Source organism: Peromyscus leucopus, chromosome 5, assembly GCF_004664715.2.
Source record: "Peromyscus leucopus breed LL Stock chromosome 5, UCI_PerLeu_2.1, whole genome shotgun sequence".
Taxonomy (NCBI): Eukaryota; Metazoa; Chordata; class Mammalia; order Rodentia; family Cricetidae; genus Peromyscus; species Peromyscus leucopus.
In genome coordinates this window covers 22,183,812-22,327,990 of record NC_051067.1, presented here as the reverse complement: position 1 = coordinate 22,327,990, position 144,179 = coordinate 22,183,812, and the positions used below count along the sequence as shown (strand labels likewise).

General features: G+C 43.8%; 1 protein-coding gene across 3 annotated transcripts; it reads right to left on the bottom strand.

Annotated features, from left to right (window-relative positions):
- Nucleotides 1-40,478: 40,478 nt before the first annotated feature.
- On the bottom strand, nt 40,479-131,927 carry LOC114692127 (androgen dependent TFPI regulating protein). Of its 3 annotated transcripts, XM_037205775.1 has the most exons (9): nt 131,683-131,927; nt 131,466-131,570; nt 105,898-106,126; nt 93,864-93,998; nt 92,008-92,109; nt 64,138-64,254; nt 58,984-59,099; nt 49,112-49,263; nt 40,479-40,676 (listed from the first exon to the last, which is right to left on the bottom strand). In XM_037205775.1, the coding sequence occupies exons 3-9, from the start codon at nt 106,048-106,050 to the stop codon at nt 40,642-40,644; spliced, it is 810 nt and encodes a 269-aa protein (XP_037061670.1). In that variant the 5' UTR covers nt 106,051-106,126; nt 131,466-131,570; nt 131,683-131,927; the 3' UTR covers nt 40,479-40,641. The 3 variants fall into 3 exon arrangements, with proteins under 3 accessions (XP_037061670.1, XP_037061672.1, XP_037061671.1); XM_037205777.1 differs by lacking the exon at nt 64,138-64,254; XM_037205776.1 differs by lacking the exon at nt 131,466-131,570.
- Between the last annotated feature and the right edge of the window lie 12,252 nt (nt 131,928-144,179).

Here is a 144,179-nt window from a genome sequence, read left to right as displayed (position 1 = left end):
GAATGTGGGGAGAGACAGCTGGAATTGGGGGACATTTGGGGAATGGTGTGGAACCCTAGTAGAGTAGAAACTTCCTGGAAACTGTGAGAGTGACCCTAGTAAGAACCTCTAGTAAAGGAGGAGGATATGGAGTCTGAATTGGCCATCTTTTGTTAGCCAGGCAAGGCTCTCAGTGGTGGGACTGGGTTACATTCATTTGAGTTATTGGCCAAAGAGGTCCCTTGGAGACCCCCAAATAACCCAGGCTGGTGCTAGGACAGAGGGTCACTCTCTGAAAACTTACAGTAGGGGTAAGGGTGGCGGTGAGGGGCGCATTGCAGAGGACAACTTCTACTCAATTCATTGAACATCGGGAGGTTGAGCTGGTGTGGAGTCTTCACCTCTACATTCTAGTCTCTCTGAAACAGGAAGGTACTCTGCAAGCTATGGAAAGAGAAACGTGGACACCAACCCAGTCACAAAACCCTCCACTTACAATCTGCCCTGTCTGAAAGATATGCTGGGGTGATGATGGAACAGAGCTTGTAGGAGGGGCCAAGCAATGTCTGATTTCATTTCAGGCCCACTCCACATGCCCATGCCCATGCCCAACACTGCTCGGAAGGCCAGAAACCAAAGACTGGATAGTCCGGAGACCTAGGGTAGAACCAAACATGACTAGTCTAAAAAAAATTATAAACCATTTTTCTTAAAAAAAAAAAATTTATGGGTGTAAGTATATGCGACTAACATACCTGGTGCCCAAGGAGAAGAAGATGTCAGATCCTCTGGAACTGAAGTTACAGATGGTTGTGAACTGCTATATAGACGCTCGGAATTGAACCTGGGTCTTCTAGAGGAGTAGCCAGTGTTCTTAACCACTAAGCCAACTCAGGCCCCAACAAAAATGTTTCTAGCCCTATATCTGCTGCAGATCCTCTTACCTTCTTCAAGCCATGAGTGTTGAGCCCCACTTGACAGGTAGAAATTCTACCACCCATTTGAACAACTTATTAGCAGCGTTAAGTCTGAGACTGTCTGTCCAGGAACGTCTTCTAAGATGCCCCAGGTTGTTCTAAATGGTACCCGTTCTTCTCTCACTTAAAGCTGACTCTTGTAGATGAACCAGTGTCTTAGTTTGGGCTCCCCTCAAAGGAGATTCAAAGATTCAGTGCTGAGTTCAATAGATTTATCTGAGAGTTTATTTCCTCGACAGTGAAAACTTCTGGATTGAGTAATCCTATTGTTGTACAATTGGTCAGGGAAACAATGCTCTCATACCAAACAATAATTGTTTGTAGCTTATTAAACAGAAATAATAACATTTCAGTGTGAACACTTCTCTTAGCAAATTGTCCCTGAGAGTTCAATGAAAGCATAGGTAATGTGAGGTTGAAAAACAAGCAAATCCAACCCAAAGGGGATTATCCAGTGAGTTCCTGCCTCCCAGGTGTCCTATAACCAGCACCTTGAACCTGTTCCATGAGCTGGATGTGATGCCCTGTGCCTGTAATCCCCACAACTGGGAGACGGAAGCAGAAGGGTTGCTGTAAATTGAGCCCAGCCTGGTTACATAGTGAGTACTAGACCGGTCAGTCCTATGGGATGAGACCCTATCTCAAAACTTCAAATAAAATATAACAACCACAACAATAAACTGTCCCAGGAAGGACAAGGCAATGGAGAACGTATCCGTGGGCTCTCATCTCTCATCCCTTGTCCCTGGTACATTCAGGCTCCTCTGAACAGAAGTGAAGGCCAGAGACAATGTGCAAGTCCTTTAGGATTGGAAGACACAGGGCTGGAGAAATGGCTTGTGCCATTTCTTTGGGTAAAGAAAGTGCTTTACCCAAAGTGCTTACAGTGTGAGCATGGAGACCTAACTTCAAATCTCCAGCATGCACACAAAGCCTGGTGTGGCAGCTACGTCTCTAATCCTTGCACTCCTACAGAGAGGCAGAGACCGGAGGATCCTCTGAAGCTTGCAGATCAACCAACCCAACATGCACAACTGCAAACAAAGAGAGCCTGTCTCAAATAAGGTGAGAGGTATGGACCAACATCTGAGGTTATCCTCTGACCTATACCTCAGTGCTATGGCAAGTGTGTCTGTAAATAAGTCATATGCATATACACATCACACACACTCACATACCACCACTACCACCACCAAGATCTGAAGGGAAAAAAAGAGTCTAGAAGACACATTGAGCCCTTAGATAAGACACTGGGACATATAGGAGCCCAGCAGCCAGCAGTATCTGTCACCATTGGAAAAACAGACACATTGTCTATTTTATTATTGATAATTTTTAATCTCATCACACTATGAGACAGATTTTCACTGAAACTTCAGAGCTGCAGATTTTCTTTGCTTATTTGTAAAACTCTCCTTCCTATATGGAGAAAGCCCGTGCCTTTGTCAAATATATCAGCGATGAAACCTTTTTTGAACAAAAATAGCCCAACTTAATTTTTAATTCAAATAAATATGTTAATACAAGATTAAGAAATGTCATCAAGTGTCTCTTGAATTTAATTTGCATTTAATATTGAATAAATATCAAACATTACTAAAACTACTGAGAAATGCGTGTCAGAATATATGTTGCAGAGAGATTTAAATGATGCATATCCAATAGAATTAATGTATCCACTTTTTTAATAAGTTATAAAAAGAAAGTGGGTCATGTGACTATTTGTGTTATCTAATTTATAAAAAAGGAGGTGCAGTTCAGCTGAAATTGTAAGCTATAGCTGAAATGTGTCCTATGATGAAAATCATGGTATTTCTTTGGTGAACGTGTGTGTATATTGATTATGTTCCGCCTTGGGGGAAAAATGAATTAGAATCAAGTGTAAATATCATCAATAATGCACTAATTTATCATCCTCAGCATAAAATTGTCCCCTGGTGTTTAAGGAGAAAGCTGTGGAATGCTAAAATTGATCACCATAAATGCATGCCTGTATTTGCGCTTTTCTTGGTTATTCCTAGAAAGAGAAAGCACTGAGCATGTTACAAATAAAATGAGATGAAGACTAACTTCAATTAGATTCTTCATGATGCATTTTTCTAATGAGCATTTTCAGTGTTTGATTGAAGGCCACAAAACAAGTTAGAAATTATGAAAGAGTCTCTCATGTGGACTTTCGTCGAACTCTAGGAAATTGGATAGTTCTGGACACCATCTCAATGATGTGCAGCAAAACGTCCAGTAATGCTGTTTCAAGCCGCTCGTGTTTTCCAGGCACAGCACTGAGGGGACCCTGGAGGAGACCCATAGAAGGTGATCCAGAGGTACCTTCAAAACTCATAGCATATTTCAGATGCCTCACCCAAGAGTTGCTCGTAGCAACTGCACATTCTGTCACTGGACTATTAGAGTGTTATTTCTCCTGCCCCTCTCTGTAGTGCAGTTCAATACCTCACTGTGCAGCGTGGAAAGAACTAGAGGCCCAAAGGCTTCCTGCTTCCTAAACAGTCATTGAGGGAGGTGCTCCTTCTGTCATTAGCTGAAGGTTTTTCAGAAACAATACTCCCAGAAAATGTTGATGGGTGTGGAAACAGCTTCTGTGAAATGGGAAGGCTTTAGGTCAATCTGGTAAAGTGCTTTGATTGTAAACCCATTGCATGGTCCTACTGTGGAGACTGCCTGGTGCTCAGATATGCACATGCCCAGTCTTACCAGAGAGTGCCTGATCTCAGTCTACAATACCAATTTACACCCCCACCGTCTGTAGAAGATCCCGTCACCTGATCCGTGTGGATACTTGACCACATCGTGTCCTGAAATGTTTTCCAGTTTGGCGCTAAGAATATTACTCCCTAAAGTTTACTTTGTTTCCATTTTGCAAGACTGGAGTGTACTGTTGGTTTATTTGTTTAATTTGTTAATGTGTGCTTATATACCCTGACTGAGTTTCTGCTGCTGTGAATTGTCCTTTGTATCTTTTCCCAGTTCTGATGTTTTTAGAATTAAAAATTGAGGTCATGTATGTATTCTGTATTAATCTTTTAAATGTCGTGAAGGTTGTCCTCTAGTAGACCACTGCTTTATGACTCCAGGTGCAGATGGATCACTGTCCCCTAATACTGCATTCTCCTCTACTATTGATGGCAGTGTGATTAAGAGAGTCTCACCACACAGGTTCCTTTTAGATTTCGCATGCATTCCACTTCATTTAATTCCCACAGTAGCTCTATGAAACCAGTGTTCATCACATCCCCATTTTGCAGATGAGAAAACTTAAGTGTCCAGAGACTTAAAAAAATTCAACAACATTATTCAGGCTGTAGGTAGTGAGGGCAAGATTCTCAGCTTAATCCAATTCCAGAAGACTCACTGTTACTGCTACATAGTCCCATATAACTTCATTTTAATACAAGGTGAATCCAACTGCAATTTTTGAAAACTTCATTTGGGCTTATATCACAGTACATGGCACTGAGTTTTAGACCTAAAAGCCATGGTACACACCACTTTGTTCATTGACATTAATTCCAATGTGGAGTCTGTAAGACTTGTTTATTAAAAATAAGAAAATAGTTCCCAAACAAGAAGAAAACCAACAGTTTCTACCCTCAAGAAGCTTACAGTGCAGGAAAGAAGGTCCATAGTCACATGGCTGTGTGATAAACGTGGTGACCGACACAACAGGATTCAGTCAAAGATACTGACAAAGTCCGCAGGAAGGCTCCCTGGCACGGTTTTACGGGAAGACAGAACTGCCATTTCATAGGAGCCGTAGTTTTTGCTTGGGATCTTCAGTCAGGAAAGATGGCCAGCTTTCATCCCATTTGTCAGTCTTATTCCTTCTGCATATTAGTTTAGATCCAGGGGTTCTAACTAGTCTCTTGCATCTTCCTGCTGAGAATTTGGGCCCCTGGTTTATCCCTGGGATGCTTTTAGCTTGCATTCTGACACTTACAGTATGCTTAACATGTGATGGATGGTCATTATCAGATGGGGTGAGGTGCATAGGGTGGGGCAGGGTTGGGTATGCGGTGGGGGCTAATATGTAACTGTTAGTTCTTTTCTTATTCTCTTGGTTACGTCCCTCTCCAATAAAAGCTGCATCATGTTCTTCAAGAAATAAATGGAGCTTTAAGATTTTGGTTGTGTCGAAAACGACAAGATGCTGCATAAGCTGCCGTCACCTTTAGCGTTTTTCTCTTAAAAACTAAAAATAATGCCGTGGGTCACGAGTAGATAATGCTGGTCACTAAATGAAAAATCCTTATACCTCCCTCTGCTTTGGAGGAACAAACACTAGGAAATGCAGGGGATTGTCTTGCTTTTGATGCTTGGGGTACAGAAAGGGGAGGCGCATCCAGGAGAAGAGCCTCGGTGACCTCACACTGGGCGAGTTTAGTCTTATCCGGATTTTTCCCATGATGTCATTCCATACTGGTTATTTTTAAGCACATGGACCAAAACATTTATTTCTTGGCTGCTAGTGTTCTGTCTCACCTCAGTTGCTATTTTAGCAATTGTCCTATAAATGGACGGTGCTGTGATCTCATGGGTGCTGGAAGGACAGAGAAGAGAGGCCAGAGATGTGCCTGACTGATGACATGGGAAGGGACAAAGCCTACCAGCATGCTACTTGAAGGACAAGGACAGAGGTAAACAGTGAAAACATTGGCCTGTGGGTTTTTTTTTTTTTTTTTTTTTTTTTAATGACTGGTTATAAAAACACAGAACTCCATAACATTCTCACCAACTAGCTTATTTTTCTGCATGTTGTTTTTAGCTAATTCCTGAAAGATCCAATATTATCAGTTTTAAGGAGATGCCACTATAATGAATGGCTGAAGTTCCCTCTGGTTAGGCTTACAGTGTGTACTCTGGAGTCCCTTCCTCAAGGAATTCTAATCTTTCCTTCAACCAAAGGGAAGGGTTTATGAATTAGCTGAGCCATTCACTATATAAGGATTTGGGTCTAGCTCTCAGACCTGGAGTTTGTTACACCGATTGGAGGTTGAACACATCATGGACCATGGCCATTTCTGATCTACCACCTGTCTTTGTAGGGCTGTGAACTAACTATGGCTTGTATATGTTAAATGATTGAGAAAACCCAAAAGGATAATTGGGTGGCAAATGAAAATGTTATGAACAATATCCATAAAGTTTTATTGGTGAATTTCATACTCAGTTGGTAGGTTTGATCTATGTGATTTCATGAAACCATAGCAGAGTTGATTGAGTGGATGAACAGAGACCAGACACAAGGGCTTTATACTTACAAAGTAATGCTGAACATGCTGCAAATTATGGGGATACATCCATGATGCATCTGTAATGCAATGGTGTTTTGAGTACCACACGTATCACTATACTGTAAAGTATTTTTATTAATACTTAATACACTCATGTCATGAGCAGAAAACATGGTAAAGTGGAATTTGTGTGTATGTCTTTAAGGCATGACAAAGGACAGGTGAGAAACTCAGATCTTCTGGTGTATGACCTTGTCATGTCTTCAGGTCATTAGGCCATTAGCAATTTTCTGCTCTAAACTTCAAGTTTGGGGTGGGATCTCGTGGTAGCTCAGCAGGCTTCAGTGCCTTCTACTTCTCTGTAGCTGGAAATAAGGCGACTCTAGGGACTTGTATTCTGAAAATTAACTAGCAGGTTTTATTTATTACAGAATACATTATAGTTCTCATGAAATGAAATAATGCAAGGCTCTATTAGTTATGCAAGGACACTGTAGCTTCCATGTGTCCCATTTGCCAGTCAAGCAAGCAAGAAAATCCATGTACTGATGGTGAATTAATTAAATCATTCGTGATCTTAGCAGTTATAGGAAGGTTTCTTGAGAAATAAACTTAAGATTATTAGCATTTTAGCAGGAAGCATTTTGTTTTTTTAGAGTTCAGAACACTAAGAACAAAATCAATAGTCAATTTACAAACAAGGCAAGTGATTTTGAGTGGTTTTCTCTGGGTCTGGACAAGTTGACAAATGTTTATGTACCGTTCAATTGTTTCTTCAGTGAGGCACTCTCTGACTGGCTTAAAATGACTAAAGATACAGTCTCTCAGCAGTCTGTGCTTCACTATGGAACAATGGCAGGTCAGCATATGCTCAGAGAAGGTGAGAAATCACTAATTCAATATTATGAAGTAGAATCCGTAAGGTGTGTTGCAGCTGAGACTAGTTAAAATACACATGGAGGCGAAAGACTTGGACAAATTTACGATGCATGTGGAAGCCTAAAACCTTCAAAGTTTCTTTGTTGAATTATCCTTCAGTAGGTACTCTGCAGAAAATTTGAGTTTGTCATTTGCTATCAAACTAGGAAAGGCAACAAACTCCATGTTGTAGACTCACCTATTGGCAATTTAATGTTTTTTTTTCTGTCAAAAATACAGATATCTGTAAATATTTTTGTTGCTAAGAGTCCTGCTCTTGGGAGATGTAAACAATGTCTACCTCTCCTCCTTTGATCTTGACAACAAAGCAAGGTGTAATTCCACCAGAGTTCATTTTGGGAAACCTGTGAGTTTCTTAGGCATGAGTGAGTGGTTCAGGTCAAAGGCATAAATGACTGAACAGCAGTCATAGTGGAAGGTCTGCAACCAATGGGGATGATGGCGCCCCAGTGGCTGTGCAGATGGCTCCCGCTTCCCCTAATCCTTCTCCAGTTAAGTCTTCTTAGTCTAGCCCTTCCTAGACACCCTGAAGCCATGTGCAATTACAGCAGAATTACATACGACTGGTTGGGAGGAGTGGCCTGATACTCAGGTGAGGGTCTCTTCCTGCTTTCTCTTTCCATGTCAACAGCCAATAAACTCAGTGTGAGGACTATCAGCAAGCAGGCGTAGTCAAACTCCTGAAAATGGCTATAGTGTCTCATGGGATTATATTGAAGCTGTGAAAGCTAGTGATGCTGTAGCCTTGGTGACATCAAAGCACAATACATTCTTGACATATCTGTGGTGATGCTGGTGTGGATAAACCTGCTGTATTAAAGCAGATCACACACAGTTGTGAACAGTGCATAATGCATGGTTGTGGCAGTAAATGGTATCAAACGTCCTTTTCATATATATTAAAATAAACCATCTACTATGAAACAACACTGTCATGCTTGAGGCAGCCTCATCCTGTTTACTGTGTCTCTTGATTACACGAATAGGCTACACTAGTATGTACTGTGCACTCTGCATTTGCACAACTACAAAGTTGTCTAGTAGCACATTGCTCAGAACATGTCCTTGTAATTTCACCATATAGTGGCTATATAAGAGAGGGACCTGAGTTATGTAAGTAACTTCTAAGTGATGAGTATGCTTAAAATGATACACTCCTGTTTTTGATGCTAATATTTGGCAATACTTATCTGTGTGAAAGAGTTTCAAAGATTAGGTTACATTAAAAAAAGTTAATTAAAAATCAGCTTTAACATGACATTGGCAAGCAATTTTGATGACAGAAAGCACTAACTTAGAGCCTGAATTAAGTGAAATATTATACTCTCCTTTTTGTTCTTCTTACCTGTAGGCAGCGTTTTCCATCTAGACCTCTGATCAGCTCTGCCCTGCCAGCCACTCCCCAAATAACAATACAGAGACAATATTAATTATAAATGCTCAGTTGATAGCTCAGGCTTGTTTTTAGCTAGCTCTTAAATTAGCCCATTTCTATTAATCCATATGCTACCCTGAGGCTCGTTTATCTCATACATACATATACGTCCCAATTAGCTCTGTCTTGCAAGATGGCTCCCTAAACAACTACATAGAGACTTATTATTAATTATAAATGCTCAGCCAATAGCTTAGGCTTATTAATAACTAGCTCTCACAACTTAAATTAACCCATATTTATTAATCTACCCTCTACCACTTGGCAGTACCTTTTTTCAGTAAGACATGTTCATCTCCTGCTCCCTCTGCTTCTTCTTGGTGACTCCATCTCTCTGTCCCTCTTCTTCCCAATATCCTCGCCATCTTTGTTCCTCTCCTTCCTCTCTCTGTGACTCATCTCTATACCTACAATCAGCAGTTCTCTGCCCTGCCGCTTTCTGGTTGGGCCAGGTAAGTCTGTTCAGAGCTAGGAAACCTGCATCATAGCTTGAATGCACCTGGTATGAAAAAAGTCCTTTTGTTCTGAGCTAATTGTTGGAGGGGAAGTCTGGGGGTGCCATCTGAGATGAGGAAGAAAGGAAGGTCTGAGCTTAATGCGCACAAGCAACAAAACTATGTACTTAATGTCCGCCTTGTCTGCCGGGCCTAGCTGGTGTCTCCAGATGGATATTTACCTTAATTCAGGAGACCATCAGGTGGTCTGGAATGCTTATTGTGTTTACTGTTTGTCTTTGGATGTTGGAGAGGTATCTCAGAAAAAATATACTGTTGGAAGTTCTTAGAAGAAGAATTAATTGGGAAAGCTATCATAGCACACAAGAAAATCATTGCAGGAACTGGCTAATATATATTCAAAAGCTAACATCACCAAGACTCCTTGAAGCTTAGCTTTATCCTCTGGAAAAGCCCTGCTTCTTGCCTTTGCTATAGTCAGCTGAATTCCTGCTTCATGTTTCTTTGGCTCATAGCACTTCTTCCCAGCATTCTCTCTGTCCCCAAAATACTGCCTACCCATCAGCCAATCAGCTTTTTATTAACAATGAGAGCAACACATCTTCATAGTGTACAGAAGGATTATTCCACAGCACTCACCAGACTATATTTATTACAAGGAATTTACACCCAGTTCATAGGGCTATACCTTTTCACTAAATCAGTGAACACTTTTATTTAACTACCTCTGAAACATCTTCTTTTTGGCCTCTTGGTCTGCAAAGGACAAGATATTCTTATGTCTAGTTTTATAGGGAAAGTTTGGCAAATACTAGCAAAGGCCTAGCAGCAAGTCTGTGGGTATCCCATGATAAGGACACTTGGACTATAAATTAGAAATGTTCTAATGACTACCTTACCTCTGGTGTGCTTTTCTATGAATGTATTTCATTTTGTTAGTAATCAACACCCCAAACTTCCTATGGTTTTATAAGACAAGTGTCCTCCAGTTACACTGGGATATGGATTATAGGGCAATAAATTCAGGTAGCACATTGTGACTATGCTCCAACAACCTTGTGTTCCTATGGTGATATTTTATTTGTACTGAAATGTGATTTTAATTTTATGTTAATAAATAAAGTTGCCCTGGGGTCAGAGCTATTAGAGCCATAGCAAGAGCGTGATTGTTAGAAGGGCTAGGTAGATTTCTGTGTGTTCAGGGTTACAGCCAGTATTGGAGACATATGCCTTTAAGACCTGGAGGGCGGTACTTACAGACAGTGATGAGGCAGTCATGTGGTTGGGTTTACAACCAATGAGAAGGCAGAACAGAAAGACTATTTAAACACAGACAAACAGGAAGTAGCTCTCTCTCGGGGAAGTTAGGAGCACTGCAGGAGGTAAGATTTTATCTCTGAGCTCTGACCTCTTGGCTTTCTCTTTTACATTGGCTCTGTGTTTCTTATTTTAATAAGACGATTGGTTACATCTACTCTGGCGCCCAACGTGGGGCAGCCGGGGCTCGGGGCCGCCGGGAGCCGAGGGACAAATTTCTCATCCTTTACCTTGGTCAGAGGCATCTCTATTTCAGTAAACATGAGCCATGGTTTTCAAGGTGCTAGCAAACTATCAGAACCAAATCTAGTTGCAGGAGATATAGCTTCAAATCCAGACTATGTTAACTTCATGCTTTTCGTTATGCTCAATAAAATTCAGTCTGTTCTATATTCTATTCATTTTTTCCTTGACCTTATATCTCAAGAATAAACCCTCATACCTATTTTTCAGATTGTGCCATTGTACATTTTATTTATACTACATTACAGTTATCTTAGTGTGTACTCAAGTTCCTTCTGAGTCACTTAGTACTTACCAACAGTAGGAAGTGCTCAGATCTCCTGGTAGTTTGCTATGAAAATGATGCCCTCCATAGTCTCAGGAATTTGAACATTTGGTCCCCAACTGATGATGTTGGGGAGGTTTGGGAGGTGTAGCTTGTTGAAGGAAGTTTATCACTGGAGGTATGCCAAGTCCAGCCTGACCTTTGGACGGTCCTTGGTATAGGGGAGTGTGGATTGAGAAATAATAGATAGGAAAAATAGAGATATAGATGAAGAAAAAGACCGAGACACAGGATAGCTTTGGGAGTGCTCTGAGTCAATACCACAGTCACCGAGTTTATTCCTCATGGGCTTTTTATAAACCAGCAAAGGGAGAGGCAAAAGACCTCCCCCTTTAAAGGACACAACAGTTTATGGTACAAAGTACAGAAAACTGTAAACACGTCCTTAATTCCCAAAACATCTAGTAGCCATGCCTTCCGGCAAAATATCCCATAATTAGGCCTTGAAGTATAAGACACCTGGTAACCACAGCTTTGGCCCAAACATCCTATTATGCAGCCTTGCCAGGCAAAATAAGCCTAGACTCTGTGACCTTGAATCAAGATGGAATAAGGCCATACTATGAAGTCTCTGTGGCTCCCACAGAGGTAGATTCTGAGCATTTAGAGACTTGTGCCATTTCAGGTTTGCTCTCTCTGCTCTGTGCTTGTGGTTCAGGACTTTGTCAGCCTTCAGCTTCTTGTTCCAGCTGCCATGCTTGCTCTTTGCTGCCTCCATTCGGCCCTTCACAGAATGTAACACTCTTAAACCATAAGCCCAAATAAACTCATTCTTCTGTAAGTTACCTTGGTATGATGTTTAATCACAGCAATAGAAAAGAAATTAATATAGATCAGGTCCAAAGTATGGGTTTTACAGCGAAAGGAACCAAGGGTAGAGGCCTTAAGGGGAAGAGATATTTCCTAGCAAAGGCTCTGCCCCATTGCTAAAGTTTACTTAAGAGGAGAGGCTAGGATCTCTAGAAATACAAGAAACTTTGGCTGGCAAGGAAGGATCCTGGGCCCCCTCTGAACCTGTCCAGATGTCTTCATCCTGATCCTAAGGCACTTTGTCTTTCTCCAGCTGACACTGGAAACCATCGCTTGTGAAAGCTGAGAACTTGTGAATTTGACCTCAGTTTTCATTCTGCAATCTGCACACTTAACTTTGGTGACTTATTTTCAGCAAGAAAATAAGAAAGTCTCTTAGGACAAACTTGGACACTTCCTGACTTTCAATCTCCTGTTTGAGCTGAGACTCTACAGACATGAACTTGTCTCCAGTAAATGTTCCCTGCATTCAGGAGATACCAGCCCATGTTGTAATCAACGCCATCATCTATTCTGATGTTATTGGCAAGGGCGGTGGGCCCAGGGTCCTCCCAAGGCTCCTGTTTTAGTAAGTATCACACTTAACTGAAGGTGTGGATGCCATTAACTGTGTGCTGCTCTATGCCACTAGTCATTAGAACTCTAGTGACCAATGACAGGGTGCTCAGCCCTATTCTGCAAAGCTATGAGGCAACCAAAACTATCCCCAGTTTCATTGTTAAAGGAATTGAGCAGCGTGTTTCCTTGGGTGCATTCTAATAAAATTACCTATGTAAGTCAGGGTCTCATTAAGACTGGAAACAGGGTCTGGGCTCAATTGATAAAATGATTTCTGTGCAAGCATGAGGACCTGCCTTGAGCCCAAGAACCTATGTGAAAAGCCAGGTATGTAGTACACAGTTGTAGTCATAGACTTAGGAAGGTTGAGAAAGGCAGATCCCCAGGGGTTGATGGCCCCTGAGCCTAATCAGTGAGGCGCAGGTACCAGTGAGAGATCCTGCAGTAACAGGCAAAGGAGATTCCTCCCGAGGAAAGGCCCCAGGTTAACCTCTGGCTTCCACACACATGCACATACATGTGTACACACACACACACACACACACACACACACACATACATGGGGTGAGGTGAGATTCTTTTAATACAGGCCCTAGGGTAATTAGTTATTAACTAAAGAATATGGAATCCCAGAAGTAGCTACTGCAGGGAGCAGCTACATCTCCTAACCTTCTCAGAACAAGGGGTAAGGTAGGAATTTTTTTTCTTTTTTTTTTTTTCTTTTTCTTTTTCTTTCTTTTTTTTTTTTTTCGAGACAGGGTTTCTCTGTGTCGCTTTGCGCCTTTCCTGGAGCTCACTTGGTAGCCCAGGCTGGCCTCGAACTCACAGAGATCCGCCTGCCTCTGCCTCCCGAGTGCTGGGATTAAAGGCGTGCGCCACCAACGCCCGGCAAGGTAGGAATTTTTAAAGCTTTTAAGTTAGGGGAAAGTTCTCTGGCTATCCAAAATGCAGACCTCTGAGATGGAGCTTCCTTATCTAGCCCTGTTGCCTTTGGAGTTGTAAGTAGGGCCACACTGGTCTGGCTTCTGCACTCCTAAGAAGAGAACATCAGATGGCTGGTAGTTCTGGTGGGTGTTACTGGGGTCGCTGTCGCCCCCCCACCCCACGCCTCTTCTCAAAGGCAACTTAGAGAAGTTCGAAGCTGAGAACACAGCTTAACTTCAGGCCCTCCAACAAAGCCCACAGGGATTTTGTGTTCGCTACATTTTCACTTAGTAAATTTCTAAGCTATGCTCAGAGTCAGGACAGTCATTAAGAAGAGGGAAAAGAACGTGTATTTTTCCCTAGCGAAGGAAACCTTATTGGTTTCCTTTTCAAGCAGCCCTGTGAGACCAGTTGTCTATGCCATGAACTTCATTTATTTAATGTATGTCAGGATGGACCTTCCAGGCTCATGGCATTGTTGCCTGGGGATTCCCTAGATGGAAGAACAAGCCCATTTAAAGAGAAGTTGAGTTTTTCCACCACCATGCTAGAAGCAAATTTATCCAAAGCCAGCCAGGGTCCTAGGTAATTTTATGTTACTGCAGCCTGTATTTATTATTGGAAAACTATGCAACAGAGGCAGACAGAAGTTAAAAGTATCAAAACATCTTCCTGATGTTTAATCCATCTTCACAATCTTCCAGGGATTTGGGGGAGAGGGAAAAATCAGAGTCCCTCTCCTCAGGCATTGGCTATACATAGGGAGATTAATTCTGCTGCTTGATGAGTGGGTTCTTCTCCTTGCTTCGCCCCTGTTTCTGTCACTTAACATATTTGCACCTCGCTGAGGTCACAGAAGAAGGGACCAGGATGGCGGGGGTGGGGGTAGCAGAGAATTTTACCGTTCAAAACTTCTTGGGAACTTTATAGAATGGTGACCAAGGAAATAATATGGCCAGCTTGAGACAAGCTACTGATTCTCCTGTAACAGAAAGGGAAAGTGAGGGGTTGAGAGGGAGAGGGGAACTGGCGACACTGGTCATACGGAGATGAACCCTTGTTGCTCTCAAAGTGTTTTAAGACAGAAGGGAGCAGAAATGGACCAAATGGAGCCAATGACTGAGGTCTTTCCTAGCCTTAAGTTTAGCTAACTACTTCCCTGGGGGAAGAAATATGGCAGAAAAGAGGTGCCTTAAAAAATAAAGGAAATGACGGATTCAGTCTGCTCAGGGGGAGATGGCTGTCAGATCTAGTGTTGATGGCTGAGGCTAAGGCCAACTGTATATGCTGGGCAGGAATGGTGTTTTTTTCTCATCCTCTGCAGCTGCTCCCCTTTGTTGGTTTGGTTATTATTGTCTTTATGTTGTGTGTGTGTGTGTGACACACACACACACACACACACACTCATGTCTCTAGGCAACTATTTCTGTGACTATGAGACGTAGATGCACAGTACACTAATATTACAAATAGACCTCTCTTATTTTTTGAGATAGGGTCTTTAATCAGTCTGAAGATTGCTGATTAGGTTAGTCTTACTGGCCAGCAACCCCAGAGATCCACTTGTCTTTGCCTCCCTGGTGTTGAAATTGTAAGCATGAACCGCAGGTCTCGCTTGTTCTGGGAATTGAATTCAGCTCCTCTTGCTTGCTTGCTCAGCAAACATTTTACTGATTCAGTTCTCTGAGAGGATGGACACAAAATTTTAGAAACTTAGAGGTTAAATCCAGGGTACCGTGACAGGAAGGGCCAATGCTTAGGGGAAGATAGTTACTGAGACAGCTTTTAGATCCTATGTGACCATGGCGTGGCTTTTTCATGCCACATGAAACAGCCTCCCTTAGCTCCTGACTATGCATGCTCTAATAGTCATGGGAATGCTGGGAATTATTTACTTCCTTGCCATGAATATATTCCAGATCCAAGTAGCCAGGATAGCTTCTTTTATTTGTCACTAAGCACTTGGATTACAGTAGATCAGATATGCAAGAGTGTTTTGTAAATTGGGACAGGTGCTATAACATAGTGTATCATCTCATGGGTTCTTGGCTTTTACTCTGCTTCACATCCTTGCGTACATCCTTAGACCCTTTTCTAGCTATTCATGCCCAGTGTCACTGTCCATGCTGGCACTCCTAGATGAGTACGCATATGTAAATAAGTAGAAACAGCCTTCGTATCTGTGTGAAAGTGGAAGCTCATTAGTGACCAGGTGAGTCAGAACGTTTAGAACTCAGTGGAGGACCATTTCCTAGAACTTTAAAGGGCTTATTTAGATTCAAAATACTTGTCTTCAGTTGAACTCATAGGTCAAACAGAGAAAACACCCGTGACACCGCCAATTCACACACCTACTATTGAGGTGTCTCTTGCCAGGGACGATGGCTCCCTGACCGCTCTTTGTGAACTGGTGTCTCAGGAACGCGCATTCTGACAGTTGAGGACGCATGTCTTTGCCTGCCAGGACCGTGAACTGAGGTCAGCAGGTATATTCACACACTCCTGCATTACTGCTGTGGAAGGCACAGGCTGGAAATGAGCAGCATGGGAAGCATCGTCCTGGGAAACCAGCAAATTGTCCAGCACTGCTTTTTAAGAATCCCATTGTATTTGTCAGAGCCTTCTCAGGGGGTTCGGGTTAAGTGGGAAAGGGGTGTAGAGCTTTAGGCAAGTGACCATGCCCAGTCCCCACTGTTATGCTCCTAGATTTTTATATTAAGGTTTTGTAGACATAAAAGTTTGGCAGCAGATCTATTAGTTTTTTATTTGAATCAATGAGACATTGTAACTTTTGTATCCCATAAAAATGATGCTTCCTGTGAAGGATTACATAATTTCAGTATTTAGGGGCATAAATGATAATGAAAAGTAACTAAGCAGAGTTCAAATTCTACTTTCTGGTTAATGTAAAAAATGATATATGTAAGGCTTATGTTTAGAAAAATTGATCCATTTATAAAAGTGGTTTATGAATTCATGGTACTGGAAACTTGAGGCTAGAACTTCTAAACTGGAGTTTAAGGTTCCAAGTGGGGGAAAGGACACTGCATTTGACTTATTTCTAGAACTTAAAATGATTGCTGACAGGGTTTTCTCTGATGGACAGTCCAGTGACTTTACTCAAATGTGATTTACTCAAAAGTGAAGAATCCTGAAGTCTGATGAAGGAGAATCACTCATCTGCCCAGGAGTTACTTGTCAACCAGTGTGATGGCTACTGATAACTGTCAATTTGACAGCATCTTGAAGCACCAAGGAGATGTGCCTCTTGTGGGGAATTATCTTGATTTAGGAAGTGAAGAGGAAAGGCCCACCCACCCCATCCTATCAGGGATCCTGGATCACATAAGTGGAGAAAGAGAACCGAGGAACAGCATGCACGCATCTGCTCCTGGATTGTGGATACAATGTGACCAACTGTTTTAGGCACTGCCTCTTTCAAACCACCTTGAGAGACTATTCTTGAATTGTGAGCCAAAATAAACTTTTTTCCTCTTAAGTTGCTTTTGCCAGAGTACTTTATCATAGCAACAGGAAAAGAAACACAGAAAGCCAGAAATGAAAATATAAACAAGAACCATGACTTAAACAGTCAAGAGCAGATTCTGTATTGAGCTTTGGTTTACTGCTCACTCCAGCCCAGGGAACGTTAGATACATAGTAGCTTCTCATCTTCAGAATAAGGCAGACCAGCACCATCACTTCCCAGGGACTTAGTAACCTACTCAAGGCCACACTAAGTGGCCAAATGGTGATGCTAACTGATGATGGTGGTAGAGATGACAGCACTCACCACTCACGAGATATCACCTTGAATCAGGCTTTTCTGTTAACAGGATAAATGAAAACTAATAACTGCATATGTAAGAGATGTGAGTACTACTGTTACCGTTTTCATCCTTGGTGTGGGGAAACTTTGATTGGAAATTGTATTCACAATAATACTTATTAAAATAAAAACTCGCTGGGCAGTGGTGGCGCACGCCTTTAATCCCAGCACTCGGGAGGCAGAGCCGGGTGGATCTCTGTGAGTTCAAGGCCAGCCTGGGCTACCAAGTAAGTTCCAGGAAAGGCGCAAAGCTACACAGAGAAACCCTGTCTCAACAACCCCCCCCCCCAAAAAAAAAAAGTTAAAATAAAAACTCAAAGTTCCTTCTCCATATCCACTATAGGTACATCAACTTTTACTTATTTGCTATTTTTATTTGTATTCATGAGTTTATGCGCACTATGTGTTCAGGAGCCTATGGAGCCCCGTGGAGGGCATTGGATTTCCTGGAAGTGAAGTTGCAGGCAGTTATAAGATGCTGTGTGGGTGATAGGAACCAAACACTGGTCCTCTGCAAGAGCAGTAAGCTCTTTTAGCTGCTGAGCTGTCTTTCTGGGTGCATCAAAACTTTTAAAAAACTACATTGTACTTATCTGCTGTAAGACTTATCATTTTATATTGATTACTTAGGATACAAGGAATGAATGCAGTGATCATTAAAATAGTTTCATATTAGGATTCTATAAATACTATCCAATCTTAGTATTATTATAAGAGTTCACATTTTCTTCAGCTTTTTCCTGTTTTTATATTATTTTTATTTTATATTACATTGTATTATATGAGACAATTTCTTATACACCTCAGGCTAACTTCACACTCATAATAGTGTGTACCACAATGCTGGCCTTATATGACTCTTTATTTTATATAATTTAAAAATTCAGGATATCTTCTTGAATTATCACCATATATAATCAAGAACAAACCGAATTAAATATGTATTATTTGCTTTTGTCTTTAAAAATATTTATCCTGAATACACTGACTTAACTCATATATATTATGACTTTCTGTGTTCCTTTTACTGTACAAGACATCGGAGATGAACTGATGACCTACACCTGGTCTCTGTTTTCAAATACTGACAGTCCAGTGGGTTACCACTTATGTGGATGACTCAATAGTGTGGTGAGTGCAATTTGACCCACTGTTTCACCTCCAGGTACCTCTAGGAAAAAAAATCCATCTGCCGAAGGACTTGCACAGAAAAGTTCCCAGCAACTTTTATAAATCATAGCTTGAACTGAAATTGACCTGAGTGTCTAGCAAGAACATAATCAGTTTGTGATGTACTTGTACATATGAAAAGTAATAAAAATGATGAAATGTGGATGAGTGAGCCTCGAGAACATCAGGCCTGTGCCAAGACAAAGAAGCTAGATAGCCCATGTGCATCTAAGTGATGTAACTCATATTTGTCCTCATCTGCAGTGAAGCAAAACAGAACACAGGTTGCCCGGGGCTAGAGGTGAACCTTTGGAGGAGCGTGAGGAGACCTTCTGGAGTAACACGTAAGTCCAGATGATTGAAGGTTTTAGTGACTAGGAAAAGGAGTTGGGGATAGAACATAGGACATACGCTGTCAAGGATCATCAAACTGAACACATAAGATCTAGGCATTTATTGCATATAAATTCTACCACAATAAATGTTAAGGATTTTGTGTTTTTATACTATTATAAATTGTTCTTATTAATTTTATCTTCCAGATGTTTATATTAACATGTAACAATATATTTGATTTTAAATATTGACTGTTTTTTCTAACACTGATAAATTCACTAATCAGTTCTAATAGTTTATACACACACACACACACACACACACACACACACAGAGTTCTAAGCACATGTACCCTTCAGTCTTCTATTTATTTTAATTACATTTTTTCACCTTTTGCCGCGCTCTCTGTCCTGCAGTTGGAATCATTTCTTTGGGTCAGTCTTGTACTTCTCAATGATTTTGTCCATTCTCCCCTTACAAACACCTACAGGACTTTTAACCGTTGTTTCTTTTAGTTCTGATTCTAGAAGTCCCACTCTGTCCTTTTTTACTTTGGCAAGGTCTTTTCTTCTTTTTACTCTTCCCTGTTCATTGAGACAGTTTTTAGTCTTTGTTTCTTTAAATACAGTCTTCTAGATCTCATCAGATTATCTCCACACTGAAGTCTTCAGGGTCTGTTTATAGAGTCTGTTATTACTTCTGTTTCCTCATGTCAATCACTCACTTCCTTCCAGCAGCATGGTTGTGTGCTAACCATGTACTGCTCACTCTCTGGGAAGCATGATTTGGTGGTGCCTTGTGGGACAGTGGCCTTCTCTAGATAACCATCCTTGCCAGATGTTTGAGGCCATTGCTTTTCTGTAATCAATTTAGATTTAAAAATCCTGGCTTAGAATTCTCTGGACCTTCCCTGGCTTTTTTTCAATCTGGGCTGTAATTCTATAGAAAGGTTGATCGCTAGATAAAACTATTCAGGGGTAGGTGTGTGTGTGTGTGTGTGTGTTCACTTTCCCCCTTTACTCGGTATCAAGATACCTCTGCCTTGAGCCCATTTCACTAGGGAATTGGCACTTTTCCCTTTGCGATTCTATTTTAATGCAAAGGGAAATCTAACATTGGCCTACCAACCTACATGGACTCTGAACTTGACTTCTGTTCCTCTTGCTTGTAGGGCCTTCAAAACTATTAACACGATTGTCTCTTGATGCACCCTCATTACAAAAGCTTCTATTGTGTTTCTTGCCTTTCTGAGACCCTGGAGTCACTTGGAGCTTGCTTTGGTAATATCTTACTGTCACAGTTAGCTTTAGATATAAACTCAGCACAAGCCTAGAGTCACCTTGGAAAGGGAATGTCAAGTAAAGAATTGCCTAGATCAGATTGACCTATAGCCATGTCTGTGGGCTTTTTCTTGATTGCTAATTTGAAGTAGGAAGGTCTAGTCTATTGTGGGTGGTTCAATCCCCAGGCAGTTCGGCCTGGGCTCTGTAAGAATGACAGTTGAGCTAGCCAGAGAGAGGAAGCCGGGAAGCAGTGTTCCTCTGTGGTTTTTGTTTCAACCTCCTGCCATGGCTTCCTTTGACAATGGACTACATAACCTGTGAGATGAATAGTCCTTTTTCTCCTCCAGCTTAGTGGTGTTTAGTGTTTTATCACAGCAACAAGAGACAAATTAGAACACATATTATCTTGTCTAATTTTAGAAAATGACTTTTCCTGGTACGTTTAGTTGATTTTTAGCAGGAAAGTTGTTTCAAATGGCCTCATCCTTTATTCTTGAAAGTGGGGAAATTTTGGAATAATTTTTTCCAAGTATAATTTTCATCATTTCCAAGTAGAAGAGTACTCCAAAATTGGTGGTTTATTATGTAAAAAGTAAATAAGCATCTTGGGGCAGGCAAGGACGGAAAAAGAAAAAAAGTATGTACAAAGAAAACCAATAGTCAGTCAACAGAGAAAGTATTCCAAAATTCCATCAGCAAGCTGAAGTGTAAGAGAAAGGACCGTGTTTCTCAATGTATTGAGAACTCTATGCTGACATTAGTTGATATGTAAAAAAAATAAATAAATAAGAAACCTAACAGTCAAGGTCAGCATGTGTTTTTTAACTCACAGGACTGAGGGCTGGGAATCTGGATGCAGCATGGCTGGATGGTTCCAGGTCTGGAGGGGAACAGCTCACAAGGTTGTGTAGAGACATGAGCCCAAGTTGCCATCCTGAGGCTTGCCAGAGCCCAGAGGACCACTTCCGGGGTCATGTGTGTGAGCTGTGGCTGGAGGCCTCTGGCCATCACTGGAGATTTCAGTTACAGTTACTTCTCACATGGCTCCTCATCTATCTCTCTGCTCATGACATGCTCACTGAGTACCCAAAGCAGTTTGGCTCAAGACAGCCACCAAGACATAAACTGAACACTTTATAAGCTGATCTGGAAAGTTATATGCTATCATTCTTCTATGTTATATTGGTCACATATCATGGTTTAATGTGGGAGGGTACTACATATGTGTGTCAGTATCAGGATCTGGGGATTATCTGGGCCCACCTTGGAGGCTACCTGGGGCCAGCTTCTAGGGACCATTGAGAAAGAGAAAGAGAAAGAGAGAGGGGGGGGAGGGAGAGAGGGAGGGAGGGAGGGAGGGAGGGAGAGAGAGAGAGAGAGGGAGAGAGAATCATTTCTGTTGTTTCAGTAAAACAAAAACATCCTGGTCAAAAGTAACTTAAGAGAGAAAAGAATTGATTCAGCTTATGGTTCTAGACCCTAGTCCACTACTGTGGGGAAATCCATATAGGAATTTAAAGTATCATATTCACAGTCAGGAGCAGAGAGAATAAATACATGAATATTATCTTGTCTGCTTAGTTCTCATCGAGTCCTTTCTATTCTTATACATTTCAGAGCCCAGCCCATGAAATTGTGTGATGGATCTTCCCATCTCAATCAACCATCAAGACAACCCAAACAGACGTGTACACAGGTCAATCTGATCAAGGTAATGTCACATTAAATCCCATTAAAACTCTCTTCCCAGGTGATGCTATGTTGTGTCAGGTTGGCTGTCATGACTCTTTCTCTGTCCCACCAACCAAATCCCAAATCCCCATACAGAGACTTACTATTAATTATGCAGACTCAGCCTATAGCTTAGGCTTGTTTCTAACTGGTTCTAATAACCCATTTCTATTCATCTCCATCCTGCCAGTGGCTAATGGCTGTCGCCTCTCCTCCTGCGTGTCCTGCTTCCTCTGTGTCTGTCTGGTGACTCCTTTTCTTCCTTCCAGCCTCCCCTCTGCCCTGAAAATCCTGCCTAGGTATTTGTTGTTCAGCTTTTTATTAAACCAATCCAAGTTACACCTCTTCACAGTGTACAAAAAGATGATTTCACAACAGTTGACAGTTAAAATTAATGAGCTAGGGAAGAGAAAGGGAAAGGGAAGGAGAGAGAGAGAATATAGAAAGTCTGTTTATAGAAAATCAAATATGTCTGGTGGCGTATGTAACCCAATGGCAGAGCCCTTGCCTTGTGTATCTAAAGCCCTGGGCTACATTTCCAGCACTGCCAAAACTGATTACAAATAAATACGAAGATATAGCTTAAAAAAGGTTCTTATGTGATGTTTAAGTTCACTCAAAAGAAATATAATTTAAGTTAAAATTCTATCGAGATTCCATTTCCTCCCATAGGATTGGGAAAGATAAGACACAAAGTTATAAGTCACTGTATTGCTGAAGATTTTGGAAAACAGAATCTCATATTCTGTCAGGGAGGATAGACTTTGATAAAGCCTCTCAGAAGGGTAATTTGGCAGTGACTGTCAAAAGTAAAAATATACTTAGCCCTCTGATCCAGTAATCCCACTTCTAGGAATTATTCTAAGTATATTCTGGCATGTGTATGAAATGATGTCTGTGTGAAGATATTCACTGCAGTGCCTTGTAATAGTAAACGATGGAAGATTATCTGAATTTCCATCAACAAGGAACTGATTAAATAAATTATGATAGTATATAATAGACTTCTATGTATTTCTTTAAGAAGGACCAAGTGCCTGCTTTACATCGAATTAGAATTTTCATCAATGTTCACCGAAAGATAAAAGTAAGAGCAATCAGACAACATGTTATTATTTTTTTAAGAGCCTACTCTTATCTCCATAGATACAATCAAGCAATGTGGACTTCTAGTTGCCTAGAAGAAGAGAACTGGGTGGACAATATTACACATCCTGAGTTCTACAGAATGTGCCTGGATGTACAGTGGTACAGTGGTACAGTATTGCCACTGAGTCTGTTAGGTTGCTATCGCAAATGAGCTGGGTGATTCCTGAATAAAAGACTTTCATTTGGGCTCACAGTTTTGGGGGTCCAGGAGCATGGTGTCGGGGTCTGCTCAGCTTCTGGCCAGGCTATTTGCTGGGTTACAATGTAGAAGAAGAGTGAATCAGCAAGCAAGCCTGTGCCAAGAAGAGGCATGTCTGCAAGCAAGACCAGAGGGAGGCTGAGCACCTCACACAGGAGCTCGGCTAGTTCCCAAGAGAACTAATCCAGTCTCTACAGAAGGACACCCATCCATTTTTGCACATCTTATCCCAATGGCTTCACTTCCCATCAGGCCCCACATTTTTACAGGCCCATTACATCTCAGTATCATTAGACAAAGGACCACACTTTTAACACAGGAACCTCTGGGAAACAGTCTGTTGCAGATACTCAAAACTAATGTCAAAAGCCAAAAGTTTCAAGTATATATTGGAAGGATCTGAAATGATGGTGCCCTGAATTAATTAAGCTTATGTCAACAGGAATTTAAGGAGAGTTGGTTGTAAATTGTCCATAATTAGATTGGAAAGCAGGAGACCCATGGGAGGCAGGGAGCCTGGAGGCATACCTCTGATAAGAACATTTCCTCTGATAAAATAGGTCCATTTTATAGGGAAAACACATCTTTAAAGGCCTTTCTTTCTATCCTATAACACAAGCTTCTCATGGCCAGAGGTTACTTAAATTTCCTCCTATTTTTTTTCTTATACCTAGTGTAGTATCAGACTTTTTATAGATACCCAGTCAATATTGTTAAATAAACATCAGGGAATGTAATTACTAAAGTGGTGTTTTTCAGAAAGTGCCTTGACTATTTGCCTAAACGCAGAGGATGGACATCAAAGAAATTGAAGGTGTGACACCGCACTGCCTGTTTACAAAGTAGAAATTTGCTAATCAAAGCAAGGCGTAGGAATTTCACGTCTCAAGATAACGTTTCAATGTCGCTAAGAAATGAAGAGTTAATTCAGCCACCAGAGGGCTCTCATCTTCTCATTTAGTGGTCGGCTTAGACTCAAATGAAGAGACAAATACAACTGAAGCCCAGAAGAGGGGACACCACACACACACACACACACACACACACACACACACACACACACACACACGAAGGTGGTGGGGGGTGACTTCTCTCCTCACTGTTAAATTTATGCAACCATTGTAAAGAAATCTTGCCAAGCCGTCTTGGTATAAGATGAGAGATTGAAGCTGAACAAATGTGTTCTAAATACTCCATCTCCCAATGTTGAGGGGGGGGAGGCTCTTCCTTGTCTGTTGTTAATTGCTGTTTGAATTTATTTCTGGTGCAGTGCGAAGCAGGAGCTGCCTGGAAACATTGTCCATATGGTAGGTGGGAAGAGAGAGGATGTGGCAATGAGCTGTTTCCCTTTAGGTGAGTCTATTGAAGCTGGGTTAATTACCGGAAATTTAGTGCTCCATGAAAACCCACTAAAACCTAAGATTGCCAGAGTTCATGGCATTCATAGGGTTTGTCGTCTTCATCTTTCCTTCTTTCTATTCTATTTCAGTATATGATGTGGTGTGATTTGGGGCCCTGTTACTGATGTGGTGAATGTGTGCTGGATACCAAGTGAGTTACCTACATCATCTTACTTCTGGCATCAACATTGCTCCTTTGTGTGCCAGAATTTAAAACACCAGACTTGCAAATTATAACCATTATATATAATACATAATTATAACCATTATATATAATATATAATTATAACATATAATATATATATATGTATGTATGTATATTCCTCATTGGGTTGATGGAGCCTTTGGATCAGGGGAACAGAGAAGGAATTGAATGTTATTGCGTCAGTCCTGAGAGTGGGTTATTGCTGTTATCTGTCCTTGCAGTAACCAGCAGAAAGCAGGCATCATGCTCCCAATTTGCATAAGAAGAAACCAAACCCTGCAAGGCTGAGTCAGCCATGACTGTAAACGCTGTAGAGATGGCACTAATTGGATTGTGAGTGCCTAGAGAGTCTACATTCTTTCACCTTGACGTTCCTCGGAGCCTGCATAAAGTGAAATTGACAATTCCGGCTTTCATTCTTTTTGGACATCACGCTTTCCTCAAGCCGTACAGGATGTTCGGGATAGCAGCCCCTTGGAGGAGCCCCAAGGCCACACGCTCTGCAGCATGGCCCTAACTGCTGGGAGTGTGCCTCTTTGATGGCTCACTACAAGCGTTCCTCCTGGTATTTGAGGGAAGGGGAAGTGTGCAGGCGGCAGTGAGAAGCTTGGCCACCTTTTGCAGTAGCTCCAATGCTCTGGCCATAGCTGCTCTTCTTTCTTCAGCTGCTAATGGCCTCTGAACTGAGCTGCCTGATGATAAACACAGGTGGGGTTCATGGACCCCCAGTCACGATTGTGCTCCTTGCCCTGGATGTTATGAAGTGCTCACAGTGAGCTTATCCTAGGACCCGGATCCCATGGCAAAGCCACCATGATGATGACCCACTGTCAAGACGATGTGCCTTTCTTAGGACTTCTCCCTGATTTTTCCAGTGTACTCACCCACAATTAAACAGTCCTGTGAGCAAGATGGTTGCAGGAGTTTGTCTTTGCAGTTGGTATTCATGCAGAACAACGGCCTTTAGCCCCCATTCAGGAAGCCACGTGCAGGACCATATTACAAGAACCGTTAACCATTTGGGAAGATAAGACTAACATAAGGCTGTGGGCAGGGACAAAGTGTCCTGTGAAGCAAGCAGCCCCGAGGGCTTCTGGGAACACCCAATTCTCTGATGGTCATATGTGGAACAGTCTCAGAAATGTATTTTCAAGTAGCACTCATCTATTCACTTTCTCTTTGTTAACTCTCTTCCACTGATTGGGTTCAATCTAGGAAGGACAGGCTGTTGGTCGCTTGATTGGATGGTGTGGGATTTGGGGAGACTCTTGAATGAAGACAGGAGCTGGAGAGCTTGGCAAACAGAAGCTGGAGGATTATTATAGGCCTATGAGTCACAGGGACTGCAGGCAAATGATACTGAGTGGGATGAGGGAGGGAGTGTGGGCACAAGCTGGCTTGAGGCAGGCGGAGAGGAAGGAGCAAAGCTACAGGACTGTGTTAGTCAGGGCTCTGCGGAGGAGCTGCACCAATCAGATTTGTGTGCATGCTGAGCAGATTTCATTCAAGGAATAGGCTCGTGTGATGATGGAGTCTGGCAAATCTCAAATGTGCAGGCTGGAGGCCCAGGGAAGTGCTGATGTTGAATGCCAGAAGTATTCCCACAGGGGCCACAACCATGACACCCACAGCCTAGTACTCACTACTAGGAAAGCACATGGGTTCATGTCTATAGGGAGATGTGAGATGTCTTGACCAGGAATCTCTATAGAGGCTTCCAAACCACTGTCAGAGCTTGGCCCCACACTCTGCCTCAAACTCACCTCTGCTGTGTGCCCAAAGAGGCCAGGCAGCCAGGTGTGCCACCAGCCACTTATCTGGCTTGGCACTGGTCCCTTGTGGCAGCTAGGAAACAGGCAGTGGCTTGATGACTTGGTAGTTGTCTTTCCATGGACAGTTAAAGCAGGATTCTCATACATCAAGGGGAATTCCAACCTTGACTGTGTATTAGAACGCTCTAGAAGGGGTTTAAAACACTTAGGGCAGGATTCATAGTGCAGAAAAATTCAGAGACTCTGGATGGGAATCTGGGAAGTTGTCTTCTTGCAAGCTCATTAGTGACTGCAAGGAAAGCTGAATAGAAGGCTGTGATACACAGCTGTCATAACAGAGTAACAATCTGGATGGGTTAGAATGGAGAAGACCTTATTTAGCTCAAGGTTCTGGAGTCTGGGAAGTCTAGAAATGTGGCACTGGTACCTGGTCAGACTCTGGGGAGGGCCCTATGCTACATCTTAATATGGCAAGTATATCAAATAGTGCGTCCACAGACATGGAGTCTTCCATTTTTATCCTTCTACAGCATTACCATACAGGCCTCCACTTCATGACCTCACCCAGCCTAGTTGCCTCCCAAATGACTGCTATTGACATGTGAATTTGGAGATTCATCTTCTCACACGTGAACTCTTGGGGACACGTTCAAACCATAGCCACCCTCAGCAGTTCTTGGTGGTTCCCTTTCCAGGCTGTTCCCGATGTCCATTTAGTCCAGTTTTTCTCTTTGATGGTAGTGAGGTTTTACACATGTACACACACAAGTGTGTGCCTTGCCGAGTTGTATCACTGGCCCTAACTCACATTGGGCTTGTACTTTAACAAGCTTGCGTTCAGAAAAGCGGGTGTTTCCCCAGTGACACCTTTTTCTCTAACCCGGCATCCATCACATATTGGCTTAAAAGATTTGAAATAAAAATGTCTAATGTGGTGACCTTGAAGACACAGAGGAAGGGTTAGATTTTCCAGTCATCATAAAGGAGACAGAAACATAATTTGGTAAGAAAATCATATGGTATACAGGAAAGAGCTGTATCTTCCATTTTTTTCCTTGGGTAATTCTTCATTGAGAAAAGTCCATCAATGTTACTGAGCATCAGGGATTTCTTTCTTTTTTTTTTTTTTTGCTACCAGAATAATGATTGTCTGTGCTGTGGTGAATGAAGTATGGGGCTAATGAATAGCAAATGCACACAGTACATAGTCTGAATTGTCACTGGGACAGACCAATGAGAAGAGTTAAGATCTAGCATTTTGTTTCTTTGGATTCTGAATCTCAATTTTCTCATTTATCAAATAAAAACAAATTGTTGATGTGATCAGAACTTTTGAGGGACAAGTCTAGGCCTCACAGCTCTAACAAGAAAAGCCTCTCCACTCACTCTCAGTAAAAAAACACAATAGACATAATAGTGAAGAGCAGGCAGGGGAATGTATTAAGTGTGGTTTCCGATTCCTACTATCCAGAACATTGTTAACATGGTGAAGAAAATCTCTTCCTGGAAGTCAGGCTTCCCTTGTGCCTAGCATTAGGGCCCCAGCTTTTCCTCTTCCCCATCCTGCTCCTGGGGAAATCCCAATTCTGCGGGGCCCATCGTCTCAGTAGTCTGACAGCTGAGGAAGAAGCACATCTGACAGACTTTAGAACGTCTCCTCTCCTGCTGAGGTGATTATACCAAGCCGCATAACATCCTCCAGTGCTCACAATCTCCCTGACCATCAGAAAGGAACCTTAGTTGGAACTAAGACCTGCCCATCTGTGGAGTGCTAACCATCCTGAAGCGACTCAAGTTGGGCTTGGCATGGGCACTACATCCATCCAGTGACTGGGGTTTTCGTATGAGAAAAGAGAGGGAGGTTTGGGCCTATAGTCCAGGTTATCTGTAAGCTAAGAAAAAAAAAAAAAGACACATATAGGAAGGAAAGTGGGAGCAGGGATTGTTGTGTTGCTGTGACTAACCAAGAGCCCCCAGGGTCCCCCAGGGTCCCCCAGGAGGAAGGGTTCTTTCTCACAACGGTCTAAGGACACACGGAGCTGCTATACTTGACACATAAGACTGTTAGCCTCCACAACTGTGAGGGAAAACACTTCCATGGCTTTCATGGTTGAAGGCACCCAGCTAGTAGCATTTTTCTACGGTCACCCTAAAGAACTAAAACAATCAACAACCATGCATGTAAATGGAGACCGAACTTTTCTGTCCATCTGCCTGCTCCCAAATAACCAGCAGCTGCTTCCCAAATAATTGACTTAATATAAATTAGAAATGGTCAATAGTTCAGGCTTGTTACTAACTAGCTCTTACATTTTTCAATTAACCCACATTCCTTATTCACGCTCTGCCACATGGTGGTACCTTTATTAACATGGCACGTTCATCTCCTGTTCTCTCTGCACCTGACTGACAACTCCTGATTCTGCCCTTCTCCTTCCCCACATCCTCAGTTTGGCTCTCCTGCCTAACCTTATTCTGTTCAGCTATTAGCCAGTGAGCTTGTTTATTAAGCCAATCACAGCAACAAATCTTCACAGTGTACAAAGGGATAATTCCACACCACAAGCTCATCTAAAGTATTACAACTGTAAGGAATTCATATTGCAAATGTGATAGATTTAGTAATGATAACATTTTAACTAAATATTTATTGGGACTATTCGATGCTGATGTGATGATAGCCCTCAAAGCCACTGAGACTTCATGAGTTTTCAAGAGTGATTGGGTGAGGGCCCAGTGAAATGACAGGTGTTGAATGTGGCAGGACAGTCAGTTGACATCCAAGAGCTGCAGGCCCTCCACATGTCCACTCATCAACCATGGAAGGAGGGAGACTTGTTCTTCAATTGCATCTAATACACTAGACCATGAATAATTAAGAGTTTCCTCTTGGGGGCCCCTCCCTGGAGTTCCATTTTCAATCTCTTCCTTACTGTCAGCACCTACAGTACCAAGTTTTGTGTATGTGAGGAATTTCCATTAAGCTAAACTTAAGGAGCATGTAAATTCCTTTCATTGTAGTGCATTGTTTACCTATTGTTTCACTTCTAAAGTTTCATTTCTTTAGCTTTAAATACCACCCCAAACTATGAAGCAAAAAGTTCCAGAAAAAACCTAGCCCATAAGTTTTTAATGGCTTTTTATTATAATCTGTTTCTTCAATTGATCTATTTTATTATTACTGGTTGATCTCTTACTGTGTCTAATTAACTAGACTTCACTATAGATGTGTATGCACAGGAGAAAATATAGTGTACATAGTGTTTAGTAGCACCTCAAATGTTTCAGATATTCACTGCATGTTATTGGTGAAATTATTAAAGTCACTCTACGTAGTTAAAAGGGAGGTTTATTTAGTGGCATAATTTACAAATGAAGGGATAAGTAGGTTGCAGGGTCTGGGGAAGACATAGTGCAGTCAGGCCGTGTTCTCTGGAGAACTCTGCTTGGTCTACCTCCACCGTCCAGGGTCTAGGAACCAAGAGAGGTGGCGCATCCAGATCTTGGGTCTTCAGGGTCCTCCCTTGGCCCCGCCTTGTAGGCGTGACAGTTACTGAAGCCTCAATGGGTGTTGGAACTTCCAGATCAAAGCTGGCTACCCACTACAGCATGTCTTGGAATGCATTTCCTATGGGTAAGAAGGGACTACTGTGTTTGGGATGAATATTTCTTATCTTATATGCCCAGGTCCCAGGTGACTCCCCAGTGGACTGAGAGTTCTCTGTATATTCTAAAGCCACTTTGTGTAGAATATTCTCTTACACTGTGTGAATATATGTTGCTGTGATTGGTTTGATGATGAAGCTGGCTGGCCAATAGCTAGACAGGATAAGATTGGGTGGCAGAATCAGACTAAGGACACTGGGAAGATGAAGCGTAACTCTAATTAGTCTTAACAATAAACACAGAGTCAGATATTAGGGTGAAAACTAAAAGATCAGAGAAGCAGAGCAGCCAGTCACTTGAGAGTTCTTACCTCTCTGAAGTCTCATACCAAAAAGGGGGTGACCCTGTCTCTATAAATCCTCAGACTGAATGGACAGAGATCCTGTTTCCACCCACCTTACATTCCTGTCTCTACCTCCTTAGTGCTGGAATTAAAGACGTGTGCCTCCCATGTGCTAGGATCAAAGCATGAGATTCCAAGTACTGAGATCAAAGGTGTGAGCCACCCAGGTGTTGGGATTAAAAATATGTGCCACCACTGCCTGGCCTCTGTATTAAACTAGTAGCTGGATCTGCCCTCTGATCTGCAGGCAAGCTTTGTCAGAACACAAACAAAATATCATACAACAGGAAGAAGGTCAGAGTTAGCAAAGCAGACACAGAGAGAAGCAAGATGGACATGCCATGCTGAGAAAAGGTACAAAGCTACATGGCAAAGTGTAGGTAAAAATATGAACTAATTGAAAAGCCTGAGCTATTAGCCAAGCATTTATAATTAATGTTAAGTATCTGTGTTGGTTATTTGGGAACTGGGAACTGGGAATGAACAGTCCATCTACTAGTTTGTCATGGCTCTTTCCTTTATTTTGATTTGATGATTACACAGAAATGCATACTTCTGAGTGGGGAAAACCATGACAGTCTTGGTGGCCCATGGTTCTCTTGGGCTTTTCTTTTCTAGTTTGATGATGTATAGGGACAGTCAAAGGTCACAGTGGTAGAAAGCAGAGGCAAACATTTATGTAATCCATTATTTAACAAAGAGAATTTGATTTAACCAAGTGATTTTGTAAATTGCCAAAGTTCAGTTAATGCTATACATAAAAATGACAGCATAATTGCCTTTTAGGTATACTTAAAAGTTTTCACTGCCAAAGCATGCCTCGGTTGTTGTTTTTCTTTCCCTTAGACTCACATAGCAGATTTCCAATCAGGTAAAACCCCAGGCAGTTTGTTTTCCTAACTCAACATCATGTAATTTCATCATTCAATTCTTAACAAAATTTAGTGCTAAATGTGAACAACTCCCTGAAGTGTAACCAAATCTGTCTGCTCAGGCCAAGCCAAGGCTTCAGTGGACAGTCTGGAGGCTCTTGTGTGGGAGCAGTCATGGAGAGTCTGTCAACATCTGGGGGGTGCTGGAGGGGTGGAGTAGCTGCTAGTGTGTGTGGGGAAACCCAAGCTGTGCTCTGCATTTCCTAAGAGGCCACTGGAGGAAATGATGAGAACCTTCAACCCTAAAGCAAATAGCCTAGAGAGAGGACACCAAGTCCCTAAACAACCATGACATGCAGAGAGCCATGGCCATACATAGACTGGGCACTTTATAATTATTTGTTGAATGAATGGATGAGTAGATGAGAGAGAAGTAGAGTGCCATGTGGTTCAACACACCAAACTAAGTTGAACCCTATCATTACTATTATTATTTTATTACAAAATATATTATTTCTGTAACACTAATTTGGAGAGTCAGTAACAATTAGAGTTTAAATAACAGAAGATAAAAGACTGATGGAAAATACAGGGATCTCACCTATATTTTAAAGTGAATATGATTTTGTGAAAGATTTATTTCAGTTATTCACAGGTATATACACTTTTGTTGCATGTGTATTTCTTCTGAGACCTGATGAAAAAATCATTTTTGAGAGTATCTGTCAGGAGAGATTGAAGGATACTGGTGGAAAGAAGACCACTGAAGCATGCGAGCCAGATGACTCGGAAGTGAATTTTAAATCCTCCACAAGTCATTAAGCATGCTGCTTAAATCTGACTGGGTATGAGACATGTATTTAATGTGTGCCATACATGAGACTCCATGCTTTGAAGGGGGTGCAATGATAAAGATGATATCTTGCTGCCCTTCCCCACAAGAAGCACACAGTGTCCACCCTTCAAGCATGTGAGCATCTCTGACTGGTCAATAGGGTGGATATTTGGGAAGAAGGACCTTAGGAAAGTCCAGGGCTGCCTCGGCATCCACAGGAGCCAGTGAAATCCAGCTTTATTTTGTTTGTCTCTCCTCCCTACAAGTGGTGATAGCCCAATACCGATTCTCTCTCCAGGCATGACACAAGTTTAAATTCCTGTAGTCTAAGCAAGAGCATCAAGACTGGAGACTCCAACAGCCTAAGACAGCTTTGTCTTGTCCAGCTACACTTCTAAGGGCATGCACCATTCTGTTGACCCAGTGGCCAAAGTTGCTGGCCAGCTCCATTTGGGGTACTATAAATATCACTCAGCTCTTTTAGGGGGGGGGGTTCACATTCCCCACCATATTTCTATGGTGGAAAGTTTCTATGGTGGAAAGTTATAACTTAGGTGAGGGTTGCCCTTGGAATCTGCAGCTTATTCTTTCCCTCCTTCTTTCCCTCCACTCACAAATGGCCATTTTCATTCTCTAAAGCTTGGCTCTCCCATGCTAAAACTCACTTGTAAACCATCTAACAATTAAACATGCATAGTTTTAAATCAATAGGACACAGTTACAAACTCAAATTGTTTCTCCGCAGAGAATGGAAGTCTTTATCCTTGGTAAAGGTCCTTATCTTCCTCTCCAACATTCGCAAGACATATGGTCTGACAGTAAGAACAGAGGCCTTTTATCCTCAACTCCTGTAGAATCAGACCATAAGGCTGGTTGATGAGATCATGCCGGAAATGATGTAATTGAATCACACTAGATAAGGTCTTAACAATAGCACATCTTTTAGGAAGAAGCAAACAGCCACCTAAAATGAAATGAGCTTGTTTGCATTTATGTGTATCTGTGTACATGTGTGTGGAGTGCTTGTGTGTATTTACATTATCTGTGTGCATGTGTATGGAGGTCAGAGGTTGATGTGAAGGGTCTCCCTCAGTCACTCTTCTTTTGAGACAGTCTCTCACTGAACCTGGCGCTTATGGATTTGGCTAGCTAGGCTGGCCAGTGTGCTCTGGGATCTTCCTGTTTCCTTGTCCCCTGGGCTATGATTCCAGACTTGTGCTGTCCATGGCCCTCACTTGTAACCAGGTCACAAGAAATTAAAATTTGACCATTGATTTGCAATGAATCCTGGAAGGTCACTGGTGAAGAGTATCTTACATAGGAGAATGGTTTGTAATGTCAGGGAGTGGTCTCAGCTTTGGGGGAAGAGTTGGGTAGAGAAGACAATGAGATGAAGACACTATATAGCCCTCAATCTATGTTCCATGTTTTGTACTGGTACACAACTAGGCTTTGTTGGGGACAGAGGTAGACATGACCCTTTGCCTCAGGCATTTGCATTTAGTAGGGCAGGATGGAATCTTGGAGATCAGACACTTGAACCCACCATTAAAAGCTTACTAATCACAGTATTAGGGGTGTGTATGTGTGTGTGTGTGTGTGTGTGTGTGTAATTTTTGAGAAGAGAGTCTCACTAACCAGCCACAGCTGGCCTGGAACTCCCTATGTAGACCAGGCTAAACTTGAACTCACAGAGATCTACCTATTTATAACTCCAGAGTTGGAATTAAAGGTGTATGCAAGGTATTTATAATCCTATTTTATCTGATCTTGGAAGGCATTACAATCTTATCTGCACAGACAAGGAATAAAGGCTCAGAAAAGCAAACTATTTCCCTTGGCTGTAATACAGACTGTGATCATGGAGTCAGAATTTAGACTCAATTCTTGTCAGGGCCTGAAGTATATTGTTCTCAGTACCTTCTCCTGTTGTGGAAACCTGAGTGGACACATGCAGAGAGCTATAGAACACTACTGATTGGGACTATGGGCATTCAGAGGACCAGAATCCCTGGAGGGTTAATCAAAAGAGACTTCAGGAGAGAGCTTGGGAGTGGCCCTCGGAGAGATCAATGGTGGCTCCAGATAGACTGGCTAAAGTGAAGGTCTGGAAAGAGACAACTGGAGACTGAAGAGGAGAAGTTGGTTGTGACCAAACACCAGGCCAAAATTCAACTTTAGGGAGGAAGGTTTATTTTGTCTCATAGTATAAGAAGGTATATGGTTCATCATGGCGGGGAAGTGGCCATGACCAGAGAGTGTGATGGTGCATCTGCAGTCAAGAAACTGATTTCCAAAAGGAAGTGGGACCAGGCCATCAAACCCCAAAGTCTGCCCCTAATGACTCACTTCCTCCAGTAAGCCCCCATGTACAGGTTTCACAGCCTTCCAAAACAGAACCAGCAGCTGGGGCCAAGTGTTCAAATGCTTGAGTTTATGGGGACCTTTCACGTGGAAGCCAAACCAAAGCGGCCCCTGTGAGCTCTCTTGGACTTCATCACAGGGAGTCAAATGCAGGACGAGGCTCCCTAAAGGGACAGGAGCAAACCCAGTCTTCCCACAGTCTTCAGGGGGTGCGTGTTCACTTCTCACCCCGGGTCTGGAGTCTTTCCTCAGAAATCCCTAGTAACACAGCTGCTTGCAGGCCTCAGGGGCCTGAGGGAGGCCCCAAAGCCAGGTGGCTCTCCCTTCCCTGTTTTAGAATCCTGGCCAGCTTCAATTTACATAACACAGCTTAATCCACAGAAACAGGAGCTGCAAGGCAGGTTCTTTCTCTCTCTCTTTTTCCCTCTCCAAGACACGGAAACCTTTATTTTCTCCGTACACCACAACCCGGTGCTGTTAAATAATATTGGATAATTGCACCTGTCGTACCTCCCATATTGTGCCGAGGAGAAATAATTGCTGGTTTTCTGCGTTGCCGTTTAGCTGTGACTCCGTCATTTGACTCGGAGCGTGTCATTTTCTCCCATTTTAGACTGTACAGGCAAACTGTGTGAAAGGACTCACAGCTAGGGGCCCTGCGTGTGTGAGTGGGCGCAGGCCTCATTCAGCAATGATTTCTAATTTATACAGCATTGAAAATCTGCAGCTATAAATAAACAGCTGACTGGCTTAGCTGCCTACTCAAAATCCTTTATTAAAAAAAAAAAAAGGCACCAGTAACGACGTGAGGGAGGAAAACAAGGCTGCCTGACTATGGGATAAATTGGGTTTCTGAGTCTCTGGGCCTGGGAAGGAGGCTGAGGGATCCTGGAATGGGACCAAAACACAGGTCTCAGGGCTTGGGGCTTGGGCAGGCAACCTCATCCCTGTGTCTCCCTCAGCCCACTCACGCTCCCCACATGCACCTCAACGTGTCTGAGGATTACTGTATATGAAACTGGCTTCCTGTTATGACAAATACTTCAGGCGAGTAGGTGCAGAGTTACTTAAAATAGCTCGTGGAACGTATGACCCTTTGGTTGGAAGAAGAGGTGAATATGGTGTTTTCGACTGCCAGGGAAGTGTTTACTCAAACCTGGTTTCACTTGTGAGAGCAACCTGGGAACAGAGCTTGGGGATGGGCCAATCAGGCGAGGGGTTGGGGATGAGAGGCATCGCTTCTTCCCCAGCCTGAGAAAGGGTCTCCGGCACTTGACCACTATGTCGTTGGAAGGTGGGATTAGTTTGGTACTAGCATTGCTATTTTGCTCCGCAATACAAAAGGAAAGGAAGTGGGCTGGGGAATCAATCATCTGTGTGAATGTGGACCTGTCATCTACCCATCCTGTCCCACTCAACCCCCTCTGGATCCAGAAGTCTGCTGGCAACAGGCTCTCTGGGACCAAAGGGTTGGGCACAGCTCTTGCCAACTCTAGTAGCATCTTGATAGCTTAAAAAATGATCACGGGGGTGGTGGTGTTGAGGGGAGAGTGTTTACACCATGGAAAGGAGCCAGCATCATGAATTAGGAGCTTAATTTGTTGGTGGTCACTAAACATTTACCAGCACACCACTATCAGAAGGTCAATCTAACTCATTGTAAAATGGCGACCCAACACATTTTCCAAATACGTAGTACTGTGAGGCTGAAATGGGAGTGATTAGGAATTACACTACTCAAGTATGACTGCTGGCATCATCATTTGGCTCCTGTTATTATCATATTCTTACCACTAAGGCCCCTAACACAGCCTTATGCAGGCAGCAAATGCTGTATGTCTTTTCATGAATGTTTAATCAGCATTTATTTTGTGTCTTGTTGCTTGTAATTTAACTACAGCAGCCCCAAGAAACACCTGTCTGCTCCTTATGCATGTGCCCAGTGGGACACCGGGTTGAGGTATTTCTGGTGTCAGAACAGAACTGCACGGTGGCCAGCCACGCGGACATCAAGGTTTAATTTGGTGTCAGGACAGTAAAGCCGCAAATAGAAACGGTCTCATCTGGAACAGGAGTTAGTATGCCTGTGAGAAGAATGTAGCCCGGGCCATCTTCAGGGTGTGGAAAACTGGGGCCATCCCCTGTGAGCTTCACATTCAGGGAGTTTCCAGCCTGACAACTGTTCCTGGGCCTCCACTGAGACCAGGTGCTCCAGGCAGTTAAGAGTAGCAGCAGGTGTGAGCAGGAGGCGGAGCTCCTGGTTCAAGGGGGGAAAATCTGGAGGCTCATAGCCCGCCGTAGCTAGGAGAAAAAAACAAAACAGGATTCTTGGTACTTGCTCTAGTCTGATAGTTTTTCCTTGGGATGTGTGCCCCAAATCTCAGACTGTTTCACTCTTCTATCCATCTGCAATTCTTTCAGGATTTTTTCTGGTGTCTACTTTTACCCAGCCCCTCCCTGTATAACGTTAGGTCAGGAAGCCAAGTGGGCACTCTACTGTGGTGCCCGCTCTACTATCATGGTGCCCACTCCACCGTGGCGCCCATATCCCAACCCACACTGAGAGGACTCAATCATGCTTTCCCATCACCAGACGCTTGCCACTGTGTTCTCAGAAAGTGACCCTAGTAGGACTGTGGAAGATCATACTCACAGCTAGAAACTTCAGCAGTTACATGGGACGTAATGGTGAGAGCAATCATGGGATGAGATGGGTGCTGGCAGGAAAAACTCCCATGAGCTTCAGTAATGAGGAAAGAAAGAAAGCTTTGGGAAGAGAACGGAAGGAGAGAATCCCGCATCTGTTCAGGAGGGTCCTCCACTGTGAGGGTAACACACAGGGTGGTAATCATGGCTTAAAACAAAAGGGACATCAAGGAGAGGGCTCAGTGGTTAAGAGCACGTACTCCTTCCTCCAAGAGGACTCTGGTTCAGTTTACAGTCCCCAAGTTAGATGGCGCATAAGCACCTGGAACTCCACCTGCAGGGGAGTTCATATCCTCTTCAGGCCTCCCTCTGCTGGCATGTCACTTCACTTACACACACACACACACACACACACACTCACACACTCACACCCCGTATATATACATCATTTTAAAAATTGAAAAGAGAGAATCGCACCACACTGTCCACAGTAGGTAATTTAAATCCATGGGGGACATGTCGTAGCTACTCCAGCAGGGGGAGGACAGTTGCTGATAAAACCCTTTCTCCTTTCTCGATACCAAACAGGAGCTGAGGCAAAAAGCCCTTTCAAAAAGGGTTACTAGGCAGCTTTAGAGGCAAAGGTCCCTTCCCACGCGGCTGACCCTGGGAAACCCAGAGCAAGGGTCACAGATCTCCTGTGACCTGGCCTTCAGGGTACCTATACAGAGGATTTCGTGAGGCAGGAATTTTTTCTTAGCCATAGTCTGGAGTGGCCTGCATAGAGACGAGCCTGCACCCTCGGCCCATTCACATAAGGGCTAGTACAGCACCCTCACACCCACAAGAGACAACACAGAGGTAGGCTTAGCACCCACTCCCTGGCCTCCTGAGGGATTTCAGAGACAGACTTGACACATTTTCTTGATTATTGCTATATTTTCATATGAGCCTGTCTATCAGTTGTGGTTCTTTCAAATCCGAAAGCTTTCTACTGGTGTCTTAGTTGGGGTTTTATTGCTGTGATAAAACACCATGACCAAAAGCAACTTGGGGAGGAAGGGTTTGTTTTGCTTACACTTCTAGGTAACAGTCCATTACTGAGGGAAGTCAGGGCAGGGCAGGAAGCTGGAGGAAGGAACTCAAGCAAAGGCCATGGGACCATGCTGTTTACTGGTTCTTTCTCCATGGTTTTCCCAGCCTGCTTTCTTAGATAGCCCAGGACAACCTGCCATGGGTTCTACCATCCACATCAATCCCCAGTTAAGAAAATACCCTATAAAGTAGCCTACAGGCCAATCTTATGGAACTATTTTCTCAGGTAAGATTCCCTCTTCGCTCTTCCCAGATATGTACAGGTTTGTGTCCAAAAAAAAAAAAAAAAAGTTGACAGAACCCAACAAACATAGCTGGAGATAGAATCTGATGCCTGAGCACAGGGCTGACGGCCTAACTCCCAGCAGTAGGGAAGATTGGCTCTGCAGTATAAGCAGAACCTGGTCCTGCTGGAGTACAACAAGAATGTGGGTGATTAAACCCAAGTCCAACTAAGGGCCTTAATCCCACATGTGCAAACCCTAACACAGAAACACAAGAAACATGCGTATCTTTATATGACTACAGTTTAATTCGCTGATGAAGAATGAAATTATGTCCTTTGCTGGGAAGTGGATGTACCTGGAGAGCATCTAATTAAGGAAATAAGCCAAACGCAGAAAGACAAATATGTTTTTTTTCTCATATGTGGATCTTAAATTATATATAAATACATGGAACTATGCGTGTGTGTGTGTGTGTGTGTGTGTGTGTGTGTGTGTGTTTGTGTGTGTGTGTGTGTGTGTGTGTGTGTGTGTGTGTAGGGGGAGGAGATGAGATCAGAAGGGAAGCTGGAGAAAGGAGCAGGGGTTGGGCAAGGGGAAGAAAAGGAAGGTTCTTGGGAGGTGAATATGGGTAAAATGCATGATACACTTTTTTTTTTTTCCGAGACAAGGTTTCTTTGTGTAGCTTTGCGCCTTTCCTGGAACTCACTTGGTAGCCCAGGCTGGCCTCGAACTCACAGAGATCCGCCTGCCTCTGCCTCCCGAGTGCTGGGATTAAAGGCGTGTGCCACCACCGCCCAGCTGCATGATACACTCTTAAAAGGAATTCTTTTTTACAAGACCCAGTTTTATGTACAAGTACACAGCAATGAGGAAATGGACCTAAAACCAAGCAGGAAAATTAAAGGGTTCCTGAGTCACCTGCGTCACCTGACCAGCCCATAGTTTGTACGGATGCGGTCACTTGCATTCACCCTTCTTCTCAGCTAGATCCTTCTTTGCATATGCGCCACACATTGATTTCACCTATGCCTCCATTCAAATCCGTATCCAGATGGAAGAGTCATTTGATAGCTCCTTATGTTCCATGTTAATTCCTGCCACAAATGTGTGCTCTGAAAGGGGGTGGACTTCTCCTCACTTGTTAGAGATTATACTCACTGCTCCATACTCTATATATCATACTAGGCAGACAGACACTTTTAGTAGCTTTTATGTCCTTACAATTATAATTCTAAATCAGGGGAAAATAGGTCAAAAATCACTGAAAACAATTCATTTTTAAAATACTTAGTTTTTAGAGAAGTTTGGATTATTGAAAAATGGCCCAGCACTGGGTATTGAGAGATCTAGGAGTAGAAACCATTGTCTTCATTGTGATAGCAATTTTTCTTTCTTTCTTTCTTTTTTTTTCTTCTCTTTTTGGTCTTTTACAGACAGGGTCTGTCTTAGTTAGGATTTCTATTGCTGTGAAGAGACACCATGACCATGGCAAGTCTTATAAAGGAAAAACATTTATTTGGGGTGGCTTACATTTTCAGAGGTTTAGTCCATTATCATGGTGTAACATGGTCACATGTAGGCAGACACAGTGCTGGAGTTGAGAACCCTTCATCTTGATAGGCAGTCAACAGGAAGTAATCTGTCTCACTGGGCATGGCCTGAGCATATATGGGACCTCAAAGCCCGTGTCCACAGTGACACATTCCTCTAACAAGACCACATCTACTCCAACAAAGCCACATCTCCTACTAGTACCACTCCCTTTGGGGGCCATTTTCTTTCAAACCACTACAGGGTCTTACTCAGCCGCCCAGGACAGCCTTGAATTCATGATCTTTCTGATTTAGCGTCCAGCATGCTAGAAATACCCGTGTACACTGCTATTCCAGCATGACAATGATTTTTATGGATGTAAATTGTCATCTGGGTTCTCACCATCCCCCCCAAAGGTAAAATGATTGGATGACTCCAAGTTCCTCTTTCCACACCCCTTCTCTATATAGGCCACCAGCAAGTTTACACATACTTCTTCGACCTTTTTTGTCAGAACCAATCCTCCATGGAGGTCAGATAACAACAATAGATTCTGATACACCAGGAATTGTCTATCAGCTTTTTAGAAAACCAAGAGATCTCAAGCAAAGCTCCCTTCATACCCTTTATTAAATGTATGCATCATTCTCTGTCCTTTCTATCTCCCCATGCTATTCTACCACTGATCTCAAAAGAAATAATGATAATGAGAATAATAGAAAGATGACCAGTTCTTAGGTTTCTTCTTCCATGGCTCTTGGAAAATAGTGTGCAGTCATTTCTTCTTCATCCATGGCTTCACTGTGGCACCTGCACAAACAGACACAGAGATACCTCAGACAGGGTTCCCTGATGGGTATTCTGGGAGTGGGTAAACAGTCACTCTGATGGGGCAGTGGGAAGTCAAAAACATTTTTTCTCAAGGAGAGATGAACTCTGAAAAACTGCCACTATTGCTACAAGGACAAGAAGCAACCTAGTCTTCTGCTTTGGAGCTCAGTGTGTGGTTAGCCAGGTATTCAGTGATGCTATTGGTCTATTGGTCTGCACAGCATCCTCCAATCAGCCTCCAATTGCCAGTGCTTTGGGTAAGGACATGTGGAAAGAGGAGCACTGTTCATTTCTAACAGAAGTGTGAACTGGTGTCACCACTGGAAAATCAGTATGGAGGTTCTTCAACAACAACAAAACAGTTCTAATAGAACTACCATATGGCACAGCTACACCATTTCTGGGCATATCCAAAAACGCCGTATTCTACCATAGAAGTGCTAGTTCATCCAGGTTGATTGCTGTGCTAATCAAAAAGCTAGAAAATGGGAGCACTTAGATATTCACCAACAGAGGACTAGATAACAAAATTGTAACACACATATAACAATGGACTATTCAGCCGTCAAAAATATAATAAATGAGATTTGCCAGGAAATTATTCTATTGAGTGATCCATACTCAGAAAGACAAACACAAGTTTGCATATGTAGATCCAAGCTTCTAATTTTTATATACGTGCGCATAAGTGGGTTGTTTGAATGAAGGTATAGGTCTGGAAATCAGAAAAGGGGTTGAGGGGAGGTTTAAGAAAGGAAAGAGGAGCTGGGTGGCGGTGGTGGCGCACGCCTTTAATCCCAGCGCTTGGGAGGCAGAGGCAGGTGGATCTCTGTGAGTTCCAGGACAGCCTGATCTACAGAGCGAGATCCAGGAAAGGCGCAAAACTACACAGAGAAACCCTGTCTCAAAAAAAAAAAAAAAAAAAAAAAAAGGGAAGAGGGTAACAGAACACCTGGGACATGAGAGTAGAAAGTGGGATGCTGGGGTGGGTGACAGACAGGTGGGGAAGAAATGGGGAGAAGGATCAACAAAAATAAATGTATGAAAATGCCACAATGAAACAATGTATTATATGCTAATTCCAAAGCAAACAAACACATACAAAATGCCGGGCTGTATTCATCCTTCAGACTGCCACATCCAACACTTCTATTTTTAAGAAATACACATTGTGGCTGGGAATATAGTTCCTAGGTAGGGTGTGCAAGTCCAGTTCCAGCACTGCTAAAAGTAAAATCAAACAAAGCCACGAAAACCAGTATCTATTACAAATCTTCCACTTGCCTTAGTATTCAGCGTATTCAGAGGCTACAGTGACTGTTTTAGTTTTTTGGGCCTTTTTTTAAAGATTTTATTTATTCTCATTTTATGTGTTTGCCTGAATGCATATCTGTGTACCATGTGTATACAGTGAACTCAGAAGCCAGAACAGTGTGCTGGATTTCCAGTGGCTGGAGTGACAGACAGTTGTGAGTCACCATGTGGATGCTGGGAATTGAACCTGGATCCTCTGGAAGATCAGTTGTTGTTCTTAACCACTGAGCCATCTCTCTAGGGAGGTGACTGGTATCTTGAAGTCCTGCTTGTGGCCTTTCAGTCACCTTGATTTCCTTAAAAAATACTATCTCCTGATCCCAAGATCCTTATGACCACCCTTGCATTCATCCTTCTCATCGGTTCAGATTGTTGCAATCACTTCAGCAAAGCCTAAGTATCTACTGAGCCCTACAGGCTCCATATTACATTCATTCATTCCATTCTTTTTCCATTTTTATGTGAGTCACACCAACTCCAGTAAGTCTTCTCAGGTTTGTTCGTGTTCTCTCTGTCTTTTTCTTCCCCTCTTTCTTTCTCTCTTTCTGAGATAGGGTCTCATGATGTAGCCTTGACTGACCTGGAACATACCCTATAGATCCAGCTGGCCTTGAATTTACAGACAACTGCCTCTTTATGCCCCACTGCTGGGATTAAAGGTGTACACCACCACGCCTGCCCGGTAAGTCTTCTCTATGCTTTAAGTTCAATCACAGCTCCTCCTCTTTACTGCAGTGTGCTTGAGTCCAGTAAGTATCATCTGTCAACTAAATAGCAAGCTGCTTCCTTCACAGTCAAAGGCTTGATCAATATACATTTCTCAAATATGTTTGCTCTGCACTTACTCACAGGACTTCTAACATTCTCTCTACCCATGTGCTTTCCAAGCCTCACCTCTTACATACGACTGTAACCATAACCTCTCTCCTCAGGGCCAGTGCAGAGTACCAAGACTCAGAGTAAAACAGAAATGATGGTTTAGGGGCTGTTTGAAGAGGAGGGTACCTCCTTCTTCTACATCAGAGTCTCCTCCATCCAAACTTAAGGATCCAGGTGGGATGTTAGGAAATGTCTACCTACCCACTGCACTGGCATGGGTGTGATTTGAGTTAACTCCAAGTCTCCACTGTGATTAATCTTGGCTCAGGGCGGTCCTGTTGGGAGCTTATGGAACTTTTGAGAGGCAGAGCATAGTGGGAGATTTTTAGGTTGTCAGAGTTAAGGAGAAATTCTCATAGGACTGGTAGTTGCCTTGGCTTTGATCCCATTTATTACTCTCTTTATAGTGTGAGATGTATTAACCTACTTGATCTTTAAAAAGCACTCTGACCTTAACCTATATGCTACTTTCACCTGAAGCCAAATCAATAGAAACCCCGCCCCCCCCCCAAAAAAAAACCCTGTAAGGTACATACAGAGCTTTCTGCTTGTTGACATTACCTCTCTTAGGTGTTTTACTGCAGCAATGAGAAGCTGGCTAATATGCCCACCAACACGGAGAAGTCACCTTCCCACACAATTCTGTGTGTGGAGATTCGAATCACTTTATTCTGTAGAGAATTACATGCTTTGAATTCCTCAGAAATGGTGTTTTTCTTTTTGCTTCTAGCATACAGAGGCATGAGATGGATCTTTAGTTTTGCATTCTCCCAGAGCTGAGCAATTTCCACGCTCCCTTGTGTCTTCAAAATTTATCTCTGACCATGTTTCTATATTGCATGGAAACACTGCCAACTTATTAATAGGTCATCTATCTTATATAAATGACATTTACAAAGTGGATTTCAAACTCTGAGTGGGAAATAATGTTGTTTACTAGAGTACTTTTTGATTGAAGGGAATGCTTCACAGTGGGAAGCCTGCTGGTTGGCAGTCAGTGAGATCCACCCTGACTTCTCCAGTCTTCTCATCCTTTCATATATGTCAAAGGCTAGAGAGAGAGTTTCAGACAAATATGCAATATTCATCTGTTGGTGTGGCAAAGAAAATCCTTTTATCTGCACAGATATCGTGCATATCTTTATAACTCCAGTAGTCAGAACACAAGACAAATTTTTTTTAAAATGGGCTCCTAGGTATCTGAGATGTTGAATTGAAATTGTGAAGAACATTTTCTGGTTTCAGTGAACCGCCTTGGAGAAGCACAATGCAAGATGACTCTCTCGGTGATCTTGGCTGCTTTAGATGGCCTGCTTTGATATGCACCTCTTTCTTCAACAGCTCTTCAGTGGGTCCACCGCACCTCCACCTGCCTAGACACCAACTCCTGACCAAATGTCCTAATTTACAACCACTGGAGATACCCTCATGACAGCTATTTCCAGAAAAATCTTTGTAAGAATTTTCTCTTCCTGCCTAGAGAGAAAGGCCCATTGACCCCCTTTAAACTGTTTGCTCTGATTGAGTCATGGGGAAAACATGCAGAAATGGATGTTCAAAAATGGCTAATAACCCTTAAGAAGCTCAAGGCCTCCTACAAAGACAAAACCCTAAAGCTCTAGCAAAGTCAGTAATGCTAAAGTGATAAGTCTGACATTTAACAGATAGAGGAAGAGCCATGGGACAACTGGAAAGGACATTGAGTCCAACCTGGGCAGATGAGGGCAGCCACCCTAGAGGAGATAAGCTGAAGTAAGTGAGTGAATGTGAGCCAGGCAAAGGCTGGTGATAGAGTAGGGGTATAAACCCATGGGGGCCGGAAGGAGGGAAAGGAAGGAAGTGTGGCCAAGGATGAGAGAACACCAAGATAGTTACTGAGTCCCAAAGAGTCTGTGTGCTTTAAGGCTGGGGCTTTCTTCTGGAAGCTGGAGGAGGGAGGACCACAATCCTGTTAGGAGAGAGGATGGTGGAGGTTCACACAGACAGTCCTGTGGCAGTTCAATCATTTAAAAGCCTTCACTGCCATTGGAATTTTGAGGGGTCTAGTTTCTCTTCTAATACTTTCCCCTGCTTTGAGGCAGTAGCTTGGGCTGGCCCTCGAGCTTGTGATTGATCTTCCGGCCTTAGTCTCTCAGCCTCTCAAGAGGGAACCTTATAGGTGAGTGTCAACTATGGCCCGCCCTCACTACATTTTCTCCCTTATCTTTTGGTTCTTTGCAATGAATGATAATTTGTTCAGGATGCAACTCTTTATTCTATTCTGATGCAATGTAAGACCTTTCACCTGTTTCTTTGTTTTTCTCACAAATGCAGAGCTAGAGGAGAGGCACATTGTTCTCTGTACTAATCCCCATCTTGTACATCATGTGCATGTTCTTGGAAAGTGAGAGCCTGTATGTTGATATTCGCTATAAGAAAAATTGGACACAATGCTTGGCAGTAAAGGATATTAGGGGCTTGCTGCTATGGGGATTTGAAGGATAATAAATACAGTAATATTTTATTTTATTAAAAATGCATTTATTATCCCAGGACTCCAGAGGCAGAGAGATCTCTGTGAGTTTGAGGCCAGCCTGGTCTACACAGCTAGTTCTAGGACAACCAAGGCTACACAAAGAAACCCCGTCTCTGAAAATGCATTTGTTCTTTTTATTTATGTGCATGTGTGTCTGTCTGTCCGTGTGACTTTATGTGCACCATGTGTGCAAGTGCTCTCAGAGCCCAGGGGTGTGCGAGTCCCTAGAATTCAGGGGTGATGTTTCATGTTTTAATTCAAGGTGTTTAACATTCACTCTTGTAAAGAAACAATTTAAAACATCAATCATCTTCCAACTCAATACAACTGATTTAAAAACCTACTGTTCTTGATAATCTCTAAGTAATTGGGTTTTCTTTATCTGTATTTCTATCCATCAGATTCCAAATGTCCTCTCTTCCATCTCCTTACTTCCTCCCTCCTGTTTCTTTTTCAGAATTACTGATCTTTGAAAATCATCAGAAATCTTTACCCAGAAATTCAAGGAGCCCCAAATTGCTAGAATTAGATGCCTATACATATGAAATCCCAAACCCCACCTGTCAGTGATTTCCCTATGAATTGGAATTCTGGGTTTGAAATACTGGTTTTAGGAGCTTGCTTTTATTTCTGCATTTGAGTTAGTTTTGTTTCTTGTTTGTAGCATCTCATTTTAAATGTTTACTTTCATAGAAAACACTCCCTTTAAGTCCCTTTCTGAACAGAAATGGAAGAGGAGTGGATGTGGAGGCAGAAAGGAGGTGGGGGAGGGAATGGGAGGAGAGGAGAGAGGGGAAAGTGTGGTCAGGATGTAAAATAAATAAATTAAAAACCAAACAAAAACAAACTAAATCTCCCCAAAGAAGCAAATGCACAGATCCAAGTTGAACATCTTTTTCCGTGCTCTCAGCATCCCTTCGAAGTAGCTCTGGCTGGGCCCCTGGAAACTGCCTGCTCTTTGTACCCACAAGCTTATGCCTCTCATGGAGGCAGAGAATGGGAAATGCCATTTCTGTTTGATGGCCCAGAACTGCTGGTAGCTGAATGGTTGGGGGTGGTGACTACAGCTGATTTCTTCACTTTGTTATATACAAAACCACAGTGAATTCCTGCATGTCTTCTTGCAGAATTAAAACATAAACTATCACCGCCCTCCCCCAAATTCCAGGGATGTTGCACCAAAATTATCCTGGGATATCTTTACTCCCCTTAATAGCTATTTGTTGTCTACCTCTGTATCTGGCCTACCATCCCTTTAGACTGTCACATAAAACCTTTGGAATGTGATCTCTAAAATATATAAAGAACTCAAGTAACTAGACATCAAAATATCAAATAATCCAATTTAAAAATGGGGTATATATCTAAACAGAGAATTCTCAACAGAAGAATCTCAAATGGCCGAAAGACATTTAAGGAAGTGTTCAACATCCTTAGCCATCAGGGAAATGCAAATCAAAACAACTCTGAGATACTGTCTTCTGCCTGTCAGAATGGCTAAGATCAAAAACACTGATGACAGCTTATGTTGGAGAGGATGGGGAAAAAGGGGAACACTTCTCCACTGTTGGTGGGAGTGCAAACTTGTATAGCCACCCTGGAAATCAGTGGGGGTGTTTCTCAGAACATTGGGAATGAACCTACCTTAAGAACCAGCAATACCACTCTTGGGCATATACCCAAAAGATGCTCAACCACACCACAAGGACATTTGCTCAACTATGTTCATAGCAGCATTTTTTTATAATAGCCAGAACCTGGAAACAACCTAGATGCCCTTCAACAAAAGAATGGATAAAGAAAATGTGGTATGTTTATGCAATGGAGTATTACACAGCAGTAAAAACCAATGTCATCATGAAATTTGTAGGCAAATGGATGAAACTAGAAAAAAATTCATCCTGAATGAGGTAACTCAGACCCAGAAAGACAAACATGGTATGTATACACTTATAAGTGGATATTAGATGTAAAGCAAAGGATAACCAGGCTACAATCCACAACCCCAGAGAAGCTAGGTAAAGAGGAGGATCGTAAGAGGAACACACATGGATCACCCCAAGAAGGGGAAAGGGTAAACTGGGAGGGGGTGTAGAGGGAAGGGAATGGGGGGTGGAAACATGAGGGTTCGAGATAGCCAAGTTGGGGGAGGGATGGAGAGGAAGAGCAATGAAACCGATATCTTTACAGAGTGAAACATTAAGGGTTTAGGGAGAAATCTGGAGCTAGGGAAATCCCCAGGAACTCACAAGGATGTCACCAGCTAAGACTCATAGTGGTGGAGAGGGTGCTCGAACTGGGCCTCCCTTGTACTCAGATTGGTGTCTACCCTAATTGTCATCTTAGAACCTACATCCAGTGACTGATGGAAGCAGATGCAGACACCCATAGCCAAGCACTTGGCCGAGCTCCTATAGTTCAGTTGAAGAGATAGAGGAGGGACTATAGGAGCAAGGGTGGGGTGGTTAGGATCATGATTGGAAAAACCAGAGAGATAGCTGGCCCAAGCTAGTGGGAGCTCATGGACTCTGGACTGACAGCTGGGGAGCCTGCATGAACCCAATTAGGCCCTCTGAATGTGGGTGACAGTTGTGTGGCTTGATGTGTTTGTGAATCCCCTGGCAATGGGACTTTTCCCAGGTACATGAACTGGTTTTTTAGAGTCCATTTCCTATGGTGTGATGCCTTACTCAGCAGTGATGCTGGGCGGAGGGGCTTGGTCCTACCCCAACTTTGGTATGCCAGACTGTGTTGACTACCCAAGAGAGGCCTTACCCCCTATGAGGAGGGGATGGGGGTGGGATGGGGGGATGTGGGGGAAAGCAGGAGAAGGGGAGGGGGAGAAAATAGGGGTTAGTATGTAAAATGAAAAATAATTTTAAATTTAAAAAAAATAAAAAAAGCAACCGTTAGAATGGATTAACTTGACAGACTCCTGACTTCCACTATCCTCCAGACTAAGATTCATCAGATAATATCTGAAACCTAGAGCAGAGTTTTTCCCATTTTGCTGTAGCCCATGGGCCCACCTACCTGTTGTCCCCATCTATACATCAATGTTTGGTTTAATGCATTGATTTGTTATTGTCCTTTGTTCTGTGACTGTGTAAGTTCATATCTCTTCTTCAGTAGAGGAGGAGGATGTTATCTAGAGCAACATGAGTCCATGTTTACTGGGCCATGCTTACTCACATTTAGCTCAGAATAAGCTATCTCTTACAGTTTAGAATAAGAGCCACATTTTTCTAGGATGAAAGGAACTCATACTTTAAGAGTTCCTATCCCTCAAGCCCTCACTGGGGTGAGTGAAGACCCTTATAGGATTCTCCCCCTCATGTCTGAGGTGGTAACATCTTGTTCTTTGGGTCCTAAAATTTCAAAAGACGATTTGGTCTTGGAGTTAAATGAGATATTATTTGACAGAAGAGAAGAGACCCTTGGAGTTCTCCAAGGCAATGCCAACTTGCATCTGGCTTTTCTTCTTCCAGCATTCATACAACCTACTTGAGCTCTATGAACAAAGGTACCTAGCAGTGTGGTCTTCTGGTTTGGACTAAGTTTTCCATTGGGGGCTGGAGGGATAGCTCAGCCATTAAAGGCTAGGCTTAAAACCAAAAATATAAGTTTTCCTTTGGTTTGGGTGGAGAGTGGAGACGGAATAAGAAAAAGTATCTCTGTGGACTATGGACAAGAGGGAAGCACTGACCCCACTTCCAGTGATTGATCTTCTCTCCAAGAAGGTAGATGCCGGCATTCAGGATGTAAGCAGCTGAGAAGAAGATGATAATACCCAGTGGGCTGAGGTAGGCAAACACAGGGTACACCCAGTTTCCGGTCTGAGAGTAGCGCCACAGGATCCTGCATAAACAAGAAGTCAAAATGATATTAGCAGCCAGTAAGCTATTTTCACCTTGGGTTCAGTGGGACACGGGAACAGCAGGTGAAAACCAGCCCCAGGCGAGCGTTTGTCAACATGTGAAGTATTCCCACATATCTACAGGAGGGAGTCGGTTGTCTCCTAGTGCTGTTACTTGTTTTAATAAAACATCTCTTTTCATGGAATGAGTTGGCCTTTTCCTTAACTAGTACTTTGTGATCCATCTCGGTGGAAGGATAGAGGCCCACAACACATTATCAGCCAAGGAGGGTATGTGAGCACATGGCGGAATTATTGCTTTCTTTGAGATGGACAGCTGACTGAGGCATTGGACCTGTGACGATGGTGTCAGTTTTGTTGCCTGCAGCTCAAGTGGGACGTGTGCAGCTGTTGGTGTTGGTACCTAAGAGGACAGGGCAGCTTCTCTCAGCTCTCCAAGTCTTGTTGACCCAGGAGGGGTCGAGATGGATTGTTCTAAAACAGGATGCCTGGAGACTGTCTGTTACCCCTGACTTCAGCTCACAGGAATCCTTAGGGGTCCAGCACTAGGTAGGAATGGATGGGTTGGTAGAGAGGCTCAGAACTTACTCATGTGAGGATAGACGATAAGTTGTTTCTGTGAGCCAAAGGAAAGAAGAGGAATGCTGGGAGAGAAGCCATGACGTCTAAGTGAGGACTAAAAATGCAGTACGCTGGAAGCCAACTGCACCGAGGATGCCAAAGTCTGAAATAACTTAAAACACAGAGTATGTGTGAAGGGATGATGTCGCTTTGCTGCAGCTTACAATTGTTAAGTGCATGGAATCTGGAAGAGGATTCTGTGACTTAAATGTTCAGTCTGCCACCTATTAGCTGCATCACCTCCAGCAACTTATTAACTCTGCTGGTGCAGACCAGGGATCCAAATAGCATGCACCTCATCGGGATGCTGCAAGAATGACTAGAATGAAATATGTGTTTGTAACCCATGTATTTCATGTGTAAGATGCATGAGACCATGCTTGGCATGTGTGAGTTTGACGGGAGGAGTTCCTAAGCAGTCATGGACAGCGCAGCAGGGTTCTTTTGTAAGAGGGAAGATAGACCAGGCCTGAGAAACAGCATTCCAACATGGCTGTCTATCAGAGGAGTGCAGAAAAGCGAGGCTTTGTTCTTAATTAAGCTTTCAAAAACCTGAATGGAATCTCTGTCATTTCAAATACATTCAGTTTGTTAAGTGTTTTGTGGACAAGGGCTAATATTTGGGGCCAGGACTAGGGTGGGGCAACAGGGAGCTGAAGTGTGGAATTTACAGGCTCATCTCTATGCATTAAAGGATACTGTCAACTGTTGCAGGATATTTGATTATACTGTGAGCCCCGAGATTGTGTTATTTACTAAAAAAAAAAACAACAAAACACAACCTGTTTCTAGTTGTGGTATGGTTCAGTCCTAGCACTCACCTTTAATCCAGGAGCTTTCTGCTTGAATATTGTAAACAGGATTAAATAAAGTCAACCCTTAGGTCAAGAGGTGGAGCAAGCAACCAGTCGGACAGGAAAAAAAAATCAGAGAGTAAGAGGGAGTCAGGAGGGTGGACAGAGGGATGCACAGGAAGTAGAAGGGAGGGACATTCAGTTTGAAGAGTTTTGTTTGAGCTGGTGTAGAAGAAAACTCTTTCTGGGACATCAGAGGAGGAAGAAGGTCAGCTGGGTGCTTTCTCTGCCTCTCTGGGCTAGCAGGTTTCCATGCCAGCCATCTGGCTCCTGAGTTTTTATTGGTAAAATCAAATGATTGAGAGTTAGTTGAAAACAGTCAACAGTTTAGAAGGGCTGTCTACAGGATGCAGAGAAATATGTGCAAATCATATGTATATTAATAAGCTAACACAGAGAATATGTAAATAATTTGCCTAATTCAAAAACACTCCCAAACAATCCAATTAGAAACAGACAGGTGACTTGATAGACATTCCACAAAGAACATAAACAAGTAATATGTCAGATGTCACATCTGGAGATTGCAGATCAAAGTCACGAGCTATCACATCATTACACAGAAGGGCTACCATTAAAACCCGAAACAAACCACAGAACATATGTGTTTGTGAGGATATGGAGAAACTGGATTCTTTCTACGCCATCAGCTAAGAAAACTGTAAGACGGGTTATCATCTGCCTCATATACTCATTACACTGGAGAACATGCTCTGAGACTTGAAATCAGAGACCCAAAGATATCCATACATTGGAGTTTATAGACCAAAGGTGGGAACAGCCCAAGAGGTCATTGGTGGGTGAATGGAGGAGTAAAACATGGCGTTAAAAGGAGAAGCATTTGAACGTAGGTCACAACATAGGTGTGAACCTTGAAGGCGCTGCGGTGGGAAAAGGTCACACGCAATTCCATTTGTAGGAGGAGGCATCAGATTCAGACAGGAAGGTTGATGGTGAGTGTGAGAGGTGGGCAGAGAAGGGATGTGGAAGTGTTGTTTATTGGTTTCAGAGTTCTGGATAGGGGATGCAGGTCATAGCTGTATAATGTGAATGTACTCAACGGCACTGAAGTACACACTTCAAGTGGGAAAAATGGTTGATTTTATACTATGTTCCCTTTGTCACAATTAAAATCAACTTAGGACACTATGCTAGCTAGCTTAATTTAAACTTGACACCGTCCAGAGTCATTTTGAAGAGGGAACCTCAATTGTGACAATCCTCCACTAATTTGGTTTTTAGGCAAGCCTGTGGTACATTTCTTGATTGATGACTGATGTGGTCAAGCCTAGCTCATTGTGAATGATGCAGGTGGTCTTGGATTCTACACAAAGCAGGCTGAGAAAACCATGGGGAGCAATTCAGTAACAGTCCCCCATGGCTTCCGCTTCACTTCCCACCTTCAGGTTCCTGTCCGGTCTGACTTCCTGCCCTGACTTTCCTGAGTGACAGAGTGTGACTTGGGAGTTGTAAGCTGAAATAAACCCTTTCTGCACCCTCACTTTGGCCTTGGTGTTTTCTTAAAGCAACAGAAATCCCAAGACAGACAGCATCAGTCTTGAGGTCATGTAAGTGTATATGACCAAGTTCATTGCTTGTTTCCTAGGCCTGCCTTGCTAGGATATTTGTTCTCCCTGCTACATGGATGATGGGATGACTGTAACAATGATATCATTCATTATAATAAATACAAGGATGAAGATGTGCGTAGCAGAGATGCATTACAGAAGGCTTTTCATGGTGTTTCCTGCCGCATGGTTGTTTCTTAGAACAGACCAGAGTAGGAACAAGGGGCAGAAATATCCCCAAGCAGGTAGGAATGGATCCCTGAGCACACTCTAATAGACCGTATTAATCAGTTCACATGGTTTGCTTTAGATACATGAAATTAGGGCTTCCTAACTCCCATGTCCTTTTGTGTAAGGTAGTCCACAAGCGAGGACACTTCCCTAGGGACGTGAAAAGTTTCCATTAACTTCACCTCTCTCCCCGTCCAGCATAGGGCATAAGACGGAAAGATCTTGACATCAGCAAACCGATGGTGCGCTTTCACGGAAAACAAGCCAGAGAACGGATAGCTGTTGGGTGGCAGTAGAAAAAGCAGAAGGAACCCAGGGGAGTCCGAGGCAAGCATGCAGTAATTGTTAGAGGGCATTCGGCAGGGGGTGAGGAAGGAGAGTGAGTCACTGTGGCCGCTGGAATCCCTTCTCTGTGGTTTGCCCGAATACAGCGAGGAAAGAAGGGAGTAGGAAGAGTACACCTTCCTGCACCTCACCTGTTTCCTGAATGGACTGAGTTTTGGAACTCATCCACATCACCCTGATACACCTTCCGTGGGTGTGAGGCTTCCCCCTTGTTAAAGGCCCTGGGGATTCTTGTCTGCCCGATCTCAGCTGTTGGCTACCTCAGCTGTCCTCCTGCCCCATGTGATCATTAAAACAAGAGAACTTGGACTCCAGAAATCTTCTCTCATCTGAGGGATCAGCTACCTGTAACCCCTTCACCCATCTTCATTCAGAAAGCATGCAGTGAATTTCCTCTAGGTGGGTGGGTGTCAACCTTCACTGTAGAGAGAAACTGCTGTGTGGGGTGTTTGGGGTGATTTCCTAATGTATAAACCCTAAACAAATCGAACTAGTGATAATTTTTTTGCGGGAGGAGGGGGTGTTAAGACAGCGTTTCTCTGTGTAGACCTGGCCATCTTGGAATTTGATCTGTAGACTAGTCTCGTCTTGAACTGAGAGATCTGCCTGCCTCTACCTCCTGAGTGCGGGGGTTTAAAGGCATGCATCATCATCAACAGGCCAGCATTAGATTTTAATAGAACCTGAATATGGGATTTTAAACTGGCTATTAAGAAAACTATATTTGCCAGGTGGCGGCGGCGGCGGCGGCGGCGGCGGCGGCGGCGGCGCACGCCTTTAATCCCAGCACTCGGGAGGCAGAAGCAGGCGGGTTTCTGTGAGTTCGAGGCCAGCCTGGTCTACAAAGCAAGGTCCAGGACAGGCTCCAAAGCTACATAGAGAAACCCTGTCTCAAAAACAAAACAAAACACTATACTCTAAACTACTTCTTTCATAATTCATCCTCATCTCTATTTGTGAAGCCACGATCTTTCCTGGCCACTATCTGAAAATTCTTAAAAGTATCCTTAATGTGTTCTTTACATTACCCATTACATGCCAATGAATTCATAAACCTAATCCATTTCTTCAACGATATATTTCTGGTAGATTCTTCATTTCAAAAGAATCTGGTGCCTTCTTTACTGTGTTGTATTTCTAGTTTCTGTTACAAGCACTATAATTACTTTTTAATTTGTACCCCCAGAAGCCCACCCCTAAATGCTGGTAATAGAGGTGCATTGTGTGACATCCTGATAGTTATTTTCATACATCAGCATGATGACTGGTGAGTACCACTGTAGAAAATGGGGCTGGGATTCTAACTCTTGCTAAGATTTGAGTTTACAAACCATGTTGTGGGAGAATTTTTCACACTGTCACTCCGCTGTGCAAATAAAGCTAACTTGAATCAAGGATGGAGTCAGTGATTGGCCGACCAGGATTAACCATAGAGATGTTGGAAGACTGAGAAAGTTGGATAGAGAGGGACAGGAAGAGAGAAGGAGGGGCTGACAGGATTTATGGGGCTTTTCAGATTGGGGGTGGGTAAGTGGTGAGTAGAGTCAACTTATCATCCCTCCCCGTTCCTTGGATTTATCAGGTTTTGAATCTCAATTTCTGACTCACTAGTTTTTATTAATACTAGAACAATTCTGGTAAACGCTATAAAACTGGGTTTGACTGTGCTGGTTCAAGATGGAGGTTACATTTCAGAAATAGCAAACAGTGGCTCTTGGAAAGATTTTACCATGATGCAATAATTGGAAAAGGAGAGAATTTTAAGTGTGGGTATGGCCATCTGATCTGAACTCAGCTTGGTTCAGCTCTTAGCAACATGTAATATTCTTGGAATATGATTTATAATTGTGTGCGTGAGGAATGGGCTTAAATACTGTTACTCTTGAGGAATGTGGTAGTTAATGCTGACTGTTAACCTTATAAAACTGGAATCATTCAGGAGACAAGCCCCTGCACATACTTGTGATGAATTATTCTGATTTGGTTAGCCTCTTGGGCATGACTAGAGGGATTGTCTTGATTAGGTTGACTGAGGTGGGGAGACCTGCCCTGAAAGTGAGTGGTACCATTCAGTAGTCTGGGACCCTGGGACTATACAGAAAGGAGAAATTTGGTTGACTCACAAGCATTTAACACTCTCCGCTTGCTGACTGTGGACGCAGTCAGGGTGAACAGCTTGTTGCTGCTCTAACTCTGCGTGGTCTTTGGGGTCTCAGACCCTAACGAGTTCCTTTCATGATACCTTCTTACTGCTGTCCTTCCTTCTCCGTGTTCTTGCAGCTTCTTGTGCTTTGATTACATCTTCTCACTTCCCAGCCCAGGCTCCTACAGTCTGTATGCTCAGCTCTTTTCCCCTTATTAAATAGCAGTCCCCTGCAGGCTGGAGCCTGGCCTTATATGATCTCACTTTTCCTAGCAGAACCAGCTCTGTATTAGGGGAAACCTGTTCAAATCCCCTTTTTGAAATGGAACAAGGCCAGCAGCAGGAACATTCCTTGCTCCACCCATCACCACTGCCACAGACAGACTGAGGCGAGGTGTCTCGGGGGTGAGAGGGCAGGGAGGTGTAAGCAAGACACCAGATTCCTAGGGGACAGAAGCTTTCCAAAGGAAAGGAACCGTTTTAGTCATCACTGCTCTGCAGGGCTTTGTTTTCCCTCTGCAGGGCCAAACCTCCAATTTTGCTACCTAAAAAGTAGCAGAAAGTGAACAGCACAGGGGAGGCAGTCCCCAGGGGTTCAGGCAGCTATTTTTAGGCCATTGTTCCAGTGGTTTTATCAGAACGATGTCTCTGGTGCAGAGTTAGCCGCAGCTCCTTACAGACTCCTGTTTGTTTCTCATGCTCCCTGGGGCCCAGCCGGCTTTCAGGACCTCGTTCTTGCTTTGTTGTCTCCCTATCTGCCCATTGCCATCAGCACACCCTGAGAGCTGACCTAGAGCCCTTCTCCATGGGCGTCGACCACTAGGGAACTTCCTATGATCATGTGTGCTCATGAGGGTGCATTTTGTTTAACAGGGCAGGGCTAGAGGGCAGCAAAGGATCTCATGCCCTCTTACTGGGGGCTGGACTGAACTATGGAAGTGTCTACTCTGGGACAACAAAATGCCCTCAGGTATACTTGTATTCCATTTATTTCAGTACAAAGCTGACTCTAAAGCCACCTTAAATTGGGGTCTCTTGTTAGTTCTTTCTCCATAGTGTATACAAGGCCAAGAGCCTGCTCAGCTCCCAGTGTGTACAAAACCACCATGCTGGAGGCTGGCTGAGTAGGTGGGCATAAAGCTCACCTTAGTCTCAGCACTTTCAAATCTTTCCTTAGGTTTTGTTCTTGTTCCTTCCCAGCTAGATCCCCCTGCCTCATGACCTCGAGCATGGCATCTAAGTCCTCGGAACCCTAATGTTCAGAGGCCGGCCAATAAATAAGTTACCATCCTCTGTTTGTGGTGTTTGAACATTGACTGACACTGACTCTCCTGAGTTTCTACTTCTCTTCTTCCTTAGTCCCATTTCCACATTCCAGCCACGGTTGCCTTACCTACCTCTGTACTTAACTCACCGTACTTACCGACTCTGTAACCCTGCTTAAGTCTTTTTTAAACCAGGAAAACACTCCATTTGTAAATGCAAGTTCACTGAGCTGTACTCATGACCTAACTTTTCCCTATCCTCCAATTCAGCTTTGCGCTTGCCTCCTTTGGTGCTCCAGGGCAGCGGTTCCCTCAGCCTGACAGTCTTTTCTCTCATTTCTTCTGAGTTCTTACTCTTTCTCCAGATCTCAGCTGAAATGATTCTTCCCTTTAGAAGCCAACCCTGACCATCAGCTGCAGCGCCCTGGTCACCCTACCACCAGTTTAACCACTGTAACTTCCTTGTCCTGTGTCCCTTCTCATTCCCAGATAGTCTCTAAGAGCCATGGGCTTCTTGTAACCTCCCCGTGTCCTCAGTATCTGCATCATACAATATGGCTTCAGGATCTTCCTTAGTACAATGGTCCTGGTGTTGACTAAAAGGGGTTCCCAACTAGAGCTTTGTGTTCTTAAAGTATCCCTTTGTTAAACTTCAAAGACCCCAAAGTGTGGAGAACAGTACAGAACACTTAATTCTCAGAGAAATTATATTATACAAGAACTTTCTTTAAGAGAAAAGCAAGAAAGACCTTAGCACTTGGGGTGGGCTGGGGGAGGAGGCAATGAGGAAGGGTAGGGAGAAGATGGGAAGATTACAGGAAGGAAAGAAGGGTCATGGAATTCTGGGTACCAAACTGTTAACTTATATGAAAAATGTGCTGCTGAAGGCCCTGAGATGTCCTGTCCTGTCTTAGTGTTTCTATTGCTAGATACTATGACCACAACAACTCTTATAAAGGAAAACATTTAATTGGGTGACTTACAGTTTCAGAGGTTTAGTCCCTTATCATCATGGCAGATGTAGTGGCATGCAGGCAGACTTGGTGCTGGAAAAGGAGCTGAGAGTTCTACATCTTGCAGGCAACAGGAAGTGAACTAAGATACTGGGCATGGCTTGAGCATATATAAGACCTCAAAACTTACCTCCACAATGACACACTTACTCCAACAAGGCCAAACCTACTCCAACAAAACCACACCTCCAGTAGTGCCATCCTCTATGAACTTATGGGGGGGTCAATTGCATTCAAACCACCACACCTGCCATGTTCTTTGAAATGTTATATTGTGCTTTGCTCTCATTGTTAATAGAGCACTGTACTAAATGGCTTTCCATATAAAGACTGGGGTGGGGTGGGGGGATGATCCAGAAGGCCATGTGTTCTGTATTCAGGTCTTATGCATGGATGGTATGGCCCTTTCAGACATGAAATGGTGTCATATGAGAAGGCTGTGGAAGGCAGGGCTGGGGATATACTCATTGGGAGAATGCTTGCCTACTATGCACGAGGCCTTCAGTTCAATCCCAGTATCATAAAACCGGGCAAGGTAATTGTGGTGATATGAATGAAAATGACTGCTATAGGCTCCTGGGAAATGGCACTGCTAGGAGATGTGGCCTTGTGTGTCACTTGGGGTGGGCTTTGAGGTTTCAGATGCTCAAGCCAGGCCCAGTTTCACTCTCTTCCTCCTGCATGACAATCCAAATATAGGACTCTCAGCTCCTTCTCCAGAACCATGTGTGCCTGTGTGCTGCCATGCTTCCTTCCATAATGATCCTGGACTAAACCTCTGAACCTGTAAGCCAGCCCCAATTAAATGTTTTCTTCAGAGGGATTGCCATGGTCATGGTGTCCCTTTGCAGCAATAGAACCCCTAACAAAGACAGTTATACACTTCTGTAATTCCATCACTTGGGAAGCAGAGATAGGAAGACCCAAAATGAAGATCATTGGGTTATTCTCAGCCATATAGAGAGTTTGAGGCCACCATGAGCTACATAAAACCTTGTCTCAGAATAAACAAACAAGCAAAGAAAAGAAAGAAGCTGTGGAAGGGAACTGGGCTTCCTCAAGTACCAGACAGAGGGGTCATATGCATGCCCTTGATTGCAGACCATTGGGCAGCATTACAAAGAGTGACTGAATGATGAAATCAAGGTCAGTTACTTGATTCATTTCCCATATTCTTCACATCTCTGGCAACTGCCCTCTAGGTGATCATATCTGAGGCCTAAGATGATGCAGGGAATCTGGTTCCACCTGCCAAATGCCTTTTCAGATGGAGTACATATGGATGCTTTGGATCATTCATTCATTCAAATATTCTAATTGAAAATGAAACTGAAGTCAATATATTCTTGGAAACACATGCTGTGTGCTTCTTGACAATTACTTTTCATGAAGGGAGAATAAGGAAGTTGTGGCTTACCGTGTGTGTGTGTGTGTGTGTGTGTGTGTGTGTGTGTGTGTGTGTGTGTCCCCTCTGAATATGAGCTTTTTATGAGAATTAAAATCAAACAATAAGAACCCTTTCCCTCTGGAAATTTAAAGATGGGTTAGATCACCAACTACACCAACAGAAGTACTTAAGTACAATAATGCTATACTTTTATGAATGTTTATGTGCGGCACCAATGGTGAGTTTCAGTTGACCCTTTCTGTGCAATTCTTACCTGATAATGTAGGCAATGTTACAAGTACCCAACAAGGCGAGTCCTAGCTTCTTCGATGGATAGTGGTGTGGTCTGAGAATGGCTTCAACCAGCGAGAAGGGCAATATGGAGGTATGCTATAGAAGAAAATACGACAAACTGTAAGGTGGGGCTCCCTTACTTCTCAAAGTGCACATAATCCCCTTGTCCCTTTCCAGTCTACCCAATTGTACACTACCAGGTTGACCTTTGCAACCCTTGAGTTAGGTCATTCTCCTTGGGTGCCCACGGCCCTCCTGTGGCTCCCAGTCACCTGCTATATTAGTCTAAACTCCTCTGTGGGTTATAAGGCTCTTTGAAATGCACTACCATCCTCTCTGGCCTCGCCTGCTGTGCTCTTCTACACACACACACACACACACACACACACACACACACACACGTGCACACACACCAAGCTTGTATATTCACACACTTTCTCAAATACACTTACACATACACAGGCACATACTTTCCCTTATGTATACATCCACAGATACTTTCTTTTTCCACTTGGACAGGGCAGTGTCCCTCAGAATCCTCTGTACTCAATCCAGAAGCCTCAACGTGCTTCCTCTCCATAAGTGGGCGTCTGTTCCCTCTCTGTGCGTGCATGGATCCATGCTCCTGACAACTAATGCAATCTTCTGTGGTGTTCTCTGTGAATTTTCCCCCTTGCTAATTTCTCTTGATTCTCGGCTGTTATATCTGGTGCCACGTAGTCTCGTACTGAAGCTGTGCACCCATAAGCACGGGTGGGGGGCAAAAAACACATCCCACGCTCTCTGTGTTCCTCCACTGTAGTCATTGCTGAGCTCAGGCCTGCTGGGGATGGCAGGTGCTATGGAGTAGTCATAAGGCTGCTTCTGAAACTCCCTAAGCCCATCTTCCTCCCCATACCTTCCTTCTTTATAACCATCTGCTTTTTCATACCTTTCAAATATTTCAAACCCCATTTCCAAAAACACAGTCAAGGAAGTGCCCCTTTTGGGATGGGGTTGCTGGTTAAAAACTGCTGGGCTTGTTCCCTTCTGGGTTTTGGAAGCTGCTCTAGGTTCAGTCCCTGGCGGTCTATACACAATGCTCCCTTCATTACTGAAGAGATTACAGAGCCCTTCTGTGACTCTGCAGCCTGGTTTACATCGTTCTTTGCAGGCCCTTGCATCCAAAGCCTCCTGATGCTAAGTCCTGGTGGTTATCAGCACCCAAGTCACAGAGTCCTCAGGGTTTGGGAGGGTCTGTGTGCTTGTACCTAGCCTATGAGGCTGGAGCTCAGGTCTCGGGCTCAGGGCACTCCTCAATGTCAATCTCACAAGACTTGTGCTCAGGAGACCCCCACAAGAGTTGGTACCTTCTTTTGTCCCTTACAGCTAGGACCCAATAAGGAGATCACGATGAGCTTCAGGTAACCAGTTTTGTAACATGTGGTAAGAAGCAAATGTTAAGGATAGGGGTGAGAGCATCATGGTCTGGAGTGTCCCAGCCAGGGTCACAAGTGGGTGACACTGAACAGCCGAGCATCCTAAGGGCTTGGGATCCTGTGTTGTAGTAACAAGGCATGGAAGGTAGCAGCATAGTTTTTATGCACTTTGCTTGAAACTGGTCCTGCATGTGCTGACTAGATGGACACACAATGAAGAAAATTCCATATTCTCTCTTGTACTCTGTACCTTTCTATGAGTCTGAGTACAGTTTGCTGCTTTTGTGTGTTCCTCCAATGAAGAAGCATGGTGCTTATGGGCATAACCTTCTGAATGTCACCTTGGGAAAGTAGTTGAAGACCTCTGGGCTGGGGCTACCCTGTTGTCAATTGGGGACAATACGTGATCACTTTTGGTAGACTCACATCACTTAGTCCTAGGTCCTTGGTAGCATCTGGTGACCGACTACCTGCCATGGTTGTTGCTAACATTATTGTGAATTATGGGTGGATTCGGGGTGGAGAAGGTTCTGGGGCATTCATGACTTGGAAGCTTCTGGCCTGTGCTTTCCAAGCAGCTACAGCAGGCATTCAAGAGGATGAGAGCAGAACCATCTTGGGTCATCCTGGGGACTCCCTTCCTTGCCCACCACAGGTACCAAAACTCCCAGACACAACAGATTCTGATTCCTGATTATACTCAGTGACTGATCTCAGTGCTGTCTCTATCTAGAAGCCACCATGGGAGCTAAGGGACATAGGAGCTGTCTGCCCTGCGTAGACACCTGCCTCTCTTCCTTCTGTTGCTCTGCAGCAGTAGGAAGGAAGGACCCTGCTTCTATTAAGAGTCATTAACAGGTCCATTATGCTGGCCATTGAGCTGACAGATTTTATTAACCTCACCCACAACCAGAAGCTCCCTGTTGTCTGCACTAATGATCATTGGGAGCAGAATGCCTGTGGAATAATTCAGTATGTTTGCATTAGGAGTAAATGAGTTCATGGTGATTAATGCTTTTACAACCAACAGCTCGGGATGCATGACTGGCCACCTCTACTAGGTGCCTGCCCTTTGCCAGTGACATTCAATTGGATTTCCAAATGAACCCTCCCTGATGGCTTCTGGGAAATTCACTTCCGTGATACCATTAGTGATGGTCCATAGACGGCAGCTTCTCACCAGTGAGAAGGTCTTTTAAAGTATCACATTTTCTCACAGGGGCTTGCGGCAGGCAGGAGCGAGGCTGGAAGACTGCAGTCTACAGGCTTTGTAAATATTGAGGCACTGAGCAGAGCCAAGCATGATGCAATGAACCTCTCAGCGTTTCAGATGTATCTGCGTTTCACCGCACATTGACATAAATTACATAACCTTTGCCAGAGAGCACATATTTCAAAGAAAAAAAAATGGGGAAAAAAAGAGTTCAATAAGAGAAAAAATCAAATATGCTTTCTGCTTCCAACAAAATCTAATAATTAGGCTGGGATTGACACAAATTAGAACGCTGCCAAAAATTACCGAAAACAGTGACTCATTCTGTATTTCAATTAACAGTTTCTCAGTTTCCCTTAAAAACCGCGAAGCTGACAAAAATTAATTATCTCAGAGGGGGGAAAATATTTCCTTCTGAAGTAAACAAAACATCACAGGCTGGAACAATGGCAAACGTAAACACAGTGGGTGGGGCGAGCTGTCGCTCCTCATCAATGAAGTTGTCACTTGGGTGGCTTCTCTCAGTGTGTCTGTTCAAATATAAGGAAAGTGCTGCTGGCCCTATTCGTCCCTCCTGGTTATGCCTGCCCCCTTATTCTTTCTATAATGCCAACGTCCATCAGAATTACATGTGAACTATTAATTTAGGCACTAGTACGATAATTGCACTTTAGAATCGCTGGGGTTGTGAATAGTGACCATAGAACATTCTTACTAGATTGCAAGAGTTGGCAATGGAAAAAAAATGATGGTTTGCGCTTGCATTCCCGCTTGCTTCCTCTTTGGAGAAAAGCAGCTGTTACCTGGCCCTGCCTATGGACTAACTGTGGATACCTTCTCTGCCTGACTCTCAGGAAGCAATCTTCAGCCAATGCAGTAACTAGCGAAGCCCACAGACGTCTTGGTTTTTGTTTGTTTTGGTTCCGGTCTTACTCTGCAGTGCGGGATCTGTCTTCTAGTATTGCAGTTTTAGCCTGCTCATAGTCACGGAGGCCCCCAAAGACTACAACCACAGGACAGCCAGTCACCTCAGACTCTGGAGGTGCCATGGGGCTTGGGGGAGGACATTCAATTTTCTCTATTGAATAAATACTAGGGTGAGTGTGTATTTTAAAAATCAGATGATAACTTTAAAATGTTTGGTCTTTACTTCTTTTTTTCTGCTTCCTTTCCTTGCCAGGAGCTTTCTCATGTTGAGCTCACTCGATCAAGATTAACCAGCCAACTTTTGTCCTCTCAGATCAGCCTTCAGGCAGTGTCTCCTTTCGACGTCCTTTCTGACCCCAAGCTGATGACATACTGCTGTTTCCTACAGGCCTCCGTGCTCTCAGCATCCCCTCCGTCAAGACAGCGCTTGTATCTAAGAACCCCATCCTGGTGTTGACTTTTCCCAAACATCAGAGCATGTCAGGGAGGGGCCTTCTGCATTAGGTTAGTTGAGAAGGGAGGCGCCATTCCATGGACTAAAGTCTCACACCAAATAAAAATGGGAATGGAGCTGAGCCCTCATATCATGACTCTCTGCTTCCTGACTGTGACTATCATGTGACTCAGGCTCTTGCCATCATGGCTTCCCAGCCTTGGTGGCTAGACTGTCCCTCAACTGTGAGCCAAAATTAATTCTTCCTTCCCAGGTTGCTTTGCTCAGGCATTTGGTTATAGCAATGAGAAAAGTGACTGATACAACTTCTTTTCATGGTGCTAATGGGTGGTGCCTTTCAGACGAACTTTAGTGTGCCATAAGACCTCATTTCTGAACACATAAAGATGGATCTCATGATAAACTAGACTCACCAAAACAAAAGGAACCTGCACACAAGCTCCTTGGGGACAAGCATGACAAAAACATCAATCAAAATTTTAAATGTAAATGCAAGAGATGGAAGAATGGAGGCCAAGTCAACCTTATTGAAGTACTGTTACTCACATGGCTGACAATTACACCCCTGTCCCTTTCCATGCAGTGGCAGCTGTTTGGCTAATCCAATTAGGGCAGAGCCTGGTTTTGTTAACACCCTACAGTCCCCCCAGCTAATAGCTCTTGACTCTTCCTCACTGGCTTTTCATTCAGTTTTTGCCACTAGGGCATCTTGGATTTTAACTCTTGTGCATCTGCTGTTGGCAAGACTCTTCTCCAGCCTCAGTATTCTAGTTTTAAAAGAGGACTATACTTGTAAAACAAAATTCTCTTTTACTTTCTAGGAACTCACTGGCAGGACTCCACTGTAATTACAGAGGCAACGTGAAATTGCCTTGGGCAAGGGGTGGAGGATGGAGGGACCTAAACCATCCAGAGTCAGAGCTACAAGCTCTAGGTTGATTTCCACTATCCACCTAGGTAGGCGCACACAGGCTGCCCACCTGCAAGGACGTCAAAAAGCAACTGTCTCGTTTATGGGAAAGGATCGTCATGGTTTTTCCATGTTACTCCGAAAGGCACTTGGACTGATGAACTAATGCAGGGAGAGATGGACAGATTTACATTAAAGCCAAACCAACCAACCAGCAAGTGCAGAACCAACAGTTCACTGTGGAGTCCCTTCATCGTTATGCTGGAAATTTTCCATAATAAGACACTGAGGGGGTTGAATAGCCTCCAATCATCTGGAAATAAATGATCCTGTGGCGGAAGAGAGAAAGTGTGGGGTATTTATTATATAGATGTGCTTTTGAACGAGTAGCTGGACAACAACTCCTCGAACCTTCTGAAAGCTTTGTCAGCCATCTTCCATTTGTAGACTAGTATCCTTTGGTTTAACCTGGGGTTAACCCAAGCATCGTTCTCCTATCTGGAGAAGATGGCTGGATTTAGAAGAGTTCGGCCTGGAGAAGTAGTGATGATCCGGATTCTATCTAGTCAGAGTCAGCTAAAACAGACATCTGAGGTCCCAGGACTGCATCTTCCTGTCCTTTCCTCTACCCTGTCTGCAACACTGGTTCTTAGAACTATTGACTTATTCCTTCAGACCTTAGATCCAAACTTGATATTCCCTACAGTGCTTAGCTTTTAAATCTCAAGCTTCAACTAGCTGCTGGCTTTTCCCCGTGTGGTGGTTTGAATAAGAAATGTTCCCCATGGACCCATGTATTTGACAGCCTGACCCCCAGCTGGTGGTGCTGTGTAGGGAGGTTACGGGACATTTGGGAAGTAGAGCCTTGCTGGAGGAAGTATGTCACTGGGCATAGGCTTTAAGGTTTCTCAGCCTGCCCCCCTTCCTTCCTTCCTTTCTTCTTTCCTTCCTTCCTTCCTTCCTTCCTTCCTTCTTTCCTTCCTTCCTTCCTTCTTCCTTCCTTCCTTCCTTCCTTCCTCCCTCCCTCCTCCCTCCCTCCTCCCTCCTCCCTCCCTCCCTCCCTTCCTTCCTTCCTTCCCACTTCACTCTCGCTCTGGCTCTGGCTCTCTCCTTGTTTCCAGTGTGTGGAAGGCATGTGAGCTCCCTGCTTACTGGCTCTCAGGCCAGCTTCCTGGCCCTGTGGTTGTGACTTCCTGCCGTGATGGACTGTAATCCATCTGGAACGGTAAGCTAAACTAAATCAAACCTTTTTCTCATCTAAGTTGCTTTTGATCATGACGTTTTGGTCATAGCAACAAAAAAGTTGGGGGTACGCCTATCAGGAGTGTATTTTGCTACATTGTAATATGCAACTCCTAAATAAGTCTACATGACCATTTGCTCTGTCTTGTGGTTTTTTTGTTTTTCTATCTTTTTTTTTTTTTTGTTTTTCTTAGTACTGTTTAGATTTTCTTGTATTTTTTGCCTTTCAGACCATAGAACAAACAGCAAGTGAAGTTCATTAGCTGAAACCATAATAAGACACTGATGAAATAATCATCTGGAAATAAATGATCCTGTGGCGAAGAGAGAAAGTTGGGTATTTATTATATAGATGTGCTTTTGAACGAGTAGCTGGACAACAACTCCTCGAACCTTCTGAAAGCTTTGTCAGCCATCTTCCATTTGTAGACTAGTATCCTTTGGTTTAACCTGGGGTTAACCCAAGCATCTTCTCTATCTGAGAAGATGGCTGGATTTAGAAGAGTTCGGCCTGGAGAAGTAGTGATGATCCGGATTCTATCTAGTCAGAGTCAGCTAAAACAGACATCTGAGGTCCCAGGACTGCATCTTCCTGTCCTTTCCTCTACCCTGTCTGCAACACTGGTTCTTAGAACTATTGACTTATTCCTTCAGACCTTAGATCCAAACTTGATATTCCCTACAGTGCTTAGCTTTTAAATCTCAAGCTTCAACTAGCTGCTGGCTTTTCCCCGTGTGGTGGTTTGAATAAGAAATGTTCCCATGGACCCATGTATTTGACAGCCTGACCCCCAGCTGGTGGTGCTGTGTAGGGAGGTTACGGGACATTTGGAAGTAGAGCCTTGCTGGAGGAAGTATGTCACTGGGCATAGGCTTTAAGGTTTCTCAGCCTGCCCCCCTTCCTTCCTTCCTTTCTTCTTTCCTTCCTTCCTTCCTTCCTTCCTTCCTTCTTTCCTTCCTTCCTTCCTTCCTTCCTTCCTTCCTTCCTTCCTTCCTCCCTCCCTCCCTCCCTCCCTCCCTCCCTCCCTCCCTCCCTCCCTCCCTTCCTTCCTTCCTTCCCACTTCACTCTCGCTCTGGCTCTGGCTCTCTCCTTGTTTCCAGTGTGTGGAAGGCATGTGAGCTCCCTGCTTACTGGCTCTCAGGCCAGCTTCCTGGCCCTGTGGTTGTGACTTCCTGCCGTGATGGACTGTAATCCATCTGGAACGGTAAGCTAAACTAAATCAAACCTTTTTCTCATCTAAGTTGCTTTGATCATGACTTTTGTCATAGCAACAAAAAAGTTGGGGTACGCTATCAGGAGTGTATTTTGCTACATTGTAATATGGCCAACCTCCTAAATCAAGTCTCACATGACCACTTCCTGCTCAGAACTGTCTTGTGGTTCTTCCCTTTCCGTCCTCCTTCTCAAATCCCATCCCTTGTCTCCAAGGCATGGCAGTAGGCTGTCTTCTGGTAGTTTGTCTTCCAGTAGGCTGTCTTCAGACTCTAATCTGCTCTTCACTGTATTTTTGCTTCTGTTGGTCTTTTTTTTTTTTTTTTTTTTTTTTTTATGACTCTTCACTTTTGTTTGTTTTAAATTAGTTCATTTTTTCCCTCTCTCTTAACTAGCCCTATGTGCCTTTGAGATACCTCTCATCTCAGGTCCATTCATTAGCATTGAAAGACATAATAAAGAAATAGGACTCAAGAGGACAGACACAATAAACCAACCAGGAAGCTTGCTGCGCTCCCACTGAGACTCACATTACTCAGCAGTGAGGCTCCAGATAGCTGACATGAAAGAGAAGAAGGGATTGACGCGGCTTGTTTTTAGGGTTCCTTTTGGAGCAAATGAAGGTTTTCCTCATGTGAGAGGACTGAGAAGAAATGGTTACCATTGTACTTCATTTAGGGGGCATACGTGACCCAGCGATTTTAACAGTATCCTCATAGCAATGAGTTCTAGAATCCATGAACCGGCATCCTTGGAAGGCAACGTGGTAAAGCACGGGGGGAGAGACCGACCCTGCCTTCCTCATCACTGTGCAGCATGTCCTGGTCTGAGCAGCAGACCCCAAGCACCATTTTCCTCATGTTTTCATTTTAACTTTGCATTGGATGTCAACCTCTTTGTAGAAAGCCCAGAGTGCAAGAGTTATCTACCGATGGTGACTCAGATGTAAAACCTTGGAGGGTTTTTTTTAAAGGCTGTGGTAATATTTACTGATGCCCTGGTATTGCAAATAAGTCTTCCCAAGCAAACCAATCTCCCTCCTTCTCTGCTACTCTAGTTTTGGAGAACCTCTCTACTCCCTCCCCTGCTTCCCCCAACCCCTGTCCCTCCTGCCCAGGCAGGACACACCCTTTCCTGAAATGCCCCCCTCTGCACCATCCAGTGTGGTTGTTGTCAGTTCTGCTGCAGCTTCGTGTGTTTCCACTCCTATTCTCAACGAGATTACAAATGCTCGGGAGACTAAGATCTAATTTACTCTTTTCTGCACTCCCGTCCAGTCAGATAAATAAATATTTGACTGATCTTCCTCTTACAGAGGAAGGTAGAGTCCTTAGAGTGGCTTAGTCAACTATCTTTTCTTAACCTCATACCCAAGTTCCTCTTTATCTCCTTCTGGTTACTCTGGATCCCCATCTGAAGACCTGTGCCCTCTTTTATTTTTATTTATTTTTTTAAAGATTTATTTATTATGAATACAGTGTTCTGCCTGCATGTTTGCCTGCAGGGCAGAAGAAGGCACCAGATCTCATTATGGATGGTTGTGAGCCACTGTTTGGTTACTGGGAACTGAACTCAGAACCTCTGGAAGAGCAGCCAGTGTTCTTAACTGCTGAGCCATCTCTCCAGTCCCCCTGTGCCCTCTTTTAGCACCAATACATCATCTGTTAGTCCCTCCATTTCCTCACTCTCTTCACCTCCTTCCCTTTATGGAAGGCTCAGTGACTCCTGGGTGAATCCCAGCATTCCAGTTGATATTCCTCATGGTCTACCTGGAACCCTCTGTGCTCATTCCCATCACTGCATCCTAAAGCCTAGAGCATCTCCCTCAGACTAAAGCAACCCGAGTCTTAGGACACTTAATACTGGTGGCATTAATGAGTGAAGCCGAGAAACAGTAAAGGGGGAGGTGGAGAGTTCTTCTGCAGAGCCTGGAAAGGAACCCAGAGTGGCGTCCATAGGCATCAGCTTTCATATGTCAGGATGTGTGCATGAGGGAAGTGGCATAGTCAGCCTCACAATGAGATAGTAGCAACTTCATCATGGCTGGAGAGGGCATGCTAGGTCTTTAAATTATGTCTTGGATATTTCAAGGAAGGCTATGAGCAAGGGATGCTCCTGGGAACAACCACCAACAACAACAAATGACAGCTTCACTGCATGCTCAACCAGTGGTACTGGCATTTACAGCCAACATCCCTGCATGGAGTTGGAAGACTCAAAGGCAGCACACACAGCCCTTTGTCTGTCCCAGGACTACCTAGGCTACCTCCATCCTGAGGTTGGGATGGATGGAGGCCTCTCCCCTATGGCTTTGTTGAATAGCCTCTCTACCCCCTTTTTCTTCACCAATCTTCCTCCTACATTTCCTCCATGACCCCCTGTCTTCTTTCATGACCCCTTGTTGGCTACACAGATATGAGACAGACAGACAAGGAACTCTCTAGATGGCTCTTCAAAGTTGATGAGAGGTTGATCTCAATAGAGGGGGGTTTAGGAAGCATTGGGGTTTGGCTTGCTTTGTAGGCACTGCGTATCCCAGGCAAGGTCATTTCCTCCCCAGTAGCCTATTGCCACATCAGCAAAGAACTTAGGACATGAAGAAAGCTGCTTTCCTTGGGAGACAACAGTGGTTCATCAAAGCACCCTGTAAGCACAAGTTCGGGGGCACAGTTCTGAGCCCTCCTCAAGGCAGATCCCATGAGGGACCACTTTCCTTTCTTTCTCCTTTCTTCCTCATGCTGACCCATCGTCCTATTCTGATGAAGTTCACTATGTGCTCTGCAATGCTGTTGCTCATTGGTGATTTTCCTAAATGTACACAAATCAGATGATTTAGGGTTAGTCTCTATGAGTTTCTGTTGCGGTCTTGCCAGTGGAGAGGAGGATGGCTGAAAGTGAGGGCTGAAAAATGTCCTTAGCATATCCATCTAACATCTTAAAAGACACAGTTTGGAATCCACACTTTCAGCAACTGAAAAAATAGTAATGAATTTAAACTTGGATTTATTTCAAACCGACCCTGTCACCCTAGGGCAAGACTACTTTTAAACTCTCATGTGATAGAGGTGCTGAAAACATTAAACAGTGGTAGGTAGCATTGTGTTGAGCACTTGGAGACCACAACAGATGAACACATCTTTGCTTAATTCAAAGAACTATGCTCCTCATGAGAGGCTCACTGGGTTGAAATCTTTCTGTCTTAAAAACTTGGAGATCTTTATTCAATAGTTTTGGGCCCCTAGCAAGGTCTGATTAGTTCATAATGGTTACCAAATTGTGTTTTGTTGTTTTGAAATGTTATTTTAGATACCTACTTATCCTAAACTACCTTTAAAATTATAAACTCTTTTCTCTATGAAAAAAGAACTCAAAATAAAAGAAAAAAAATGACTGTGCATAGGCTATCAAACTAAAGCTGTCCAGTATGACATTGGGCACTCAAAAATATTTAGACAGGACAAAGAACTAGGAGAACATTAAAAAAATCCCTTTAGAGCCGGGCGGTGGTGGCGCACGCCTTTAATCCCAGCACTTGGGAGGCAGAGCCAGGCAGATCTCTGTGAGTTCAAGGCCAGCCTGGGCTACCAAGTGAGTTCCAGGAAAGGCGCAAAGCTACACAGAGAAACCCTGTCTCGAAAAATCAAAAAAAAAAAAAAAAATCCCTTTAAAAGTTGAAGGAGAGAGGACACAGAGGGAGAGACATGAATAAGGATCTGGAAGGAAATGCTGAGGAACGACCAGAGTGGAGTCAACACTTCTCAGACTCCACACTACTGACATTTTAGAAAAGATCATCTTGAGTTGGGGTTTCCCCTGTGTATCACAGGATGTCAAGCGCCATCCTTGGTTTGCATACATCAGATGTCAGTAGCACAGTCCCTACTCCCAGCATGACAATCAAAATCACCTCCAGACATTGTTATATGTCCTCTGAAGAGTCAATTCCATCTTAGCTGAGAGTTGAGAGTCAGATAAGTTGAGAGTGAGATGGAGTTGGGAGTCAGAGTTGAGGGTTAAATGGAGTTTGGGGGTCAGATGGAGTTGAGGGTCCCTGACTAAAATGATGGTCTAAAGACTGTTTTGCAAAGGAGATTGACAGAAATGGTCAGTTTGGAAGTCCTGTAAAGACAAAACTAGGTGATTTCAGTAACGATGTGTCCAAACCTGAGGAGATAGATCTATTAACACATAGCAACAGAGGCTAAGGACATAGCTCAGTTGATGAATTTCTTGCCATACAAACATTAGGGCCTTGAATTAGATCCCCAGCATCCATGTAAAAAGTAAGGTTCAGGAGCGTATGCCCACAATTCCAGGGCTAGGTGGAGACAGGAGGGTCCCCGGGGCTTCCAAGCCGGTCATTCTAACCAAATAAGAAAGCTCTAGGTTCAGTCAAGACCTTGTCTCAAAAAATAATGTGTAGAGTGATTATAGAAGAAACCCTCTGGTCTCCACACGTGCACACATTTGCACACACATACTTGAATTCATATACATACACATACACACAAAGACATGGCACCAAATTAACTAAATACAGAGGCAAGAAGACTACTGTCAGTTCCTCCCTGCATTTCCCCACTGATCATCCTTGCCCAGGGAACCATGGGCTGTCAACCTTCTGTTCATGGTATTCTTAGACATAGGCCCTTGAAGGTTGGCCTAGAGATACTGCCACACTGCCATTTCCAGTTGTCCCACAAACCCAGAGACTGACTGAAATCTCGGTTGTGAATATAACATCTGGGGATCTATGTGCACGTTAAGTTGGTGACAATCACTTTCAGAACCCTCTACACTCCTGAGAAAGCATGCCGGGGATATTGAAACCAGCCTCCCATTACCCAGAAAGTTGATTTACTTCCTCCTCCTGGTTTTCTTAGAGAAAAACCAAATGAAAAGGGCTCTAAAGGTCATGAAACATCTCCTCAACAAAGAACAGTAAATGTGACTTTTCAGAGCCTGAATATGTGTCTAGAGATGATATGCCCAAAATATGCTTGGTAAGGTGTCTGGAATACCCCTCTGAAATGATTCTGCACTTTATGGTTTCCAAATGCAGGAAACACAATACAACAAAAACTCCCCTGCAGTCCTCTGCAGGTTGATAACGTTTTAGCTTTCAAATCTGAATTTTTGCTGGTATCATCTGTTCCTTGTAAGGGAAGTAAGGAAAGGCTGAAACCTTTTGAGGCTTTTCTTAAAATTCTGTTCTTAAAATAAAAAGTCTTTGATTAGAAGTCAGCAGTTGAAATGCTGGGCTCCATGGAGGCCACTAAAGAAATGCTTCTTCCTGGTGAAGCTTCATATTTCAAGGGTTTGCTTCCATCATAAAACAAAATGACTCCGCAAGTCACCCATCTGTAGGAATCCTTGCTTGTATATGGAGTACATGATCACTATCAGTGCTGACCCAGTCATTGCCCAAGGGAGGGGAACGGGCCTTTCACACAGGTTTGTTCACAGAGAAAGGGTGGTTCTATTTTCAACCATGGCTCTTCCCTTTCCTTTGACCACATCTCATGAATCTGATGACCTCCATGATTGTGTGTTCATTTCTCTTATTTCTTTCATCCCCAGCCACATTTCTTCCTTGCTTCAGTGGCTGTTTGGACTCTCCTTGGCTACTGAATGTTGTTGCCTAATGTATACCTGGCAATGGTGATAACCAAGCAAAGTGGAGATCAGCAAAAAGTCTCCACTGAAAGGTCTGCCTTTGAGCCACGACCCAAACCAGGATGGATGTTATTTGACAAAATGGATGCTGTAACCATGGTACTGTTGTTGTCTTAAAGATGAACTAGCCTCAATATACCAGGTCCCACTCAGGTACAACCAAAACTTCCATAGGTATTTCAAGGTTCCATGGAACTTGGTAGAATTTCATTACAACTTTGTGTACAAAAGAACAACACCCCCCCTCCCCCAGATTTCAAAGGTGCCAGCTACCTCCACAGTACAACCTCTCTCCTGCCACCAGTGCCGCTTGATCTCATCACACCCTACTGTGCCCCCAAAGAGGAAGAATCCTGGGATTGGTCAAGATTGCAGGACTTCAAGGTTCATAGGAAAAGAGAAATGTCAAGAATACCTAAAACTCACCAGGCGTTAATGACACACACCTTTAATCCCAACACTCAGAGGCATAGGCAAGCAGATCTTTGTGAGTTTGAGGCCAGCCAAGACCATATAGTAAGACCCTGTCTCAACATAAACAAACAAGGCCTGGAGAGATGGCTCAGAGGTTAAGGGCACTGTCTGCTCTTCCAGAGGTCCTGAGTTCAATTCCCAGCAACCACATGGTGGCTCACAACCATCCCTAATTACATCTGGCGCCCTCTTCTGGCATGCAGGCATACTAAACAAACATATAAATACCTAAATAGATAGATAGATAAATAAAATAAATAATAAATTCCCAGCATACCAAGAAGAGAGAGGTCCCATGTGAGCTGGTAGCAGTCAGTCTGATGAACATGGTTCCAATGAACTAGGAAGCCATGGAGAACCAAGAGAGGTGGCATTTTCCAATGTCCTTTGCTGTCATGTGGAGAAAGTTAAGAATGGCAACCGTTATGGCCAGTTTAAAGCTCTTGCATGGGTCATGTAGGAAGTGGTTGTAGCCCCCAGCACACCAGGACTGGTTCTAGAAAGTGACCAGAAATGTTACCTACTTGAGTAGAATGGATAAGATACCTAAGGAGTGGGCAAGGTTGATACTGACTCTTGTTTGTTTGATATTTCTATTGGTGTATATTCACTGAGCATAGTTCTGGGTTTCCTAAAGACAATTTCTTTCAAATATGTCACCTGATTTGACCATGCTCCTCCCCACAACTCTCTGTGCTTTCCCTCCCCCACAATGTGTCATCTTCCTTCCCCCAGTCTCTGTTTTCATTTCCTATATGTATAGAGCTTTCATCTACATAGAATCTAAAAGCCACCAAGGAAGGAAAGTGTGCAACGCCTGTCAGAAAGAGTCACGTATTTCACAAAACATGATGGCATCCATTTTCCAGACAGAATGCTATTCAATAGCCCAGGTTTGTCTGGAACTCACTATGTAGCTGAGACTATGGTTTTGAATTCACAGAAAGCCTCCTGCTTCAGTCTCCTGAGTGCTGGGGTTACAGGTATGAGCCTCCCCACCCAGCTGGCTTATTTCTATGACGGAGTCTCACAATGTAGCTCCAAACAGCCTTAAAATCACAATTCCAATTCTGGCTTTTATCTTAAGCAATTGGTAAAACATGGCTCCAATTCCAAAGTTGGAAAAGCCCAGCATAGGCTTGGTGGATGAAAATAAAACGACTGGTTCTGGACACATCAACTCAGAGAGGGAAAGGGACTCATGACCATTTAGGCAGTATTGAAGACACTTGGAGGAACCCTGCCCAGTGAAGAGAGATGAATGCCCGTGAGGTCATGGGAAAACCAAAACCTGTCCCAGAACAGTAAACACAGCAGCGAGCCTCAGGAAAGCCCCAAATATTACAACAAGAGCAAACGATAGGAATGAATGACGGGTTTCAAAATTAACTCTGAATTTAATGGTCTCAACTTTCCCATCGAAAGACTCAGACTAGCAGGCTGGTTTTAAAAACAGGCACCTCTATTTGTTGCCTACAAGAAACCCCCTCCATTTTAAAGACAAACACAACCCAAGGGTAAGAGCAGGCTGGAAAAATGCACTCCCAAGAAGAATGCAAACACAGAAAGCAAGCAGACATCACAGTATGACCAACTGACAGAACAGATTTCAACCCCAAATGAGAGGAGATGAAAAGAGTCACTTCATATTGATGATGGCGACAACCCATCAGGAGGCTTTGTGACCCAAAGCACACATAAATGGAACAGTGATGCAACCCATTTCACCCGACAAACTCTACTTGATGTAAAAGCACAGACTGGCAACACCCAAGAACAGTGGGTCACATGAAGACCTCACTCACCCATACTAAAAGCATCCAGACAAAACATCAACAAAGGAACATCAGACTTAAATGACATAGATCAACAGATTTAACAGAATGGTCCATCTAGACACTTGATACACATTCTTCTCAGCAGCCCCTGGAGCTTTCTCAAATCTCCCCTCTGAGATCTTTTATTTACCAAGGACTCTTGAGGAATGAGGGATAAGAGACTTAGTAATAAAGAGGGGAGAGAAACAGAGAGAACTGCAGGATAGCCTCGAGAGGGCCTGGGTCCTAATCCATCGGGCCTCGACTATCCCTGTCCTAGGGTATTTAAAGGAATGCCAAGGGGTGGAGCAAAAGACCTCCCCCCAGCACAGCCAAGTGCAAACCATCTCAGACACCTACACTCAGGCCCATGATCCAATCATCCCCTCTATGCAGACCTGCTGGGTAAAGCCACTAGAAACCTGAAAATGGGCTCCCACAAGATCTCATTCTTGTTTTCATAAGTGCAGCCTCTGGTGAGGGTGTGTGCATACTAAAATCTATGTTAGTGCCTGTACTGTCTTTGTTACACTCCTGTTTTTAGAAGATACTCACTGAGTTAACACATTTGCAGCGTTTTATGTGTTTGCTAGTTTTGTGTTGTTTTGGTTTTAGACAAGGACTCGCTGTGTGACTGTCCTCAAACTCACAATCCTCCTGCCTCAGCCTCCCAATTTCATGTGCCATTTTAGCAGGGTCCCAAAATGGGACTACAGGCTCAAGCCCCAGGGGTGAAAAGACACCTGGGACCCAAACTGTCAGAGAAATGGCAGCCAGGGGAGAAGAACTCAAGCCACAGGAAGAGCCTCCAGCTCTGTGGGGAGGAAACAGGACACAGCCTACAAGGCAAGGGCTGAAGGTCAGACTTCTTCCCTAAGAAGTGTGCCTTAACTCCTGGGAGGGAATGTGGCAGGCACTCAAGGTACAAAGGTGACCAGAGAGTCATAGACTTAAGTTAAATCTAGGAAACGTGCTTTTCACAGCCACGTACCTACTGCACAGCAGGGGTAGAAGTCTGGACTCAGATCTGACTAGGTAGTGCTCTCTTCCTCCCTCTTCTCCTTTTCTTCCAGGTTTGATGGCACTTCCTGGATTGGTCCCATTTTTTTCATCTTATTTCCATGCAATCCCATTCATCTAAAGAGAATCCATTAGGTTCTACAGAGCTCAACCCAGGGGTCTTAGAGAGGCAGTTTCACTGACATACACATCAGAGGAGGAAGAAAAGGAAGAGTTTAGATCCCATTTCCTGATGGAGACCAGCCAGCCCTCAGCTGAATCCTGCCTTTAGCTGGGGGCCAGGATCCCAGAGGCATGGCTTCCAGAGGCTCTTAAGAGAGAGAAGGAAGGCTGATTTGAAGACTCCAGCTCTAGGTGTGGAGGAGAATATATTCCTGCACCTTCCTCCAGCCTTGAAGACCTGCCACAGATGAAGGCCTGCCACTCCTGGCCATGGCTGACGTGCTTGCTGTACATCTGCTCTGGGTTGCCAACCCAAAGCCCTCTGAGATCTCTCCAACTAGAACTCCTGCCAAGAGTCTCTGTTGGCACCTTGAAGGTCACTGAGAGCACAAAGCCGTGATACTTGTCACCTCTCTTGATTGGCACCCACAGCCTGCTGACTGCACACGGCTATGAGACCCACTGGCTCTCTTGGTGGCATCCTCCTGCAGCTGAGAGGCTCAGAGTTCCTCTATTGTCTACCCACTACATTTTTAGAGGGTGGGCAGGACACGACCCTAAGACAGGAGACTCAACCCTCTCAGCGCATTGTCTTAAATCAACTTTTTTCCTTGACTTCCCCCCCTCCCCTTCTCGGGACCTTTTATTCCATCATTGGTGCTGAAACCCATCCACAAGTCTGACAGTATGCTGTTCCCTCAGTGTCTACAAGGGTCTGGCTACAGGATCCCTTTGAATACCAAAATATTTGGATACTCAAATCCTTTATCTAAAGCAGTGGTTCTCAACCTTCCTATGCTGTGACCCTTTAATGCAGTTCCTCATGTTGTGGTGACCTCCAACCATAGAATTATTTTGTTGCTACTTCATAACTGTGATTTTGCTACTGTCCTGAATCATAATGTAAATATTTGATATGCAGGGTGTCTGATAGGCAACCCCTGTGGGGGTCATGACCCATGGTTGAGTCCTACTGGTCTAAAACATGGTAACGTTTTCTTTTCTTTTTATAGTCTATTTATTTATTGTGTGGGGAGGGAGTGTGCATGTGCACATGTACAATGGTGTAGCGGGGGGAGGTGTAGCGGGGGGAGGTCAGAGAACAAACTGTGAGAGTCAGTTCTCTATTTTGCCATGTGGGACCTGAGACTGAACTCGGGTCATAAAGCTTGGTGACAACACCAACATTCAGAGCCATGACATTTACTTAGAAACTGTGTACACCATTCTCTACACATTAAGTCACCTTCAGAGTACTAACAATGGCCAACACAATGTAAATTCTATGTAAATAATTTCTACACTGATGGTTTAGAGGACAAAAAATAAGAAAAAAAGTCTGAACATATTTGGTACATAAGCGTTTTCCCTGATTATTTCCAGTCTTCATTAATTGAACCTGTAGGAGTCCAAACAGGAATACGTTCCGAAATGTGCCCTACTAATGGCTGTCCTCAGGACTGTCATTCATCTCAGGTGTCTGCAGTAGCACACACACGGCCCAGTAAGAGTGTTTTTTGTCTGCCTCCTCATCCTGTATGGAAATCTTTTTTCCTACTTCTTCAATATGATGATCCATTGTTCGTAAACTCGAAAGAAACAGTAATTATCTCTTCAAATATTGCCTTTATCTCACCTTTTTGTTATCTCCCTGCTTTACTTTAACTTTGGGAAATTTCCATTGCTTTCTTGTATGTAAGCCAAGAATTTAAAAAGATTTTTTAAAATGTTTTATTCAACAGTTGAGATGCCTTTTTCTGAACAAGACTTTTCCCTTTTCGGGCCACTTTTCTATGAGAGGGCAGAGATGAAAGTCACTTTGGATTTGGATCCCTTTGACTATGAACACTTATCTCCAGATGTCAATACAACCGTTAATTTGTAGGTTAACTCTAAAACTGTAAAGTAAGAGTGAGGAGGAATGGGTCAGGGGGAAAGGGCTTGAGTTTAAAGCCCGAGGGCCTGAGTTCAGATCCCCAGAAGCCAGACATGAGAGCAGGGGTTTGCAATCCCCGCAGTCCCACAGAGAAGTGGAGACAAGAAGTGTGGAGGCTTTCTGACCAGCTAACCCAGTGGACACAGCAATGAACAAGTGGTCCTTTCTCCAGCAAGGTAGAAGGGGAAGTCCAAACTTAAGGTTGTCATCCCCACGCACATCCATGGCATGAGTGTGAGCTCATGCATGTGCAATTCTTTTAAACACGGATGGTGAAATCAAGGGACCTTCTAGGGAAGAGGCAGCTCTCCATCAGATGCTGTAAATGAGAGCCAAGGTCTCCATGAGCTGCCACCATGGCTTCTGTGGCTCACTGTGTGGGGTGTGTGAGTCCTATGTGTTCATCCAGGAGCCACTGCCAGCTCAAGGTCTGCAGTCTTCCCACACACCTGCTGTCTACTTCCACTGGACAGTAGTGACCCCTGCTTCTCTTTGGGTCTCATGAGAAGGCCTCTTGCTTAGACCCCATGGAGGAAGGGATGCTCAGAACTGTGTGGTTTCTGACTCTCTGTGCAATGGAGGAAACAGGGAAGAAGGTGGGCAGTTCCAAGTAGGCCCCAGTTTAACCCAATTGATAATATAACTGAAATCCAAATGTTGTACATATAATGCATTGTGTGTGGCAGAGGGTATATGTAAGTGTATGTGGTCTCCACCATGTCTGCACATGTGCAGCCAGGGCTCAATAACAGCTATCTTCCTCTATCACTCTCTCTCCATATCTATCTATCTATCTATCTATCTATCTATCTATCTATCTATCTATCTTCTATTGAGGCAAGATCTCTCATTTCAGCTAGAGTGGCTGGCCAGTGAGGCCAAGGGATCTGCCTTTCTCTGTTTCCTTTCCTTTCCCCACCATTGGGGTTACAGAAGTGTACAGGCACAGTACATGGATTTTTACATGGGTGCTAGGGGATTAGAACTCAGATCCTCATGGCTTGCACAATACCTTACCCACTGAGCCCCATTCCCATATATAACATTTAATTTGCTCTCCACAACATTTCTGAGGCTTAAAGAGGGTCAACATACTTTTCCTGTTCTAAGGAATCCAACTCTCAGACAAGTTTAACAGCTTTCTCAAAACCAGACAAGACAATGGAAGAAACACCGTTATGTTGTGGGTTGTAAAAATCTTCCCCCATAGGTTCATTCATGTGTTTGAACACTTAGTCCTTAGCTGGTGAACTTATTTGGGAAGATTCTCGAACCTTTAGGAGGTGGAGCCTTGCTGAAGGAAGTAGGCCATAGAAAACAAACCTTGGGTTTTGGTTTGGTTTGGTTTTTTGCCCATGTTCAACTTCCTGTTCACTCTTTGCTTCTTGACTGTCAATGCAGGGTGACCAGCTGTCCTCCTGCCACCAAGCCTTCCCCGCAATGATGTCGTATGCCCGCTCTAACTGTAAGTCCTCATGTACCTTTCTCCCTTAAATCAGTTCCAGTCAGGTATTTGGTTACAGCAATAAGAAAGCGACTAATGCAGATCAAAAATCAAGGTTTTCTGGTTCTTGTCAATTTTTTTTCATGCACTCAAATATAAACTGTGCATGCTTGGAATTGCTTGTTTCTCTGTGGCTGAGACCGAGGCATTTGGCCTCGATGTTTTCATTCCTAGTGACTTAATTTTCAACCTCTTAGGCCAAATAGACCTTTAACACACGTGGAGGGACAGATGGAAATCACTTTGCCATATAACACATTTCCTAACGGCTTGTATATAATGATGCCCCCATATTTACTTCATATTCTAGAAACCAACACCTCAGTGCAAAAAGAACAAAAGCTACTAAATCCAATGGTCACTTTCAGTTGGACATATAACCTCATATTAGAGATGCCAAATATCCTTCAACAATTATTTCTCAAGCAGCTTCTTTCTTGCCAAGCTTACACCTTCTGTGCTCACAATGACAATTTAATGCTACCAACTCTGACACCGGATTATGAAGTATTATTTTAAAATATGTCAGTATAACTATGCATATTAATTAAAATGTTCCCACATATAAGCCTTGAACTCGACTCCCTGTGCTGATTGGAGACAAAAGACCTTTATTATATGCTATTTGACAGGCTAAGTGTTTTAATATCTCTGCCAATCATTCCTACCAAGGCATAGTCATTGTTGAGCATGAAATAGATAAAAAAGAAAATCTCATGGTACAATCATCTGCTAGTCATGTGACCCAAGGAAAAAAGACAAGCAATACTGGTATCTGCAAGCAGAAGTCCCTGGTGGGACTGTTAGCATCACTGTTTCCTTTGTGTTCAGACCATCACAGTTTGATAACTGACTCTCTGAGGGGAGGGTCCATCACGTACCTGTGGATTTGACATTAATGGAGGTACTCACTAACGATGTCTGGAGTCCTTTTAGCTGCCCGAGGCTGTTAAAAGACTACAGGTGTACACATGGCACTCTAAAGAATTCTTGAGTTTATGAAGAGATGCGCAAACTGGAGCGGACCTTTCTCACTCTTCACAGACTTGTGTTTCTCACACCGCTTAGTATGCGTGTGCCCCAGAGAAAGTTCTGGCCTATGCCCCTTTCCTCCCTCCTCCTTAGCTTTGCTTGAAGGAAATATTTTAGAAGTGGAGGGATGGCAGGACCACCAGCCCAGGGATGTCACCACCCACAATGGGCTGGGCTCTCCTCCATCATTCAATAATTAAAAAATGCACTCCAGCTGGGCAGGCGGTGGCACACACCTTTAATCAAAGCACTTGGGAGGCAGAGGCAGGCGGATCTCTGTGAGTTCAAGGCCAGCCTGGTCTACAGAGTTGAGTTCCAGGACAGGCTCCAAAGCTACAGAGAAACCCTGTCTCGAAAAACTAACTAACTAACTAACTAACTAACTAACTAGATAAATAAATGAATGAATGAATGAATAAATGAATGAATAAATAAATAAATAAGTTTTTATTTAAAAAAAAAAAAAGAAGTGGAGGGATGGATCCAGCAAATCTGTGAAGACGCTGGGAGAAGGAAAAAGCCCTATGTCTTAGCCTGGTTAGTGACTTTGTGAGCCTATGTGACTTACAAAGAAGCTTGGTTTTTTATAGTGCTGGAGTCTGGGGAGTCCAGTATTGAGGGCTCTGCATCTGGGGAGGGGCTTCTTGCTCTATCATTCTGTGAAAGTAAATGGGAGAGGGGTGAAGGCACATAATAAGGGCAGAGAAGCGAAAGCCGAACTCGTCTACTTAACTGTGCTCTTACTGGATACAATTGATGCATTTATGAAGAGTGGCACTTTCGCGACCAAATCACCACTTAAGGTCCTACCTCTCAATACGGCTGCACTGGGGACTGTTTCCAACACGGGACTCAGTGGGAATAGTCAAGCCACAGCACCAGTGGCAGCAAGGCCATCAGCAATTTAAAAAGACTTGGTGAGATTCAGGTAGGGAATGGCAAAGCAAGGTCTTTTGGGCAAATGTGAGATATTTAGGTCATGGACTGGGAGAACCGAAGGGAAGGATGAGTTGGAAGGTGAGAAACCCAAAGCATGGACACAAAGCACGGAGAACTGAGAATCCATGCAGGCACTGGAATCCTCAGAGAACTTTTTTTTAAGACCATCCAAGTGGCTAATGGGTAATGCCCAGCAGGATTATTCTACTGGCTGGTAATCCACCCAGAGGAAGGGGAGGAAAAGAGAAGGGGAGGAGACAGAATTCCCAGTTAGGCACAAGTGGTATGAGGTGGGCAGAGGAGATGGAAGAGGCAGGGGATAGGTTCGGTGGGGGCCGGGTGAGGGGCTGGCAGCCGCTATGTTCAAGGTTGGCTCTTCACAGCAGCCACTGGGATGGCTGCCCGTGGGGTTATTAAGCAAAGAGGTGAAAAGATGGCTGTTCTGTACTGGCTGCTTCCTCAGGAAGGGGGCGGGGCGTCCACTCAAGTCTGGCTGGGGAGTCTGCCCAGCCCACACACCAGGCTGCCTGCTCTCCCGCATTCAGATTGTGGGACTTTTGGTCTCTCCTACCTACTTAGCTTTTTATTTTTGTCGCTTGGTATTTCAGCGAGGTCCAGGTTCTTCTGTTTCAAGTGTCTGCCTCCTGGTAGACTCCAGCCAAGTCATTCTTCCTTTTGGGGGATTATACACGGTTGCCATGGAAGTAAGGCTTGGTTGATTCGCACTGGAGGGGGCCGCTAGCAAGCCCTCAGGCACACTGAATGATTTCAATTACTTAAATTCCTGCAGTTTCTCAGAAGACATCTCCATGTTTTTGATGACTTTTGAAAACCTTTGACCTTGATTTAGAAATTGAGAAGCATTTAAAAAAAATCTGTGATCTGTCTGAAAGCAGCCTGGTGATAAACAACCAAGAATCAACGGAACTTTGAAAGCAGGCCACTCCAGCACAGATTGGACCGTCTATGAATTGAGATTAAAAGAAAAAACAAGCTAGCTGATGCCATCCTGGTTTCTGCTCTCCAGAGAGGAAGAAAAAAGGGCCAGTGAGTGTCTGAGTCTAGTTACAAAAAGCCCACAGTAGATGGTAATCCTGAGGGAGGTCATTGTCAGATGCCCTTCTGTTTGCAAGTATGCTGTGGTTCTTGTCACCTAAGTAACTGCTGACAAAGCCAGGTTTAGCTTCCCGGCGTCTCTGTGGAGTTTTAAGTACTCATCTGCCTTCTCAAGGTCTCTCAGGTGAGTGCTGGAGGGTAGTCTAACCCACCTCAGGTTAGGGAGTGAGCACAATGAAAGGAAGCCTGGTGAGAAATGTTTCTAAGGAACCCATAACCACGCCCATGCGGTCAGGCTGACATCCCATCCAAAGAACTGTTAGGGTGTGGTTAACAGCTGTACTTCTCTGAGCTGAGGCTTCCTAAACACTCCCTGCGTCAGGCTCTTCCCCATGGTGGTGGTGGTGTGACCACAGGAGTGCTCATCCCGAGCCGTCACCAATGCGCATTCTCCCTGGAGTCACAGGAGAAGGTGTTTCCCAGCACTGTTTACCACTTACAGTTTAGGTCATATTTTCTGTTTCCAATGTAAACACAATTGTTATGCTTTAAATATGCCTCCTTCTTGCCAAAATTCCTGCTGAGACTTGGTTGCCAACCTAGCAGTGTTGGGGCCTTTGAGAAGGATTCCTGTCTTTCTCTAGTGACTGGACTGGCTCTTGCAAGAGTGGATTAGTTTTTCTCGGAGGCCACTGTTACAAGGGGTCCCCTGCCTCTCCCTCTTCAAATATCAGTTTCTCATGAGGATCCATCACGGATGCAAGAGGCCTTCACCAAGTACTTGAACTTCTCAGTCTCCAGGACTGTGGGCTCAATAACCTCCCCTTCTTTTATAAATGTCATAGTCTCCAATATTCTGTCATAACAGGGAAATGGACCGAAACACTAATCTAGAGCAGAAAATGGCCAGAGAACATTTTAGAGTTTAATAATACAACAGGTTGGGATCGGAGGCGATGTGAAATGGTTGCCTCTGAGTTTATGACTCAAAGATATTTCATAGCTTCTTCAATAGGTAGCACATTAACAATGCATGGGGACAGGGTGACTGGAGAGATGGCTCTGTGGGAAAGTGCTTACTGCTCAAGTGGGAGCACCTATGGTTGAGTCTCCAGAACACACATGCAAGCTGGGTATGGTAGAGCACATCTGCGATGCTATCATCTTCATGAGATGGGAGGTAGGGACAGGAGAACCCTGTCTTCAGAACCAACCAGCTTGGTACACACAGAGCTAAACAGCAAGACCCTACCTGGAGCATGGTGGACACTGAGAACTGACATGGAAGGTGATTCCCTGACCTTCACGTGCACCTCAAGCACACATGTCCACAGGAATTCACAGCAACACACATACTGGCGCGCGCGCGCACACGCACGCGCACACACACACACACACACACACACACACATACACACACACACACACACACACACACAAAATCACCAGTACTCCTGGTGGAAATGGAAAAAGTAGTTATTAAGAGCAAATTAAGAATAAAAGGAAACATGCATATAGTAGGTGTTGCATGTTTGCATATAAAGATTGTGCAGGACAGGGAAACAATTCTCTAGTGACTGATGTGCCTAGAGGACAAGATGTATTAAGCATAAAAGTGTCAAAGAAAACATGTTTATAGTTCAGAGTCATCAGCTAGATCTAGCTTTTGTTAGATCTAGATCTGAGCTTCGGCTTCTGTTCCCCCTCTGAAGGTGTTCAGCATGGGGAGTTTGGGGCGTTTCAGTTCTGATTCTACACCACATTTATGTCTCCAGGAAGCAACACAGGGTGATGAATCATCATCACTACTTGGTAGCAGCTAGCACTGTGAGGTCACAGCAGCATCTAAGCAAATGTTCACAAATGCCATATTCATTTAAGAATAGAATCAAAATTCCTATTTTAAGAATGTTATACAAATAGAATCTTTTAATCTCTTGTTCTTTTCTCTGGAAAACAAGATTTAATACAAGACAAAAATAATGTAGTGTCTCTTCCCAGAATTCCAACTAGAAAAATAAACGTGGAATCTGAGATTTGGGGAGAGCTTCTGAGTTCCCTAGCTAGTGAGGGTGAGATTTCCCCACCACAACTCACCATATATGTTGACAACACCTTCTAAATACCCCAACTTCTTTTTAACTTTGTAATTATTAACACTCATGGACACTCATGGACATGGACAATTCCTAGCTCAAAACCTGCTATCAATCTCCTTTGACCATGGGATAACCAACCAACAGTCAACACCACCACCAACAACAACAAAAGTTCTTAGCACTAAAGCTCTTCAGCATTGACTACATATGTCTCTCTGCCCCCAACCCCAACTTCCAGCATTCCACATGCTAGGTAAGTGATCTGCTGAGCTACCTCGGCCCCTCTTTCTTTGTTTGATCACTCTGTTCTTGCTTGATTGGCTGTACTAAGGCGAATAGTATCTACTTGTGTTTCTCGGAGATTCAGGATGTTATTAAGCCAATCCGATCAGTGCCCCTGTAGAGGAGGAGATGCAGAGGCACATGCGCCCAGGCTGCTTCCCCACTAGGGGCATGCCACTGAGAGGTTTCTGCTAGGTCTTTTGGGCGGCTGACAGACAACAGTTCATTTTAGTGAGCCAAGGATGGTAGGGGAAGCTGAAAGATGGAGAGTAGAAGCTTCTGGAAAAACTTAAACTGGGAACTGACATTATCAACATATGAAAATGTCATCTCACCCTTATCAATAGCCTTCAAGATTCAATTTTCTCTTCCCCAGGCCAATTTTCTTCTCCCTTGTCTCCACTTTCTCACTTGTACCATAACATCGTTGTCAAATTTCATAGTACCTTATCTTCTTTTCATAGGCAATGTGCGTAAAAAGACAGTACTCCACCACAGTTCACTTACCACAAGCGTCAATGTCCTTGCTACCTTTATATAGACAGACTCCCTTATTGTCTGCGTGTTTGGAGAAGCTTTGCAAACTAGAGAGAGAATATGCATTAATGGTGCCATCATAAAGAGTAATAACTGAACGATGGTCCCCAAAGAAGTCTACACCCTATTTCCTGGAATCCTAGAGGGTGTTACTTTACATGGTCAAAGGGCTTTGCTGATGGTTATGAGTTGGGTATCATTTGAATGTGTTCCTCAAGGCTGCCTGTGTTGGAAGTTTGGTACCATGTATGGTGATGTGGAAAGCAGAGGGATGTTTAGGAGGGGAGGGGGGCCTAGAAGGCAGACGTTTTTATGGCATTGGAATTTAGGTAGATCTCTTCAGAGCAAGTGAGCTGACTTTCTCTGTGGCTTTCTGGGAGATGATGTAATCTACTTCTGCACACACGCCCACCCATCGTTTCCCATGGAGCCTTTACCCAGAGTATCTGCTACACTGTTTGGACTTCCAGCCTCCCCGACTGTGCACTAAACAAATCTCTTCTTAAAAATCAGCTCACCTCAGGTGTTTTTCAACCCCTCCTTATGTTAAAAACAAATGTCTTGCCTCTCATTCTATTTATGATCTGGAGGGTATGGAGTTGTTAGACACGATGTCTATGCTTTAAATTCATCATTAACCTTACCTCCTATGGCTCACACTGTACCACAAGGCAAAAAATGGGGCTAAACACGCAACTTTGATTTTTTTAAAAAATGAATGTCTCTTGATTTTTGTCTTTGTGTTTGGAGCTACATATCGGATATCATATGAGGTTCTACTTCTAGCATATGTTCAGTTATATTGGATAGTCTTATTCTGAGACCAGCACTCACTGGAATGTTGAAGGTCTGAGGCCTTCTTAAATAGTGCATTCATTTAATGGATATTTGTGTTATCCCTGAGAAATGGCTTGAAGATTTGCTCAGATAAACAGGGGATGTCCCTGAGAGTTTGAAAACACAGAGACATCAAGAAGTGTCTAGGCTATGGGTGACCTGTGTCCAAAGAGGTGTCTGGGGGATGAGGAATCAAGAAGGGAGAGAGAGGAGTTTATCTGGCCTGGAAACCGAGGGCAGCCATCTGTGGCTGACATGCCCAGGATGGATCTCCTTTACTCCTCAGGACTCACAAACTGCAATTTAATAGGCTAATCATGAAACAAATAAACCAGTGTTTTGTGTTAGCATTCCCTACTATTCTCTCCCCCTGCCCCCCCCCCCCGTGTGTGTGTGTGTGTGTGTGTGTGTGTGTGTGTGTGTGTGTGTGTGTAGTAGGCTCAATCAGGATTCAAAAATCACTGGATGCCCAAACCCTTGTCAAATATTGATCACGACATCTGTGTTACTTAACTTCCTTTACCCTGACAAAATAGGGAGATAAACCATTTAAAAGATGAAAGATTGGTTTTGGCTCATGTTTTTAGTCCATGGTGATGAGGCAGAACACCATGGCGGAAAGTTGGGAGGCAGAACATTGCTGCTTTCCTCATAGCAGCCAGGAAGCAGAGAAACCAAAAGCATTGCCCTGTGACAAGAGCCACTCTTCAAAGGGACACCGCCCTGGCCACTTCCTCCAAGTCAGCCCATCCCCAAGAGTGTGCTCAAGCATGAACTCAGGAAGCTCCTGATACAGTCACCCCTCCGCAGCATCATAACTGTCGGCCTGTACATCAACACGTGTCCTCCAGAGGGACACTTGATATTCTAACCTTAATAGTACCACACATGTAGCAGTGCTCAATAATTACTTCCAAATGAACAGAGGACAATACATCCAGTAACTAAGAAGCCATGTTTGTTCCTGCCTCGAAGTCAAAGAGCCAGAGAAAAGGCTTTCTCTTCGTGGAGGTTGTTTTTAAGCTCTATTCATTACCTGCTGAGCCTCATGGGTCTCAGATTATGGTTGTGGATAACGGGTAGTGTGATGGGTTCTGGCTGGGATTCTCATATTTTACATGATAATGACTTCCATTTATGCAGTCTTTGGCTGTTTGGAAAGTGCTTGGGCACATTCTAGATAATTATGCATAGTTTTCAAATGCAGCAGAGCTTAGGAGGAACTCTGATCTACTCCACTCCTCTTTCCAACTTGAACAATGCAGGTTGATTTCCAGAGAAATGCTTTCCCCAGCTGCCCTCCGATGCAGGATAGGGCCCTTATTTCTCAGTTACTAAGAGCCTCTTCCTGTTACTTAAATCTGTCTGCTCTGGTTCTATCTTTAGTAAGCATTTAGATAAGACCTGAGGAGTTAATGCTTTCCTGGCAAACCCTGAAGGAATGCTTTGCTGTTCCTTTCCTTCTTTTATGAAGGCCAGAGACTGCTGAGCAATAACACAATCTACTTGAGCGAAGGCGGCCTGGCTGTCACCAGCTCAGGCAACCTGTCCATGTGGGTGCAAACATCCCTGAGGTCACTGTTTGGTCAGAAAATGTAACAGGGACAGAAAAATATCTGTTGAACACAACAGTGGCAGTCAGTTCTGAAGGGTCCTACGGGAATGACAAATTTCCAGAGAGTCAGAAGCACTGGGCAGGAAGATCGAAAAGACTCAATCAGTCCTGAAGCATCTCGAAATATAGTCTCAGAGGGGGAGTGCCACAAAACTGGGAACACAGATAACGACAAGAAAACTGCTGCAAAAAGAAAGTTAGCATCAAGTCAGCAGAAGGGGTGCCATAAAGGAAGCTTTCGGTGCGCAGGGCTCTGATGACGCCACAGTTATTATATGGCAGAGAGAAAGGAGGAGCAATACCGAGAGGGAATCATTCCAGGGAGCAGGTGGCCCCCACATGGAAGCACAGAGGCCAACTGTCCAGGAGACTGTCTGTCATCCCTTTGGGCCCAGCTTCCCAGCACTGAACCATCTTCAGGCTGTCTTAGAGGCGCACTGGTAAAAGGGGAGTACCGATGAATTGACCCAGTTAGCTAGTCAGCTTCCCACTGCTGTACCAAATGCCCACGATGACAGCTTATGAAGATAAAGAGGTTTATCAGGGTGCACAGTTTTAGATGTTCTTGTTGATGACCATTTCACTAGATTGCTTTTTAGACCCATGGAAGAGCCGTATAGCATGCCAGGGAGTATGTGGAGACGTGAAAATACCTCTTACCTCTACCTCATGGCCAGAAGAAAGAGGACAGAAACTGGGGCTGCAAAACCCCTTAGGAGAGCATGCTCACCAGGAACCAAGGCTTCCCACTAGCACCCAAATCTTCAGTGTTCCACCCTTTGCAAACAGAAAGGGCCTAGGGACCCAGGCGTCAACACTCGGGGCTTTCAAGACTACTCTACATATGAACCATAGCACCAAATAACTGCCTCCCTCTCTCCCCCATCTCTCCCTCTCTCTCCCTCTCATTCTCTCAATTTCTCTCTGCATGCTTGTGTGTGTGTCTGTGTGTGTCTGTGTCTATGTGTATGTGTGTGTGTGTGTGTGTGTGTGTGTGTGTGTGTGTGTGTGTGTACCTGTTAGTGCATGTGCATGGAAGCCAGGGGTCAATGTAGTCTTGTCTTCCTGGATTGTTCTCCACCTTAGTTTTTGGTGATGGGGGTCTCTCAGAGCTCACTGATTGGCTAGACTGGCCGGTGAACAAGCCCCAGGAAGCTTCCCATCCTTGCCTTTCCAGTCTTGGGATTACAGGCATACGCAGCAGCATCCAGGTTTTTATTACGTGGGTCCGGGGATCTGACTAGAGCCTCAAACCTGTGTGGTAAACACTTTACTGACTAAGCTATTTCTCCATCCCTATGTAATGTTTTTGCATTTTATTTTTTTAAGGGTGGAGGGTATATATGTACGTAGATGAACATACACAATCCTATAGATGTGTACACGACAGCATACATACGTGTGTGCATATGCACGTGGAGGTCCATGTTAGGCATCTTTCTCATCTGCCTTCCACTTGTCTTAGAGTTACCATTGCCATGATGAAACACCATGACCAAAAACACCTTGAGGAGGGCTTATGCGTCAACATTACTGTTCATCACTGAAGGAAGTCAGGACAGAAAATCAAGCAGGACAGGAACCTGGAGGCAGGAGCTGATGCAGAGGCCATGGAGGGGTGCTGCTTACTAGCTTGCTCCTCATGGCTTGCTCACCCTGCTTATGTATAGAACCCAAGAACGCGAACCTAGGGGGTGCTACTGCCCACAGTGGGCTGGGCTCTCCCACATCAATTTAATCAAGAAAATGGTCCATGGGCTTGCCTACAGCCCAATCTTAAGGAGGCATTTTCTCAATTGAGGTTCCCTCCTCTCAGATGACTATAGCTCCTGTCAAGTTGACACAAAACTATCCAGAACAACACTTCATTTTATTTAAGATTCAGTCTATCACTGAACCTGGAACCCATCTCTTCAGCTAAGCTGGTTGGCAATGAGCTCCAAGAATCCACAGGTCTCTAACTCCCCAACACTAGCATCACAGGAACTTCCTCTGTGCTCAGCTTCATGTGGGAGCAAGGGATGGGACTCGGGGTCTCATTCTTGTCCAGCAAGCACTTTATTGACTTATCTCTCTAGCCCTTAACTGCCTTTGTACGAGAACTTGACAGAGCATCCTTAAAGCATCAAGCTAGAAGAATGGAATAGTAAGGACAGAAAATATCTGGAGGAAAGAGATGCAGCCACAAGCACTCAGTTTGGAGCCAACATGGAAGAGAAACAGGATGTTTGGAGACGGTTTCACTAGGAAACTCAGAGTGGGTTACTTGATAGTGGCTTTTTTGTTTTTGTTTTGTTCATTTTTTGAGATAGCCGTGCAGGGATTTTTCTCCAATTAAGTGAAGAGAAACATGGAAACACCAGTGTCTAACCCATAGCAGGTTGACTTCTCCTTTTCTCCCATAACCCAGCCTGCCCACCTCCTTCGACTCTTGCCTGATCTCCCTAAGGGATGGAGGCCAGGATAATCAAAGAGCGAGGGGCAGACCCACTCCTCTCCCCCTCCCAGGTTGTGCAGGCACAAAAATGCCTGAGCATCTCTGTGCTACAGTATCTGTTTTACTATTAATAATTGGCTCATGGATATGATGTACATTATTATCCAGCTCTTCACTTCCCAAATGATCAACCACCCATATGGCTGTTTACTTATCAAGGTCGCCAGGATTAGGCATCAGCATCACAACTCCCTGGAAGACATCCAAGCATCAGTAGAAAGTGGGACTCCAAGAGGGAGGGAGCTGGTAGTCATTGTGGGAAAGGCAGCTGAGCTCGTGAAGCCTGGCGAGGACGCTTGGTAAGTGTGTTCGGCTCCAGATAAAAAGAACTTTCAAGGCTCTGCTTCTTACACTATGGCGGTAGCATTCAGCCCAGTGGGTGCATGCTTCCCGTCCCCTCACTTTCTCTGAGTTTTGGCTTATTGGCATAAGATGGGGAGTCTGGATTTTTTTTTTTCTAAGTGAAAATTCTCACTTTGCCATATTAGTTATTCCTTTGGATTCCTGGTGAAATGCGAGGCTGCATCAAAGCCCGAATTTGGTAAAAAGGCAACAGGGAATTAGCATCTGATTACAGGATTACTTCTCTAGATGAGCCATGGGTGATGAGTTTGCTGGCCCCAGGCAGGTGACATGGTACTTATCTAAAGACGCACGTGTGAATTAAATCAGCTCATTCCCGAAGAGGAACATGTTTGACACAATGTGATGACATTAAAGAAAAGGGGTGTAGGAATGGCTCAGTGGGTAAAGAGCTTGCTCTCCAAGCATGGGCATCTAAGCTTGGCTCCTAGGTACCCACATAATAGCTGCTCAAGGTGGCAGTAACCTCAGCAGGGCTTGGAGTATATTCCCTGGAAGCTCATTGGCCAGTCAGCCCAACCAACAACATTATTCAACATGTAGATTTGGATCTTGAGGAAACCAGAGCACAAAACTCAGCCAATGGTCAGTATCTCTCTCAGCAAAATGTTGAAACAGTGTTTTCCAGGCCTGGGGTTCATGGGGTAGTGCTGGCGGGCAGCAAAGCTTTTCCACATTGATTGTCATGAATTTTGAGACAACGACAGCTTTGAAGGGCAGAACAAAGTCTTTGGGGAAACATGGGAGTTTTAAGTCTTTTTGAGTTTTCCTGATTTGTTTGTGTCTTGCTTCCTGGAACCTGAGATCTTCCTATTTAAACTGCTCAGTAGTGTGGAAATCCATCTGTAATTATGGAGAAGCTGAGCCAGGATTGCCCAGGGAGACTATCCTCAGCTCTAATGAGTCAGCCTCAGCCCTACAGTGGAGACCTGGACACCTTGCTCAGCCCTGCTTGTCTGGGTCACAGTCGACTCTTCAGACTCCAGTGACCCGAACATCTTAGAGCAGGTTCTGCTTTCTGTGTAACCCCTCAAAACAGGAGTCAATGAAAAATACGTGCCTAGATAAGCCACACTGAAACATTTAAACACTAATCCTGTTTGTGACGCACAGTCCTGGAGGAATCTTAGTGAGCGGCCACTGCTTTGCCCTTTAGAGTAAGGTATTGTTTGGACAAGGGGATAGATTTTGTTTAAACCTTCCTTTATTCCATTCCTGGAAATGAATTTCATTATTAGTCATGGGCAAAAGTCACTTCTTTTTCAGAACTGCCAAAGGTGGCCTTTCCCGGTAGCTTAACTTTGCAACGATTTTTCTAAGCAACATGACAACTGTCAGCTCCTCATCTTTGCTTTCAGCAGAGTCCCTCTGCTGCGACACCAGACTTTGCTCATTTACATCCTCAATATGCTTTAAAAAAAGATTGGTTTGTTTTTATTTTGAGTATATGAGCGTTTGACTGCATGTATGTATGTGTACCACACGCATGCCTGGTGCCCATGGAGGTCAGAAGATGACATCAGATCCCTTGGAATCGTAGTTATAGAGATGGCTGTGAGCAACCATGTAGCTTCTGGGAACTGAACCCCAGGCCTCTGGAAAATGAGCAAGTACCTTTAGCCACTGCGCCATCTATCTCTCTAGCAGCCCTCAGGATGCTTTTCAATAGTGACAGGAGGGAGAGACAGGCTCGAACTGGAGGGCACTGAAGAACAGTTTGGAAACATACACAGGCACTTTAGCACTCAGTATAAAAGCCACTGATTATTTCTCTACTTACCATTGCATGATTAACCCATGCTGGAAAGAAATCATCCAGGCCCTCAGGGTAAACGAGACTTCGATCATAGTGAAAGAGGGTCCAGAACACCAGGAATACAAACTGGAGAGGAAACACAAAAGTATTATTATTAGATTTGTTTTTTATCAGAGGTTTCTAAGTTAACCAAGGAAACAGCAGCATAAAAATTGATGGTGGTTGGAAGGACATCGGATATACATTTTAGGGACATAAAAGGAAAGAGGAAATGCTCATTTTATAACAGTGTATCCTGGCTCTCTGGGGAATCTTCAATGAGAGCAATGGGTTAGAGAGCAACTGTGTCCATTGTGGCATGCAGAGAAGACACAGATGAAAAGGATGCATAGACCTGAGTCCTTCATTGTCACCAATGACCTCTCTCTCATCTGAGCTCATACCAAGAGCACTGCGAATGAGCATATGGAATGGCTTGGCGTGTCCCTCGCCCCTCCCCCCTTTAAGTAGTCATGGCAAAGGACAACAGGGAGGCTTGGATTTGGGCTAAGCACTAGATCATTTGTAAGCTAGGACAGTGAGAGATGATCTCTCCATTGCTCAGAACTTTGGATTTGTCTGTGTCTACTGTACCCTTTGTATGGCCTATCTCAGTGCTACGATGAGCGGGCAGGCTATCAGTCCTCCCATGATGCTATCTTCTGAACATGCAGAGGCTCAATTTGCAAGACAAATGAACAGACTCCACTGTCCCTTTTAACGTCTTGAACTTTAGAAGATTTTCTGAGAGTAGAGGTGAAGATTTTCCACAAAGAAACCTGGAATGCTAACTGCTTGCTCCATCTGAGAACTCACTGGAGGTAGAAAGTTTCATTCTGCACTTGGTTTTGAAGTCTCCATGCCACAGAAAGCAGGACCATGGTGGGCGAAATAAGGTAGTGGTTTCTAATCCCAGGCCCTGCTGCACAGCCCGTGTGTATGATCTCAGTCTGTCTCCATCCCAGCTAATGAGCTGAAGCATAAACAGTGTAATAGCAATCTAGGCAGCATTAGCAAATCAGCTTACTCCTGCTTGTGTGCGGCTTGCTTTTCCTGCTTTCTGTCCATTAGACACAGCACACGAAGCATCTGTCCTGTGTTCTGCATCAGGTTGTCATTTTCTCCAATGTGTGTTTTCCATGGGCCAACTTTGAAGGTCTTATGTCTTTTCTCTTTTCAAATTTTTTTATTTGATAGATTTCTGAATGTATAGATGTGATAATCTTCCCTACCTAGGCCTCTCCTTCCCACGGTCATGATGGAAGCAAGTCTGTCCCATAGACACAGTCATCTCTTAGCATTCACAAGGATACTCCAATCCGTAGATGTTTAAGTCCTGTATATGTAATGGAATCACATTTGCCTAGGACCCATATACACTCTTGTGTGTGTGTGTGTGTGTGTGTGTGTGTGTGTTAAATCACCGAGAGACTGTTTATAATATCCAGCACAATGTAAATGTTACATGGTTGTTATAAGTATTTTTAATTTGATTTCTTTTTATGTCAAATATTTCTGATCCTTAGTTGAACTTGTGGGCGCAAACTGTGCAAACATGGAGATTATTTCTTTTACTGTATTTTGATTAAACTTTCCTGTCAGCAGCAGCAAGGACCATGCACAAAACCTTCACACAGACAGAAAGTTAATGATAAGCTCATCCGTCACGTACCCTACTTCCTAAAGACATCAGTCAATGTAGTCAGTCCCCAGACAGGACATTTATGGAAATAGAGATTCTCTGGTTATAATAACTAGTCCCCAAACAACCTTACTGTTCCAGGAGAAGTGTCCATCCATTGTGCATGCCTATGGTGTGAGATACACATTCGGGCACTTACCGTGGAGATAGGAAAAGCCAGTGTGGTGAAAAGTAGATCTCTGAAGGATGTGATGAACTTGATATCTTTCCTTCCTACGATTCTTTTCAGCACATCATCCAGGCAGGCGACCCCAAAGAAAACGGCCTGCAAGAGCTGAATTCATTACAACAAATAAGCATTTGCCACTTAAAGAAGACTGCAACCCTGTGGGAGCGATGTTGATTTGAGAAGGAGGGGATGTAGTGTTGCTTGGGTGGAGAGTCGATCCAAGGGCTGGGATTCCAGCTCATTGGGCCTTGACTTTCCATACGAAAACTGTTGGAGGAAATTCATTTACGAGATAATAATGTGTACAGTATTTAGTCTAATGGCCTTCAGCTAAAATGGAAACAAAATAAGGGTTTCCAGGGAGGATGTAATGAGGTGTATAGCATGGCTGCACAGAGTTTAGAACCAAATCTACAGCTCAGGGAGAAGGACCAAGCACAGTGGTAGCATGGTCGGGCGTCCTTTCCCAGGAAAGATAATTACGGTAAAGCCCCAGGGGGCTGGGGAGACAACCCAGTCACAACATGAGGACCTGAGTTCAGATCCTTAGCATTCCTGGAAAAGCAGAGTGTGGTGCAGCATATGTCTGTAACCCCAGCACTGTGGGATGAGGGCAGAGACAGGTGGACCCTTGAAATCACCAGCCTGTCAGTTGGTGAGCTATGGTTTCAGTGAGAGACAATGACTCACAAAATAAAGTTGACCTGTGGCCTCCACACATGCGTACATGCATGTACACATGCACATACATGCATAAGCATTCTCTCTCTCTCTCTCTCTCTCTCTCTCTCTCTCACACACACACACACACACACACACACACACATACACATACACACACACACACTGAACTCTCACTGAGAAAGCCATAATGAGGGTCATGACCACAAGGATGGAGCCCTGTGCTGTTTGAAGAAAATAAGAAAATGGAGACAGTATGAAGCCACTGCAGGGCCCTGGCTGAAGGCCATAGAGAGGCAACCTGACAATTGGAGAGATTTAAATCATGGGATGCCAGAAGCAAGACCCAGAGTTCTGGCAGCTGCTGAGTTCTATGAGGTCCGTGAGGCAAGGCAAGAGAGAAACAGAGTCTTTTTCACTCAAGTAAGATTGAAGGCCCCTACCCAAATTGGCACTAGAAGTATTTTGGATTATTGATTTCTTTGTCAGGATTTTAGAATATTGACACACAATGGGGATAAGACTCAAGTGTACAAACAAAATTCAATTAATGTTTATGCTCACTTCTTAAAAATAGCTTGAAGGTAACCTTATACTATATTTTTTTAAAATAATTTTGTGCATGAAGTCAAGTTACCTGGTGTGAATTCTTACATTTGTGGTGTCATATTTGTGACCAAGAAGCTTAGATGTTAGAGCCTTTCAAGAGTCAGGTCTTTGGATTTGGGATGCTGAGCCCTTAGTATAGCCTGAAAGGCAAGCTTTCAGTGGTCTTGGTATTTCATACAATGTTACAGCTGCTAGTTTAAGGCCTGGTGGGTGCTGACTATGCCGAGATTGGGTTGAATTTGACGTATATTTGCTTTAGAAGTCATCTCAGTCTTTGGGAGCTCTGCATTGGCATGTGAGGGGCAGTTGGATTCTAGCCTAGAGTATGAAAGTTCTGGAGCCTGGCGGAGCTGGGTTAATAATTGATCCGGGTTGGCTGTTGGGGAACAGTGTCTAAAGTCTAGGCTGGAGCAAAGATCTAAAGTTGGCTTCAGGACACTCCCTGTGCTGAGGCATAGGTGGGGGAAGAAGCAGATGTAGACTCTGCTGTGACTCAGTGCTGAGTCCTCAGACCAGCAGCAAGTGTACCGCCTGGAGCTTCTCAGAAAGCCAGGCTCTTCTCTACCTGCAGACTTTGGGATCACAGTGCCTGGGAAGAAGGGCCCAATGGTGATTTTTAAGGAAGCACTTATGTGTCCTTGCGTAGGCAGAAGCCTCTGGATTAGACATCCATCATCCATGGTCTTACTAAAGACTCAGACCTCCAACAGCTGACTTTTAGTCATGGCTTGTTACATGCCAGACTTGAGACTCACTTTTAATTTTCAAATGTCCTCATGTGCTAGCCTTAAGCTCCCAGACCCATCTTAAAGATGAGGAAAATTTGCTAGTGTTGTTGTTGTTGTTGGTGGTGGTGGTGGTGGCCTTTAATCCCAGCACTCAGGAGGGCAGAGGCAGGCAGATCTCTGAGTTCGAGGCCAGCCTGGTCTACAGAGCAAGTTTCAGGATAGCCAGGGTGACATAGAGAAACCCTGTCTTAGGTGGGGTTTTGAGGAAAATGAGATAAAGAGAAATTAACAAACTTGCTCCAAGCTCCAGGGCTTCAGAGTCTGGTTCTTGAGCCAGACGTAAGAAACATCAGATTTCTCAAACAGTCCACACAAAATTCTGTGGGAGGTCAGAGGAGAAACAATTCTACCTGAGTGAGAAGATAAAATACATCTTTGAAAAGTATCAATGTCTGGTTTCTGCCCCCAGAGATTCCCCTTTTAATGGGTCTGGGAGTGTAGGCCAGGTAATGGGGGAGTGCTTAATACATTTTCCCAAGGCTGCCTGATTTTCTTTTCTGGTGTGTGTGTTGGTGGGGTGGAGGGATGTTTAGCCATGAATCTACCTTGGGCCTTATTCCTCAGGAGCCGCCTTCAATCCTGGTTTTTGAGGCAGAGTCTTTCACTGGGACTCTGCTTCAGCTAGGCTGCTCAGCAAGCAATCCCCAGAAATCTGTCCATCTTCACCTCCTCTGTGCTGGGATTACAAGTTCATGCCTTTCTTATGTAGGTGATAGAAATGACAGTTCAATCCTGAAGCTTGTGCCCAGGCACTTGACCAGCTAAGGCATCCCACTTGCCACATTCCTGGGTTCTCCTCATCCTGGGTTCTCCTCATCCTGGGTAGCTGAGACTGAGAGGCCCACCTGAGTAAGCAAACCTCCTCTTAGAAATATAGACCAGGTGGTCTCAGAGAGATGGGAGCATGAGAAGAAGACTTAGCCAGTCCTTTGAGGTGGAATGAAATTCCTAAGTGTAGGAGTAGGGGACAACCGCTGGGAAGTTTCCTTTTGTGTGGTGAGGCAGGGTTATCCAAGGTAGCCGAGACAGATTCAGGAACAGAAAACACAGACTGGGTGAGGGTCACAAGGTGCATAGCAGAGCAGGAGGTTTCCCAAGGACAGAGGGTGTGTGTGGGAGGGAGGGAAATGGCCAGTTCTAAATGCCATGCAGAGGTTCCCTCCACAATGTTTATTTCTACTGTCTGTGCCTTTGGAACTCAGCCCGAGAGCTGTAGAATTCTGAATGTGCACGCAGTCGTTTGCACACGGATGTCAGAAGTTGCATCTTCTCCCTCCTCCTCCCCCCACCCACATAGCTCTAAGACCTAGTTTCACTTCCAGATACTCTGGCAGCAGCAGCCCCTTCCTGTCTTTGCAGAAGCAACCATGGGGTCTGGGCTCTGTTGATCAACACAGCATTTCATCACACACTGATCATCCTCGAGATCTGGCATCTTTGGAAGAAAGACCGCCTCCACCCAGAGAGTGAAGTTTATGCTACCCCACGTCCTTTGGTCGGAGCTTCTTAGAGTCACTGGGAGTCAAGTCTATCCTCTTTCTTGCCCATCTCAGCCACAGAGTGTGGAAACCAGATAAAGAAAGTATATTACTCAGCTCCTCCGAGGTTTCTCTCCATCAATATGAATTAGCTCCCCACTGTAAATGTGCCAATCACCTCTCCCCCTCCACCCCCGGCTCACACGTCGTCTTGCAAGACATATGCCACACTGGCATCTCCAGACGCCAACTCAGTGTGAGGCAGCCTTGCTGCCATTGATCTGAGTGCTGACATCCCACATCAGTATCAACAATGAAGATTCGGGTAGCAGCGGGTCCCACCCGAGTGTTGGGGAGGAAGGCACCAGGGGGTTGCCAAGTCAAAGACACAGGCTAGAGCTGGGGCATAAGGAGGCCACTGAGCAGAGTTGGAGGATGAGGAGTGTGAGAAGTTAGGGGTTCTAGGAAGTCTTGAGGGGTGTCAAGAGCACACTTGGGTCAACTCAGGTCATCCACATGGGTAGTGATCTGCTTATCTAACAACAAGAACAACAACAAAAGGGGGGCTGGGCAGTGATGGTGCACGCCTTTAATCCCAGCACTTGGGAGGCAGAGGCAGGTAGATCTAAGTTTGAAGCCAGCAGGGTCTACAGAGTGAGTTCCAGGAAAGGCGCAAAGCTACACAAAGAAACCCTGTCTCGAAAAACCAAAACAAACAAACAAAAAAATGATAATGTTTATAAACACACACACACACAGTGTGATGGCACTCTTAAAAGAGAAAAAGAGTTATCAGGAGAAAATGCCAGCAGTTAATGGACTCCTCTGTATCCCCTCCAGAAATGTATTTGTTGATGTTCAAACACCTGAGGAATTCTCAGAATGTAACTATATTTGGAAATAGAGTCTTTAAAGAATTAGGTTATAATGAGCACACATGGGCAGGCCCATGCAATCTACCTAGTGTCCTCTAGGACACAGATATACATAGGCAAGACCATGAGAAGATACAGGGAACAGATGGGACATCGGCAAGCCAGTGAGAAGACTTGATGTCAGACTTGCGGTTTCCAAAACAGTGACACAATAAGTTTCTACTGTCCATTAGGACAGCCTTGTCAAATGATGTGGTGGCTCTACAAGCACAGCTCAAATTGGGAAGCATTAAAGAAACTTACAGCACAATGACCATCACTTGGATATCTCAACTGACATGTCACATCAGTATCAACAAGGAATACGTGGTCAGTGACAGGTCGCACATGGATGCTGCCGAGGGAAAGACGCAGCAAGAGCTAGGGTGTAAAGGAATCCCTGAGCAGAGCTGGAGGAGGAGGGTGAGAAGCCAGGGGTCCCAGGGAGTCGTGAGGAGTGTCGAGGGAACACTGGGATCATCTTGGGTCATGCAGATGGAGAACGATGTGCTCATGCACCATCCTGGGACAGCAGGCTTCATGGTGTCCTGTTGATCAAAGCCTTTTCATAGCTGATGTTTTCTAATTCGTCCTTTTCACCAGCTCTTCCCTGATTCTACTCCAGTGGAATGTTCTGGGCCCTTTCCTGAGATGCTGCTGCTCTAAGTTTGTTGGCTGTCTTTTGTTTCTGTTGCTGGCTAACAAACTTAGGACCAGTGACAGAGCTGAATTTACATTTTAAGAAAATAACTAATGTGATTTAAGAAACTGTAGCTAAAGGATATTTAGTTTATACATTCCATGTCTTCACAAATCCGCGAGGATCTTAAAATCATGGAAACTTACCCTTTCTAAGTCATCAAGTTTATTTCCTTGCCCTAAAGCCAAAACCCTTTTAAACAACCCCAGGAAATGAAAATTTCTTCCATTTAAAAAAATAATAATTCCAGAGAGGGAGATTCCACAAGTCCCCTGAACAAGACATTATGACTCCTGCTGGATGAGTCAAGCGACCCAGTGCCAAGCCCAAGGCTCCGGGCCTGACTCGGCCGCACTGGGACTTTCCTTGCCCTTCCCTCAACCTGATGTAACCCTTGCAGTGAAAGACTATTCCTAAATTAAAGAGAACACAGGGACTAACTGGGACAGACATTTTGTCTGGTGGTGGTGGAGAGGGTGCAGTTGATTGGGAGGGAGGAGGATCCTCAGCCAAGGCCATCTGGGCTGGTGTGACGTACACAATCCCCACTCACCATTCACGTGCATCTAGGTTAAAACAGACTCTGAAGCTTCACCCATGCAATCTCAACAATATGGCCTAAATAAGACCCACAGAATGATACCACCAGTGGGCATGCCAATGTGGGTGTGGGAAATTTTACAAGGTCCCACCCCTAGGTTTTTGCTTATACTGCTTCACAGTATAATTTGTTTATACTGTGAAGATGTGTCTTTGACAAAGCACCTTCTGATTGGTTTAATAAAGAGCTGACTGGCCAATAGCTAGGCAGGAAGAGGTTAGGCAGGACTTCCAGAGACAGAGAGGACCCTGGGAAGAAGAAAGGCACAGTCACTCGCAAGCCAGACCTGGAGAGGAAAGAGGAGGTGCAAGATGGAAGAGAGGTAATGCCATGAGGCAGAATGTAGATTAATATAAATGGGTTAATAAGTTAAGAGCTAGTGAGAGCAGCCTAAGCCTATGGCCAAGCTTTTTAGTTGATATGAAGTCTCTGTGTTGTTATTTGTGAGCTGGTGGCCGATGAAAAAGCATGCCAGACTAGGTAAAGAGCCACAAAGAATTCATCAATTACTGCTGAGGGAAGGACTCTTCAGTGTTCTCTAGGGATGAGCTTCCTGATAGGTTATTCCAATTCCAGGTGGTCAGTCCTGAGCAGATAGTCACATGAGTTTATCAACTCAGTAGAGTGTGTGTATGTAAAACAGCGGTAAATGAAGAAGTCGTGAATTTGAGAGGGAATGATGGTGGACATGAGGAAGTTGGAAGGAGAGAGGGGGCGGTAAAATTATGTTAATACAGAATTCATATATAAAATTCTCAAAAAATTAAATAAAAAATAGACAAGTTAAAACCAAAAGAAGCCAAGATAAACAAGGGAACTTATCAAACAAAACCAGGAGGACCAATAATGTGAAGGACACAATCTGGAATAACGAGGATAAGAACAGAGAGACCAGGGGTTTTGTGGAATATGTTGGTTAGGAGTGTAAGAAGCCTTGGCCAAGTGTAGCTGAGGACAGTGGCTTTCATAGAGCAGAAGCATTTCCTGGGATAGAGCAACCTACAGGAAGGAAGGGGTTTCTTGGCAAGCGGCTCAGACCAATTAGAACTGTGTTCTGATTATCAATTCATTCAACCAACATCCCTGGAGTACCAGTTAGGAACCCAGAATTGTCCTAGAGATAGTACAGGCCAGGACTGGCTCTGTCAGTCTACCTTGACTGGGAAAATAAGGGAAGGGAAGGAGAAAAAGAGGAAGAGGAGGAGGAGAAAGGAACATTTTCTGTAAGTTATTTGTGGGGATGAAACCCAGGATGAGTGGGAAACAGTCTGTGGTTCAGAGATATGCCTGTAGGGAATTCATTGAGGATAACACCCTCAGAGTATCTCTGACAGGGAGGGAGAAGGATTTGGGGGCAGAGCAGATTCTTAGAGGAGCCCTGCAGAGAGAGCTTCCCTGAAGTGGGTCCCTTGGCAACCCCAGGGAAGGAGCTGGTGGAGGCAGCTTCCTCCGGCTGCGGGTGCTGCTGGGAAGAGAGATCACCTGTGAACCATCAGAAGCCCACACACCATCTGGGAGCTGGGGAATGAATCTCTCAGCTCTGGGGAGGTGGGAGGCTCTGCTTTCCTCAATGCTACACAGGAACCAACCGAGATGTGGAAAAGTTAGGTAACTCACTTCAACTTACACAGGAAGTAGACATCCAGTGCTCTGGCTCCGGAAGCCAGGCCTCTCATCACAGATTTCCCTACTGTGTTTAAAGAACTCACCAAAATGCTGTCCATCCTGGCTACTCCATCAGTTTAAATTGCTTCATTTGGTGCTGGAGATATTCACTCCCTCTGTGCTATGAGTTCTAATCCCTTCAAGAGCTAAGTCAGTAGCTCTAAGTATCTTTGTGAGCGACATCACTCATGTGTCCTTTGGACTCTGTAAAGCTAAAGAGCTTCACAGATGAAAATCTGAACTAAGTGATGGAAAGCAAGGGTTTGCCTCTAAGTACCAAAGCGGGTATTAGCACAAGCAGATTGCATAGCTTGGTCTCTGGACTCAGCTGTTGGGGCTGCCTCACTTGGTAGGACTCACTGCTCTCTGCTTGAACCGGAAGCTATACCTTCCCCCAGAAGCCCGAGTGTCAAGGATGTCTACCCCAGCAGCTACAGCAGAGAGAAGCGTGTCTCAACAGACATTCTCTTCTAGCTAAATGATGGAGAGAGAGTGTAGTGTGAGGAGACGTACCCAGGAGCTATGGGGGCCGCGCTTGACTTCCATCCAGATCTACCACCCACTGAGGACTTAGCGAGGAGACCCACATTCAGCTGGTTCACCACATTCCACCCTGCCCATCCCTGTCAAATACAGATAACTCCAAGCTCCCCATCTCCCTTCCATCTTCTCTCCTTTTCTGCTTACACCGTGTTGATGGCCTTCTCAGTTCATGGCCATGCCGGTAGCTTCTATTTTTGTTCCTCCTTAATAATGTGGAAACTAATGGCATAAAGCCCCAGGCCCTGGGTCACAGATGGTAAGCAGTGGACTGATGAACACAGCTAGCAGGGCATACTCCCTCTCCCTGGGGCGAGCTCTCTGTCTTGTCAACAGTGACTTTCGTGTCCCCTCAGACCTTTCTCTCCTTAGCTACCAGGCACTCCTCCAGCCGCCAACTCTGGCAGTGTCTACGGCTTCTTTCTGGTCTCCCTAGGGGGCAGTTTCAGGCGGAAAATGGTGCAGTGCTCTAAGATCTGACTTGAAACAAGACAGGCTTTGTTATTCAACAGGGACACAGAAATTAAAGATGTCTGAGAGGAAAGGTGTACCAGACTCAGAAAGTCGAATGTCACACGTTTTCCTTCGCATATAGGTTCTAGATATTACCATTTATGTGTGTAGGCTGGAGCTTCTAAGTCAGGGAACTATGAAGGGGAGGAAAAGAGGTCATAGGGAGGAAGAAAAAGAAAGCTCAAGGATGCATGCGACATGAAAGAATGGGGCTTCTGAGGACAAAATGGGTGAGGGCTAGGAGGACAGAGGAAGGACGTGTGGGTGGGGATCAACAAAAACAAAACCTGTATGAAAATTCAGTGACATCCATTTCAGTTTGTATGTTAACTGGAAGAAAACACATAGAAGATTAATATGACTAACAGGGCAAATTACAAAGGCGTTAAAATAATTATGTTTGATTAACTAAGAAATAAGTAAAAAGAGGAGGTATACAATTCCTGCTAAGCTGATGGGCTACAGAGGTGGCTCAGTGGTTAAAGAGCATTTACTGCTCTTACAGAGGACTAGGGCTCTGTTCTCAGGATGTACATGCCGGTTCAACTCTGCCTCTAACTCCAGCTCTAAATCTTACTCCCTCTTCTGGTCTCTGTAGGTACTGCAACACACATGGGACACATACAAACATGCAGGCAAAAAAAATTTAGACATGTAAAATAACAATTACTGCTAAATTGGATTGGATACTGATTTCACCAGGTTGAAGTAAAATAAACATGAGTGTTGTGTTAGAGTAAGTTAGGAGACCTCTAAAGCCTGGTCAATTATTCCATATAAAATATAAATCTGCTAAAAACTAATAATAGCCATAAATGAACATGTGAGATCTCAAGAGGTAGAAATTTTGAGGCTCCAACATATATATATTATAATCACACTACTTGAAAACTATCCTTGGATGGCTCCCCTAAAATATACTTAACCCATCTTTGTCAGGTGGGAAACACTCTGAAGTCACTCTCAAGAGCAGAGAAAGGAAATCATTGCAGGTAACATCTCCTTTGCTCGCATGCTGGGGCCAGAAGCAGCCAGAAGAGATCACTCAGGGAAGCAGAAAACATAGCCACGCCTACAATAGGCCAAGTGAGCAGAGCTCTGGTACCCGAGTGCCCTCTGCCCCGCTCTCCTGGCAGACACAATGAAAACTCTAAGTGGCTCAGGTTGATAAGGGCCTATGAGGTGGAACTGGTTGAGCTGGAAAGAGTTCAGATGCTTTTTAAGTTCACGTAAAGAAGAGGGCAAGGGCTGGATCACAGCGCTGTACATGGGGTTTCAGGTGGGCTGTGGAAGTCTGTGGAGGAAGCAGAGCTGGGAATAGAGGCCAGCAGGCCTTTGTTTGGGAATGTGAGCAGAGACGTGAGGAAAGAAACCTGTGGATAAAACAATGGAGACAGCCGCCTGTCTCTCAGAGACACCAGCTTTCCTGGGAAGAGGGGGACCTGAGGGGTGAGTTTGGCCTTTTTGGTTTTTGTTTTCCAAGAGTCCACCATGTCAAAAGGAATTCAAGCAAAATAAAAAAGAGCTTCGGAAGATCAATCTGGAATGTGAGTAATGGAGGGGCAGGCACTTCCGGTAGAAAGGACAGTGCAGAGCGGCTGTGGTCCTCTGATGCACATTCCAGTTTGGAATGAGAGAGGCAGGAAGTGAGGGGAGGGAAAGGAGGAGGGAAAGGCGGGTCCAACCAAAGGAGAAACAAGTGGGGCTTGATTTGGTGGCTAATTCGACAGGAAGGCAGAACATGAGATTAAACTAGAATATGATTTGGGCCCATGAGATGCTCTCTAAGTAAAGGTGCTTTCTGCCCAGCTTGATGGCCTGAGTTCAATCCTAGGGACCCAAATGGTGGAAGGAGAGAGCTTTGTCCTTTGACCTCTACCCCTGCATTGTGGTGCACATGACCAACACATACACACATACATGCACACAAAATAAATAAAAATGCTATAGTTTTTTTTTTTTTTTTTTTTTTTAAAAAACATCAAGCTAGGATAGGTCAGCAGACAGAAAACGAGGGGGAAACGGCAGTGAAATCCGGAAGCGGTCAGGCAGGTAGTGGCCTATGTGCCAAGTCTGTCCCGCGGCTCTGCGATTCTGTGCGGTAGAATGGCTGTACCAGAGCCTGAGTTTGATTAGTAGATTAAACATGGAGAGACATACGCCCCCCAGTTGACCCAACAGAGATACAAACCTCGTTGTTGGACACTCACAGTACTCTTAAAGGTCTACACAACCAATTTTTGTATTTTTTTCCGACTATCTGACTTTTTCCCTCATAAAATCTCAAAACTGAAACAGCCACCATGATGCTTTCTGGCACAAGAGAGCTTGTCCAAAACTCAAAATATTCTATATGTTACCAAAAGGTGAACACAAGGCCAGAAGGGAGGGTACAGTGCCTCAAAGGCCCCTTCAATCTGAACTCAGCATTCCAGTGTCCCTTTTTCTGACCCTTCGTCTGCTCTGATTGCAAAATGAGGATTGTGATTCTGAAAGATTAGCACATTCTGATCACAGGGCTGGAGGGACAGTTCTTTAGTTAAGGATACCCACTACTCCTCCAGAGAACTCAGGATCAGTTCCCAGCACCCACATAGCAGCTCACAGCCATCTGTAACTCTAGTTCCAGGGGATCTAATGCCCTCTTCTGGCCTCCACAGGCACCAGAAATATATGTGACACATATTCATACATGTAGACAATGCATGTAAAACACTCATAAAATAAATCTTGAAATCAAGAATATTCTTTCCAGCTCCCTGAAATCAGGTTGTTTTTATGGAACTGTGTATTTTAACAACAACAAATACTTAAATGTCAATTCCCATGTCTGAAGGAAGCTCCAATTTTATCTTTTAACACACACACACACACACACACACACACACACACACTTGTTTCCTAAAGTACTTCTTACAAGGCAGTTTTTCTTCCATTCATTCAGACTTTGCTCAGTAGCACATGGTCAGCCAGGTTAGGAAGACAAGAAGGGATTAAGCTTTAAGTTTGGTTTTAAAATAGTTGAAACTGTGTATTAGTTGTTGGCTCGGGTGATCTCTCCTTTCAGATGGAACTTGAGCCTATAAAAAACTCCAGTGGGAGAGGAAGGCGGCAAATGTGTTTGCTTTGCTTGGATAAATCTGTGAGTTGGTGTGCGCTGTCAAAGGACATTATTCCTCCATTGGAAGTCACACTTCCTACACAACGTGCGACACTCCGCCTTCTTTTCAGAGACTCTCAGGCAGGGTTCAAAATCTTTCCTGTGTTTCGTACACAAGCCTGTGCTCCCCCACAAGAGTCTCTGTAAAGAGCATTTAACAATTAGACACCCTAGTAGCTATGGAGAGTTTCCAAACTCAGTTCTTCAGAGCAAATTGCTAAATAACAGGGCAAGCCCAAAACTCACCAACCATGAAGAAAGAAGACATGGGGGACCTGTGTTTAGTAAAGTGGTACGTGGAAAAGCACTCACATTACTGATAATAACCTGGTTCCAGACACAGACACAGACTTACCAGATTAAGGAGTGTCAAGTACTTTGAACGTCCACCATCATGGAATTCCTTTAACTTCTCTTCATCCTTTCCAATATGTGGGATGTAATAATTGAGGAAAATGTACCAGTTCAAAACAAGGAAGTGGTATACGCAAGTGGTTGTCTTCGTCATGGCTTCCGTGGATTGAAGCAGTCTCCTTGCCTTTGGGTCCTGGGAGTCACGGCTGCTCTCTGTTCAGACTGGAGGGCTGTAGGAACAAAGGCCTCTGGGAATTAGAGTTTCAAGACAGGCTGGAGTTTGCTTCTCTCTTAGGCACTTTTTCTTATAACCTTGGGAGGAACTCTTTCAAATAGCTGCATTTAGATAACCTGACGGCTTGCACATATTTCAAAATAGGGCTTTAAGGCGAGCAACACACAAGAGCTGTACTTCGAACAGGGCCCAGCCTACTGCCTGACCTGTTTGCTACAAATGCCAACTCAGTAAAAGGTCATGCCTCTGTTCTTCCTTTTCATTTGGTCAGAAAGTCAGTGGTGGTAATGGTGTCTCTTCAAAGAATGAGAGGCTGTCTTAAAACAGGAAGTAGAAACTTGGGTGTGTTTATGACAGATAAGGAAACCAGGTATAGTCATCCTACTTGTGAAATCTCTGGGACATTCTCAAGCTTGAAACAGCCTTTGATCCTCTAGGAACAGACTCAATGGAGTCTCAGTCTCCCCCGCCCCTATACCAGAGAACTAACGAGGTCCAGACATGCCATCTGCATAGCATTTTTGTGCCCGGAGGGAAGAAGCTTGGGGAGATGGCTTTGGTCAGCATACCTGAGTGTAGACCCGGCTCGAGGGGAGCAAGGGCTTCTGCACTGCCCTGGGGAGCAGAAGACATAATTGGATTGGGAGAGCAACGGGCAGGACCCTACCTCAGCCAGTGCAGAAGGGGGCTGAAGAAGAACTGTAAGGGCCACGCCTTGTGACATCACCAGCTTGTTTCCCTGGGCAACTGACTTGGAGGGTTGAGCAAATTCTTGGAGAAATGCCCCTGGCGCCATTAGGGAAGTCTGCAGCTGATGTTATTGATGACTTCACCAGGGTTGACAAGAACTGAGAAGCCAGGCAGTGGTGGCCTACGCCTTTAATCCCAGCACTCGGGAGGTAGAGCCAGGTGAGTTCAAGGCTAGCCTGGGTTACAGAGTGAGATCTAGGAAAGGCACAAAGCTACAGAGAAGCCCTGTCTCAGAAGAAAAAAAAAAAAGTACTGAGAAAAAGAACTTCAAGGAGCTATGAGAACCCAAAGAAACCCAGGACTAATCTATCCACGAAAAGTCAACTAGACCAAACATTAGGACTCAGACAGAGAGAGAGAGAGTGGTCCTTAGCCAGCATGTCTGCAGGGTAACCATTTCGTAGTCTGTTGGAAATGCTATAATGAAATATTACAAAGTTGTAGGCTTATAGACAAACGTATTTCTCCTGGTGCTGGCAGATTCAGCATCTAGTACAGGTTCATTTTCTAGTTAACACATGTAATCCTCTCACCATGACCTCTCATGGAAAGACGTAAAACAGCTCCTGTGGGCATCTTTGGAGCCAGAATCCTATCTGTGAAGACTCCTCTGTCTTTATGTTCAGGACTTGTCTACAGCCCACACCTCTTACTTGATACCATGACTTTGAGAGTTGGAATTTTACCCAATGAATTCAGGTAAGGCCTGAGCATTTAAAACAAAAAACCATTCACTATGGAGAGAGCAATCCAGGACATAGAGACAGCGCTCTGCAAAATCCCATGGCCTAGGCTAAAACTGCAAATAACAATGGCTTCTCTTGCTTTCTTAAGCATGGTTCCAAGCGCTTTATGGATGCCAGTTCTCTGAACCCTTTAAATACCATAATATTAATGCTAAAATAACATGCTGAGTAAGCAGTGAAGAGGTCGAGTGGGTCCACATTGGTAACTAGTGGATCTCAAGGGCACAGAGAAACATTTGCTCTGCATACCTGCTGGTCCCCTTTCCAGTATTTCCTCTAAGTGACTTTTATGTATTTATCTTCTTTTTTTTTTTTTCTTCGAGACAGGGCTTCTCTGTGTAGCTTTGCGCCTTTCCTACAACTCACTCGGCGTATTTATCTTCTTATCAGAAAATTCTCTCAATCTCCAGTATAAAACCAAGGTTGAGTAAAGATTAAGGCAAAGAGCCGGGCAGTGGTGGCGCACGCCTTTAATCCCAACACTCGGGAGGCAGAGCCAGGCGGATCTCTGTAAGTTTGAGGCCAGCCTGGTCTACAAAGCGAATTCCAGGAAAGGCACAAAGCTACACAGAGAAACCCGTCTTGGAAAACCAAAAAAAAAAGAAAGAAAAGAGTGTTAAAAAAAGATACACACATACACGTTTCATGCTTCAAATACTAGACTCACAAAGGTGCCTCTCTTGTAGCTCTCCACTCCTAGAGGTGTGAGTTTTTAACTTAAATTCATATTGGTATTGAGCAACTACCTATCCAGCAAATAAATACAATTTGCTAGGAATTGACTAGGCCATGGACATTTATTTCTTTCTTAGTTTTTGTTTCATAATTTTTCCAGAACTTCATACATGAACACAGCACATCACTTTCACCCCTCCACCTCCAGCTCTTCCTCTCTCTCCCTCTCTCTCGGGTTTCCAAGACAGGATTTCTCTGTGTAGCCCTGGCTGTTCTGGAACTCACTCTGTAGACCAGACTGGCCTCAAACTCACAGAGATCCACCTGCCTCTGACTCTTAAGTGCTAAAATTAAAGGCGTGTACTACTACCACCTAGCCATCATCTCTTTTAATTATTGTTACAAGTGTGACATACTGGGTCCACTTAGCTTTGCTTGTGTGCACATGTGTCCAGGGATGACCCATTGTGATTGGACAACCTATGTGGGAGTGTGTCCCTGGAGGAGACTGATTCTCCAACTGTCAGCGGGCATTGACCACTTGAAGCTCTTCATCCAGGGGTTTCTTTAGAAATAATATCCAATCCCTTATCTCAGGAAGTGTATGCACTAGAAAGAAGAGACAGACTAAATGGGAATGAAAACAGGCAGTCCATCTCCTGACTCAGGCTCCAGGCAGTCTCTTTCCATCTTCCTATAGCTGCCGAGTTCTCCTGTTGGTGAGAACAGCTGTCTTCTCATTGATTTTTCCCTATTCTAGTTTTGTTCCTCAGCTCTCTTCTTCACAAGGCCCAGGAGTGATACTTCGTGCAATGCCACAGTCACTCTTGATGTCCATCCCTTTTTTCTTTTTAAAGAAGGTCACTTATGCCGTGATATCTGCCTTCACAGGCTGTAGTGAACTGTCCACTATCACGTGGCCTTGGTTCTTTCCCCAACCTCATTTTGTGTCTGTCAGAGGATATCCTCTAAGATCAGCAAATTGACAGAACTTCCCATCTAAACCTGCCCAGGTTACAAGTGCGCTCATTCCTAGTCCCTCATGAAGTCTGTCCCTGAAGTCTGACCGGTTATCTCAGAGTCACCCTCTATGGGGGCACACCCTAGCAGTTTCCTTCTCTGGGAATTCTTCCCTGGCCTCTTCCCGAACCAGGCTGCATTAAATAATCCCTACCTCTTCCCTGACACTCCCATGTCTCTGAAAATCACGTGATCAGGAACTCAACTTGTTAAAGATGCTGTTATTTCCTAGGATTCAGAAATTCTGTTTTAATCTCTATAGCTTATCAGAGTGCTGAGAAGATTGGTGTTTTAGAAATGTCTGTCAAACAAGACAATAAACAAGTAATTTAAAATTCGTAAAGGGGCTGGGTGTGGTAGGTAGAGGCAGGCGGATCTCTGAGAGTTTGAGGCCAGCTGGGGTCTCCATAGTGAGTTCCAGGCCAGCTAAGACTATATAGTGAGAACTTGTTTCAGTAGGATAAAATGTATAAAATAAACTAAGGAAAAGACCTGAAGAAATATTTCTCAAAAGAAAGTATTCACATGGCCAACAAATACATGAACAAAATGTTCAATATTACTAATCATCAGTAAATGCAAATTAAGATAAAAATTGAGATATCAACTTACTTCTGTTACAATGTTATTATAAAAAAAATAAGTATTGGTAAGGACGTGGAGGAAGGGAACCCTAGTATATCCAGAGTGAGAATGCAAATTGATAAGTCACTATGGACTATGAAGATTCCATTAAAAATCAAAACAGTTCCACCATATGATTCTACAATATCAACCCTGGGCACACATCCTCAGGGGATGAAGTCAGAATGTCAAGTACACATCTGCTCCCCTGTGTTATTGCAGCACTATTCTCAGTACTTCTCGGTACTGGGAGATCTAAGTGTCCAGTAGTAAATGAAGACATGCATAACACGTGGCATATCATAGACACAAGGTGTGCTATAGCCTTTGCATAAAGAAGAAGCTTGCCGCTGGCATCATGGCGGAACCTAGTTAACAGTATTTAAACAAAGTAATGCAGGTCCATAAGGACAAATACTGCAAGGTCTTACTTAAATGAAGAGTCTGTAAGTAAATTTATAGGAGCATTGAGTAGAATGATTTTTTTTAATTGACTCATTAATTATTGGGGGATGGAAGCAAGGGTGGGAGTAGAAAACTAGTGAGAATTGTTAATAGACAAAATTTCAGTTCCAAAGAAAATTAAGTTCAAGAGACCATTTGCATATCATGGTGACTACAGTTAGTAACAATGCATTAGGCACTTAAAGATTTCCAAGAGGGAGCATGGCAGGAGAGAGATCAGAAAGACGGTAAGAGCGGAAGATGGGGAGGAGAGATGCGAAGCTTTGTCTTCAGAGAATGGCACAACCATTGCAGACATGGCCTCACAGGGACTGCAGCTGCCTGCACAAGACAGGGTCGGTCAACAGCCAGTTGTGGGTTGAGGAAGAACTCACGTGACCTTACTCTTACCTACCGAACTATTGGCTAGTGATGGATTTGGGGGGAGGGGCAGTCATTACCTTCAGTTATATTCCAAAGGTAAGCACATGATAGTCTAATACAGTGGTTCTCAACCTGTGGGTCACAACCCTTTGGGGGGGTTGAATGACCCTTTCATAGGGGTCACCTAAGACCGTGGGGAAGCATAAATATTTACATTACAATTCATAACAATAGCACAATTACAGTTATGTAGTGGCAATGAAAATAATTTTATGGTTGAGGGTCATCACAACCTGAAGAACTCTATTAAAGGGTTGTAGCATTAGGAAGGTTGAGAACCACTGCTTGGTCACACAGATGGTCCTGATTAAAATAAAACAAAGAGGTATGAATGTGGGAAAAGGACCTATAGAGAGGTGGGGGTGGGTAACAACAATGGGAAGGAGAGGGCAGGAGTTAAGAGTAAACAGAATGCATTATGTACATCTGTGAAATTGTCAAAGAATACATATAATCATTAAGAAGGAAACTGTCAAAAGATTTTAAGCATCCTCACCACAAAAGGTAATGCTTGTTAATTACCTTGATTTAACGATTTATACATATGCATACTTTAGAACTCCAAGCTATGTACAATAAATGTACATGGTTTTTACTTTTTTCTCAAAAACAAATAATTACAGTAAAAATATCTGTGGATAAATGTATCTATGCACAGCAGGTGTGTTTGGCTATTGAGTCTTTCAAAGCTGACTCATTCATTAAAAACAGCCGGGCGGTGGTGGTGCACGCCTTTAATCCCAGCACTCAGGAGGCAGAGGCAGGCGGATCTTTGTGAGTTCAAGGCCAGCCTGGTCTACAAAGCGAGTTCCAGGAAAGGCGCAAAACTATACAGAGACACCCTGTCTCGAAAAGCAAAAAAAAAAAAAAAAAAAAAAAAAAAAACCTACTATGTTCAGAACATTAAACTGTTGTGTTCAGAGGAGGAGGCAGAATCTAAGATGAGTTAATTCATAGCCTAAGTCCCAGAGGAGCTCAAAGCCAAGTAGAAGAGACAGCTATGTAAACAAAAAATTACAGCAAGGCGTGATAAGTACTATAATGCAGATAGGCATAAAGTAGTTATGGAGTTTAAATTATCCTGCATATTATTCTGTCATTTTAAATATACAGAAGAGTGAACTAGGGTTGAATGCCTTGAGGAAATCATTGAAAACACAGTCACTATACAGAAGAAAACGATTAAAGTAACCCCATGCCAATCACGTGAGAACATTTGCCATCCCAGCTTCATCTGTCTCCTCACTCAACATGAGGGAGCTGCCTCAGGAACAGCCAGTGGGATGCTGAGCCCCTGTGATGGAGCTTGACCCATCCAGTGTCCTCCACAGGACTCATGGCAACAGGTAAATTCCAGGTGATCTCCATGAAAAGTCAGGAAGAGGAAGGTGAGAAGGGACCCAGAATTCAGTGGGAGCTTGTATAAGTACTACTCAGTTAAATTCCTACCTGGTCAGCTTGCAGAGCCATTTAAAGATGGATGGTTGTAACAGGAATCTTAAAAGTTCTTATTAATAAAATCAAACCTGAGGCCAAGTATTGGGGTGAACACTGGGAGACCAGAGAGACAGAACAAGCCACAGCTAATCTCACCTGGCCAACTTCACAGCTGATCTTGTTTCCTCAGACTGGAAGCCTCTGTGTCCTCATATCCGAATGGCTCTCAGCTGAACTGTGCTGCTCAAAACCTAAAAGCTTTACCAGCCAAATGCTTCTAGTTTCTGGTCCTCACGCCTTATATACCTTTCTGCTGTCTACCACCACTCCCTGGGATTAAAGGCTCGCTTTCTGGCTTTCTGGGATTAAAGGCATGAGTCACCATACTTGGCTGTATCTATCCTTGAACAGATGGATTTCTGCCTCTGGAATGCTAGGATTAAAGGCGTGTGCTATCGCTGCCTATCTTCTATGTTTAATATTGTGACTTTTCTGTCTCTGACCCCAGATAAGTTTATTAGGGTGCACAATATTTCGGGGAACACTATACCACCTCAGATGGTTCCCTAGAAAGATGATCCAGGACCTCAAGAGCTCATTAACTCTGCCTACCCTGGTTAACTGGTGTCACATTAGCCTCCCCAAGGAAGATGGGACATCCTGAGACAGGCAATGAATTTCTGACTCTTCCAGTGATGTCTGTCTTAAAACTTGTGTTTTGAGGTAGCTGCTGTCTGTTAATTAAATGTCTACCATTTAATTCTTTGTTTTCAGTCTGTTTCTGCTATGTCTCATACCTCTGCTCCTGCTTCTGTAGCTTTCTACAATACTTGAATTTAAGATTCCATCTTGAGCCGGGCGGTGGTGGCACACACCTTTAATCCCAGCACTCGGGAGGCAGAGGCAGGCAGATCTCTGTGAGTTCAAGGCTAGCCTGGTCTACAGGGCGAGATCCAGGACAGGCACCAAAACTACACAGAGAAACCCTGTCTCAAAAAACCAAAAAAAAAAAAAAAAAAAAAAAAAAGATTCCATCTTGATTTATTTATAGTGTTAGGAGTGCATCCATTCGACTGTCTGGACATGACAATATACAGAATTTACTATATTCTGCTTATATATATGTTTTTACATTAGTTGAACATATGGCCTCCTTCTATCCTTCCATTCTGATTCCTTTATCTTTCCTATTTTTAAGTATAGTAAGTAGTCTTGTCTCACTTCATGCTGAATGTTCTAATTATTAAGCAGGGTTCACAAGAGAAGAATTACTCTTATTCTATGTGCTCAGATCCTGCTCTCACTTTTCCGGGTTCTGGCATCTTACATCATCAATGGGCACTGGGGGCCAAGGTACGTGCTGTGTGGTCAGACAATTCCCGCCTTAAAAAGCCGCCACGCTCTCTTTCTGTGTTTCCTCTCTGCGCTCTCTGCTCTGTGTTCTCTCTCTGTGTTCCCTGCTCTGCTCTGCTCCTCCCCCCCAGGCCTGGCTACTATCCCCTCTTTCTTTCTTTCTCTCTCTTTCTTTCTTTCTTTCTCTCTTTCTTTCTCTCTTTCTTTCTTTCTTTCTTTCTTTCTTTCTTTCTTTCTTTCTTTCTTTCTTTCTTTCTTTCTTTTTCTTCCTTCCTTCCTTCCTTCCTTCCTTCCTTCCTTCCTTCCTTTCTTTCTTTTTTATAATTCTCATATGGTTTATTTTTAAATTTTATTTTATAATTTAATTTAATTTTACATATCAGTCATGGATTGTTCTCCCTACCCCCTCACCTTCCCCCCAGCCGACCCCCCATTTCCATCTCCTTCATGGCAAAGAGTCCCCTGAGGATTGAGTTCAACTTGGTAGATTCAGTCCAGGCAGGTCCAGTCCCCTCCTCCCAGGCTGAGCCAAGTGTCCCTGTATAAGCCCCAGGTTCCAAACAGCCAGCACATGCACTGAGGACAGGTACCGGTCCCACTGCCTGGGTGCCTCCCTAACAGATCAAGCTAATCAACTGTCTCACTTGTCCAGAGGGCCTGATCCAGTTGGGGGCTCCTCAGGTATTGGTTCATAGTTCATGTGTTTCCATTCGTTTGGCTATTTGTCCCTGTGCTTTTTCCAACCTTGGTCTCAACAATTCTAACGTGGCCCGTGACTTTTCCACTGGCAGCCAACGCCACCACCAGTGCCGTTTTATGGTCACTATGCATATTTGAAGTGGCTGTTGGCTAGAGACTGTCTCTTGTCACCAACCACTAGCTTGGCCTTGAGGTTGGTATTGACCTCCTCTGTTGAGTCCAAGAGTGGAGGAGAGGTTGGTATTGAAGTCTTAGGCAGCCTGATTTTCCTAAGAAACCACTAGGTCCTGATTGACTATATGTGGGTATGCAAATAAGGTGAGACCTACGACCAATCACAGAAAGTCTGTCAAACTGTCAAATAAAAGCTTCTGATTGTTACGGTAATCTACTTCTGGATCTCCTGTAGTTGATGGGCAGGGATATAGTGTTGGTCTCCCCTCCCCCCTATAATATTTTTTACTTACTTATTGTTCAAAGTTTTATACATCATAAAATCTATTTTGATCATATCCATGCCCCTGCCCCTATGTCCACCACCCCTCTCATTCCCAACTTTTTCTTTTTTTATTATAAGCCCCTGAATTTCATTAGTACTGCCCATATGCACACGGGTACGGGGCCAACCCTGAGACATAGGCAACCTACCAGAGGCCATGTCACTAAAAGAGAGTGTCTCTCCTTCCCTCAGAAATCATCTAGAGCTAATATTTCCCCCTCCAAGGGTGGAGCCTCAGTGGCCCCTCCCCATACGTGTTGGAATTTTGACTGGTTTGATCTTGCGCCAGTGTTGTGCAAGTAACCACACCTGCCGTGAATCGATAAGCTTAAATATTTGGAATGCGGTCTGACACCATATCCATTTAACACAGCAATAGTAGGATCTCCTTTGAGGTCTACCATCTTCTCAGGAAGGGGCTTTGAGCCAGGTTTGAAATCCTTGTGACACGGGCCTCATAGTCAATCAGAATGTGCTTGGTTACTCCTGTAACCTCTGTACCACTAACGCACCAGTGGGCACATCTTGCCAGGCCAGTGGGTATTGTCACATGCAGGGTCCGGTACTGAGTGAGGTCATGTATACATTTTTCCCCCAGAGCCCTGCATAGCAACTTTTGGCACCATGTAAGCTAGCCAGCAAGGGAGAGTTTCCTAGGCAGTCAAGGTTGATTTCTCCATGTCCTGCATCCAAAGTTGGCAGTATATTCAGCAACAGGGTCTTTCTTACTGTCTAGTTAAGTTGGGCAGCCAAGACCAAGGGCAATAGACTGTGTTGTCTTGGGTTCCTCTGGGCCTCCCTGGCAAATAGCTCATAGGGAGATAGCCTGTGCTTGGCACTGAGATTTTCATTCAGTCTCTGACAGCAACATTGTCTCCCCCAGGAGTGTACTTCTTCTTAACATCCTTTACTATATATTACAGTGTCTAATTAACTTACAAACTGGTAATTTCTGTAAGACTTCATATACCCAGAGTTTTGGTTAACCTATTTGTCCCCCATGCTCTCCCCCTATCACTTTGTTCTCATCCCCACTTAATTTTTTTTTTTTTTTTTGGTTTTTCGAGACAGGGTTTCTCTGTGTAGCTTTGCGCCTTTCCTGGAACTCACTTGGTAGCCCAGGCTTGCCTTGAACTCACAGAGATCCGCCTGGCTCTGCCTCCCAAGTGCTGGGATTAAAGGCGTGTGCCACCACCACCCAGCTAAATTTTTTTTTTTTTTGAGACAGGGTTTCTCTGTTTAACAGCCCTAGCTGTCCTGGAACCAGCTGTGTAGTACAGGCTGGCCTCAAACTCACAAAGATCCACCTGTCTTTACCTCCCAAGTGCTGAGATTAATGCTGTGCACCATTGCTGCCCGGCCCACTTAAACCTTTTTGTGGCTACTGCTGCTGAATGAACAGCTGTATGCAATCCACTCCTCATGCTCAGGGCTTGAGTTTTCCACCCAGGAGAGAGCTTGGCAGTGAGTGAGAAACTCAGCATCTCGTATCCCTCCTACTCCGTTCAGTTATTTCTGATTTTCGTACATCTCATTTGTTGTCTTCCTGATGCTTTAGAGTCCCTTCTTCCATCATTGTCTTTTGGTTTGATTTACTTCACTTTTAATACAGATTTTTACTACATTGTGTGTGTGTGTGTGTGTGTGTGTGTGTGTGTGTGTGTGTGTGTGCCTGGAATGTTCGTCCTTGCCTGACTTCTCTAAGCTGTGGTTCTGATGACAACTTCATCTTCTGTGTTTATTGTCCATGATATGTTGATCATCTTGGTTAGTCTAAGGCACTAGTGTCCCTAGTACGACCACCAAAAATGTCTCCAGACATTACCAAAAGTTCTTGGGGGTGGGGAGAAGGAATCACTTCTAATTGAGGACCACTCCCCTCTAGAAGTCAGAATGATTCAATATCCTCACTGGGGAACAGAACAGAGTTCTATGAGGAGAGGGATGGGCTTTTCCCCAAAGCAGAGATGCACTTCAGGATCCCATCCCTTTATGAACCAATGGACAGGCTCCATTTTTCTCTTTCTGCATCTGCCCACACTTGTGACTCAATGCTGACAGTGGAACAGGATCTGATTTCCTTAATAACCCAGCTCAGAGGTTGATATAGTCCTTGACAGACAAGTGGCACTTATTAAGGAATTACAGCTATCAAGTTTCAAAGTGACATCCTTCTAGAATCTCATGTGTACCCTTAACGTCAGCATAAGATGCACCACCAAAGATCACCATCAGTTACATCCTTTCTGGCTTGTTAGTTTCTTTCTATTTTTATACTGATAAAAAGATAATCACATGGCCTTTTGAAAGTTTGTGCTTGTCTGCCTAGGAACAGTGACTTTTCCACAAAAATAAGCCAAGTCGCTTGCTTTTCCTAAGATCCTTATCTTAAACACTGTTTCCATTCATTGGGTCAAGAAGAGCTGCTTTGGTTAGTTGTTCTCTGTCCTGTTGAGAGAAATGCCTTTCTCTAACTACACAAAAACGACACGGACCCAGGTAGAACACTTGTTCCCAAAGCAGATCAAGTTGAAGTTGTCAGCACCTAGACAATTTTCCGCCCTCCTCCCCTCTGCTGCCTTACATTTTAATTCTTTATTTCCTTATCATGCTCTCTGATCGACTTGGGTGCATCCATGGTCACTAAGCATTTCCACCAATCTCCTCTAGAATACTCATAGTCTGAGGGTGCTTGGAGTAATTCCAATTTGTTTCCTAGGTGCTCCAAATAAATTAGATAAAATCAAATCCAACCTTCCCTATTACTTCTAACAAAAGCAGGCTTCTTTGAAACTTGACCTCCTGGGGATGAAGATGTTTTACAGACTATGAATTCCTTGGACAGAATTATAGTTAGTTCTTAGATGTTCAGAGCCACATAATCCTGTAAGTCTGGCCCAGGCCTTGCATTCTTTGTTTTGAAAGATGTCCAAATCTCTGCCCTGACCTTCTACTTTTCCTTCTCTGTCCATTTCTTAAGATTCAAAGGGAGAGAGTTATGGCAAAGAGGATCTGAAAATGGTAGAAATTGGGACTAGATAAAGCTCAGTTCCAAGTCTCCGGAGTTGTCTTTCCTAGAACTCGCTTTCTTATGCAATTGGTTGAATAGCTGGGGTGTTGATTTCTTCTCTGTTCTGAGAGGCAGTAGTCTCTCCACTGTGTTCCATGATGATGTCTTAGGGCTCTGTTGCCAGAGATACTCTCGCCGCCACATTCTTAGCAGGAAGTAGATTTAATATTCTTCTGGATTTTTACTGGAGTTAGTATGAGCATCCAAGTTTTCATCAGCCTGACTGTCTTTACAAAGTAGATACTGATTGGGAGCTAAGAGAGAGCGCACTGGGTTCAGCAGCCAAAGAACCAGTCAGGAAACTCTGTCAGCAACTGTCCTGTTGCTGCCCAAAGCTCTATGTTACAACCAGCGTTATTGCTGCTAAGATTCTAAGGGTGAGACGAAGACTGAGGAAAAGCTTGCGTGAAGCTGGAGGACAATACTCTGTTAGCATGCTGGCCTCTGAAAAAGTGTCCCAAGTGGTCAACAGCATATACTCCAAAGTCAAGTTCCTGACATCAGATCATGGGTTTGATTCTTCCCACTTGTGTGGCCATGTATGAGGCAGTGAAACTCGGTATCTATTTCCTTAACCATGAAATGAAGGTAGTAATGCAACTCCCCACTCACAGCTTTGCTGGGCTCCTTAGATGAGACAATCCACAGGGGTTCTGGACACAGCCCATAGGGCTGTAAGTGTTCAGCATGTACTGGGTTTTATGATAGGAAAATCATCTAGAATGTTAGCCCTTGCAACTGCCACATGAAGGAATCATCCGGATGGCCTACAAGACATGTATGGCATTGGGAGGTGCATCCATGGGAACATCTTTGAGATGTATTTTCTTTTAAAGGCAAGGTAGAAGTACCAACTCTGCCATGAGACGACCCGCTGTTAGCATTCTGAATTCTTTCCAGAGAATATTCAGAGGGAACAATTTCCGAGAATATTTCACTGTTGTTTTAAGGCCAACATCAGCTTACAAAACGAAGAGAAACCTTTATTCTTAATCTGGGGCTTTCCGTTAAGACCGTGATGATCCAGAATTTCCCACTAGCCCTTGCTACATTTCTCAGGAATTGAAAAGGGCAACCAAAATTGACCTGAAGTCCGAGGTTGGCAAATTATCATCAAGCCTGAGAGATAGAACGAGCCAGCATGCTAGTGCATTAGGATCATAAAAGTAAGGGGTAGGGTACAAAGAACAGTGAAGAGTGTTGAGTTGACATCTCTGTTTTAGGTAAAACTGAGGTCAAATTATAATTAGAAGGATTTTCAGAGGAACAGAAAAAAATGCGAAAATTAAAATGTATTCAACAACCTTGCAAATTCTTAGGACTCAGAACAATTTTGAATATATAGTCCAAATATGATCACTTAAAAGACTTCTCTTTCTTTGAGGAGACCACACTTATGCTCTTGTGTGTTTTACTTTCTTCCCAGGTGCCTCTTTTTCTCTTAACCCTTGTTATTAAGAAACCAGGTTGTCGGCGTGATGTTAAATCAACGATGAAGGAAACAAACATTAAATATTAAATATTTAGACCCCACAAAAGATTGGAAAACTTGTTTTATGTTGTTGTAGCTGTTGCTGTCGTTTTTTTGTTTTTGTTCTCCCCCCCTCCTTTTTTTTGGAAGATGGAAACAGTCCACATGACTTTGGTAAACTGAGAAAAATGAGTACTATGGTACTCTAGTTTCTCTACCACCCCACCCTTTTCTGTAGCTCAAAAGTAGACAAGAGGAAGCTGGATGGTGGGTCATCCAGGAGTTCCACAAAAGGGAAAGTCACTGTTCCCATGCTCTGAGCTCCGGAGACAATGCTACACAATTCCTCTCCCCTTGCCAGTGAGTCCCTGACAGACCACACCAGAGCATTCCAGCTTCCCACCTTGCACGAGTGCCATGGACTTTCTGTGCGCCTTGTCCCCAAATTCATTTGTTGAAACTCCACTGACCATGAGATGATGCTTGGAGATGGATGGGGTCTTTAGGGAGCTCTCCTGATAGGATTGATGCCCTTGCAAGAAGAGAGCATAGAGAGCTTTGTTCTCTCTCACCACCACATGGGGATGTGGTCAGGATCAGATAAGTTTAGAGAGAAATCAGGCAAGAATGGAGCTAGACATGAGAACAGAACTGAAGCTGTGTATAAAGGATGTTATGCCAGAGGAATTAAAGCAAGTGGACATTAGAGCTCGGTGTGCTGAGATTCTATTTCCTGAAATTAGTCCTCGTCATTAGTAGTTCTCTCTCCTGAGCCCCTGGGATATATAATATTAAGGCTGGTCCCTCTAATATTATACAAGACCTGGCGCCCTTGGGTACCCAGTCTCAGGAAGAGTAATCTACCAAGCACACTCAAAAAGCAGTGGTGTGCTTGGCGGAGGCTGTCCAGAGACGAGGCAGTCTCTCTGGGGAATCGTAAAGGTGACCCCTGAAGTGCTGGCTACCGATGGACCTTGCCAAAGGTGCTGCAGACCAGGAGGAACCCCAGGCCTCTTTGTGGTGAGTAGTTGAATATCTCCCTTCCCTATTAAGAATCCTTCTTGCACCATGAGTCAGAATGAGTCAAAAGAGAATCAGCTTTTGATAGAAGTTACAGGACACAGGCTTAAGACAAAAGGCATTTCAGTCAGCTCCAGTCCGTTTACAGGCTTAGATAAGGAAGCAACAGACTATCTTAATTCCATAAAGCCCCCTAGAAAACGTAAGGAAAGATTTAGCCGGGCAGTGGTGGCGCACGCCTTTAATCCCAGCACTCGGGAGGCAGAGCCAGGCGGATCTCTGTGAGTTCGAGGCCAGCCTAGGCTACCAAGTGAGTCCCAGGAAAGGCGCAAAGCTACACAGAGAAACCCTGTCTCGGAAAAAAAAAAAAAAAAAGATTTAGGAGACCCCTAAAAGTTGCCAACCTTATGAAATTGATTTACCGTCAGACTATGATAAGCGGCAGAAATTCTAACCCCTCCCTTTTAGGGAGAAACCTGCCGTTACTTCATTCAGGGTCTTACAAGGAGGTAACACAATATTACCACACTACCAGACCTCCTGAGAGCATAAACCAGAGCTAATGAAGTTCACTATGTTCTCCACAGTAGCAGCAGCATCCTGCTACAAACAGCCCCTTTTGCTAAAACTACTGGAATCTAAGGGCTAACTTGAGCCCTAAACTTGCCCTGCAGCTAACTAGGAGCTCCGCTCCAGCAGCCTTCTTTTAAATTAATGCAAGTCTCACAGCCAGTGAGAAAAGCAATGGCAACTCCCAGCTCTCTTTAAAAAAGTGTCCTTTTCTCTCTTTCCTCTTTCTGGGTTGACTTTTAAGTTCTTGGTAATTTACAAAAGTCTTGGCCAAGTATAAGAACTTCAGTTAACCCATTTCAAAAAACAGGTCCTGGTTAGGGGACGCCCTACTACGACCTGTATGGATTCATCAGACCCCCGAAGACGTTTGGGGGCCGGAATCCTAAACATCTGCCTTCTTCTCTCTGAACCTAACTATCTGCTATCTGCATCTCAGCTCACTTGGGCCTTTGAGTCGTCTCCACCCTTTCCCTCACCTTGCCATTCCCGGTGGCTATCTGGCTTGATACAGACTGGGTGCAGCTGCTACAACAACAACAAAAAAAAAAGAAAAGAAAAAAGAAAAAGAAAAAGAAAAAGAAAAAAAATTCTCCTTTGTTTTAGTGTTCTACTGAACTTATCTCATTTCATGATATACCTTAAAGAATTTATTAAATTGTTACTCTCTTCATATACTATATTTTTGAATAAGAGTTCCTGTTTCTGTATTAAAATAACTTCAGTACAAACTTAATATTTTTAAGGCTAAACCTGACAGGTATAAAACCTAAGTTCTAAGCTTATAAGGACAACTAACTTATACATTGTTAAGAATAAGTTTACTTTAATTAAAGATAATTAAAAAATAAAACTTGTTGATTGATTGGCCAACCTAAACTATATGTAGTGCAAGTCATTGGGATAGAGAAATATAAGACATGAACATCTAGATATGTTATAAATCATACATGAAACTCAGTAAATAACAGAGATACTGAGGATGTATGGCTAAGTTATATCTATGGATAAAGTTTTTATTGAGGTCTGAGATAGATATATAGGCTTTAAAATGAACTTATGTATGCCTCAATACAAGAGTCTATGGACCTCCCCAGAAGGGACACTGGGGCTAATTATAGGCCATAGCTCCTCTACTGTACAAGGTATAAAAACTGTCCCAGGAAAGGTTGATCCTGACTTTACTGAAGAGATTAAGATCATTGTACAACCCCCTACGAAAACAATTCAGATTTATACAAGCCAACACCTACAGGAGCTGCCAGTTTGGATTCTAGGGATATGGCTTTCTGGGTTCAGAAATTAAATATTCCAGACCAACTAAACACTTAAAATGCAGGGAAAGAAAATAATTGGTTTGCTAGACATAAGCACGGATGTTTCTTATATTTCAGGAAAAGATTGGCCAAGTATAAACATATGGCATATTCTAAATATTGGGCATATAAAGCCCCCCACCAGCCCTTGAGTCACAATATTTGTTGTTTAATGAAAATCAGGCTTATAGACTGTTACAAGACCTTAAGAAAAAGTAAAATTTTATTAAAGCCAAGGGGAATCTCCTAGCCTGGCTTGCCATCTCTCATGGCCATCCCCCAAAATCAAAAAATAATCATCATAGATGTAAATAATCATCATAGATGTACAAGATTGCTTCTTTACCATACCTCCTCAACCTAAAGATTGTCAGCATTTTGCTTTTAGCTTGCCTACTCACCCTGCCATGATGGAGGCCAAAGCTGACATACAGAGCAGGAAATGCAAGTTCTGTTTATCCAAGACTCATTTTTTGAGAGAGTTCCTCATTATATATGCAGATTAACTATCAGAACTGTCAATTATAGCTTCCTCACAGTCCCGCAACCTAATAATATATATATATATATGTATATATATATATGGATGTATATATGTATATACATATATCTTGCAATACATTTATTACACAGATGATATTATAGTTATATCAAACTATGAAACTTATGGGTCTATAGACTGACAGATAGCTCTACAGGATATACTGGCGCCTTTTCTTATGTCTGTCCAACAATTACAAATTCTCTCCCTATGGAAGCTCACCCAGGAGGCTTACATCCTTATGATTTATGGTTATGAAATAAAGAATAATACACCATTTATTTCACTGCTTTTTAATTTTAGGTATGACTAGAGCTCATATATAGACAACAGCCTTACATATACTTCAAGAGATTTTTTTGTTTGTTTGTTTGTTTGTTTTGTTTTTTGAGACAGGGTTTCTCTGTGTAGCTTTGCGCCTTTCCTGGAACTCACTTGGTAGCCCAGGCTGGCCTCGAACTCACAAAGATCCGCCTGGCTCTGCCTCCCGAGTGCTGGGATTAAAGGCGTGTGCCGCCGCCGCCGCCGCCGCCGCCGCCGCCGCCGCCGCCGCCGCCGCCGCCGCCGCCGCCGCCGCCGCCACCCGGCATTACTTCAAGAGATCTTAAGAATTGGTGCTTAGCCGGGCAGTGGTGGCGCACGCCTTTAATCCCAGCACTCGGGAGGCACAGGGAGGCAGATCTCTGTGAGTTCAAGGCCAGTCTGGACTACAAAGAGAGTTCCAGGAAAGGCGCAAAGCTACACAGAGAAACCCTGTCTCGAAAACAAAACAAAACAAAACAAAAAACAAAGAATTGTTGCTTAATTTTCATCCTCACAAGTAACAGACTGGAAAGGCAGCTTGATCTTGGACTTCCCATCACCTATGACTATACAGAAATAAGTTTCTGGTAGACCAAATAAGCTACATGGTCCACAATATGTTTTGATAAACAAACCTGAATGACTGAGACAGGGGGTGTTCCAAGTCTAGCTTCCCTGTTTCCTTAAATAGGAAAAAGGTCATCAATAACATAAGACAAAAAATATCTTGATGGATCTAGGTGATCTGGTATGAATTCCAAGAGTTGCTTCTACCTAAGAACAGAATAGACTAAGAAGAAAATGGAATTATAGTAAGCATTAATATAAAATGTCCATTTAATATTATATATTATTTTCATATAATAATTAAAGCAAATATGCCATTCATATAAATAAAAAGAGATCTTTATTAAGCACCCCAATGGTCCAAGCAAGCTGAGCACGTTGTATATAGTCTCTCATATCTTTCTTTCCTACAACACTATGGCACACATTATTGTGTCAATTGGCAATTGAAGAGGTCCATCTGAGTATACACATGAACAGTTAAATAATTTATCCAAGACACAGGCAGAAATGTGAAGCCACTTTTATCTCAACTCAGAGCCCCATTATACCATTGGAACTCTGTGTACTATTGTTGCATTTTTTTTCAAAATCCTAAGATTTTCCAAAATGAAATGATCATTTTAAAAAGTAAAATAGAATCCAGCAACTATATTAGTATAAAATTCTTTCTCTACAAATAACTCATGAGAGTCTATCTCTGCTTAAATGGCAGTTTTATTAGAAATATTCAGAAATAGAATGTCACATTTTTCACCCAAGTCTTCTTTCAACATTCTGATTCCCAGGGTATTGCCTCACACTTTCCCATGTAAAGCATGCAGACAAAAGGCCCACCCTTTGGGAAGCTCCCAATAAACGCCAGGCTTCATTATAACCACCACCACCACCACCACCACCACAGTCTTCACAAATCTTCATTTACATTGCACCTTTAAAACCTTTAAATGTGTTAGGCTCTCTAGAACCTCTCTTACACACACACACACACACACACACACACACACACACACACACACACACACATTCACCGGTCTGAATGTCACAGGACTGGAGTGACAGTCAATAACATCTTTTTGAAATGAACAAACCCGTGTGTGCTCACACGGAACTCCTTCAGCAGCGGTCTCTAAACACACAGGCAGTTTGTCTCTGTTTCTGATTCTAATCTGCCTTTGCCCTCAGGAAGAGGGCTGGCCCCTCTAACTCATGACCACCACATAGCTGTCATCCAACTGAAGCCTGGGGTTGGGTTGCAATAGAGTCACAGGTTACTCCTTTGCAAAAGGCAGTTTCCCTCATGCGTGCCCTCCCTCAGCTGTCAGTTACATCACCCCTCACCCCTGCAGTGTAGCACACCAAGAAGATACTATAAATGGAAGAAAATGAACGTGACTCTTCTGCTTAGTGGACAGATTTAAAAAGGGTCGAGTGATTTGTTTTGCTGATACGTTAAATATTTGTTATGTCATGCCCCTGCTTCTACTAAGTGCCAGCAGGTGTTCACACATTCCTGTGAGCTAAGCAGATTGAGGGCACATAGACAAAAGCCTGATACAAACTCTGAAAAACAGTTCACTGCAGGTCTCCTGGAGCAGCAGGCTCTGTGTGCTCACTGAGGTGGTATCCTCATCATATGAGAATGCTCCAGCCTTGATTAGTGTGTTGCTTGAAAGGATGCTAGCTGTAGGAAACTGCAAGGAATAACCTCCAAGCTCAGCACCACCTAGGAGAACTTTCTATAATGGTGAAGATTTCTATTTTTTGCATTGACCAATGGCATAGCAACTAGCTACAAGGTGTTCCCTGGGAATGTGACCAGTGCCACAGAGAAAGTAGAATTTTCATTGTCTTCTACTTGAGTTGATTTTTATTTAAATAGTTCCATGTGCCTGGTCTGATTGGCCAGCACAACACTAGGGTGACTGAGCTATCCTACTTTACCTAGGACTTAGTACATATGAAGCCATGCCAGGCAAACTAGGCCAGTTGGGTAAACTGTGGTACCTGATCTTGTTTGTCAACTTGTTAGATGAAGAAATGCCCAGGACATTAATGAAACACACTGCTAGACCTTCTGTGGTGATTTCTGCAGAAAAGATTAGGTCTTGAGGCTCTAATTGAGTGACCAGATTAATCCCCTGATAAACTCACAAGATAAATTATTGGTAGGTGGCGAAAGGTAGATGGGGCAGGACTTCTAGATGCTGTAGAAAGTCAGGCACTGGAGGCTTCTCCATAGGATCTGCAGTCTACACTGCCATCCTCTCTGGTTTTTCTTCCATCTCCTGCCTTTCTGTTTAGAAATGAGGAGCCTGCCCCACCACATGATCTACCATCATGATGCTTGAGCATGTGCAACCAGTAGCCACAGACTGAACTCTCATGAAACTACGAGCTAAAATTAGATCTTTCTTCGAATTTGTTATGTCATAGCAATGCCAAAGTCCCACAAGCATCGTCCTAAAGTGGATCCCATTTTTAGGGATGTTTGGCAACTGTGAAAGCAGAATTAGATATGCGCGAAACACGGTGTGGTGTAGACTAGAAGGGAGAAGGTGCAGCGAATGTCATGGAACTGACTTTCCTTTGCAAGCAAAATGCAAAGGAAGTGTCGCTAGAGGTATTGACTCTTAGAACTGATGTGGTCTGTAAAACTCAGTGAGAAATATAAACAAAACACGCTCACTGGCAAACCGTGTGCAGAACTGGGCAGTAACTAACTTGAGTCTATTTTTCAGCTCATTGGAGAGTAGAAGGCTGTTGGTTGCCTCATTAAAATGTTATAACCACTGGGCGGTGGTGGTGGCTGCGGCGGCGGCGGCGGCGGTGGTGGCGCACGCCTTTAATCCCAGCACTCGGGAGGTAGAGCCAGGCGGAATCTCTGTGAGTTTGAGGCCAGCCTGGTTAACAAAGTGAGTTCCAGGACAGGCTCCAAAGCTACACAGAGAAACCCTGTCTCGAAAAACTTAAAAAAAAAAAAATGTTATAACTGCCGTGTGTTCCTCATTCTAGGCAATTTCTGATTCACTGCAAGTTTTTTAAAAAATGAATTTCATTTTCCTGCAAAAGGCTTATACATTCCAACCGCCCACCTACCTCCCAACTGCAGCCTGAACCCTCTCACTAGAACTGGAACCCATTTGGTATTTTCTTCAATTAAATCACAAATAAGGCTAAGAGGGGGTCGCATATGACCACGCACTGGTAGCATATTGCAATTCATATCTTATTGTTTTAGTTGATCTCAACCGTCAGGGTCCTAGAGGAAGGAATAGAATACTGCTTTCCAAACTTTAGACTTTGCATCCTATCACTACAACATTGAGATGGGTTCCACTCCTCCTACATGTATATTGACTGGCAACTATGGCCAATTCATACTTTAACAAGCCATTCTTTGCTTATTTTGAAGAAGAACCCACAACTTTTGAAAGTTTCCCACATGTTGCTTTCTAAGCTGTTCTGAAATGCTTTGGACCAGTAGTGTTTGGTATTCATTCCAATTTAGGAGTGTTACATAGACTTCACTGGTGAGGCACTTCTAACACGACAATCTGAAACTTTCTGAACATATGAGTGTGCTCAAAAACGTGTCATACTTTACAGCATTTCTAACTGAAAACAGTATTTGCCACCTGATTCACAGTGGCCCTATAAGTAATGATGTCTTGAGTCTCTTTTAGCGTCTGAGGAGAGACTGGTAACATTTTGTTTAAAAGCCCTTATTTCTTAGATAGTTCTCTCTTGCCTTGTGCGGTTCACATAAGTCTTCTGCACATTTCTGACCACTGGAGAGCAGTAGTGGAGGCCAGAGTCCCCATGTCTGACAAGATCACAAGTGGAAAGTCAAGGCCACTGGCCTGGGTTTGTTGTTTTCCTTTCAAGGAAGGCTCTCTCTATGCAGCCTACTAGCTTTCAGTTCCACATTGGTCTCAAATGACCAACCCCCTTCCCCTGCCTCAGCCTCCTTCATGCTCCGATTACATACATGCCTCACTGTATGTGGTGGGTCTACTTTTTTATTTGTCTTAACAAATTTCCCTATGTTTTTGGCAGTGGTTAGCAAAATTTATCTACATGGGAATGTTGTCTTAAAATAGGATTCCCAACCCCACACCAAGAGACTCTCCTAATCTTTATGAGGAAGGGTCAAGAGAATCAGCCTTTGCCTTGAGACGCATCATGCATGTTGTCCTCGTACACTCAGCATTGTGGAAGAAATAAGATTAGCTGATCACTAATCCATCCTTGGCACTGGATAAAGCAATCTAAACTTCACAACATGAAGCTTCACAAAGCGGGAGCTTTGTCCCAGAATTGATGGGAACAAGCAAGGTAATTGGTATGGAGTGTAAATTCATGTTTCCATCCATGAAACTAAACAGTGACAATTGATTTTCCTTTTCTCTCTCAAAGAACCTTTCTTTAAGTATGTTTATTCTAAATAAACTAAATGGTCCTTTAGAAATTATCATTTAAATATTATACCCACAAAGAAGTTTCTATGAATTGGTACAAGTGTGCTATTTTTGCCCTGTCCATAAAGAAATATTTCAGTTGAACTGAGCATCTGTGGCGCATGCCTTTGATCCCTGCACTCAAGAGGCAGAGGCAAGTGGATTTCTTAGTTTGAGGCCAGCCTGGTCTACAAAATGAGTTTAAGGACAGCCAGGGCCACCAAGAGAAACCTTGTCTCAAATCACTAACACACACACACACACACACACACACACACAGAGAGAGAGAGAGAGAGAGAGAGAGAGAGAGAGAGAGAGAGAGAGAGAGAGAGAGAGATATTTCCTTTGCACATTTAGGCTCATGGCTAATAATGAGACTCAGGTCAAGTGTGAATCTTGATCTCAAGACACATTTCATTTCTGAAGAGTACAAATACTCTAGGATATCCAAATGTGCTAATTGTTTCAAGGGAGTCATTTAAGGGGACAGGGGCTTGATTAACTTATTTTTTTTTAAATTTTAAGGCTTAACAATAGACCCCACATAGCTGATCCTACTCCCCAGATCTTAAAACTACCCAGGCAGACTGTATAACAAGTCCCAGGGCAGCCTGGGCTACAAAGGGTACCTTTGTCTTGAAACAAAGAGTAAAGAATCAATGTTTTTTTCTTGGGTATGAACCCAAGAAATGTTGTTCAATTATTAAAAATATGCAAAGGGGTTTACATTAAAATGAAATCCCTCTTCTAATCCATCAGCTTAGCATTAAAATTTACCTCCCAGGGCTTGAGAGATGGCTCAGAGGGTAAGAGCACTGACTGCTCTTCCGAGGACCTGGGTTCAACTCCTAGTACCCACATGGCAGCTCACAACTGTTTGAACTCAAGTTCCCGGGAACCCAACACCCATGGCAAAACACCAATGCACACAAAAAAATAAAAAGAAAGTAAAACTCCCCCCCCCCAAGGCAAACATTGCAGCTAATATTGTGAATATTCTTTAAGATATTATACATATATATGTGAGGTTAGTAAAGATGTTTTAATATAGATTTCTAAGCATAAGGGTTAAGAAGAGACATTTAAAATGACACCAGAGAACACGAGTGTGGGCTTCTCTGAGAGCATTTCCAGAAATCACTTTTTAAATACTTTACGTTCACAAAGATTTGCCCATTCCTTTCCAGATAACAACTCAAATGATTAGTGGGACAGATAATGCTGTTGTGTTGAAATCACAGTATGTAAAGTGCCAACTCTGTTGATCCCCACAGCCAGGGTTCTTCGGGATTAACAAGACTAGTCTACAGATGCAGGTGAGGACATACTTCTCCCTGCCTACATTCCAGCATGATCACCGGTGTCTAAAAGTAGGACCCTGGATAGGGTACTGATGAAGCAAAAAAAAAAAAAAAAAAAAAAAAAAAAAATAGAAATAAAATAATATTTCAGATGTATTTTCTTCACACAGACCTAGTGTAATTTTTAAGCACTCACTATCTTCATTTATTTTGAGAAATGATCATGAGAATGATCTTTTACAAATTTAATAAGCATAGTTGGCTAGCCATTTCAAGTTCTTTCTCCTTGTTCATAGTCATTTGCACACGGTAGCTAGTAGAGTGAGCATGCTTGTTCTGACCACATTCTGAATGTCTAACACATGTACAAACTGTGCACGGTTTCTCTTCTACATGCTGCCTACAGCCTGTGCTATGAGGTTTCATTAATATGAGCAGGGCTTTGGGAGGCTTATTTCACGTGAAAAAAGATTATTTCTTGTCTCTTTATCTCAATAACGTATATCCTCAAGTGTAAATCTATATTTTCTTCTTGTTGAAGCCTGGTACAGAATCCTGGAGAGAATTCTAACCCAGATCCCCAGGACACCTACCCAGCATCCCTGAGGTCTGCTACGTACCTTCTATATGAAAACCTAAAAGCAAAGGCAGTCTTAAACATCCCATCATCACGGTGTCTCTTCCTATTGTGCTTGGCTGCTCTCCCATATCCCTTGCTGTCTCACTCTTTCTGAGGCTAGCATGCACTCCGATCCAAACACATCCTCCCTCTCTGTGCTCTGCAGGTTGTCTGTCAGCTAATTTCATCCCAGGTGGAGAACCCAAAGAATTGTTATGGGTGTAGCAGAGAGACATCATGCATGTCTGCCATGATAGAGCCAATAGCAGTTTCCCATTAGTTTGTAGTGTGTGTGTGTGTGTGTGTGTGTGTGTGTGTGTGTGTGTGTGTGTGTGTAGGGGGTGTGCAACCTTCTCCACTCTCCCCCATGCTCCTAGATGGATCATGTGCCACTGAAAGACCACAGCATGGCAGAGTATCTGAGATCTTGGAAATCAGGCAGACTAAAGGTCTTTCCATTTTACTTTGTCCGACTTTTCCCATTTCAAGGACGGGAATACACTATGGCTGCATCTCTAGGTTTGCATAGAAGAAAGATGGGGAAAGGGCACTTGCTTCACTCCCAAGCACCTAAGGGCCTGTGTGTCTGGGGGCTGGGGCTGTAACTCTGGATGGACGAGTTGGGCGCAGCTAGTGTGGGTGTGCACCGAGGTTGCAGGACACACCTAGGTCCCTGGCGCAGTATGGGTTAGGTCTCCCAGAGTGGTTGGTCACTCTGCAGTTGAGCCTGTTATACAAGGTAGGTTTTTCCAGGGCCCTTCTCAGAGTCCACTGTTAGTTGGCTAATGAGCCACTACAACCGCGAGCTGGAGAAAGTTTAGGCAGACTTCGGGAAGGAGTGGTGCCCAGGCACGTCACTGGAGAGGCGTTTGGAAACACCCTACTGCCACCTGTGACTCCGCAGTTTTTATCTGTGGTTGTGAGTCCGTGTCTGCCTTGGCTCTTTCTTAAAGGAGGCAGAAAGCACTATCTAGCAGAAGCAGAAAGCTAGAGGATTGTCGCTGGATGCCCATAGCCAGCTGGGCAATCTTTGGGGTAATAAGCAAACAAGATTCCTTATGCACTGTTTAACTGAAGATAGGGACAGAGATGAAAAGATATTCTGCCCCTGGATCCAACTTCTCTAGTGGGCAGGAAGACTCTCCAACACCTCTTCCCATTGCTCCCAAAGCAGTTAATAGCATTAAGCCTTGTCATGGAATCTCACACTTGAACTATATTTGAGCAGACATCTGGCAGTGATTTGTTGGGACATAGAAACGTTCAGAAAAACCAAGATATAGTCCTAGGAAGCTACACAAAATCTACCTCCCTCCCCACCCTCTTCAAAGTCTCACAGCCCCGGTGACTGTTCATCTGCATGGGCTGCTGAACCTCATAGACAACGATGAGACGTAGAACTCACCTTAGCTACCTGGGTCTTCTACCAAGGAAAAACACAGAGCGGCTGAGATCAAGCCTGATTTCCAGTGGCCAGGGAAAGTTCCTACCCTACTAAGATGAGCTCTGTCTGGAAGATAAGAAACGTTCTGTGGGAGTGGGTGGTCCAGTGGCCCCTCCCCTTACCTCATTCATTCCTCTCTGTCCTGGCCAGCAGCCAGGCAGGGAGGAGGGACACTCACCTGCAAGCTATTTCTCTTAGGACTTGGCTTCCCCTTGTCAGGGTTCCTCGGGATGGCCCCTCCTGGATTTCAGCCTCATGACTAGAGACGATGAAAAGCCAAGGCCTCCCCCTGAGGCTGGTGGTAACTCATTTCGCTAATGGAAAGGCAAAGGATGAGATGGGACGCTTTGGTTAGGAGAATTGCTTGGCTGCTGGGAAGCCTTTCAAAGGTGAGCAGACTGCATACCTGACTGATGATGGTGGCAGCTGGGACTGCTGGGAAGTGTGGGTGAGGCCACTGGTTTGTTTTTTTTTTTTTTTTTTCCTAGTGACTGCGAGTTTAGAGGCAACTCCTAAGGCTGGCATTGTCCTGAACTAGAAACGGGTATGAATTGGAGGATAAAGACAAGATGTGGGAGTGTGTGAATACACACATGCACATGTGTAGGTGTGGGTGTGCACACATGCTACCTTTCAGTCTCTTAAGCTTAGAACTGGGTGTCCTTTATTGAAACTTTTGTGTAACAAGAAGTTACAATGGCTTTGGGATTTTTTCCACAAAGTGACATGCGTTCCTTGTGATTCTTCAAACACTTCTAAAAGTACCATTATCCTTGTTTCTTTTCTCTCAACCAAAATCTGATTCCAGAGTTCTAAATAATGAAGACATCAAAGCGAAGCTGCCGTGGTTGGAAGTTCAGGCTCCCGAGACCTGAACCCTCTTCTGACCCTCCTCCCTGTGGGCAGAAAAGTGTCACAGGCACATGAAGGCACTCGAGCGCCCAAGAGCATCAGCTTGCACACTGGGGGTGGACTGGTCCAGCTCTCAAGTTGGATAGATTTGGGTTTGGATCCTGACTCTGCTGCTATGGGCAGCAAGAACCTCAGGACACTCACTGGAGTATTTGTTCCTCAGTTTCCCCACCTGAAAAACAGAAGTCATGGCACTTATGAGGCAGGGCACCACACAGACCGGAGACAACACCCAGAGGGCACATGGGTGTGAGCTGAGAGTCTTCATACAACATATGTGGCTGCAGTTATCACAGGAAAGTTGGATGTGGGCTGCTCGGGAGAGAAGTGAGGCAAGGAGACCTCTCTGCTCAAAACTCATTCCAGTGGTACTTGAATGCGTTGTTCATCATCTACCCTTAAAAAAACAAGAATGTGTAGCCAGATAGTGATGGCACACACCTTTAATCCCAGCACTTGGGAGACAGAGGCAGGTGGATCTCTGTGAGTTCAAGGCCAGCCTGGTCCTACAGAGTGAATTCCAGAACAGGCAGGGCTGTTCCACAGAGAAATTCTGTCTTGAGCTCCCTTTCCCCCAGAAAAGAATGTGGGGGATGGAGAGACAGCTTAGCAGTGAAGCACATTTTCTGTTCTTATAGAGTTCAGTTCCCTGGAGCCCTGTGGTAGAACTCCAGTTCCAAGGCATACAGCATCCTTTTCTGGCCTCCATGAATACCAGACAAACTGGCAGTGGAAGCAAAGCATTCATCGACATAAATAAACAAAAATGAATAAATCTTTATTCAAACCCCCCCCACATATCTGACTATAATAAATAGACAATCCACAGAAACAAAGGATATTTCTAAGTCATGTTCTGATAAGGGCCGAGTACACAGAATTCATAAATGACCACAACTCAACAGCATAAAGGCAAAATAAGCAAAGAACTTGAAAAGTCATTTCTGCAAAGGAAACATACTGATGGCCAACAATCCTATCACATAGGCACTCATAACCCATGGTTGTCAAGGAAACACAGATCAAAGGGGTGACGAACGAACACTTGAGCACAGGAATGGTAACAGTGACGGCAATAATGTAAAGGAGCAGGTGTGTGTTCAAAACCTGCCACCTTCATATGCCAATGCTGAGAGTGTACCAGCCTCTGTGGAAAACCATTTGACCATTTATTATTACTAAACATAGCATTATCCTTTGATTCAGCAGTTTCACTCCTAGGAATGGCCAAAAGAATTGAAGGTATGAACTGAAGCGCAAAGTTACACAGAGAGATGGCCCAGTGGTTAAGAGCACCGGCTGCTCTCCCAGAGGACCTGAGTTTGATTCCCAGCACCACATGGCTCACGGCTGTAGCAGGAATCTTAAAAGTTCTTATTAATAAAATCAAACCCGAGGCGAGTTATTGGGGTCCATGCTGGTAGATCAGAAAGACAGAACAAGCCACAACTATCTCACCTCGCCGGATCCTCAGCTGGTCTTGTCTCCTCAGACTGGAGGCCTCTGAGTCCTCATCCGGAATGGGTCTCAGCTGAATTACTGCTCAAAAGCCTGAATGCTTAACCAGCCAAAAAAATCTTCTAGTTTCTGGTCCTCACGCCTTATATATCTTTTTGCTTTCTACCACTGCTCCCTGGGATTAAAGGCTGGCTTTCTGGGATTAAAGGCGTGTGACACCATGCTTGGCTATTTCCAATGTGGCCTTGAACTCACAGAGATCCAGAGGGATTTCTATCTCTGGAATGCTAGGATTAAAGGTGTGAGTGCCACCATTTTCTAGCCTTTGTATCTAGTGGCTGTCTGTTCTCTGACCCCAGATAAATTTATTAGAGTACACAATATTTTGGGGAACACAATACCACCACATTTCCTCTCTTTTTGTCTAAAATTAAAAAAGCTTATAACTAATACAAGAAAAACTATCCAATAAGTATATACAATATATACAGCCAAAAATTACATTAATGATGTCTAGTCCATTAACATTTGACAGATTCAGATAAAAACTCCATTATATATATTAACAATGTCCAGTCCAGTAACGTCTGATAAGCTCAGACCAAAAAATTTTCATTACTTATCTTATTTAAAACAAGTAGTTCTTTTTTAAAAGTAGATTCCATAATCTCCCTTTTTATCTTATCATATCCATATTCTTTTTTCTTTTCATAATACATTCAGTAGTCTACCTTTTGTCATTTTTATATCTTCCCCTTTTTCTTCAGTGTAGATTCAATGATCTACCTATTTATCCTATTTCTTTATCTTTTTTCTCAGAGTAGATTCAATGATCTATCTCATATCTATATTCTCTTTTTCTTTTTGCTTTCTAGGGGTGAAGATATTTTTAGGGAATCTTGAAAAGAAAATTTTTGGGTTAATCGTCAAGTCCTGTATCATTTGTCCATTCTCTGCATAAAAGGAAAGTTCAGGACTTGTTTCAAGTCCTTGTTCGAGTAGTCTGTCAGGCTGTATCATCTCAGCTAGTCCCCTCAAATTGTCCTGACCAGTTTGTAGTCCAAAGTCGATTTTTCCATGGTGTTAATCGGCTTAATGGCTTTATCATAGTCCATGTGGAATCATCATTGTAGGATCCTGTCAAAGTCACTGTTAGACATAGTCATGGTTTCCTGCGGCTTTTTTTTTTTTTTGCCTCCTCTGTGGTTTGGAGCAATCACAGTCTGATAAATGTCTGTCTCTCGGAACCATGAACATTCTTCCCTAGAACAGAAAATCTTCACAGCAATTTCTCCCCACCATTTGTCTTGCCAAACTTTTCCAAACTGACCTTTGCCGATGCTTTCTTGTAACACGATGGTCCTGGCAATTCTTCTCTGAACCAGCAGCAGTAAACCCTTTGTTCCAGGTAGCAGCATCACCGCAGTCACCAACATGATGAGAAGGAGCTGGCAACGTGGAGCAGTAGCCACTGCTTCCATGGTCCCAACACTGTTTGTGGCTCAGTCCAGGCCAAAGCTTCTCCCAAGCCTCCTAGGCCGGCCTCAAACTCGGGATCCTCCTGCCTCTGTCTCCTTCAGCAAATCCTACCAGCATGCGACACCACAACCGGCTGAGTGTTGCTTGGGCCTGAGCTGGGGCTCACAAGGCCACAGGCAAACAACTTTTTCATGAATTCGTAACATGAACGTTGGGCGCCAGATGTAGCAGGAATCTTAAAAGTTCTTATTAATAAAATCAAACCCGAGGCGAGTTATTGGGGTCCATGCTGGTAGATCAGAGAGACAGAACAAGCCACAGCTATCTCACCTTGCCGGATCCTCAGCTAGTCTTATCTCCTCAGACTGGAGGCCTCTGAGTCCTCATCCGGAATGGGTCTCAGCTGAATTACTGCTCAAAAGCCTGAATGCTTAACCAGCCAAAAAAATCTTCTAGTTTCTGGTCCTCACGCCTTATATATCTTTTTGCTTTCTACCACCGCTCCCTGGGATTAAGGGCTGGCTTTCTGGGATTAAAGGCGTGTGACACCATGCTTGGCTATTTCCAATGTGGCCTTGAACTCACAGAGATCCAGAGGGATTTCTATCTCTGGAATGCTAGGATTAAAGGTGTGAGTGCCACCATTTTCTAGCCTTTGTATCTAGTGGCTGTCTGTTCTCTGACCCCAGATAAATTTATTAGAGTACACAATATTTTGGGGAACACAATACCACCACACACGGCTATCTATCACTCCAGTTCCAGGGGATCAGATGCCCTCTTCTGACCTCCAAGGACACCAGGCACACATGTGGTACGTAGACATACACGCAGGCAAAACACTCAAATGTAAAATAAAATAATTTTTTTAAAAAGATGCTCTTAAGAGAGTTCCCACACCAAACCAACCCAAATATTTACTGACTGCTGCACATATAAATAAAATAGGGTTTTGACCTGTACCAGAGTGAAGCACGGATGACATTTTGAAACATCGATGACTTTGAAGACATGATACTATGTGAATTAAGACAGAAACAACATATACCTGGAATGAGCCAGGTATTTCATGTCAATGAAATGTCCAGCACAGACAAACAGGGAAAGTAGATGGATCCTAGCAAGGGACTAGAAGGCGGGGAGGTAATGGGGAGTGACTACGCACAGTTTTCTTGTGGAGTATTGAAATCATTCTGGAAAAAGACAACACTGACAGTTTATGATCTTACAGATCTATTTGATCCACTAAGCTGCACACTGAAAATGACTCAAACGTGCTTTATGTACATTTTTATGCAATAAAAATGGAAAGTATCAATTTAACTAAGATGTAGCCTGTGCTTTTAGTTTCATTTGTTTTGATTTTTTTTTTTTTTTTTTTTTTTGCTTTTTGCAAGTCTTATAGAATAGTCTAGGATGGCTTCAAACTCAAGAATCTCCTGCTCCATCCTCTGAAGTGCTTGCCTGTATATCACCACGACTGACTTTAATGCGGTGTGTTTGTTTTGATTTGGGACAAGGTCTTACTTATTATGTAGCCCCAGATGGCCTTGAACTTGTTATATAGACAAGCCTGGACTTGAAATCAGATCTTCCTGCCTCTGTCTCCCAAAAGCTGGGATTAAAGGTGTGTGCCATCACACCTGGTTATAATTAATACCAGATGTGTATTTTTAAAAGTGATCTGAAGTTTTGCTTTTCCTCCTTTGGCCTTTCTGCAGGGTCATGGTAACAGACAGTTCTGAGAAGTCGGGACATTTGTACTAAGTGGCACCCTAACCCACGTAAAACTTCAAAACAAGTTTAAAGGGAGCTATTCTATAAGCCCAGTCAGGGACCTCTTGGGGCCTAACTGTGCCCTCAAGCTCCCTCCCTTCCACCTACCTACTCTTGGCTTAGGAGATCTGCCCACATTGCAGGCCTGAGCTTGCCTGGTTTGAATCTTAAGCCCAGAACCTTTCCCCTACTACTCTCCTTAGAGGGAAGGTACTGGAACTGATCTCTTGGATACTTGGGATTTTGAATGTGGTGCAGTTCTGGGGTAGGCTTGGAATCTTGCCGACCGTGATTGGGTCCAGATACCACCCCCAAAGCCACCTTTGCTGTTGCTATTATTATTAACTGGTGGGCAATCTTTGTACCCCTTTGTACAGCTCTCCTATGGGAACTCTGAGTTCTTGACCTCCACTCGAGGCCATCACTTCCCTTTGGGCAATGATTGTTCTCTTAGATCCCAAACCAGGAAACTTGAATTTGGGGAAACAAACATCTGTCTTCAGATAACAGTAAGACAGCCCTGGGGCAAAGAGAAGCTTGCCGCTCACCTGAGTGCCCTTGCCCCACCTCTCTGCCTGACCCAGTTAAACTCAGGCGGCTAGCCTCAGCCTCAGACGCACTCTTGGCTCCCAAGCCCGTCTCTTAGAAAGACAGTTGGTTTTCTTCCTTCCCTCCCACTCTATCACTGAACAGCTTAAATTTAGTTCATCACTCTGTTTCTACAGTACAGATTTCCAGTGAGCCACCAGAGGCAGAAGTAACTGAGTGAGAGACAGCGGAGAAAGATGGGGTGGAATGTAAGAGCCAGTAGAGAAGGAAGCACTGTCCTATTCAGTGACAGGCCTATGATGACTCCAGACTCCCTTGGGTCATGTAGCAGCCTCTCATGCCACGGAGGGCTCTGATTCTAACAATGGAGGCTCAGAGCTTCCTGCCATGAAGGGGCCAATCAGTCCCTTTCCCTTCCTCTGTCTAAGCTGCACTGTGGTTTGTCGGCACAATGTAAGGACTTGTTAACCACTCCAGGAAAAGAAAAGGCCACTCACTCTGATTAGCTGTCAGAACTAATTTTAAGCCGTGTTATTATATGGTAAAGAGAAGAACAGAAATCTATGGAAACTGTACTTAAGGCCAGCGCCTAATCAGATTTCTTTCCCCTTCGTCTGTTCCACACAAAAGCTGCCTAGGAGTACTGGTGTGAGCCATTTCATTCCCCTCCTCAAGTGTTAATTAAATGTGATATTTTAAAATATACACCCCTCTCTCCAGGTAGAACAAACTGAGACCTTTGTAAATTGCTGAATGCCCATTGGCTCCCGTAACAGCTCTACCCTATTTCCCTGTTGGGCCACATCTCCAGCAGCAATAAGTATACGGTAATTATTTCCACCACAAATATTCCCCCTAAAAGGGGTTTGCCTTGTTTTTGGTGTGTGTACATGTGCACTTGAATGAAGGGCATATTATATCAGCACTCTTTGTTTTCTGTTTAATGCCGATGGGTTCTCCAGGATGTCGTTGGCAAACATAATACTATTCCCTTTTGTTCCCTTTGGAAGTATTTTCTACTCAAGCCCTTTTTCTTCCATAGAGTGACTGAGCATCTTGCTTCAGAAATCAACTGTTGTAAGGTAGCAGACTGAACACACTCAGCTAGTGTGTTTAATTTAGGACAGAATTACTAAGGGCTTGGTCTGAAACTCTTCATCATCCAGAGCAGCTTGGAGACTTTTGGAAGACAACTCAGATAGTAGAGACACATTGGTAAGGCAGGAGCAGAGGGACATAATTAGTCATTCAATAATAATTGCTGAGTGCCTATTTGTTCACTGGCAAGTTGGTGGCCATTCAATCCAAGTATGGCCTTACTACAGTGAACTCCATCAGTTAAACAATCACGATTCCAAAACATGATCTGGAAATTTAATTCAACTTGAAAAACAATAATTTGTCTGTTGGTGGAGCATAATTACTCCCTTAAATCCCAGACAATATGTCCTAAGACCCTGGCCCCACCAGTGAGTCTGTGAAACCATAGCTTGTATCAGTTCTTACATAGATGATTTTGCCTATATGTACATGTTTTTGCCTTTCTCTTGAAGGAAGCACTTCAAGGCCAGATGTGGTATTATATACCTATAGTTCCAACACAAGCTACACAGTACAAGTTCAGTTCTAGCCTGTGCTACATTGTGAGAAGGCACCTATTAATTAAATTAAATAAATTAAAATACCTTAGAGCTTCTATTTGGCATATCTGAACTGACAACAGCCCTACTCCTGTGCTTTCTGGAGCATCGCCAAGAAGTATGAGAGTTTATTTGACACACACACTTCTATAGTTGAGCAGTTGATCTGACAACTGAGATGGCTACTAAGTAACTCACGGGTGGATAGCATATACAGCATGGATCCGTGTCTCAGGCAGGATAGAACAGGACAGCATAAGTTTTCATCATCATATTGTTGACCATGGCTAACTGGATATGTGGAGAGTGAAATGCTGGGTTGGTAAAGGGAAACTATGGTAATACTATTTTTATTCTTAAAAAAGAAATGCTTATAGCAGAATATGGTAGTGTGCATGTGTACTCCCAGCACACAAGAGATTAAGACAGGAGAATCTTGAGTTCTAGGATAACCAGGGCTGCACAAAGAGTTCAAGGCCAGCCTTGGACACATTTACTTGGACTCTTCTCTTAAAGGAAAGAAAATGAGAATAAAGTCTTACATATGTGTCTTGTGGTAATGTTATTCTAAGACAGAGAAATGTTAAATATCTCCAGCTTTTTCGATGAGGTTTATGTGTCACATGGACTTTTGGCTATCTTTAGATTTGGTTCCTTCATAGGCATCTCTTACATGACCTTTGCAGTTAGGCTGAATGATCAGCTGGAGTGGTTTTAACTTGCCCAGGAATAACAAACAGAGCATTGGGATTTTGAGAGGTTTATGTCTATACTGACATGAAGATCTGAAATAGAAGATATTTGTAGAATACCTAGAGGTCCATAATGTACAATCGATGTGTTAAGGATGAATTAGGAGTTTATGAGCTATGGAATGGAGTGCACTGAATTTGGGTTTATAAAATGGCCAAGTTGCACCAGCACCAAGAAAGACCATAGTCAGAGACACAGAGCAGAAAAGGTTGAATAATACACCTGGGGACCAAACTTGGGACAAGTGTCCTGAATAACTACCCGCAGTATGAGAAGACACTATTAAAACTGATCTGGTTGAAATGGCTCAGCTGGAAGGGTGCTTGCTAGGTAAACCTGATGATCTGAGTTTAACCCAGAATCACAAGTGGGAGGGAACCAACTCGTGAGAGCTTGTCCTCTGACTTCCAGATGTGGGTCACAGCACGCATGTGCCCTCACTCACATGTACACAACAACAAGAATATTACTATTATTTCTTAAAATTACCACTCAAGCTGGGTTCACTTAGTATCTAGAGGCCTGCCTATAAGTCATTGATGTGGGAACCTACATGAAAGAGAAGAATCTAGCCGTGGATCTCGGCATCCAGATTCCTCAGTCCTTGGATGGGGTTTCTGGCACGACTATTAGGGTGTTTGGCCATCCCATTACCAGAGTAGGTCAGTTCCGGCTGTCTCTCTGCCATTGCCAGCAGTCTTTTGTGGGGGTATCTTTGTGGATTTCTGTGGGCCTCTCTAGTACTTTGTTTCTTCCTTTTCTCGTGTGGTCTTCATTTACCATGGTCTCCTATTCCTTGTTCTCCCTCTCTGTTCTTGATCCAGCTGGGATCTCCTGCTCCCACAGGCTCTCTTTCCCTCGACCCTTGCCCTGGCCCCGGGTGGAGCTCCGGGAGTCTAATTAGTGAGAAAGAGGAAGGTTTATATGAGCGAGAACTGTTGAAACCAAGGTTGGATAAAGCACAGGGACAAATAGCCAAACGAATGGAAACACATGAACTATGAACCAAAGGCTGAGGGGCCCCAGCTGGATCAGGCCCTCTGAATAGGTGAGACAGTTGATTGGCTTGATCTGTTTGGGAGGCATCTAGGCAGTGGGACCGGGTCCTGTGCTCATTGCATGAGTTGGCTGTTTGAAACCTGGGGCTTATGCAGGGACGCTTGGCTCAGTCTGGGAGGAGGGGACTGGATCTGCCTGGACTGAGTCTACCAGGTTGATCTCAGTCCTGGGGAAGGCTTTGCCCTGGAGGAGGTGGGAATGGGGGTTTGGCTGGGGGGAAGGGGAGGGGGCAGGAGGGGGGAGAACAAGGGAATCCATGGCTGATATGTAGAACTGAATGGTATTGTAAAATAAAATAAAAGGAAAGAGAGAGAGAGAGAGAGAGAGAGAGAGAGAGAGAGAGAGAGAGAGAGAGAGAGAGAGAGAAGAATCTGGCCTTTGCCCCAGATCACATTTTATGTAGATCCTGGGCACTCACAATGGGAGGTAGACACAAGCTCCTTTGGGGGCTACTTTGCATGTAGAGTCTGAATTTTTGAGTTCTAGCACCCAGACTAAGTTAAATTTGAGGACTGACTATATTTTTTCCCCCAAAGATGCCACCCATGTCCAGGAGCATCTGTGCCTCTTAACCAAGTTATCAGAGATTCCTCAACATCCCAGAGTATTCCTGGACCCAGTGGAATGCTTGCTACCAGAAGGCAGATGATGGCAGGTTTGTGGGTAACTGGACTTCTTCATTCTCTGAAATCTCACCATCTGGTTTCATAAGGAATCTTCTGCGAAATCTGTAAGGCAGAAAGAGGAGAAGATCCCAGACCCAGTTTTATAGAAATAATGATACGTTAAGAAGAACAACGGGAGGGGCTAAGCATCATTCCCTTGTGAAGGCAGGCAAGGGGGTGAAGCAGAGTCCTACTCCCCTGGGGGCTTTCACCTTTCTCTCTCCTCCCCCTCCTGGCCCCTTATAAGCACCAATTATCAAAAGTAGATTTTGCTCAACAACAACAAGTTCTTATCCATGAGTATCTGCAATAGTGGTCCAGTTAAATGAACTCTCTCCAAACTGTCAGCTAGGATCCCCATATTAACAGAAATAATGGCCTGTTTTATTTTCATTAGAAACCTTCAAAATAGTCACACAAACACTTTCCCCTGAGATATACTGGGCACAGATTGAGATTTTCTTTCACTAGATTTGGAAAAGTTGGGGAAATTTGAATCTTGGGATCAAGTGAAGATGAATAATACAAAATTAAATTGAGGCTGCCTGGTGTTCCCATCAGGGGACACATCCATCTACTGGATCACTCTGTGTTTGAGGCCTCAGCTGAACTTCCCCTTGGCTGGAGGTAGTTGTGTGGAGGAGCAAGAGTTGGCACCACACACTTTAATATACGCACAGGTCACTTGGGATCTGGTTCTGACCTATGCCCTGGTTCTGAATCATTAACCAACTCCCACGTGATGCCCACATTCACAGACGTTGCTTAGAGTAGCAGAAGTATGGTTGGTTTACCCCTTTCCAAATGAGCCAACAAATATGGGTCCTAATCCAAGATCTAGACTTTTTTTTCTTTCCTTTCTTTCTTTCTTTTTTTATTTTCTTCTTTTTTTTTTTTTTTTTTTTTTTTTTTTTTGCAAGTTAACATCCTTGAAATGTTGTTATTTTCATCAATTACACAGCAAGGGACTTGCATTTTCTCCCAAAGTATTATTTTTCAGGTTTAGTGAGAAAATCAGCATAACTACATATCTCTGTACTAGCTGGTAATTTGGAGGCTTTCAAAGAGGCAAAGGTTGGGTTATAAAAGTCCTTGCTCTTCACAAAACACATACTGGGCGGCTGGTCTCCTGTGGGCTTTTCTAAGCAGAACTGAGAAGGGGCAGATGCAGGGGAACCCAGCTCTCTAGTGACGGACAGCCTTCACGGGTGCTCTCTTGGGCCTAAGTGGAGAGGTTAACAAAGATGAAAGCCCCTCGTGGTTTTGCTGTCAAGATCTCTATCCCTTCCCTGGAAAGTGGGACAGCAAGTTCATTCCTGAAGGAAGCCAAGGACACATTTTTCTCTTGTGACTCTGTTTCTTATTGGAGGAAAGATGTGCTTTAACTAAGATTGTATAATCAATGCCTTTACAACAGATGGAGACTTTCTCCCCTAAGATTAAAGGAGGTACTCATGGAAAAGGACTCAGCCATCTACATACCAACACTATCAAGATGGCTGAGTTCCCACGGCAGCTTCATTGTTGAAGAGGACCTTTCAGGTCACAGGCTGCTCATTCTCGACTGCTTAAAGTCTTGCAATCCATCCAGATGAACAAGGCCGGTCCAAGTCTCAGCTGGTTGGAGTAGGTTAGAGTAGCATCCAAGTGCCATGAGGACTTCTAAGGTAAAGTCAAAGAAAGCCACATTTCTTGGGATATCACCAAGCTAGGAGTTCACATCCAGCCCTTTATACTGTTCTAGATGGTTTCTTTGAATCTTTTTTACTTTGGTTCCCTGCCAGGAATGGTTGCAGATGCATCAACTACCTCAGGAAAACCTGTTCTCACAAGTTTTATCGTACCACTTGGCAGACGAAAATGCTCGGGTAGAGGCTGAGAACTTTCACATACATTCAGAGAGCTTGGGAATTGAGCCATCTTGACTCAACGCCCACCAACCACGGGAAACTCAGCTACCCCTGCAAGCCAGGCTCTAGGATTCCTGCACTAATCAGAGGAGGGAGGACATTCTATAGAGTCCAGCTTTCTCTATGGAGGAAATGGCATGGGTTTTTAGAAAACTAGGTCATTTAAAATTTTTTTAGGCAGTGAGGGACATCAAAAGCCAGGTACTTTGGTTCCCTAACCTCCTGTCACCTTTGCTCAGCTCCTTCCAGTATCTACGGGGCCAGGGTAAGTTCTCTGAGAGGCTGACACCCCCTAGGGAAATGCCAAAACAGAACTAGGAAGGCTGGGGATTGGTGGAAAAAGGGTGGTGGAGAGAGCAATTGTTTTTGTTGGGCCATTCTGTGTGTTTGGGAGTCCATGGGAAATCTGAGAAAGGCTCGTTCTAAAAAGTCAACAGTGGAGACACTGACACATGTAACGGGGATCCGCTGAGA

Excerpts from the sequence above, each read along its gene's own strand:
- LOC114692127 (XM_037205775.1), bottom strand. The coding sequence starts at position 106,050 with ATGACGAAGACAACCACTTGCGTATACCACTTCCTTGTTTTGAACTGG. Across the intron at positions 64,255-92,007 it reads CATGGGTTAATCATGCAATG|GATCATTTATTTCCAGATGA; the intron begins GTAAGTAGAGAA and ends CTTCCGCCACAG. Across the intron at positions 40,677-49,111 it reads GATCAATCACTGGAAGTGGG|GTGCCACAGTGAAGCCATGG; the intron begins GTCAGTGCTTCC and ends CTGTTTGTGCAG.